Source organism: Bufo bufo, chromosome 5 (genome assembly GCF_905171765.1).
Source record: "Bufo bufo chromosome 5, aBufBuf1.1, whole genome shotgun sequence".
Lineage (NCBI taxonomy): Eukaryota > Metazoa > Chordata > Amphibia > Anura > Bufonidae > Bufo > Bufo bufo.
Window position 1 is genome coordinate 362,805,336 of NC_053393.1, and position 144,179 is coordinate 362,949,514.

Consider the following 144,179-nt stretch of genomic DNA (forward strand, 5'->3'; position numbering starts at 1 on the left):
CTCACTAGTGGTCACAAGCGCTATCTAAAAGCTATAATTTACCCCAATGAATAGAGGTGTCAAAATCGTCTCTTGGAACGTCAAGGGACTTAGGGCCCCCAATAAACGCCGGCTGATTCTGAAACCTCAAACAACTGGGAGCAGATATTGCTCTTTTGAAAGAGACCCATCTCTCAGCTGAAGACTTTGTGAGGATGAAGAGGTATTGGGTAGGGGAAGTATATGGATCGGGGGCAGTAGGGAGGAAGGCAGGCGTGCTGACACTGCTAAAAAAGGGATTACCCTACAAAGTAAGCAGGGAAGGGTTTCCAAATTACAACTAACGGACGGGGGAAGAGATATCAGTATTTTCAATGTTTATGGCCCAAATGAGTATGATGGACCTTTTTTTAGTGCATTAGCTAGCGATATTTCCAAAGACCCGACGAAACTGAGGATACTTGCGGGTGACATGAACGCTGTAGTGGACGAAGAGGAGGATAGGAAGAGGGGTCCTGGGAGGGAAGGGAAAAAAGGAAACATAGATAACAGATTAACACAACTCTTGACTGATACAGATCTGATAGACTTGTGGAGGATCCGAAACCCAGAAGGGAAGGAATATACACACTACTCACATGCCCACCAATCGTGGTCACGGCTGGACTATATATTATGTGTCAAGTCTGGGTCAGTACACTTTTCAGATCCACACATAGAGGATATGATCATTTCAGATCACTCCCCGGTGACGATTACTTTAAAAAGAGATGCTCCCCGAGGAACTGACTTCCTTTGGCGGTTCCCAACCGCTCTATTTAAAGATGAGGAATTCAAAAATTTCCTAAGGGGCTGGTGGTTAGAATATGAACAAGACAACAAGGACATAGATAACCACCAGTTGCTATGGGATGCGGGAAAGTCGGTAATAAGGGGACGGATTATGGCACACATGTTCGGTAAGCGTAAAAGGATAAAGGAAAAGATAAGTCAGCTGAGCAGTGATCTAAAACGGGCCTATACTTCCTTTCAATCCACTCCTAACCATGACTCTCGTATTAAATGGCAAAATGCCAAAGCAGATTATGAGGCTTGGCTCAAAAAGTGGGATAACCTTGCAATAACGAGATGGGAAGCACATCTATACCGTTATGGCAACAAAGCAGGCAGATTACTAGCTAGGTTAGCAAAAGGGCAGAGATTGACCTCTACCATTCAATCCCTTAAAAGAAAAAAAAATGGGAAAAAGACTTCACACCCGGAAGAGATAAACAAAATTCTGAGAGAATTCTATGCGGACTTATACACAGCCAATTCTTTTCAGAGAGGGGGTGGTAGAGACTGGCTAAGTAAACTCCCACTGACGAAACTTTCTGATGAAGACAGAGAGATGCTAAATGCCCCGATCTCCACGGAGATAGTCACAGCATATATTAAAAACCTAACTTTGGAGAAGGCTCCAGGACCCAACGGGTTTAGCGGGGAATTCTTCAGAATCCTGGCCCAGGATATTGCCCCGACCCTCTCACAGATCTATACAGGCTACATGAGAGGGGAGCCGATTCTATTACAAACCAACACGGCTTACATTAAAGTCCTCCCAAAGCCTGGAAGAGATCCCACTAATCCAGCTTCATACAGTCCAATCTCTCTCATCAATGTCGATCTTAAAATCATATCTAAAATCCTGGCAGATAGACTATCAAATTTGCTACCTAAACTAATATCGCCAGCTCAAGTGGGTTTTATTCAGGGTAGAGCGGCAGTGATGAATATACGAAAAGACAGCATTGGATGAAGTCAAACTACGGCCTGCCTCCCACCCGTTCCCAGCCATAATTACCATTGATGCAGAAAAAGCATTTGATAACGTGGACTGGGGATGGATGGGAGAGGTGCTGGATAAAATGGGCTTCTCAGGCCCATTTAGAAGCTTCCTTAATGGAATCTACTCGGGCCCGCAAGCCAGAGTCTCTACGCCAGGATATATCTCTAACCCCATACCTCTGGGAAAGGGGACGAGGCAGGGTGGCCCACTCTCCCCGCTCCTTTTTAACCTGGCACTGGAACCTTTTTCCAGACAGCTTGAGAGGGACGAAGGCCTGGAGGGAATTAAAATTGGTAAATTAGGCAGAAAAGTAATTAAGCATGCACTTTTTGCAGATGACCTGCTGGTGTTTTTAGAAAACCCACACAGAGACATCCGCCATTTGTTTGCATTACTGGAAGAGTTTGGCTCCATTTCGGGGTTTAAAGTTAACACAGATAAATCGGAACTATTGTTTATTGGTTCCCAGTCGCCGAAACATCACACACGGCCTTTAGGAATACCCTTACAGATTGCTTCCCGATCTATAAAGTATCTAGGAATTAACATCGGCAACACCTCTGACTCCTTATACACACTAAATTACCCACCGTTAATTAAACAAATCCTTGCAGATGTTAAAAGATGGATGAATCTTCCACTAACCCTGGGAGGGAGAAGTCAGCTTTTGAAAATGATGTGCGTGGCTAAACTCCTCTATCCCATGCAGACGATCCCTATCCTACTCAAGCATAAGGACATTAGAGCATTGGAAAGGGCGTTCAGATCATTTCTGTGGGTGGGAAAAAAAGTCCAGAATTTCCCTAGCTAAGCTCCAATTACCAAAAAACTTAGGGGGAATGAAGTTCCCAGACATGAGAGCCTATAATTTAGCGAGTCTTCTAAGACACAGTGTAGATTGGATATTGAGAACAAACTACTACACTAATACAGCCTTAGAAGAACTAGTTGCCCCTTGGTCTTTGTCGGCACTGTTACACACTAAATACTGTGCCATTCCCCCAGAGGTTAAAACGAGCCTCTTAATAAAAGATACTATAGCGAGCTGGAAAGCAACGCGTAAGTTTTTACTACCCTTCACTCTATCTAAATATATGAATCTATGGGGTCATCCAGAATTCCCGGCAGGAGTAGAGGCTAAACACTTAAAAAAATGGAGAGAGCTGGGGATTAGTAATGTGAGAGATCTGTGGGACGCACAAAAAGGAAGTTACCTTACTTACATGGAATTTAAGGACAGGTTTCCAATACTACCAAACCAACATTTACTGGCATACTTACAGGCCAAAGAATTTCTAACGAAACGGGTGTTAAACCTAGCAAGGGAAATGGGAATGAATGACTTCGATCTACTAATGGGCCAGGGACTCAGGAAAAAATCGCTGTCAGAGTTATATTGGGGAATAAGTGATATGAAGCAGAGACAAGTAGCTGAAAGCCTTTTTTCACAATGGGGGAAGGAATTTCCGTCAGTAGATATAAGACAGACCATTCTGAAAGGGTGGGATACAATTAGAAAGATGACACCAAATGAGGGATGGAGGGAGACGTATTTCAGGATGATACATAAGGCCATATATGGCTTCCGTTTTGCCTCTCGGACACCTCACCCAGACAGGCTCACGGAGTGTCCCAAATGCCACGAAGGTGGTACAGATCTTTACCATGGCATATGGTCTTGCCCGGAGACGAAAAAATTCTGGGCACTGGTCATATTTCAAATTAAGCGTCACCTAAAAGTTGAAATCCCATACACCACAGAGCTATTTCAGGTGGCCCCTGAGAGGCAGAAGCTAACCCCGCTTATGCATCTCCTGTTACTAGCGGCTAAGAGGTGTCTTTTTAGAGAATGGCTCAGACCCATAGTACCTTCAATGAACAGTGTTTTCATACACACAAAGACATGTTTTCTGAGAGGGCGGAAGCAGAACAATATAAAGGAAAATGTATTGAAACTTTCTTCAACAGATGGTAAGTATTCATAAAAATAGCCCTAAGCAAAGAAGAATTAATAGAAACAATGAAGCCATTTATCCACTCGGAGTGGTACCTGAAAAGGAAAATACTAAACACTCTAGAGAAGTTACAGATAGACTGATTAGCGGAAAAGGGTAAATTCTTAGATATTAGGGGTTATGATTAATTGTTTCAATGACCACGAAGTGAGGGGGGGGGGGGGGGAGTTCAGGGACGTTTTGTATTGTTTATGGTTGATTAATAAAGAAAAAAGCAGATAATGTCATCACCATAATGCATAACACAAATGTGCGGGCTTGTACTAATGATGCATTTATTGTTTATACGATTCACTATGTATAACATCTGTATCATGCACAGTTTACTTGTGGAACAGTGGACACCTGCACTGAAAAGAAAAGAATTCTTAATCTCAATAAAGATTATATAAAAATAAAATAAAAGAAACGCTGACCCATGCGAAGCAGGACAAGAGCTAGAACAAGAAATGGAACTTACAATCAACGAGCCAGTAGAACCCACTGAACAACAAGAAATCAGAAGATCCTCTCGGATGACAAAAGGGATACCACCCCGCAGGTTATCATACGCTGCTAAAACACATCAAACACAGGAGACAATATCCTGGGAAGACATAGAAACTTTGCCGATAAGGGAAGCCGATCAGTGGAGAAAAGCAGCTGAAGAAGAAATAGAATCACTTCAAGAAAATAAAACTTGGTCACTAACAGAACTCACTCCTGGTCGCAAAACTATCGGAAGCAAATGGACTTTTAAAGTGAAATACGATGTAGAAGGAAATATCTATAGATACAAAGCAAGATTAATTGCGAAGGGATACTCCTAGAAATTTGGAGAAGATTACGATGAGACATTTGCTCCAATTGTGAAACATTTCACCATCTAAAAGAAACAGGTCACACCTTTGAAGACAGTCAAGTACGTGTTTTGGATAAGGAGGCCGATTGGTACAAACGAGGTGTGAAGGAGGCTATCTATGTAAAAATGTGGAAGCCAAGCTTGAATAGAGGCAGGGGGGGGGGGGGTTAAACATCTATTGTCTGCCACATACAATGCTGTCTTGACACCTTTTTCTGGGAGGTCATTATCACCTACTGACTCCAATTAGGATAATAGAATCAACACCTTTGACCCCATGCTGGGTATAATGACCTCTGACCCCATGCTGGGTATAATTACCAGATGTTGATTCAGTTACATATTTATTCCCAGAGAATTCTTGTACAGTCACTCAGAATTCAGAAAGCTCGTTGGAAGAACGAGTGAAACGTTTTCAAGAAATCTACAGTAAGTCCAGTTGCCTTGATTTATTCTTTACAGATATACCATGACCGGGATAAATGAGAACCTTCACAGACATTCCACCATAAGAACACTCCTTAGCATTGCTGCCGGAAAGGGAATGCAAGTGAAGCACCTACTGTAAACGTCAAAACTGCTTTTCTGTATGGAGACATCAAGGAGGATCTATACATGGAACAGCCACCAGGATTTGAGAAGGAAAAGAACCTTGTATGCAAACTGCAAAAGAGCATCTATGGGCTCAAGCAAGCGGCGAGAGTGTGGAATGAAAAAGTGAACAAAATACTCACAAAAGAAGGATTCTCAAGAAAAGCAGATCCATATCTGTATTCAAAGAACAAAGAGAACAAATGGACATACATCCTAATTTTTGTTAATGACATCTTGACATGTTTTAAACAAGAAGGGGACTATGACCAAATAGTTCACAAACTGAAACAAAATTTTCAAATTAAAGAGTTGGGGAACATTACTCACTACCTAGGAATTCAAATAGAGCGGGAAGAGAATGGAAGCTATCTTCTTAACCAAAGTCAGAAAATTACAGAAATATTAGAACTGTTTCACATGCAAGATGCACAGGAAGTGAGAACACCAATGGAACCAGATTATCCGAAAAACAATGGAACAGAAAACTTGTTACCTAACAATGATTATTACTGCAGGGCAATCGTAAAATTGCTATACATCGCCACCGTAACAAGACCAGACATCGCCGTAGCAGTGGGAATACTTTGCAGGAAAGTCGCAACACTGTGCCACTGCGACTGGAACACAGTAAAGAGTGTAATGCAGTACCTAAAGGGAACAAATCTGATGAAGCTGCGACTTCCAACATTGTCAAACCCAAAACGGATTGGATATGTGGACGCCGATTGGGCTGGAGACACCACTGACTGCAAATATACAAGTGGTTACATCTTCCAGTATGGACAAGAAAAAAATAAGCTGGTCTAATTGGAAACAAGTGACTGTTGCATTCTCTTTAACTGAAGCGGAATACATAGCAGCAGAACATACATGTCAAGAAGCCATTTGGATTCGTCAACTTCTACTAGACATGGGACTGAATATGTCACAACCCACACCCATCTTTGAAGACAATCAGGGATGCATAAAACTTACACACTCTGAGAAGATTAACCCAAGAACCAAGCACATTGATGTAAAATATCATCTGCTCAGGGAAATGCAAGAACAAGGAGTTATCGACATCCAGTACTGTCCATCAGAGGCGATGACTGCAGACGCACTCACTAAACCTTTGGAAAGGGAACGTCATTGTTTACTACAAAAGAGACTGAATGTCGTATAATTATGCACATGCCGTTAAGAAGGGGTGTTGGGGATGCAACAGCATGTATCATATACAGTATTGTGTAATAATATCACTTGACCAGTAGATGGCACTGTATGTTTAGGTTACCAGTTGTGTATATCTGTAAAAACTTGTTGGTTTTCTCTTTATACCAAGATGGCTGCTGTTACAGTTTGCTGAAATGGCTTGTATGCTTGGAACTTAATACACACAAGTAAACCAAGTTCTGCCTCATCACAAGCTTCTTGTGTCTTCTCTAACCCACAACCAACAAGGTGAAGACAATTCCTTTCCCCCTCTGACTCTGCCGGTAACCCTGTCGTTAGGAGATGTTTGATTCACAGAGATGGCGCTCCTGGATTCCGGAGCAGCAGGGAATTTCCTGCAACTAGGCCTAGTGGATCATAATCAGATTCCTGTTTGATGCCTGCAGAGTCCTCTAACGGTATCGTCTGTGGATGGAAGGGCTCTATCTGAGTCCATACAGTTAATCACTGAACCTGTATAATTACAGGTGTGAGCGCTTCATACTGAAGAGATTTCGTTCCTGGTTCTCTCAAATCTTTGTCATCTTCTCCTCCTGGAACTTCCATGGCTTTGTGTTCATGAACCAGTTCTTGACTGGAGGTCCGGATAGGTGCTTCGTTGGCGAGCCTTTCTTTGATAAGAAGGAGGCTGAGACATTACCTCCACACAGACCCTATGATTGTCCTATTAATCTGGTTCCTGGTTCTTTGCCTCCCCGTGGTTGTATTTATCCCCGGTCACCAGCAGAGACACAAGCAATCTTGACGACATTCTAATCTTCTCCTCAGATTTGGTCTCCCACTGGAAACAGGTTTGACTGGTCCTAAAAAGGCTTCGAGAGAATAATCTGTACGTCAAATTTGAATAATGTATTTTTGAACAATCCCCGCTGCCATTTCTTAGATACATGGTGGGACCTCTACTTAATAACATCTAATACTGGCCTGCAGATGGATCCTGAGAAGCTGTCCGTGATTTTGAAGTGGCCTTGTCCTTCTGGTCTAAGGAAATTCAACGTTTTCTGGGGTTCGCCAACTACTACCACCAGTTTGTGCCACACTTCTCTTCTTTGACATCTCCCATCTCAGCCTTGACCCGCAAAGGGGCGAATCCCAAGAGTTACACAAATGAGGCTGAATCAGCCTTTTAAGCCTTGAAGCAGGCCTTCTCTACGTCTCCAGTACTCTATCATTCTGATGCCAGTAAGCAATTTTTTCTGGAAGTGGATGCATCGTCTATTGGAGCTGGGGCGGTCTTTCACAAAAGTCTTCCTAGGGTAAGATGACAACCTGTGGCTTCTTCCCCAGGGCCTTTTCCGCTCCTGAGTGCAACTACTCAATTGGGGATAGAGTTTCTGGCCATCAAGATGGCATTGGAGGTATGGCGGTACCTTCTGGAGGGAGCCAGTCATCCTGTGGTGATCTATACCGACCACAAGAACCTCACCTATCTGCAGTCTATGCAGAGACTTAATCCTTGACAAGCTAGATCGTCCCTGTTCTTTGCCCGTTTTGATTTCCTTCTTTACTTTCGTGCTGCAAACAAGAACATCAAAGCAGATGCTCTCTCGAGATCCTTTGATTCTATCGACCAAGAGGAGGAGCCCCAACATATCGATCCCGCTAAAATCTCTGTCTGCCCTGTAAAGCTATCCAAAATCCCATCTGGAAAGACTTTTGTTAAAGAGTCTCTGTCACGGCTGAGGATGGGGAAAACCCTCAGCCGTGCGATGTCAGGAGATGGTAGGTCGCTGCTTGGCCAGGACCACAGAATTAGGGAGCAGGTCACCTCCTAACGCATCCCTAATCTGACCCCGACTCCTAGCTGCATGAGCCGACCTTGATGGTAGGAGGGCTCATGCTCCGGAACCTCGGATCCCTACTGACCCTCCGCTGATCCCTGAACTAGGAGCTGGGTAGACCACCTGTTCCTCCTGGATGCGGAGAAACAGGAGTCTAAACTGGCCGAGCTGCAAGGGGATATAAACATAAACAGACTATGGATATGCCAGGAGAGTGAAAGACTTCCACCCCTACCTGCCACAGACACACTGACTGGATCCCTGGACACAAGTGCTGAAGTCCACACACAGACAAAAGGACACAGCACACATAAACACACAGGAAGCCAGAACCATAGCTGCAATAATAACAGACACCACATAAACTTAACATCACATTTATGACCACAAGGGTGGCCCTCACTGGCAGATGGTATAAAGTAGGAGGACGACTCCAGCAGACCATGGCTGAAGTACCCCTCTGACTACTGCTCTCAGCAGAGGCTATATAGGCCCAAATAGCCACACCCCCACGCAGACACACCCAGTGTTCACACACACAGAAGGGAGTTAACCCTTACTAGACCAGGCAAGGGAAAACAGCCACATACAGGGGAAGTGTACAAACCCTTATCACACTGCAGCTGTTACCACAGGCAACGACATGCGTGGCAACCATGTCCTGGGAGTCAGCCAGAAGGCCGAGACACTGCCACCACATGTACAGAATACAACACGTTACCTCGGGCAGCCACAAGTGAAGGGAAACTATCACAGTGCACACACCCAAACTTCGTGCACACCAAACATATAAAAAGGCACACCTACAAAGACAGGTTGCCAGGTGCAACCGCATGCAGATTGCAGCAAGCTGCCAAGCACAAACATGTTGCCAGCGGCAACCACATGTGAGGCAACAATCCAGCCGCCCTCACCATGTGATTGACAAAAACCAAACCGCAGGCAACTGCATGCGGATCAGGAGTCACGACCATAACCATGGTCGTGACAGTCTCTCAGAAAGAAGGTCTTACTATAGGGCCATTCATCTAAAGTGGCGGGTCATGCCAGTCAGCGAAAGACCTTCAGATTCATCGTGCAGCAGTACTGGTGGCCGTCCATGCGACAAGGCATCCAACTGTTAGCCTAGCGGTCCGTGCCAGCGCTGCTGCCCCTACCCACGGGCACCGGGTTCCCTCTTTCCCTCCTGCTGCCATGCGTGGGCAGCAGGTAGCTTAACTGTTGTATCTGTGCTCCATGCCAGAGCTTACTTCCTTCTTGAGTCCTGTACTGTGGGCTTGTATGGATGTGTCTCTGATCCCTTCTGAGGCAGCACATACACGCCTTCTATCTCCCCAGCCTATGGCTGGATTGCAGGAAGTATTTAAAGTCGCTTCATAATTGCAATGCAAAGTTTTTTTTAGCCATAGCCATAGATCAAGCCGAAGCCGTGTGGAATGACTGTACAACACATTCTGTTTGTGACTTGTCGTAAACCGAGAGGCAGCATGTGTGGTCTAAACATCTCACTATGACCTGCAGCATCTCTTGTCCCCCATCAAGCACATCTGGGATGTCATTGGTCACCAATTGCAAAGGGAGGTGCCAGAAGTGGATCTTAATGATTTGTGTGCCTAAGTGCATTCAGCATGGCAGAACAGTCCCCAGACATTTCCCACCAAAGCATTTACTTCTGCGTGTGGCATTCATACTCATTACTGAATAAATTGAGATATTTAAAATATTTTGTTTCCAGTTTTCCATCATTTGCATATCAATAACATGTCTGTTGATCCTGCAATTTCCATAATTCCACAACTTTTTCTTCTTAGTGTTGAAATTTCATTGTTGAAGAGTGTATTTGGCAGTAACATTGTATAACACAAGTCATAGATTGTACACTCTTGTGAGCAGGGTCCTCATTCTTGTTTTAAATATTGATTTGTTGCATCAAAAGGGGCCTAAATGTCTGTGATAAGAACATAGTCCTGCCACTTTACAAATCACTAGGCAGACCACACACGGAGTACTGCGTACAGTTCTGGGCTCCTGTGAACAAGACAGACATAGCAGAGGTGGACTACAGTACCCAGAAAGATTATCAAAATTAGGGTTATTCAGTTGGGAAAAAAGATAACTATGGGGCGATCTAATAACTATGTATAAATATATCAGGGGTCAGTACAGAGATCTATCCCATCATCTATTTATCCCCAGGACTGTGACGAGGGGACATCCTCTGCGTCTGGAGGAAAGAAGGTTTGTACACAAACATAGAAGAGGATTCTTTACGCTAAGAGCAGTGAGACTATGGAACTCTCTGCCTGAGGAGGTGGTGATGGTGAGTACAATAAAGGAATTCAAGAGGGACCTGGATGTATTTCTGGAGTGTAATAATATTACAGGTTATAGTTATTAGATTTCTGGAGAAGGGTCGTTGATTCAGGGAGTATTCTGATTGTCTGATCGGAGTCAGGAATTTCTTCCCCTTACATGAGAAAAATTGGCTTCTACCTCACAGGTTTTTTTTTTGCCTTCCTCTGGATCAACTTGCAGGATAACAGGCCGAACTGGATGGACAGATGTCTATTTTCAGCCTAACAAACTATGATTAGTTTCTCACTATGTAATGTTTGATTTTGCTTGTATATGTATCCACTAGTTGTATGCTGCGGAATATGTTGGCGATATATACTCGTAAATAAAGGTTATTAATCATGTTTATAGGTAGGAACATATGGAGGAAACACAAATCTAAGGCCAGGCAAACACATAAGATAGCTGTTGGATGAATGCTGGATCCACTTAACACATGCCTGTTCGGCTTGGCCAAGCGAGCATGTGTTCTCAGTAGAAAGAAAAGCAGGAAGCTTCTGCCAGGCTTATCTCACCAAGATCGGTGGGTTCAGATAACAAACTTCTTGTTCACATCAGCACTATTTATTTCCACTCTTCTGCTTCGTTATAGGAGCAGAAGAGAGGAATAAACAGAAATGCCGGAACCTATCAGATCCCATTGACTATAATGGGATCCATTTGGTTTCCATTCTAGACAACAATATTTTGTGGAGAAAAAAAGTCCTGCATGCAGGACTTTTCCCTCCCATATTTTTGACGAACTCTGTCATGGAGGCCCCAAACAGAACCTCCAACGCAGATGTGGACATACCCTAATACCCATGGCAGTATTATTGACGCTGCAGCAAATTCAGATAACATTTTATTTGCAAATTGGATTTTAAACCCCCTAGAACCAAGTCAATTTTGGTAGTAACATTTTTTATATTCTAAAAGCTTTACTTTTTTTTTTTTTTTCGTTGTCATAGCCATATGAGGGCTTGTTTTCTGTGGAACAAGGACCTTCTATCTTCATTCAGCAGGACCTGCGCTGACGTCACCGCGCTCACCACGTGGTGAGCACGATCACGTCATCAAAGGTCCTTTTGCAGGTCCTCAAAGAAGAAGAAAGAAGACGATGCCGGCTGCACGATCAAGAGGATGCGGTGAGTTAATTTATTTATTTTTTTAACCCCTCAAGCAACATTTTACTAAGCATTCTGTATTAAGAATGCTATTATTTTCCCTTATAACCATGTTATAAGGGAAAATAATAACATCTACACAACACCTAACCCAAACCCAAACTTCAGTGAAGAAGTCCGGGTTCGGGTCTGGGTACCACATTCAGTTTTTTATCACGTGCGTGCAAAACGCATTGCACCTGCGCCATAGAAACTGAACAATGCAATGCAATCAAAACTGACTTAAATTGTGTGTGCACTCGCGCGGGTTTCCCGGGATGCATCCGAAGCAAATCCGGGACGCCCGTCTGAAAGAGGCCTTAAGGGTAATGTGTCACCAGGTCTATGCTGCATTATCTGGTGACAGAGACCCTGATTCAAATGCAAGATCACTAACTTTTTCCCTAACTTCTAGCTTTTTTTTCCCGTTTACGCTCCGTTTTTTGCGTTCTGTATACGGAACCATTCATTTCAATGGATCAGCAAAAAAAAAACGGAAGGTACTCCGTATGCCTTCCGTTTCCGTATTTCCGTTCAAAGATAGAACATGTCCTATTATTGTCCGCATAACGGACAAGGATAGTACTGTTTTATCAGGGGCCAGCTGTTCCGTTCCGCAAAAAACGGAATGCACACGGATGTCATCCGTATTTTTTGCGGACCGCAAAATACTGAAAAAGCCATACGGTCGTGTGCAAGAGGCCTAAGGCACATGCATGTGTATTCATAAACAGCAATTTCCTCTTGGATTTTTGTGTGGAATTCTCTGCATTTGCTACTTACTGATTTTGTTGCTGTATTTCCAGATCTCACCCTTTGTATTGGTGAAATCTGCACAAGCGTGACATGCTGTGGATGTAAAAAGCCGCACAGCATATATAGAAAATATATGCAAACTGTACATCAGATTTGTCAAAACTCATTCACTTTGCTGATACTGTATTACACAGCATTTTCTTTCTGCAGGCAAAAACCACACATATTCTGCAACATGTGTAGTTAGCCCTAGAGTACATGGAAGAGATGCAAGCAAGACCTCATGCACACAGCCGTTGTCGGCCATGGCCCGTATTGCGGCCCGCAAACAGCGGGTCAGCAATATGCGGGCACCGGCCGTGTGCTCCCCACATCACTTGAATGGGTCCGTAATCAGACTCTGCGGTGTGGAACGGAGGCACGGAACCCCACGGAAGCACTACGGACTCTAAAGAGACTGGAATCCCTGCACCACGGACATAGCAATGGTGTACAGTTTGCCAGGCAACATTGAAAAGTGCACATTTGGAGGAAGAAACTGGCTGGAAGGTCAGGGGCTTTGGCAGGATGAAGGTAAAATCGATTAGGGTGGGTTCACATCACGTTTTATGCCTCTGTTTAAAGTATCCATTACATTATCCATTTTTTTTTACAGTGGAACTCCATGGTGAACGGATGCCACTGTTTGGCATCAGATTAATGTATACGTTTTTTGTATACATTAAAAGGTTGGGAAAAACGTGATGTAAACGCAGCCTAAATGACATACATTACAAACATGATTTTTAAGGCATTTGTAACAGCTTTAAAGGGAACCTGTCACCTGCACTGGGGGCAGGATAGATTAGTGACAAAGCCACTGATTTAGCAGCCGGTTACTTCCCTAATGGCAGTTAGTACTTTTAGAGTACGACCTGCCAAACCCTGCACACCAGCACTGTGAGGGAGATGAGGCCCATGAGGCTCTCAGCCTCCGGATGATGAGGATGCACAATAGGTACATGCCTGGTTGTTCCCATAGACCAGCAACCTTCGGCACTCCAGCTGCTGTGAAACTACAACTCCCAGCAGGCGTACTAGCTCTGCTCTTCTCAGAACTCTCATAGAAATGAACGGAGCATGCTGGGAATTGTAGTTTCACAACAGCTGGAGTGACGAAGGTTGCTGACCCCTACCATAGACTTTCAACAAATATCTGGAGCTAGAATGTTTTTTCAGCAAAAACTGCAGTGTAAAAAAAAAAACGAAATATGCAAAACAGCGGAAACCCTCCCCAAAACACCTATGTGTGTTTACAGCCTTATGATTCATTCAAGTTTTTTTTATTTAGAAAATAAATAATATACAATCTGTAGAAAAAGACGTTTTACGCCGGTCTGTGATATCCCCATGAGCTGCCAGAGGCTGCGCTTATTTTATAACAAGGCTCATGCCTCGTGCGTTTTTTGCAGTGTTTCTTACCTGGTGTTTTTCCTTAGATGATGTGAAAATAGATTAAAAAAACCACTAAGGTCGCCTGCACACATTGCAGAATACGTGCAGTTTTTCCACGTGGACTCCCGTGCGGAAAAACTGCAGCATAGCACAGTTCCAGCAAGGTGTATGACATTACACAAATATCATGTACACTTTGCAGATTTTTTCCGTGCACAAAATTGACCGGTCATGTGGATTTCCAAACCTGCGGCATGTCATTCACGTTTACCGTTTTAGCTGCGGAATTCACCCTTTTCAATGAAGGGTGAGATCTGCGGCAAAACCGCATCTAATGCGCAATAATTTTGGTACAGACATGTGCGTGCAAATCCACACGAAAATGTGTGCGGATCTTATGCCCGTGTTCAGGTCACCTAAAATCGACCCAATTAAGAAAAATTCAAAAGTTTTGTGTGCCATGGGTTTCATATTTCATATCTCTTAGATTGCCAGTGGGGGTCCTCTCCAGCGTCTGGGTGTTCTAGATGTGGGATTTCTAGGAGATGTGCTGCCCCTCCACTATGGAGCACTGACTCCACCACATCCCTGCACTCCCCTCCAGCTCATCCAGTCCGCCTCTTCCACTCCGCAGCTGGCAGCACTGGGAGGAAGGCCTTTTGCATGCACTCAGGTTGAAGAGCCTCAAATGGCAGGGAAATTATCTGGCTCTGGAGGAAGGGCTGCTTTTGTCCTTTGTTCTGATCAGGAGCAGCCATAACAATTCCAGAGCGGGCCAGGCGCGACATTAACGACGGCGACCAGTGTGAGACTAATGGTGAGCAGCCCCCGGAGCGTCTCCTTTCAGGGGGCAGCAGAGGCTCTTTGTCCGGGCAAGGCTTAGACTGACGGCCCCAAGCAGCCAGCTTCTCGCCGGGCCGAGGAGGACACGCTCAGACCAGTCCCGATGCTTGGTAGGATTTACACCCTGTGAATATTGCTGCTAGTTTTCTAATGAATTGTTTATAGCCCCTGTCACTTCCCTCCACCCTTTCCCGGGCATTCTCCTCCCACTCTACCTCTTTTTTACGGCATTGCACCCCTCCTCCCTTATTTCCCATCCCCGTCTATTGATTCTCATGCATGTGACTGAAGCTGGCAGGCGGCGCAGCTACAGGGCACAATTAGGGCACTGGTGTGTGGCAGGGTCAGGCGTTGCCTTCTCTTCCACTCTGTCGCCATGTTCCCAGTGACCTTTTTCGCAGTCCTGGGTGTTTTTGAACTTGCCCTGGTTGCTATGGTGACATCATCTCCTTCTACTTCGGAATGGGCTGATTTTCCCAATAGCATTGTTCCTGCTGATCAGTTATAGTGCATTGCCTGCATCCCTCTCTTCTATCTGGATAGTCCGCCATGACATGGAGTCTATTGTATGGCCAGGTAATCTCTGTCAGAATAACAGACACTGCTGGCATTTTCCTAAGACCCATTTTGAGGAAAGAAATGCAGGATATAATAAAAATAAAAAATCTGAAAAATCCATGTATGCTAAATCTTTAGAAACTTTTGTTTAGAAAAACACTAGAAAGGTCCTATCCAGAGTATTATTGCAGTCTCCTTAGTGACGACGCACATTTTAATTTTTTTCATCATTGCCTTCCAAGACCTATAACTTTTTTTTATTTTTTCATCAATATACCTGTATGAGGGCTTATTTTTGCAGGACATTGATTAAAGCCAGCTATGTAGCCTAAACCCCCTTTGTTTACGTCAGTAAAAAGGCGTATTTGTGGTCACTAAGGGGTTAAAGCAGGGGTGTTCAACCTACAGCCTGGGGGCCACATGTGGCCCCCAAACCCCTGGATACAAAAGTGCATGTCTGTGTGTGGCTGCCTGCATGTACAGTCGTGGCCAAAAGTTTTGAGAATTACATAAATATTGGAAATGGGAAAAGTTGCTGCTTAAGTTTTTATAATAGCAATTTGCATATACTCCAGAATGTTATGAAGAGTGATCAGATGAATTGCATAGTCCTTCTTTGCCATGAAAATTAACTTAATCCCAAAAAAACCTTTCCACTGCATTTCATTGCTGTCATTAACCACCTCCGGACCGCCTAACGCAGGATCGCGTTCCGGAGGTGGCAGCGCTGCGCACAGTCACGCATATACGCGTCATCTCGCGAGACGCGAGATTTCCTGTGAACGCGCGCACACAGGCGCGCGCGCTCACAGGAACGGAAGGTAAGAGAGTTGATCTCCAGCCTGCCAGCGGCGATCGTTCGCTGGCAGGCTGGAGATGTGTTTTTTTTAACCCCTAACAGGTATATTAGACGCTGTTTTGATAACAGCGTCTAATATACCTGCTACCTGGTCCTCTGGTGGTCCCCTTTGTTTGGATCGACCACCAGAGGACACAGGTAGCTCAGTAAAGTAGCACCAAGCACCACTACACTACACTACACCCCCCCCCCATCACTTATTAACCCCTTATTAGCCCCTGATCACCCCTAATCACCCCTGATCACCCCATATAGACTCCCTGATCACCCCCCTGTCATTGATTACCCCCCTGTCATTGATCAACCCCCTGTAAAGCTCCATTCAGACGTCCGCATGATTTTTACGGATCCACTGATAGATGGATCGGATCCGCAAAACGCATCCGGACGTCTGAATGAAGCCTTACAGGGGCGTGATCAATGACTGTGGTGATCACCCCATATAGACTCCCTGATCACCCCCCTGTCATTGATTACCCCCCTGTCATTGATCACCCCCCTGTAAAGCTCCATTCAGATGTCCGCATGATTTTTACGGATGCACTGATACATGGATCGGATCCGCAAAACGCATCCGGTCGTCTGAATGAAGCCTTACAGGGGCATGATCAATGACTGTGGTGATCACCCCCCTGTCATTGATTACCCCCCTGTAAAGCTCCATTCAGATGTCCGCATGATTTTTACGGATGCACTGATAGATGGATCGGATCCGCAAAACGCATCCGGACGTCTGAATGAAGCCTTACAGGGGCATGATCAATGACTGTGGTGATCACCCCATATAGACTCCCTGATCACCCCCCTGTCATTGATTACCCCCCTGTCATTGATTACCCCCCTGTAAAGCTCCATTCAGATGTCCGCATGATTTTTACGGATGCACTGATAGATGGATCGGATCCGCAAAACGCATCCGGACGTCTGAATGAAGCCTTACAGGGGCATGATCAATGACTGTGGTGATCACCCCATATAGACTCCCTGATCACCCCCCTGTAAAGCTCCATTCAGATGTCCGCATGATTTTTACGGATGCACTGATACATGGATCGGATCCGCAAAACGCATCCGGTCGTCTGAATGAAGCCTTACAGGGGCATGATCAATGACTGTGGTGATCACCCCCCTGTCATTGATTACCCCCCTGTAAAGCTCCATTCAGATGTCCGCATGATTTTTACGGATGCACTGATAGATGGATCCGATCCGCAAAACGCATCCGGACGTCTGAATGAAGCCTTACAGGGGCATGATCAATGACTGTGGTGATCACCCCATATAGACTCCCTGATCACCCCCCTGTCATTGATCACCCCCCTGTCATTGATTACCCCCCTGTAAAGCTCCATTCAGATGTCCGCATGATTTTTACGGATGCACTGATAGATGGATCCGATCCGCAAAACGCATCCGGACGTCTGAATGAAGCCTTACAGGGGCATGATCAATGACTGTGGTGATCACCCCATATAGACTCCCTGATCACCCCCCTGTCATTGATCACCCCCCTGTCATTGATTACCCCCCTGTAAAGCTCCATTCAGATGTCCGCATGATTTTTACGGATGCACTGATAGATGGATCGGATCCGCAAAACGCATCCGGACGTCTGAATGAAGCCTTACACGGGCGTGATCAATGACTGTGGTTATCACCCCATATAGACTCCCTGATCACCCCCCTGTCATTGATCACCCCCCTGTCATTGATCACCCCCCTGTCATTTATCACCCCCCTGTCATTTAGCACCCCTCTGTAAGGCTCCATTCAGATATTTTTTTGGCCCAAGTTAGCAGAATTTTTTTTTTTTTTTCTTACAAAGTCTCATATTCCACTAACTTGTGTCAAAAAATAAAATCTCACATGAACTCACCATACCCCTCACGGAATCCAAATGCGTAAAATTTTTTAGACATTTATATTCCAGACTTCTTCTCACGCTTTAGGGCCCCTAGAATGCCAGGGCAGTATAAATACCCCACATGTGACCCCATTTCGGAAAGAAGACACCCCCAGGTATTCCGTGAGGGGCATATTGAGTCCATGAAAGATTGAAATTTTTGTCCCAAGTTAGCGGAACGGGAGACTTTGTGAGAAAAAAATTAAAAATATCAATTTCCGCTAACTTGTGCCAAAAAAAAAAAATTTCTATGAACTCGCCATGCCCCTCATTGAATACCTTGGGGTGTCTTCTTTCCAAAATGGGGTCACATGTGGGGTATTTATACTGCCCTGGCATTCTAGGGGCCCCAAAGCGTGAGAAGAAGTCTGGTATCCAAATGTCTAAAAATGCCCTCCTAAAAGGAATTTGGGCACCTTTGCGCATCTAGGCTGCAAAAAAGTGTCACACATCTGGTATCGCCGTACTCAGGAGAAGTTGGGGAATGTGTTTTGGGGTGTCATTTTACATATACCCATGCTGGGTGAGAGAAATATCTTGGTCAAATGCCAACTTTGTATAAAAAAATGGGAAAAGTTGTCTTTTGCCAAGATATTTCTCTCACCCAGCATGGGTATATGTAAAATGACACCCCAAAACACATTCCCCAACTTCTCCTGAATACGGCGATACCACATGTGTGACACTTTTTTGCAGCCTAGGTGGGCAAAGGGGCCCATATTCCAAAGAGCACCTTTAGGATTTCACAGGTCATTTACCTACTTACCACACATTAGGGCCCCTGGAAAATGCCAGGGCAGTATAACTACCCCACAAGTGACCCCATTTTGGAAAGAAGACACCCCAAGGTATTCTGTGAGGGGCATGGCGAGTTCCTAGAATTTTTTATTTTTTGTCACAAGTTAGTGGAAAATGCTTATTTTTTTTTTTTTTTTTTTTTTCATACAAAGTCTCATATTCCACTAACTTGTGACAAAAAATAAAAACTTCCATGAACTCACTTTGCCCATCAGCGAATACCTTGGGGTCTCTTCTTTCCAAAATGGGGTCACTTGTGGGGTAGTTATACTGCCCTGGCATTCTAGGGGCCCAAATGTGTGGTAAGGAGTTTGAAATCAAATTCTGTAAAAAATGACCTGTGAAATCCGAAAGGTGCTCTTTTGAATATGGGCCCCTTTGCCCACCTCGGCTGCAAAAAAGTGTCACACATCTGGTATCTCCGTAATCGGGAGAAGTTGGGGAATGTGTTCTGGGGTGTCATTTTACATATACCCATGCTGGGTGAGAGAAATATCTTGGCAAAAGACAACTTTTCCCATTTTTTTTATACAAAGTTGGCATTTGACCAAGATATTTATCTCACCCAGCATGGGTATATGTAAAAAGACACCCCAAAACACATTCCTCAACTTCTCCTGAATACAGAGATACCAGATGTGTGACACTTTTTTGCAGCCTAGGTGGGCAAAGGGGCCCACATTCCAAAGAGCACCTTTCGGATTTCACAGGTCATTTACCTACTTACCACACATTTGGGCCCCTAGAATGCCAGGGCAGTATAACTACCACACAAGTGACCCCATTTTGGAAAGAAGAGACCCCAAGGTATTCGCTGATGGGCATAGTGAGTTCATGGAAGTTTTTATTTTTTGTCACAAGTTTGTGGAATATGAGACTTTGTATGAAAAAAAAAAAAAAAAAAAAAAATCATCATTTTCCACTAACTTGTGACAAAAAATAAAAAATTCTAGGAACTCGCCATGCCCCTCACGGAATACCTTGGGGTGTCTTCTTTCCAAAATGGGGTCACTTGTGGGGTAGTTATACTGCCCTGGTATTCTAGGGGCCCAAATGTGTGGTAAGGAGTTTGAAATCAAATTCAGGAAAAAATGAGGAGTGAAATCCGAAAGGTGCTCTTTGGAATATGGGCCCCTTTGCCCACCTAGGCTGCAAAAAAGTGTCACACATCTGGTATCCCCGTACTCAGGAGAAGTTGAGGAATGTGTTTTGGGGTGTCTTTTTACATATACCCATGCTGGGTGAGATAAATATCTTGGTCAAATGACAACTTTGTATAAAAAAATGGGAAAAGTTGTCTTTTGCCAAGATATTTCTCTCACCCAGCATGGGTATATATAAAATGACACCCCAAAACACATTCCCCACCTTCTCCTGAGTACGGAGATACCAGATGTGTGACACTTTTTTGCAGCCTAGGTGGGCAAAGGGGCCCATATTCCAAAGAGCACCTTTCGGATTTCACAGGTCATTTTTTCCTGAATTTGATTTCAAACTCCTTACCACACATTTGGGCCCCTAGAATGCCAGGGCAGTATAACTACCCCACAAGTGACCCCATTTTGGAAAGAAGAGACCCCAAGGTATTCGCTGATGGGCATAGTGAGTTCATAGAAGTTTTTATTTTTTGTCACAAGTTAGTGGAATATGAGACTTTGTAAGAAAAAAAAAAAAAAAAAAAAAAATCATCATTTTCCGCTAACTTGTGACAAAAAATAAAAAGTTCTATGAACTCACTATGCCCATCAGCGAATACCTTAGGGTGTGTACTTTCAGAAATGGGGTCATTTGTGGGGTGTTTGTACTGTCTGGGCATTGTAGAACCTCAGGAAACATGACAGGTGCTCAGAAAGTCAGAGCTGCTTCAAAAAGCGGAAATTCACATTTTTGTACCATAGTTTGTAAACGCTATAACTTTTACCCAAACCATTTTTTTTTTACCCAAACATTTTTTTTTTATCAAAGACATGTAGAACTATAAATTTAGAGCAAAATTTCTATATGGATGTCGTTTTTTTTGCAAAATTTTACAACTGAAAGTGAAAAATGTCATTTTTTTGCAAAAAAATCGTTAAATTTCGATTAATAACAAAAAAAGTAAAAATGTCAGCAGCAATGAAATACCACCAAATGAAAGCTCTATTAGTGAGAAGAAAAGGAGGTAAAATTCATTTGGGTGGTAAGTTGCATGACCGAGCAATAAACGGTGAAAGTAGTGTAGGTCAGAAGTGTAAAAAGTGGCCTGGTCTTTCAGGGTGTTTAAGCACTGGGGGCTGAGGTGGTTAAAGGACCTGCTGAGATCATTTCAGTAATCGTCTTGTTAACTCAGGTGAGAATGTTGATGAGCACAAGGCTGGAGATCGTTATGTCAGGCTGATTGGGTTAAAATGGCAGACTTGACATGTTAAAAGGAGGGTGATGCTTGAAATCATTGTTCTTCCATTGTTAACCATGGTGACCTGCAAAGAAACGCGTGCAGCCATCATTGCGTTGCATAAAAATGGTTTCACAGGCAAGGATATTGTGGCTACTAAGATTGCACCTCAATCAACAATTTATAGGATCATCAAGAACTTCAAGGAAAGAGGTTCAATTCTTGTTAAGAAGGCTTCAGGGCGTCCAAGAAAGTCCAGCAAGCGCCAGGATCGTCTCCTAAAGAGGATTCAGCTACGGGATCGGAGTGCCACCAGTGCAGAGCTTGCTCAGGAATGGCAGCAGGCAGGTGTGAGCGCATCTGCACGCACAGTGAGGCAAAGACTTTTGGAAGATGGCCTGGTGTCAAGAAGGGCAACAAAGAAGCCACTTCTCTCCAAAAAAAACATCAGGGACAGATTGATCTTCTGCAGAAAATATGGTGAATGGACTGCTGAGGACTGGGGCAAAGTCATATTCTCAGATGAAGCCTCTTTCCGATTGTTTGGGGCATCTGGAAAAAGGCTTGTCCGGAGAAGAAAAGGTGAGCGCTACCATCAGTCCTGTGTCATGCCAACAGTAAATCATCCTGAGACCATTCATGTGTGGGGTTGCTTCTCATCCAAGGGAGTGGGCTCACTCACAATTTTGCCCAAAAACACAGCCATGAATAAAGAATGGTACCAAAACACCCTCCAACAGCAACTTCTTCCAACAACAGTTTGTTGAAGAACAATGCATTTTCCAGCACGATGGAGCACCGTGCCATAAGGCAAAAGTGATAACTAAGTGGCTTGGGGACCAAAACGTTGACATTTTGGGTCCATGGCCTGGAAACTCCCCAGATCTTAATCCCATTGAGAACTTGTGGTCAATCCTCAAGAGGCGGGTGGACAAACAAAAACCCACTAATTCTGACAAACTCCAAGAAGTGATTATGAAAGAATGGGTTGCTATCAGTCAGGAATTGGCCCAGAAGTTTATTGAGAGCATGCCCAGTCGAATTGCAGAGGTCCTGAAAAAGAAGGGCCAACACTGCAAATACTGACTCTTTGCATAAATGTCATGTAATTGTCGATAAAAGCCTTTGAAACGTATGAAGTGCGTGTAATTATATTTCACTACATCACAGAAACAACTGAAACAAAGATCTAAAAGCAGTTTAGCCGCAAACTTTGTGAAAACTAATATTTGTGTCATTCTCAAAACTTTTGGCCACGACTGAAGTTTCCATGTCAAAGAGGAGAGGCACTTATTGCAGCAGTAGGGACGGGTAAGTCCTAATGGTGCACTGTGTGGCCACTTATGTGCACTTGTATATCCCTTGACCCGTGTTTTGCACTCTGGAAAGGAGTATGTAAGTGAGGTGGGCATAAATGCCTGCGACTCAGTCCGCTGTAGTTTGATAGTTGTCGCACACCATATTTGCCACTTTTCCAAGCAGTGAGAAAAGGGGGCGTGCTGTAACCAGGGAAGCGGGTGGGCATTTATCATTTTTTGGCATGGAAAATGGCTTAAATTTATGCCAGCAAGAGGGCTGTGCCTCTACATAACTTTGGCACTTGCTCCAGCATCTCAGAGGGTCTGGAGACCAACGTGGAAAATACCGGTCTTAAAAGATGTCCCCGATGATCTTTAAAGGGCATTTTGTCAGCAGATTTGTACCTATAACTTTAGGGCTACAAGCGACATGTTTCACGCGACTTTTGTCGCACAAAAATCAGGCAACATATTTTATGATAGTCAACGGTGTCGCACTGTCAATCCAAGTTTGATTTCTGTGCAACTGTCGAGTCACAGTGTGACACCATTGACTATCAATACAATAAATGTTGCGCAACACATCGCAGTGTAGTTGTACCCTTTTTATTGCATGACACGTCGTCGTGTAGCCCTAGCCTAAAACTGGTGGACTTGTCGCCAGAGCCGAGCTTGTAAGGCAAATGCAGCGCCGGAGCCGAGCTCGTAAGGCAAATGCAGCGCCGGAGCCGAGCTCGGTAAAGTGTGAAACTACAGCTATCAGTATGTCCTAAACAGATGTATTCTGGGAGTTGTTTCACAAAAGAGAATGCTACCACCCATCATCACGCTATAGACCAGGGATCACCAACCTCCAGCACTCCAGCTGTTCTCAAACTACAACTCCCAGAATCCTCCTTTTAGTTCTATAGGAGTCACAAGAACAGCCAAGTATGTGTGCATGCTGAGAGTTGTTTTCACAGAAGCTGGAGTGCCGAAGGGTTGCTGATCCCTTCTATAGACCACACGCGTTACTACAGCAGTGATCATCAGTGACACACACTGGGACACATTTACTAAGGTACTTGTGACTATTTTATACCTAAAATGGTTGCAAGTCCCATTTTATTAACCGGCTGTGGGACAATATTTAGTTGCATGACTGGGTTTATGCCGGTATTGGGCAGGGGCAAGTCACGAGCCAGGGCTCCAGCCCCGGCAGACTTATTAACATTTGCGCAAGGACTGCAACAGATGCGCACGCCTCGTCTTAAATTAGAAAAATCTAACAGTAGCGCAAGGGATAAACTAAGGCCTCGTTCACACGGGCGTCGCGAGTGAGGGCCGGCTAGGATGCGGGTGCGTCACGGGAAAATTCACGATTTTTCTGCACGAGTGCAAAGTGTTTTGCACTCGCGTGAGAAAAATCGGCATGTTTGGTACCCAGACCCGAACCCGGACTTCACAGAAGTCCGGGTTCGGGTCTTTCCTTTCCCGATTCCACAAAATGATCTAGCGATACATTCCTGGCCTCTTCAGGCATCTGCGGAAGGTTATAACGTCGTCATGCCACCTGCATCACAACAGAGAATGGCAGGGCAAGATTGCAATTTTCACTTTGCACCATCTGCTGTGCATCCATTTTTGCAAAACACATGTGGGCTCAGAATGTTCACTACACCCCTTGGTCAATTCTTGTCCGGCATAATATATTTTCATGCTGGATCTGGTTTGTTCCGTTTTGCAAAACCAGACACAAAACTGCAGCTTGCAGCGATTGTGTCCGGACAAAACAGAACGGATGAATACTGATCAGTTTTGTCCCCATTGACAATAAATGGGGACAAAGCTGAACCGGTTAATTCCGGTTTTGACATCCTCTGCTGGATCTGAAAACCGGAATTGAGAATGCAAATGTGAAAACAAAAAATAAAAACTACAACCAAGAAATTCTTTAAAAAAAGTAACTTTTTTAAAATAAGCATTATAGCAAAATTGTGTTTGCGTGTAAAGCCCTTAAAAATGTTGATGTTTGCCCCCTGCTGTTTGTGACCCCATTATTTGACTTTGAATAGTTTCTTTCCTCTCCATATCTGATTACCTCTTACCGTTGTCAGATATGGTTTATCATTCATGATGGTATGTCGCCAGGTTTAGTAATATTATATCGTACGATTGGCAGTATTAATCTATTTGTAGAAAACGGACACACTTTTCTAACTGGAAAACAGAAAAAGAAATTTATCTTTTGCATTTCTAGTTTCTAACTCATAGATGTTTGGGAGCATGTGAGCTCGTAAGCCAGTCAGAAATTGTCCAACATTAAAGGTGGAATCTGATTGGTTGTTATGGGCAACTTGGGGTACTTTCGCAGTAGCGTTTTTCTATTCCGTCCTAGGGGCTCAATACCGGAAAAGAACTGATCAGTTTTATCCTAATGCATTCTGAATGGAGAGAAATCCGTTCAGGATGCATCCGGATGTCTTCAGTTCAGTCACTGAACAGCGTTTTGGACGGAGAAAATACCACAGCATGCTGCGGTATTATCTCCATTTAAAATTCCGGATCAGATGCTGGATCCAGCATTAATTTACATTAAAATGTATTCGTGCCGGATCCGGCATTAAAAATACCGCAATGCCGGATCAAAATATATAACTGATCCGTTTCTCCGGATGACATCCAGAGAGACGGATCCGGATCAGTCTACAAATGCTGTCCGTTTGCATGGCGACGGAACTGCTTGCTGGATCACTCTGCCGCAAGTGTGAAAGTAGCCTAGGACTACATGCACACGAACGTTGTTTGTTTCCGTATCCGTTCCGTATTTTTTTTTTTTGCGGATAGGATTCATTTCATTTCAACGGGTCCGCAAAAAATCCACCGTGTGCTATCCGCATCCCTAGCCCCGCAAAAAAAATATAACCTGTCCTATTCTTGTCTGTTTTAGGCATTGTTACAATGGATATGCAAAAAAAAAAAAACGGATGGCATACGGATATCATCCTTTTTGTTTTTGTTTTTTTTTGCGGACCGCAAAACACATACGGTCGTGTGCATGTAGCCTGACTGTTCTACTTTTACACCAGTTTGATAGATAACCCCCAGAGTTTCTTTGTAGTCTTAAGTCATGGACACACACAGGTCTACATAGGAGTCACACAAAACAGTAGATATTTTTTAATGTTCCTTTTAGGCCTCATGCACGCGACTGTTGTTTTATTCCGTGTCCGTTGCGCCTTTTTTCGTGATTTTCTGCGGATCCATTAATTTTCAATGGGTCCGTTGAAAACTCGGCTAATGCACCGTTTGCCATCCGCATCCGTGGTTCCAGTCCGTCAAAAAAATATAACCTGTCCTATTATTTTTGTGGAAAACGGTTCGCGGACCCATTCAAGTCAATGGGACCGCTAAAAAACGCGGAGGCACACAAGATTGCCGTCCGCGTCCGTTTTTTTCCTATCATTTGCATGGCAAACCTGTCTTAGACTTCTTTTTTTTACATTCCTTTATGTCTGGTGGTCCTCCAAAAATAAAGGAAGACACACGGAAACAAAAACGGAACAACGGAACCCCAATTTGCGGAACGGAACACAACAACGGTCGTGTGCATGAGGCCTATGTGTTTTATTTTAAGGTGTATTGAGAGATATAACAAATTGGTTGAAAATGTCCACAGATTCTGGAAGTGCTATAACAATGCAATGGGAATTTACTGTATAGTGCATGATGTGAAGATGGCATATGAACGTCACTTTCCACATTTAGAAAAATAGGTGAGATGAATAGAATACATTGGCCCAGATTTCCTAATTCTATAGATGGTGTAAATTCAGGCTGTCTAGACCTGCACCAGATTTATCAGAGTGCGTCAGGCGTAATGGAAATGTGGTACAGGGATAGACAGCTATTAATTGGCTTATGTGAGAAAAATTTTTATGCCAGAATTCTGGCGCAATTTTGGTGCAAAATGGAATATATTAGACCTCACCCCTTCCCTGAGATGCCCCATCCTTCAACCCAAGCCACAACCCCTTTTCAAGCAAGTCAGAAAAAACTGTAGAAATCTTTTTTTGCTCCCGTTTGCACCACTTTTTTTAATTAAACAGACTTTAGGCGGAAATATATTAGTAAATCTGGGCCAATGTTTTGTTGGTTTTTCTGTTCCGTTTTAGTCAATAAAAAGTATGAAGGGGTTTCTGTCATCAGAAATAACGTTATGTAGCTGACTGACATTAGTGATGTGCTAATGTCAGCAGTACATAACTGTATGCTTAATACCTCCCTGCCTGCCGCCGTTCTCTTAAAAGAAAGACTTTCAAATATGCTAATAAGCCTCTAGGTGCTATTAGGGCGTTGCTTCAGCACCTAGAGGCTCGGTCAACTCACCCTTTGGCACGCCCATGTAAAGGTGATTGACATCTTTGGTCTCCTCCGTGCCCCGCAAATCCCGTGCCTGCGCCGTCCATTTTGGTATTAGGCGCAGTGAGTGAAGGGCGTTCGCCTGCTGCCGTCCTTCACTCACTGCGCCTAATATTAAGATGGACGGCGCAGGCGCGGGATCTGCGGGGCACGGAGGAGACCGAGGATGTCAATCACCTTTACAAGGGCCTGCCAAACGGTGAGAGGACGGAGCCTCTAGGTGCTGAGGCAATGCCCTAATAGCACCTAGAGGCTCATTAGCATATTATAACAGTCATTATTGAGCGCGAACGGCGGCAGCAGGGAGATATAAGTCATACCGTTATGTACTGCTGACATTAGCACACTGCTAATGTCAGCCAGCTACATAACGTTATTTCTGATGACAGAAACCCTTTAAAAGCTGGTTAATGTCAGTAGTAATATGACAGAATTCTGAAATTATCTTTATCCTCTCAAGATGTTTGCAGTACCGTGGAAAATGCAAAATAACGAAGTGCTGAAACCAGCCAAGTACTTTTCTGAGCTGGAGAAGAATGTCCTCTTGGCCCTGGTGGAGAAATACAAATACGTACTGGAGTGTAAGAAAAGTGATGCTCGGACTATTGCTCTGAAGCAGCGCACTTGGCAAGCATTAGCCCACGAGTACAATTCACAACCCAATGTATCTCTGAGGGATTTCAAACAATTAAAAAAATGCTGGGAGAATATCAAGGCAAGGACCAGAAAGATAATGGCCCACGAGAGAAGAGAAAAAGTCATGCGATGTGGGCTTGCTTCCAACAGCATAAAAGAAAAGGTAGCAAGTATGATTCCAGAGCAGATCTACTATGTACAAACCCAGTCTGAAGAGGAATCTCAATATAATCATGACTCTTCCAATCCAGGTAATTTCTTCTTATAGTGGCGGGATACGGGTTATACTTTATAACAAATGCCATATTAAAAGGGTTTACAGGATCTTTTGGATAGGTCATCAATATCTGATTGGTGGGGGTCCGACAGCCGAAACCCCTGCTGATCAGCTGTATTTAGAAGGCGGACCCCCCATCGATCAGATACGGATTACCTATCCTAAGGATAGGTCATCAGTATAAAAAGCTTGGACCTCCCATTTACCGGTAAGTAACAAAAATTAAAAGGGTTGTCTGGCTGATTTATTTATTTTTTAAAATTATTATTTAAAGAGGACTGCTATAAAATAGAGCAGGGATCAGCAACCTCCGGCTGTTCAGAAACATCAACTCCCAGAGTGCTTCATTCACTTCTGTGGTAGTCAGAAGAACAGCCGTGCATGTTTGCATGCTGGGAATTGTAGTTTTACAGCAGCTGGAGTGCCGAAGGTTGCTGATCCCTGTAAAAACTTTTCCTTTACCTTCCCGACACGTTCTGGTCCCTCTTTCCTAGTCCTTCTTGACCCAAGGACTGGTTGCAACGTGCCCTGCCTCAGCCAGTTTTTGTCTCTTTTCCTGTATGTTGAGAGGGACCAGAATGGGACAAACCAGAAAGCGTTGGAACAGGAGCAGCAGGTATCCAGAAGGTGAATATGATATGAATTGTTATTATTGTACTGTGTTGTAATCCTTTTATAAGAACATTTAATCAGCCAGGCATCCCATTTAACACACCATACCAATAGGGACTTTGTAAAAGCTTGGTGTACTTAAAGGGATTGTTTGAGGGTAAGTAACTTCCTGGTGGCTGGACACCTGAATCCAGTGTTCAAAGGTCAAGTGCTGAAAATACACTGACCCATTCAAAGTGTACCAGGTCCAGCATTGAGCTGACAACACTGCTGGGGCTATTTTCCCTCAGCAGGGATTTGCATCACTTCCCGCTGGACTGGAAGTTAAAGGGGTTGTCCGGGTTTAGCGCTGAACCCGGACATACCCATAATTTCACCCTGGCAGCCCCCCTGACTTGTGCATCGGAGCACTTCATGCTCTGATGCTCTCCCTTGCCCTGCGCTGGATCGCCCAGCAGTGTGTTCGGTGACGCCACCGGCACTGATGGGCGGGCCTTAGCAGCCGTAAGGAGAGCCCAGTACGTCACCGGAACTCCAGAAAATGCCTTTGCCCTGCATGATTTAGCACAGGGCAAAGGAGAGCTTCGGAGCATAAACTTCTCCGATGCTCAAGTCAGGGGGGCTGCCTGGGTGAAAATGGGGATCTGTCCGGGTTCAAATCTGAGCCCGGACAACCCCTTTAAGACCTTGACATTTTTTTTATTTTACACTGCCCAACTACCTGGAAATTAGTTTTTACTCTCAAACAACCCCTTTAATTGACTCTTGTTGGCTCTCTGTTAATGTAGTGTCTGATATTTAATGTACAGCATTGTAACAGCCATAAACACTGTTAATAAGTGTGCTTACTAGGTAATATTTTGGTCATAATGCAGAGGTTCTCCAGAACTTAACCTGTTTAAGTATCTAATTATTTTGGGCCTTAAAGAACAAGAAATAAAAAAAAAATGCTTCCATTGTTGCATTGCACAAGCACATGTCCATAATCAAAATACATTTAGTGAAACATTGAAGGGGTTGTCTCTAGGACAGGTGATCAATAAAGTTTTATTTTTTGAATATCACAAAATGCAATGAAAAAATAATATATATTTATTTTTTTATTTTACATTTTGTGCTTCCCCTATGAGGTCATACAACATTTGGGGATACATTTTAATGTAACTTTATTTTTATTTTTTTTATTTCTCCTTTAACTGGTGCTGAGATATTTCCACATATACAGGAGGAATATAGCCTCCTGGTATGCACTGCAGAACTGATCTGGGCTTGCTAAGACTCAACAGCTCATGTAATAACCAACCCCTGATGATCACATGATCTCTGGAATCACAGAAGGTAGTATTATTGCCACTGTCACATGGTGAGCAGAAGAAATTTTCTTTCTTTATAACTTTTTTCATTTTACATGGACAGAGATGTATGAGGGTTTTTTGCCGGGTAAGTTGTATTTTTCAGTGACACCCTTTTGGGGAACATGTACCTTATTGATTAAGTTTTATAAACTCTTTTTGGGAGGAATGAGAAAAACGCATCAATTCTCACAGTTTGCTTTATAAATTTTGCAGCTTTCACCATGTGGCAAAAATAACATGTAACCTTAATTATGTACGTCAGTATGGTACAAATATGATATCAATTATATCGTTTGTTGTTTTACTACTTAGCACTACAATTTTTTAAAAATGAATTTGTTTTTGTGTTGCCTAATCCTGAAAGACATAGCTTTTTATTTTATTTTTTACCTCATTTAAAAGTAGAAGAGCGGAATGAATCCCAAGCAGCCTAACTTTTATAAGTTTGTATACATTTAGAATTGTCTGCATTGGGTGCAATGAGCTCTTCCATCTGCAGAATTGAAGCTATTTCCTCAAACTACTACTCCAAATAGGGGAAAACTGTTGAGCTCAGTCTGGGTATGACTGTTTTAGCTGCCCTCAGTAAGTGGCGAGTAACAGATTTTTTTTTTTGAAAGGTAGGAATAGACACGATAAACACAAAGAGCAGGACTGTTTCAGGGTGCTTAGGAATATTGGCCCCAGTAATCTCGCCAATCACTCTAAGTACAATGTTCCAAAAATTTAAAAGAGAAGAGCAACTCCACCAAATATGTGAGATGGAGCCTTCTGCTGCACCACATCGCCAAAATAAAGGGGATACAGCTGGAAACCAGTGATGAAGAAGAGTATGTACTCCATACCACCGGAAAGCTATTTTATAGCAGGTTTCTTGTGCTTTAGTTGCAATAGAAGCCTTATGAGATGAAATAAGCACTTTGACCATTGTGTCTTTGAAATTTGTTTGCCTAAGGGCTCATGCACACGACCGTATGTGTTTTGCGGTCCGCAAAAAACGGAACCGCAAAAAATACTGATGACGTCCGTGTGCATTCCGTATTTTGCAGAACGTGATAGCAAGCCCCTAATAGAACAGTGCTTTCCTTGTCCGTAATGCGGACAATAATAGGACATGTTCTATTTTTTGCTGAACGAACATACGGAAAGCACGCGTAGTAACTGTCATTTTTTTTTTTTTGCAGACCCATTGAAATGAATGGTTCCGCATACAGTCTGCAAAAAAACGGACACAAAGAAAATACGTTTGTGTGCATGAGCTTTAACTCTGCTTCTCATGCTTGACAGATTGGTGGAAGACATATATCCAATCTCTCGAATAACAGTTTTTAAATTACGGAAATGGTATGTGAGGAAGGATAGGGAGAGAGGCACAGATGCTGAAATGTTGATAGAGGTTGTGTAAAGTCAGTGTGCTTCCGAATAGATAAGTAGAAATGTTGGATTTGGGTATATTTGACCTGAGTGCGAGTCGAAGGGACAGCATCAAGTAGTAGTGCTGAAAGGGGTTTAAGGGAAGATGCAGATAATGTGATGAAAATGGAGCAGTCTCTGGCCTACATTCCCTAAAAAACACAGAGGCGGAAAGGCCAAGGTGGGAATGCGGGAAGTAAAGGTCCTTTTTTGTCTACCAAGGACTCCTGTGTAGAATGTATAATAGACAAGGTGTGTTTGACAGTGAAGGTAGTACATGAAGAATCCAGGGATGGGAGCGGCCAGGTCCAAGGAAGGGACAGTATTTTCTGCAGGTTTAAATCGTGAGCCAGTCCATCCCATGCCCTGGAGCCATCATTATGAAGTAAATCTAATAATCGAGCATAAGCCGCAGAGAAAAAATATACCGTACATAGCATGCAGTCAGAAAGGCCAACCTCACCACATCCTTTGGGCATGAAAGAATCTCACGTTTAATACTGGGCTTCCCAGGGGACCGTAAAAAGGATCCAAAGCAACATTAAATGTGTCTTCAGAATGAGACAGGAATATGAATGAGTATAGTCTGGAGTAGGTAGAGTAGTCTAGGTAGCAGAGTCATCTTAAAGGTACTGACCCTACCAAACTATGAAAAATCCCTGCGATCTCCACAGCTTTTGAGCCTCTGTTCTCAGTGTAGGTGCGGTTCCCCACACCTATCGGACAATGGGGTCATATCCTAGCGATATGCCCCCATTGCTTGAGATGGGAAAGCCCCTTTAATAAATCATCCGCAAACGCCAAACAATTATACTCCTCCCCTCTAATGGAGATACTTCTGATGTCTGGGTGGATCCAGATGGCCCCCAATAAATGCTCCATAATTAAAACATATAAAAGGAGTTAGAATGGGCAGCTATGTCGGGTAACATTATATTGCATGATATCTAAGGTCTTAGGCTACTTTCACACTAGCGTTCGGGTGTCCGCTCGTGAGCTCCGTTTGAAGGGGCTCACGAGCGGCCCCGAATGCATCCGTCTGGCCCTAATGCATTCTCAATGGAGGCGGATCCACTGAGAATGCATCCGCCTGCCAGCGCTCAGCCTCCGCTCCGCTCAGTGAGCGGACACCTGAACGCTGCTTGCAGCGTTCGGGTGTCCGCCTGGCCGTGCGGAGGCGAGCGGATCCGTCCAGACTTATAATGGAAGTCAATGGGGACGGATCCGCTTGAAGATGACACTATATGGCTCAATCTTCAAGCGGATCCGTTCCCCATTGACTTTCAATGTAAAGTCTGAACGGATCCGCTCAGGCTACTTTCAGACTTAGAAAATTTTCTAAGTAATAATGCAGACGGATCCAATCTGAACGGATGCAAACGTCTGCATTATCGGAGCGGATCCGTCTGATGAAACATCAGACGGATCCGCTCCGAACGCTAGTGTGAAAGTAGCCTTAAGAGTATTGTCACGAGTCTCCCTCCCAGGAGCAAACCCTGTCTGGTCAGGTTGAATGAGTGATGGTAAATGTGGATTCCTATTACCTCCTCCTCCCTCACAAATCTAGCGCCTGAGCTGACCCGACCCTTCTTTGACTTCATTGCAGTCCTCTGCTGTGGCTGATTTACTTACGCCAGCTAGATTTCGAGCTACGGACCGGCGCATGCGCAGTCCAACTCCCTGTTCCTCTGCCCATAACGGGCACAGTAGTGTACAGGTGCGGGAGAAGTGAGGAGCGCCGCAGGCGCGAGATTTGTGAGGGGGAGGAGGTAATAATAGGAAAATAGGGCGGGCCAGAGGGGTTAAATAGGTGTGGTTTTCTGGGCACATCACTGAGGGACCTGGGAACTTGCTGCAGTAACGCTGCCCCTGGGCACTTGCCGAGCCTCATAAGCATAAGTTTTAAAAGTCTTTTTTTGGAAGATCTCGGCAATGGACAGCACAAATAAAGGTACCATTGTAATGTGGGCAAAGGAGTCTATATAACCTGATCTGAGCAGTCTAAAAGGCTCAGATTAGGTGACAGACTCCCTTTAATAACTTAGTAGAGACTAAAGTTGGATTCAAGATCTAACTAGAGCCTCTGTCTAGTGGGTGAAATGACAGACAGGAGCATGAGTGGTTACCTCCCTTGGTAATCTATGAAAAAAAACTAGTGAAATTACCGTAGGCTTAAAAAATATATATAAATAAACAGGCAGCGGGAATTCATATGGGATCCCCTAGTTGGGACTATGAATGAGGGAACAAAATGCTGTTAATGCTAACAATGACAAAACAAAGTATAGAGCAATATAACCGGGTACTTGCCCACACACGTGGGCTTTCCCAAAGTAGACAGACACATATTAATAGAGATACTGACAGTCCAGGCAATTGAGGATGAAATGGACACGGAGGTATATAGCTATCGAGAAGCATGGCGTGATCTTAGTTTGTGACTTCTATGTGGAAGACCATCTCAACTTCTAGTAGAAGGGGTTGTAGATCCTGGCTGTTGAGGAAACATCAGGGAAGGCCACTTTCCATTCGTGACTAATGGCAAGTCCAGATCCTGTAGAAACCTAGGAAGGTCTGAGGGAGATCGTGAAACTGCAGATTTACCGCCATGTCGCTCAGGGAGAACAAAATGGTATCCCAATTGGTATGGGATTTATTTATTTTTTTATGTAGAAAATCCAAGACAGGTTTCAAGGTGGCACATTGTGCCAAGGTAGGGCAGAATAGATCTTGTAGCATTTGAAGCGTGGAGCATTCATGCAGAATTTTTCTGATGAGCTTGAATAATCTGGTCTTCAATAGTGTAGAAATGTATATGGCAGATAATGTCTCTTGGCTTAGTAGTATCTGGCTTGGGAGGTCTAAGAGCTCTATAGGCTCGGCCAATATCAATTGGAGAGGTTAGGAGTCGGCCCAATATGCTAGTGCTAGTGGGGAGTAAATCTGAGTTGGTGACCGACTCGGGGAGGCCTCTGATTCGTATGTTGTTGTGCCTGCTTCTATTTTCGACATCATCCAGATGTTGTTGAAGTACAAATATATTGTGAGGCTTCTTTTTTAACAGAATCCCGGAGCAAGTCTAATTTAATAGCATAGACCAGTTGAAATTGTGCAAGAGAGTCCACTTTACCAGTGTTTGTCTACATTCAATGAGAGGGATACTCCTTGGTGGGTAAGGATTGCAGAAGGCTATAAAAAATCCACCATGTTATATGAATCAACTGCGGTGGTATTGCAGCCTGAGGTATTGAAATACGGGTCAGGAGAATTCTGCGGTGCATGCAGAGGATGGGAAGGTGTCCTGCAGGCTGTCTAAAGGCTAGTGCATTGGATGCTCCAGCTGCTACCTCATACTGTGCTTGACGAATAGTAGACAAAATGGGGGAGCCAGGGGCGGATTGGCCATAGACTCTACAGGGAAACTTCCAGGTGGCCCCCTGCCTTCTTGATGGCCGCAGGCCAGGTACATAATAATCTGATGCTCAACGGCCACAGGTGCCCTCCTGAACTCAACTGTGATACAGTTGGATAATTTTGTTGGGGAGACAGTATTTTGTGCTGCCCTGTGGTATTTGGCCCTGCTAGGGTGGTATTCTGTGCTGCACTATGGTATTGCAGGCCCTGCTTGCTGCTTTTGTCCCTGCCTAATTGTTTAGTCCCGTCTTCTGTCAAATTGGACCAGCCTACAACATGGGGCCACTTTAAGTTCCCAATCCGCCCCCTGGGGGGACCCTTGTTGAGATGTCCCCCAGGATGATCCTGTAGACTACTGTGGCGAGGGTGTTGTCCCCTTCCTTATGATGGTAGGTGGGGGGTAAAAGGGATATACAATCCCCTATATGTGTAGCATGGAAGTCCAGATGTTGGTGTCCCACAGCCCCAGGGATTGTGGAGGCTGTTTGTTGGCATAAGCCTCCATATACCATAATATATGGGCATAGAGCAGGGGGTGGTTGATTACCTCCTATGTTTATAATCCCCTACGGGGAGGGACTATCAATTGCAGGCTGAGTATATGCAGAAGCATGGGGGATTTACTGCTTCAAGCTGGCCTACCTTCTCCTCGTGGCTGGACAAACTGACACCACAATGGGAGCTGTCAGGTATGTGTCCTCGAGAGTAAGCGTGGTAGAAGACAGGGAGGGGGTTGATTGTGCACTTTGTAGGAGCTGTATTGGAGAGTGGGATGGAGCTCACTCAGCCGGCGATGTTGGGCGGCCATCTTGGACACATGCTGGTGGGTGAGGCAAGGGTGTGGTCAAAGGCCCAGGAGGATGTTTGAAGTATTGCTCTCTCTCCATGAGGTGATGTGAGGGAGCCCAAAACCTGGTCCTGGCTTTTGTTTTAGCAGTTTTCCCCATGATAGGAGGGTGGATGTTGGTGGATGGAGAGAAGTGGCAGAACTCGCAGAGAGCACGTCTTTTCACTTCCATGGCTGTCCATGCCCCGCCTTGAATTCATTTTGTGGCAGATCATTGTGCAGCCTTGTAAAAAACGCTGCCACATCAGTCTTTTAAAGGGGTTCTCTGGGAATTAAGAAAATAAAAATGCCAAAATATTACTTATAAATACATTCCAAAATACCTTTCATTAGTTATAATGGCTCGTTTTGTATGGGGGGCAATCATTAGGAGAAATAAAATGGCTGCTGTCCTACTAGTACACACAAAACCTGTCCTAATCGCACAGCAGGACACAGCCACATCCCCCTCCTCCTCTCTGTACTTCATGTCTCCTCATGAACTCTGTTCCTTCAGAGATTCAGCTGAAGATCATATTAAACTGTATTCAGGACCATAACCCCTGACAAGCAGAGCAGAGAGGAGGATGAGGCAGCTCTTTACCTCAGTGTTCTGAAGTAACTTGTCCTGCTGCGTGATTAGGACAGGTTTTGTGCACTTATAGGACAGAGGCCTTTTTATTTCTCCTAATGATTGCTCCCCACAGAAAACGAGCCATTATAACTAATGAAAGGTATTTGGGAATATATTTATAATAAAGTAATATTTAGGTCTTTTCATTTTATTAACTCCTGGAGAACCCCTTTTAAGTTGTGTGTGTGGTATTACAGTTACTCATATGGAGAGGCTGCTTTGCCTGTGTAAGCAATAAATAAAACTAACAATTGAGAAAATGTTGATGGCCTTGGTAACAGGCTGAACTGGATGGATGGCTGTTACTACGAAGAGGTCATTAATGTGCAAGTCTGAGATGACCCTTTAAGTTTTTATTTTATAGTTTGTGCTATTATTATTTGTAGCTATGTCCAATATTGCCTCAGTATAATGCTTTGGATCCTCCTATCTTTTTGCATGTGTGAATGTTTTTTTATTTATTTGCTTATGCATTTCGTTATTGACACTGGTATTCACTTATTTGTCATGTATATGCTTTAGACATGGACTGCAACAAGAAAGTTAATCTCTTAGATCTGGAGCTTCTTATTGATGAACAAGGAAAAATCCAGACCAAACCATATAACAAAGCACCTGAAACAGACTCATTGTGTGGGGAGGGTTCGCCATCCAGCTCAGTAGAAAAAGGTAATATGTGGACTGAAAACATTTACCTTTTATGTATGTATACTCTATCATAAATCAGTGTTTATGAAAATTTCTAAACCAAGAATCCTCTAGTCAAAGAAATTTCCTCCTGGTATGCCCAAGACTATGATCAGTCACAATTTAAAGAATAACGGTCATATTTTCATAAAAAAATCAATTTCAGCATATGTTACTGCTGCAGCAGCATTATGCATAAAGCAATCTTTAGTTTCTTCACTTACCACTGTTTTTCCTTGAGTTTTACCCTCTAGTTACGGCTGTTTTGAATCCTACAATATGAGGATCTTCTCAAGATGGCTCCTCTGCCAGTTCTCTGAGGCCAAAACTGCATTCAGTCTGGTCACATACAAACTTGCTGTAGCCAGCAGTTTCCTGCCAGCCAATCAGATTGGATTACTGAGACACGCCTACTTCCTCACTCTGAAGCCTAATGCAGGCATGTAGTGTGAAGGACCGCCCCTCTGTCTTTCTAGCCGGAGACAGATGAGCCATAGCAACGGTCTTTTAACCAATTCACATCCGCCCATAGGATATAAACGTCCTATGGGTGGATTTTTATCTCTGAATGGACGTTCTGGAACGTCCATTCAGAGATGGCAGCTGCCGAGCGGGTGGTGGCCTGCTGTCAGTGACGGTAGGCCACCCCAGAGAGAAGGCAGGGGCAGTTCCCAGGTGTCCCGGCCTTCTAAATTGCTGCATACACAGCGCTCAGCGAACGCTGTGTATACAGATCAGGAAGTGCTATGCGCTTCCTGTCCTGGCTGACCACTGGGGCCGGGAGAGTGCAGGAGCTGTCGGGTCTTCTACAGACCTTGATCAGCCCTGCACTGAGGCTGTACCTGCTGTACAGCCTCTCTGGGGGCTGTATTCCCCCTGCAACTGGGGCTTCTATGTCAACCCCAGTTATAGGAGAAATCAATAGTGGAAGAAAAAAAAAGTGAAGGTAAATGTCCCTCAGAGGTCTTGTATGACCTTATGGGGGACGCAAAGTGTAAAATAAAAAATAAAACCAAGTGTTTTAAAAAAATAAAATAAAAAAAATGGAGTTAAATGGAAAATCTGCCAAAAAAGTGGCATCAGGGGGGGTAACAAAGCAAGGGTTAACAGCCAAACAAAACTCAATATATATTGGCCTGATTCTGTAGTTTATAGAAACGTCTATATGTGGTCGTAAACTGCTGTACGGGCACACAGCAGGGAGCAGAAGGAAAGGAATGCCATACTGTAATATTATGCTTTTATGCCGACAGCCTGACTGTGAGACCCAGCCTAAGGGCTGGATCTCACGGGCTTCCGTAGAAGGCAAGCTCTGATGCCTTCTCTGCCGTCAGGTCCCACCACTTCAGCTTTGACCGCGGCATACAAGGGGTTAACACGCCGGTATTGTTGTTTTCACCTATGCCGGCGTATGCAGCAGGGCCCCAGCTGTCAGTGACAGTGTACAGCGCTGGTCCTTAATTTACGTCCACCAGCGCCGTATATTATTTTATGTATTGTGAATCAGAATAAGACCACAGCACTCATCCACTAGCGGCTTTTATGGGTGCGCGTCCCAGGTTGATTCCTTCCACCACAGAAATCTGTATATATCCTGTCTATTAAGTTTGAGACCGCACGCCAAAGGAATGATTTCAAAACTCTGCTTTTATTCATTTAAATTTCAACACCAGTGGAACATTTATTACAAAGTTTCGGGCCCAATTTTGGTGCCCTTCAGGCTACAAAAAGATGCACAATCAGAATACATAAAACATGATCATCACTTGATAGATAAATTTAAAATGCACTTAATTACAAAGAAAAGAGAAAATTCTCGCATGATTAGAACAAATATTCGTTTACAGGATTGATAACTATGGCAGTAAATCATAATCGGAAAATTTTATACCATGATCAGCTTAAAATACTATGCATAATTTTATTATAGAAACATAGAATGTGTCGGCAGATAAGAACCATTTGGCCCATCTAGTCTGCCCAATATACTGAATACTATGGATGGCCCCCGGCCCTTATCTTATATGAAGGATAGCCTTATGCCTATCCCATGCATGCTTAAACCCCTTCACTGTATTTGCAGCTACCACTTCTGCAGGAAGGCTATTCCATGCATCCACTACTCTCTCAGTAAAGTAATACTTCCTTATATTACTTTTAAACCTTTGCCCCTCTAATTTAAAACTGTGTCCTCTTGTGGTAGTTTTTCTTCTTTTAAATATGCTCTCCTCCTTTACCGAGTTGATTCCCTTTATGTATTTAAAAGTTTCTATCATATCCCCTCTGTCTCTTCTTTCTTCCAAGCTATACATATTAAGGTCCTTTTAACCTTTCCTGGTAAGTTTTATCCTGCAATCCATGTACTAGTTTAGTAGCTCTTCTCTGAACACTCTCTAGAGTATCTATATCCTTCTGGAGATATGGCCTCCAGTACTGCGCACAATACTCCAAGTGAGGTCTCACCAGTGTTCTGTACAGCGGCATAAGCACTTCACTCTTTCTACTGCTTATACCTCTCCCTATACATCCAAGCATTCTGCTGGCATTTCGTGCTGCTCTATTACATTGTCTTCCCACCTTATTATAGTGATATAGTGATAGTGATATACATTATAGTGATATACATAATTGTGTAATCGTATAACATGATTCAATGACATTATGACATAATCCCCCAAAAAAGAGAGGAAAACAACAAAAGAATGTCATGATTACATGGCCTAGTGATATTGAGATACAGTGGATATAAAAAGTCTACACACCCCTGTTAAAATGTCAGGTTTCTGTGTTGTAAAAAAATGAGACAAAGATAAATTATTTCAGAAATGTTTCCACCTTTAGGGTCTATTCACACATCCGTGTGTGTTTTGCGGATCCGCAAAACACGCCCAGGGCAATGTGCTTTCCGCATTTTGCGGACCGCACATTGCCGGCACTAAGAGAATATGCCTATTCTTGTCCGCTATTGCGGACAAGAATAGGACATGTTCTATTTTTTTCAGGATCGGAATTGCGGACCCGGAAGTGCGGGTCCGCAATTCTGTTCCGCAAAATGCTGAATGGAATTGCGGATGTGTGAATGGAGCCTTAATGTGACCTATAAACTGTACCACTCAATTGAAAAACAAACTGAAATCTTTTAGGTGGAGGGAAGAAAACAAAATAAACTAAAATAATGTGGTTGCATAACTGGAGATGTAGCTGTGTTCAGAATTAAGCAATCACATTCAAAATCATATTAAATAGGAGTCAGCATACACCTGCCATCATTTAAAGTGCCTCTAATTAACCCCAAATAAAAGTTCAGCTGCTCTAGTTGGTCTTTCCTGAAATTTTCCTGGTCGCTTCCCACAGCAAAAGCCATGGTCCACAGAGAGCTTCCAAAGCATCAGAGGGATCTCATTGTTAAAAGGTATCAGTCAGGAGAAGGGTACAAACGAATTTCCAAGGCATTAGATATACCATGGAACACAGTGAAGACAGTCATCATCAAGTATAGAAAATATGGCACAACAGTGACATTACCAAGAACTGGACGCCCCTCCATAATTGATGAAAAGACGAGAAGAAAACTGGTCTGGGAGGCTACCAAGAGGCATACAGCAACATTAAAGGATCTGCAGGAATATCTGGCAAGTACTGGCTGTGTTGTACATGTGACAACAATCTCCCGTATTCTTCATATGTCTGGGCTATGGGGTAAAGTGGCAAGATGAAAGCCTTTACTTACGAAGAAAAAACATCTAAGCCAGGCTACATTTTGCAAAAACACATCTGAAGTCTCCCAAAAGCATGTGGATAAAGGTGTTCTGGTCTGATGAAGCCAAGGTTGAACTTTTTGGCCATAATTCCAAAAGATATGTGTGGCCCAAAAACAACACTGCACATCACCAAAAGAATACCATACCCACAGTGAAGCATGGTGGTGGCAGCATTATGCTTTTGGACTGTTTTTCTTCAGCTGGAACTGGGGCCTTAGTTAAGCTAAAAGGAATTATGAACAGTTCCAAATACCAGTCAATATTGGCACAAAACCTTCAGGCTTCTGCTAGAAAGCTGAACATGAAGAGGAACTTCATCTTTCAGCATGACAACGACCCAAAGCATACATCCAAATCAACAAAGGAATGGCTTCACCAGAAGAAGATTAAAGTTTTGGAATGGCCCAGACCTGAATCCGATTGAAAATCTTTGGGGTGATCTGAAGAAGGCTGTGCACAGGAGATGCCCTCGCAATCTGACAGAATTGGAGTGTTTTTGCAAAGAAGAGTGGGCAAATCTCGCCAAGTCAAAATGTGCCATGCTGATAGACTCATACCCAAAAAGACTGAGTGCTGTAATAAAATCAAAAGGTGCTTCAACAAAGTATTAGTTTAAGGGTGTGCACACGTATGCAACCATATTATTTTATTTTTATATTTTTTCTTCCCTCTACCTAAAAGATTTTTTTTGTTTTTCAATTGAGTGGTAGTTTATAGGTCACATTAAAGTGGAAAAGTTCTGTATATACAAACGGAAAAGAATGGCGTGGTATTAAACAGGCAGGAAGTGCTCAAACCCACATGCAGTTGTGCATATATATACAGGGGAGCAAATCCTGCACTTGTGGCCCGTTGCTAATGGCAATCCCCAGCAAAAATGCATACAGTAGAGGATGCCCGCAGTGAACCACAAGTACCACAATAGACATCCTACACAAGATGGCAATTATGTGGATGTGATAATCAATATAACCATAGCAAAGACAGGTGCACTCTGCGGTCTTACTAAACCCTCAAACTGATTTTAAAATTGAGAGATTAGCCAACATGTCCTACGGTCCCGAGCTACTTGAGAAACATTGGTGCGGTGCTTGGGCTCAGACATGTCCTACATGTTGGCTAATCTCTCAATTTTAAAATCAGTTTGAGGCCTATTGCACACGACCGTATGGCTTTTTCAGTGTTTTGCAGTCCGTTTTTCATGGATCCGTTCCGTTTTTTGTTTCCGTTGTGCTTCCGTTTCTGTTCCGTTTTTCCGTATGGCATATACAGTATACGGTAATTACATAGATAAAATTGGGCTGGGCATAACATTTTCAATAGATGGTTCAGCAAAAAACGGAACGGAAACAGAAGACATACGGATGCATTTCCGTATGTGTTCCGTTTTTTTTGCGGACCCATTGACTTGAATAAAGCCACGGAACATGATTTGCGGGCAATAATAGGACATGTTCTATGTTAGAACGGAAATACGGAAACTGAATGCATACGGAGTACATTCCGTTTTTTTTGCGGAACCATTGAAATGAATGGTTCCGTATACGGAACGCGGAAAACGGCCAGTAAACGGGGAAAAAAAACGGCCGTGTGCAGGGGGCCTGAGGGTTTAGTAAGACCGCAGAGTGCACCTGTCTTTGCTATTGTTATATTGTAAAAAGTTCTGCAATGATTTATCTTTGTCTCATTTTTTTACATCACAGAAACCTGACATTTTAACGGGTGTGTAGACTTTTTATATCCACTGTATATAAAAGGTCAAGTACTATCAAAATATCACAGGGCTAAACATGATACAAATTAGGGATCGAGTGTCAGGAGGAAAAAATTGCCACAAGACCAAATGCACTTGGGTACACATATATAGCTACAAGGCAAATATCCAACTGCTTATTATATAGAATTTTATTTCCTAAGTGATCTCACAATATCTCGAGCCGAAATCCTGGGTTAATATACCCATCAGCAAGTGACACAAAGAGAGCCATTAGGATGCAGTGGAATAAACATCACACAAACTTCATAGGAAAATGTTAGTCAAAAGTCACTGAAGACCAACATATATAGCGAGCATACATGGCGATCATGAATCTGCAACAAAGGTGATAAAAAGTAAATATAACTACCTGTGTCCGAGGGAGTTAGGATTCACGGCATGCATGGCACATGATGCACCCCGTCAGTTTATAAAGGAAGTCCCCAATTGACCAGCATCGCACGGAAATACATGACCCGCCCCTATTGGGCGTAATTATCCCAATACAGCCGCAGCGGCGGCCCGCTCCAGCTCTGACCGACGTCGGGCGCCATCTTGGATCTTGTGCATGCACATGGCTTGAAATAGAATGTTGGATAATGACAAGCCCTCAAAATCGGGTAATACAAGAAATGATAAAGAAAAAGCTGCAAAATTGCTATATAGCGCCCAAAATCTTTATAACTGAATGATACAAAATCATATAGAGAATAAATAAAGCAAAATATAAGTATTAGGCATCAGATTGATTTATAGATGTCGAACCTATATGAGTAATCCACGTACATTTAAAGGGGCAGAAACTAACCCCTAATGTCCCTCATTGCGTAGTGTTTTTTTTTTTTTTTTTTTTTTGTTTTTTTTACAGTTATCTGGACTAATTATATACCGCTTATACACATAATTAATATATCCTTGTTTTTGGTACATATATACTAGTTGTATAAAATTTATGTGTATATGGTCGCAACATCAGTCCTATACTAGATAGAGGACCAATACGCATTGTAATGGTCCGGGTCTGGTTCAGAGTTTTTTATTGCAACTACTTGCAAGGCTGATATCGTAGTCCGGAGAAAGCCAGTGGTCGATGCACAGAGAAGCGTCAGTATTTGAGGAGTAGCAAGTACCGTAGTCAGGAGGAAGCCAGTGGTCGATGCACAGAGAAGCGTCAGTATTTGAGGAGTAGCAAGTACCGTAGTCAGGAGGAAGCCAGTGGTCGATGCACAGAGAAGCGTCAGTATTTGAGGAGTAGCAAGTACCGTAGTCAGGAGGAAGCCAGTGGTCGATGCACAGAGAAGCGTCAGTATTTGAGGAGTAGCAAGTACCGTAGTCAGGAGAAAGCCAGTGGTCGATGCACAGAGAAGCGTCAGTATTTGAGGAGTAGCAAGTACCGTAGTCAGGAGGAAGCCAGTGGTCGATGCACAGAGAAGCGTCAGTATTTGAGGAGTAGCAAGTACCGTAGTCAGGAGGAAGCCAGTGGTCGATGCACAGAGAAGCGTCAGTATTTGGCAGAGGAGTGTGGAGAGACTAGCTTGATTACAGGCTGAGGAGTACAATAATCTCACAAGGCAGGAAGTGCAAGCCTGGATTTTAATAGGAAGTCCAATCAAGGAACAGGGTGGAGCAAAAAGGGAGGCAGGAAACGGACAGGAGTCCCAGGGTTTGAGTCCTGACAATGGCACAAAAATAGTGATTTATTGGTTATATTAAAACATAACTTTTACTATTGAAATTAAAAGATAGGCCCAAAAATGTAAGTATGATAAAATCATAAGAGCGGCGGTATAACAGGTTAATGTGCATGGGGGCACGCAAACTATTGATGAAATAAAGAAAGGGGAAAGTGCTCGGCGGCACATGAAATGAAAACCGTACTCCTACCGCTCTGTCGTCAACGTGCAGGGTGCGTCCTGATGACACCGAAGTGAATGGATCCAAACCGGACGCTCGGCTGCTGCAGGCGACGGGGGCAGAACAACCCTAATTTGACCCTATGGTATAGTCTTAAGCTTGCCCTAGTAGCTATCTAGGGGTAGCAGCCTAACCACAGGGCACTCGTCCTTAAAAGGGCAACCCAGTCAGGAACCTCTCCCTGTGACCTGGCCCTGTGTTGCCCTAATCTAGTCCCGCTCCCTACATGCACGTTTCATATCTCAGAAATCATCAGGGGAAATTTAATTAGGGCTTTTAGAACAGAGACGATCGGCTGATACCAGGTATAACACACCCATATGAGCGTCTATAAACTATATGGACTGCTGGAAGGAGTACTGGATAACGCTCCTCAACCATAATACGGGCATCTCACTATCCGCGGGCAATAAGTCGCACCCGCGCTATGTTTAGCGCCAGTTTTTAAATGCCAGATACGGCAATCACCTGTCCGGCGTGCCGCGTCATCACATCAGGGCGCATGACGAAACAAGGCCCTCCGCGCATGCGCAATGATATGGTGCTCGCGCACACTGGCCGCACTGGCCACCAATGATATTCAAACTGGGGAGGGAGGGGGGTCTGCCCCCTGCTGCCTGGCAACCCCTGATCTCTTACAGGGGGCTATGATACGCACAATTAACCCCTTCAGGTGCGCCACCTGAGGGGTTAATTGTGCTGATCACAGCCCCCTGTAAGAGATCGGGTGCTGCCAGGCAGCAGGGGGCAGTCATGTACACAGTTCGTAGTATATTCTAACTTGAAGCGTCCCCATCACCATGGGAACGCCTCTGTGTTAGAATATACTGTCGGATATGAGTTTTCACGATGTAACTCAAATCCGATGGTATATTCTAACATAGAGGCGTTCCAATGGTGATGGGGACGCTTCAAGTTAAAATATACCATCGGATTGGAGAAAACTCCGATCCGATGGTATAATAGGGACTCCTGACTTTACATTGAAAGTCAATGGGGGATGGATCCGTTTGCAATTGCACCGTATTGTGTCAACGTCAAACGGATCCGTCCCCATTGACTTGCATTGTAAGTCAGGACGGATCCGTTTGCCTCCGCACGGCCAGGCGGACACCAAAACGACTTTTTCCTTTATGTCCGTGGATCCTCCAAAAATAAAGGAAGACCCACGGAAGGAAAAACTGACACGGATCACGGAACTACGGAACCCGTTTTTGCGGACCGCAAAAAAAAACGGTCGTGTGCATGAGGCCTAAGGGTGGGTGAATATCTTGCCCTTAGTTGCATTACCGCATTGGGCACATCCCAGGCAAGGAAATGTGCCCGGATTGGCACTGCCAGTAATGGTAGTTTATGGGTCAAGTTTTCTAGAGCCTAGGTCAGACCGGTCACGTATATTCATTGGCCGTCTGTATGACATGAGAGGTTTTGTATGAAATGTATTAGGTTCGCTTGTCTGTAAAATGTGCTAGTGTTTGTACACAATTTTTCTGATAGCAGGACTCCATGTAGAGTAGGTTGTAACAAAAGGAATCCTAGTGTTTGTTCCTTTCACCTTGGTTTTAGGTTTCAGAAGGTCGTCCCTAGTCAGATTGTAAATTTGATTTGTGTGTTGGTCCAAAAGTTGTTTTGGGAACTCACGACTAGATAACTTCTTTGTCATTTGTGTCATCCTAAAGTCGACCACTTCTGGGTCCGACACTATTCTTTTGACCCTCATTAGTTGTGAAAGTGGGAGGGATCTTACTAAACCTGGCGGGTGATAACTGTCAAAATGTAAAAGACTGTTCCTATCTGTAGGTTTAGAATATAAATCGTAATGTAATGAATTGTCATATATAGGGCTGCAACAATTAATCAACGTTATCGATAATATTAGATAACGGGATTCGTTGTCAACTAATCCCGTTATCTATAATTGGCCGATTCGTTGCTATGCGGGCGGGAGAGGGCGGTCAGGCGCTATGCCTGCGGGTCCTTGAACTTTAAATCGCTGCATTTTTATTACCTTACAATGAAGCTCCAGTAACAGGCAGAGCGGGCAGCGGCGTAACGTCACTTACTCACGTGACACTCGTGCTCCGCCTGCTTCATTCATAAAGTGGGCGGAGCAGGCACGTCACGTGAGTAAGTGACGTTACGCCGTCGCCCGCTCTGCCTGTTACTGGAGCTTCATTGTAAGGTAATAAAGATGCAGTGATTTAAAGTAAAAGTTACTGCCGGTTAAGGAATACTGCTGTGAGAGGCGGGGCCGGGGCTGTTATGGGGAGGAGGATCTGTGTATGGCATTATGGTGAGGGGGATCTGTGGATGACACTGCAATGGGGGAGATCTGTGGATGACACATATAGCATAAGATATAGCATGGTCATCCAAAGATTCCCCTCCCCATAACAGTGCCATCCACAGATCCCCCATAACAGTGCCAGCCAAAGATCCTCCATAACGGTGGCATCCACAATTTGTTTTAATATGGCCTTCGAACATAATTTTTCAAGTAAAATCATATAAACCCTTTTTTTTTTTTTGTCATTTTGGTGTTTTTTCCCAGACTAATCGATGAAATTATTGACGACGAATCGATTATTCAAATAATCGTTAGCTGCAGCCCTAGTCATATACCTTTAAAGGGAGTCTGTCATCAGCATTGTACTTTTTTAACCCTTCCCATAGCTCCCTAGCATGCTTACATTTAATAAAAACGTTACCTCTGGCATCAATCCTGGACTTATAGAACCATCAAAAACGATCTTTATAACTTATGCAAATAAGGGCTCGCAAGTGCCCAGGGGCGGCATTACACTCGTAGGTGCCCTGCTTGCTCAGCCTTTTCATTGCGTCCCCCCGCCCGCCCATCCTTTCCCTCTGACCGCCTTTCTACTAACTTGTTATTCCGCCGAGATCCCGCGCCTGCGCACTCAGTCCGTCGGCCGGCGCATGCTCACTGCGATGACCATTCCTTGTACGGCATCACATTAACTATTGCGCATGCGCAGGCTAACGGCGCAAAGCCGGCACATGCGCACTAATTACTGTGATGCCATACAAGGAATGGGCATCGCAATGCGCATGCGCCGGCCGACGGACTGAGTGCGCAGGCGCGGGATCTCGGCGGAATAACAAGTTAGTAGAAAGGCGGTCAGAGGGAAGGGATGGGCGGAGGGTAGGAAGGGGCGGGGGGACGCAATGAAAAGGCTGAGCAAGTAGGGCACCTACGAGTGTAACGCCGCCCCTGGGCACTTGCGAGCCCTCATTTGCATAAGTTATAAAGATCGTTTTTGATGGTTCTATAAGTCCAGGATTGATGCGAGAGGTAACGTTTTTATTATATGTAAGCATGCTAGGGAGCTATGGGAAGGGTTAAAAAAGTGAAATGCTGATGACAGACTCGCTTTAAGAAGCACATCAAGAAATGGAAGTTCTGCGACTTTTTTTTTTCCCCCCAAGGAAAATACAATAGATCCGGTGCATGAGTTCAGGTCCGAGTGGAACTTCTGTAGGTCTTTAACTTCCCCCTGCCATATACATTTTTTTTTTTTTTTTTTTTTTTTTTATTGAATTTTTCCAATAACAAATAAATTGCACTTTACAATCGTACAATCCACTTTAGTTCGGATCTATGAGGACATCTTATTGACAAACCCATTACAATGAGATAGAAAATGATTATTGAGTGCAAGCCCTCAACTAGTCTCCTCCCCCCTTAAGACAAGAGAAGTAACATAATTTGGCCTATATAATTTCTTACAAAAATAGCAACATTACATATTGTCCTTTTAGTTCTTTTGAAAATTGGTATGAAAAGAGGCAATGGAGCGCCCCAGGGGCAGCGCCAAGCAAGCACATTTTATGATCAGGAGAAAAATTTGCACTGTATACTTTATTTATTAGTTTTATTATTTATTTCCAATATAATCTCAAGGCACTGCAACTCCATAACATGTGGAATAGATCAGCCCCTGCCTCCCCGCATTTCGGACAGGAGGAGTCTCCTCTATACCCTACCTTATACATAAATAGTGGAGTTTTATATACCCTATGTATCATGAACAACTGTGACATTCTAGCTGCTTCACTAAGAGATAAGGTCGGGGTCAATGCCAGTATTTCTTCCCATTGGGTATCGGTTACAGCCCCAACATCCTTTTCCCCGTGTGTTTTAACCTTGAGCGGGAATTTCTTCAAGTATTCCCCATGTAGCGATTGATAGACTATCGAGAGAGCCCCCTTTACTGAACCCATCGCCACTATTGTGTTAGGCGTCTGATTAGAGGTATATTGTAGTGATGATAGTTTGAGTTGTGCATCTTAACTATGAGTATTTATAAAAATGAGTGGAAGGGAGGCCAAACTCAGAGCATAGCTGTTTCTAAAGTCCCAGGGAATATAGCTGACCAATGTTCCAGTCCTTTTTTTTCCCCCCACTGGGAGAAGCCCGTCAATTGAGATAGTTCTGGTAGGGCCGGATTGTTCCATATGGGAGAAATATTCAACAATCCTCCCTAGCCTTTACCCACACCTTTCTCATAAGCCCAAAAATCGCTGAGGATTTTATTTCTGAATTCACAGCGGAGAACATCCCGATGCCCATTCTGTAAGCCTACTTCCCCTCCCAGCACTACCAGCTGCGCGCCATCCCCTAATATGTTGCAATTGGGCCGAAAGGAAGTATATGAAAGGATTAGGCAGTGCCATACCGCCCGCATCCTTTCCTCTTTGCAAAGTTTCATATTTGATTCAACTCCTTTTTTCTTTCCACAATAAAAATGTAAAGATTTGTGAAATCTTGGGTAGCCATACCAGTGAGTTATGAAGCATATATAAAAGTTGCGGCATTAGCACCATTTTAATCAAGTTACCCCTAGCTATTAGGGATATAGGCAGTTTATTCCAGGAGGCCGTTTTAAGCTTAAACTCTGCTAGTAATGGCGCTATATTGTCCAGTATGTACCTATGGGGATTAGTAGAGATTTCAACACCTAAATATTTGAAAGATGACACAACCCTAAGATTAGTATGGTCAAGACAAAGACTCTGTGGAAGTGGGGACAATGGGAGAATCACCGACTTATTTCAGTTGATAAGCAATCCGGATTGTCTGCCAAAGTCAGATATAAGTGATATAATAGGGTCTATTGATGAGGCCAAGTCACCTACATAGAGCAGCATATTATCCGCGTATAGCGATACTATACAGCAGCATATCATCCGCATATAGCGATACACGTTCTTCCATTTCTCCTCTCCCAAGACCTTGTAGTAGTGGCGTGGTTCGGAGCAGGCAAGCCAGAGGTTCTATAGCAACGGCACATAGGAGAGGGGACAAGGGACAGCCTGTCACGACCATGGTCATGGTCGCGACTCCTGGACCCGCAAGCAGTTGCCTGCGGTTTGGTCTGTTGTCAACCACATGGTGAGGGCTGCTGGTATGTTGCCTCACATGTGGTTGACAACAGACCAAACCGCAGGCAACTGCATGCGGGGGAGTCATGACCATGACCATGGTCGTGACAGCCTTGCCTTTTACCCCTCTCCAACGCCGGGGAGACCTCCCCCCCCCCCCATTTACTCTGATTCTAGCTCTTTGCTGGTTGTAAAGCAGCTTCACCCAATTAATGAACAACGGGCCAAATCCCAATTTTGACATAACTGCCCAGAGATAATCCAACTCGACTCTATCGAAAGCTTTGGCCGCGTCAAATGAGATTACAGCCCCACAGCCTCTCCCCGATCCACCTGGAGGTTTAGGAACAGACACCTAAAATTCTTAGGATGTGGATTTTCCAGGCATAAAGCCGCATTGGTCTTCATGAATAATAGTGTTGATCGCGAATATTCTAATCGCAAATTTTTATCGTGAATATTGCCACTTCGAGAATTCGAGATTTTTTTTTTTCATCAGTACCAATGATCCCTCACTGCTTTTTGCTTGTGGGCTAATGAGAAGGCTGCAATATCTTTGACTTTAGGAGTAGTGTTGATCGCAAATTTTCCGGTTGCCGATTTTCGCAATCGAGAAAATGACTGGAGATCACGATTTCTCGAATTTGTAAATATATGCTGAATATTCGCGAAATATTGCGAATTTGAATATTGCCCCTGCCGCTCATCACTAATGAATAATAATGGAAATAACATTCAATAACCTATTAGCTAGAACCTTGGCCAACACTTTAATGTCCGCCGTCAGCAGGGAGATAGGCCGGTAACAGTCTACCTGTGTAGGGTCCTTGTCTGGTTTTGGGAGCACCACCATGATTGCCTCTCTCATCGAGCTGGGTAAAATACCCGCCTGATAAGAGTCCTTGAAGACATTTAGGAGGTGTGGGAGCAACAGCTCTTGGTGCCTCTTGTAGAATTTCACGGGCACTCCATCCCCTCCAGGCGCCTTCTCATTAGGAAAGGATCGTAGTGCCAATTCAAGTTCTAACTGAATATCCCCATCTATAATTTCTCGATGTTCCACAGACAGATTAGGCATCGAAATGCCACTTAAGTATTTCTCTCTATCCCTCGGGCTAACTGTCAACCTAGATCGATAGACTTTCTTGAAATGAACATGAAATACTCCCACTATATCTTTATCTCCGGTAACTAAGTCCCCTTGCATATTCCTAATAGAGGACACACAAGAGGGGCCAGTTTGTGCTTGAATGATAGTAGCTAATAGATGACTGGCACTCTCTCCCTCCATAAAATACTAAAGAAATGTTTATCCCCAGCTTTATTTATTAGATTTTTTTTTTTTTATTTAACAGTCCCAGGGCCTCTTTCCAGTTACTGGCATTTTCCGGTGATGAATTTGCCATGTATTTAGATTCAGTATTCAATACTTCAATACTTTAATATTTATATGGATAAGGCCTCATGCACACGACCGTTGTGTGCATCCGTAAGGTCATGTCACTTACCAGTAGGAGGAGCTCCCGGCCGGACGCAGACATCGCAGCTCACAGGTAAGTATAATGGTTCTACAAATTGCTAAGTAACCATGGCAACCGGGACTGCAGTAGCTTCCTTGTTGCCATGGTTACCGATCGGAGCCCCAGCGATTAAACTGGGACTCCGATCGGTACACTCCGCTGCCACCAATGATAGGGGGGAAATTTTAATTAGGAGGGGGAGGGAGGGGAGAAGGCCCACTGGCCACCAACGAGTTAACTACAGGGGAGGGAGGGGGGCCCACTGGCCACCAATGAGTTAACTACAGAGGAGGGAGGGGGGGATCCGGCCGCACTGGCCACCAATGTGTTAACTACAGGGGGGGGGGGGGGCTGCTGCCTGGCAGCACCTGCCAGGCAGCAGGGGGCAGTCATGTACACAGTTCTTTTAGTATATTCTAACCTGAAGCGTCCCCATCACCATGGGAACGCCTCTGTGTTAGAATATACTGTCGGATTTGAGTTTCATGATGTAACTCAAATCCGACGGTATATTCTAACATAGAGGCGTTCCCATGGTGATGGGGACGCTTCAAGTTAAAATATACCATCGGATTGGAGAAAACTCCGATCCTGTGGTATATTAACTCCTGACTTTACATTTAAAAGTCAATGGGGGACGGATCAGTTTGAAATTGCACCATATTGTGTCAACGTCAAACGGATCCGTCCCCATTGACTTGCATTGTAATCCAGGACGGATCCGTTTGGCTCCGCACGGCCAGGCGGACACCAAAACAACTTTTTTTTTTTTTCATGTCCGTGGATCCTCCAAAAATGAAGGAAGACCCACGGACGAAAAAACGGTCACGGATCACGAAAAAACGGAACCCCGTTTTGCGGACCGCAAAAAAATACGGTTGTGTGCAGGAGGCCTAAGGCTACTTTCACACTTGCGGCAGGACGGATCCGACAGGTTGTTCACCATGTCGGATCCGTCCTTCCGCTATTTCGCCGTGCCACCGGACCGCCGCTCCGTCCCCATTGACTATAATAGGGACGGGGGCGGAGCCCCGGCGCAGGACGGCGATAGCCGCCGGACTAAAAAGTCGGACATGCAGGACTTTTTAGTGCAGCGACTTTCGATGTGCACCGTCGTGCTGCGCCGGAGCTCCGCCCCCATCCCCATTATAGTCAATGGGGACGGAGCGGCGGTCCGGTGGCATGGCGAAATAGCGGAAGGACGGATCCGACATGGTGAACAGCCTGTCGGATCCGTCCTGCCGCAAGTGTGAAAGTAGCCTTATCCATATAAATATTAAAGTCCCCCATCATCATTATGGGAACACCAGGGAATCTGGCCTTAAATATCAACACTTTCTTCATAATCTCACTTGAATACGGTGGGGGGATATATATTGCCACAAGTATTAACCTGAATTGAAAAATGGAACAGTCAATACATTTAAATCTTCCCTCATCATCAGTGCACGTTTCTCTCGCAACAAAGGGAAGAGTCCTATGCATTATAATGCTAACGCCCCGGGCATGCGTGGAATAGGTAGAATGAAATTCATGCGCCATCCATGCTTTATGTATTAAATGAGTTTTAAAGGGGTAAGATGTGTTTCAGAAAGACAAAGAATTGCAGGTTGATATGTTTGCAAAGCATTGAAGACAGCATGACATTTAGCGGTCTGACTCAGCCCCTTTATGTTCCAAGCTATAATCTTAAGGGTACCCATCATCAAACCAAATCCAGAAATGTAGGTACCTGCTGCCGCTCACCCCTGGGGAGTCACTACAAGGCCCGATACAAAATATACATACTATCTCAAGTTCCCAACCCCAGACCTCCCGCCCGCCCCCCTTTTAAACCAAAAAGACATTTCTCTCTACAATAGACGAACTGGGCTACAAAAAATATATACACCGACTACTAAGACTAGCAGAGAATCTGTCTCAATAGTCATTCAGCCTCCGGCCCCGGCGTACCAATGTTACCCACCCTATTTTTAGAAGGACCTTAAACAATCATAACTAAAAGTTGAAAGGGGGCTCCCAGAAATAGGGACTACCCCTCACCAACTCTCTTTCCCCCGCTCACAACAACTTTAACGCAGTAAGGATATGTATATTAGGAACCGGTATAAGTCCTTTTGACCCTCTAGGTATTGGACGAGCTTCAAATACCTTGTGTATCACACAGTGTTCTCAGGTGTTGCCACGCAGATTCTTTTCATGCACATCCAGCCACTGGCATGCTGCATCAGGTTTATCGAACATATGTGTCTTATCTCTCGCCACCACCCGCTGTCTGGCGGGGTATATCCTTGAGTAGGGTAATTGCAGGGCTCATAGCCATTTTTTGACGTCCAGAAAATGAGCTCGCCTTTTTTGGACTTCTGCAGAAAAATCAGGAAATCAGGAAATTCGATTTCCATTTATAGTAAGATCCGCACAGTCTCTTGCGCCTTTTAGTATTGCATCACGATCTCTAAAATGGAGGACTTTATTCAGAAGAGGTCTCGCCATGCCCCTGGTGGTGGAGGGCGAAATGGTACACAGTGAGCCCGCTCAATAGCAAAAAGAGGAGACAATTTTTCTCTTCCGATTTTATCAGCAAGCCATTTCTCCACAACCCTTGCAGCATCAGCTCCCTCTGTATGTTCAGGCATACCAATTATTCGGACGTTGTTACGCCGTAGCCTATTCTTAACACATATTTTTTTTAAAGATGATGGGTATATACAAAACGCTCCTCAAAGGAGTTCATGTAAATCACTGCAAAAGTTGGGGCCACATTACATCCCATTGCAGTTCCATATATCTGCAAATAAAAACCATTCTCAAAAAGAAAATAATTACTTTTCAACACAAAGTTCAATAAATCTATGATAAAATGATTTTCATCATCTGAAAAATCTTTTTGTTGTACCAAAACCTCATTAACACAATCAATGCCATCTTCAGTGGGAATATTAGTATACAAACTTGATACATCCATCGTGGCAAAAAAAAAATATTTGGCCCCTGGATTTCTAAATTCTGTAGTATTTAAAATAAAGTACCTGCCTAATTGCTCATATAGGCGTAACAATTGATCAAGCATGACTGCGGCTGGTTGAAAGATAGATTCACAGCCCGAAACTATAGGACGGCCAGGGGGATTGACTAAACTTTTATGGATTTTTGGGAGTATATACATAACCGGAATCCTAGCGTCATCTACCTTGATGAAATCATGCACACCGTGAATCCTAACTCCCTCGGACACAGGTAACTATATTTACTTTTTATAAGCTTTGTTGCAGATTCATGATCGCCATGTATGCTCGCTATATATGTTGGTCTTCAGTGACTTTTGACTAACATTTTCCTATGAAGTTTGTGTGATGTTTATTCCACTGCATCCTAATGGCTCTCTTTGTGTCACTTGCTGATGGGTATATTAACCCAGGATTTCGGCTCGAGATATTGTGAGATCACTTAGGAAATAAAATTCAATCTAATAAGCAGTTGGATATTTGCCTTGTAGCTATATATGTGTACCCAAGTGCATTTGGTCTTGTGGCAATTTTTTCCTCCTGACACTCGATCCCTAATTTGCATCATGTTTAGCCCTGTGATATTTTGATAGTACTTGACCTTTTTATATATCTCAATATCACTAGGCCATGTAATCATGACATTGTTTTGTTGTTTTCCTCTTCTTCTTTTTGTTTTGGATTATGTCATAATGTCCTTGAATCATGTTATATGATTACACAATTATGTATATCACTATAATGAAATTATGCATAGTATTTTAAGCTGATCATGGTATAAAATTTTCAAATTATGATTTACTGCCATAGTTATCAATCATGTAAACGAATATTTGTTCTAATCATGTGAGAAGTTTTATTTTCTTTGTGATTAAGTGCAGTTTAAATTTTTTCATCAAGTGATGATCATGTTTTATATATTCTGATTATGCATCTTTTTTTAGCCTGAAGAAGGGCACCAAAATTGGGCCCAAAACGTTGTAATAAATGTTCCACTGGTGGAAACTTTATTTTATGTATTCTTATTAAAAACATAATTTTACTGAAATGGCACAGATTGCTAACTTGTTTTTTTCATATATTCACTATTCTATAGCTTTCCACAAAGGAGACCTAGAAATCCTCATTGACGAACAGGGAAAAATCCAGACAGAACCAATAAGGAATGTCTCTGCCACTGACGCAGTACGTGCAGAAGGAACTTCCCCAAAAAGTATAAAAAAAGGTAATATTTTCAGAATTATATGTACAGATGTAGACAAAGTTATTGGTACCTTTTTTTTCATTTTGTTAAATAAACTAACATTTCAATAACTAACACTTTGGAATTGAGCAAAGGATCTATCCACCATTTATTTCCTGACACAGCAGAATGTTTCACTCCAAAATATATCTGGATAGTCTTCTGATTTCAGGTTTCTTTGTGCATCCATCATGGTAGGGATGCTGTTTGAAAGCGTCACCTTACAGATAGAAGAGGTAAAGACATTTGCCAACCATATGGCATGGAAAGGCCTAAGGATTATAAATATAATTACAATAGAATTTATTTTTATTTTTTTCAGAAATTCAATATTTATTGGGTTATTGTTTTCTACCCTTAGCTTTAGATTTTTTTTATTATATGTGTTTTTAGAAACTTTTGTTCCTAATAATTTCCCTCACTCTTGTCCCATGTAAAAGAGCCCAAAGGCTACCCATGCATACGCATGCAACTATTTTATGACTCCCACCTTTCATGCACGCTTGGCTGGGTCTTGCAAATGTTCGATGTTAAAGGCATTGTCCACTTTTGTAATATTGATGACCTGTCCTTATTGTATACAATTTGCAGCCAAACACTTTGGGGGGATTTTATAAAGCTTTGCGCTCCAGAATGTAGACTTTTGCAAAAAAAAATGTTTGGTCACTTGCGCAATATTTTTGTGACTTTTTGCATTTTTACACCACTCACTCCAGTTTTGAAAAGTGGGCATGGTTAGCTATTTTAATGAGTATAAACCCAGATTTTTGACTCCCAAAGCCACTCCTCCAGTAGGGGGTGGTGCCAATCTTTTATTTTATAAAAATCATATATTGGTAGAGCAGTGTGTGCATTATTACATAATATCATTCTGTTTTTAGTACATTGATATCAGACTGTCCTCTGCCATGTTCATCATTCTAATTACTCCTTGCAGACACACTGTAACTATTCTATTGGGCTTTGTTGTCAGGACTCTGCCCCCGATCAACAGCCCTATACTTATAGATTATGTACAGTAACATATCCACTGCAGATTGATCTGCTCAAATTGACTGGTCTGCCAAAGTTAAAGTAAATGGATCAGCCCCCTTCCAACATGCTTACATCTGTAATATTGACCAGGATTAAATTATGTGTTAATCATATTATTAAATAAAATTTGTCTTAAAGCTAATTATTGGGAAGTATATAGGGTGGTTTGCCCCTTTGGGCATTTTGGATATTATTGAAAAAAATCTTACTGACTTGCTCTTCTCCACTCTGTTCTGGCTCCATTCAGTGATCTTCCGATCCCTGACCTTTTTATATATCCTGACTGGGTCACGTGCTGTTGTGGCCAATCAATTGCCTCGGTTGCAAGTTGCAAAAATCCCCGAACAGCATGTGACCCAGCAGTGGCAAGTGCAACTTGGGGACATGTCACCATTGAGACCAGTCATTGGCTGCAGTGGAGTGTGCAACCCTGTCCAGGCTGGGGACTGGAAGATTGAAGAACGGAGTGGCTGATTTTTTTCATTAGCTCTAACACTCTGCTGGCGACATCATCATTATGTGTCTCTCTCCTTTTTTTTTATGAGGAGCATGAAAATTATACAAATTGCTGGAAAACGTCTTCGTAAAAGAATAATATAATTAATTTCACGTTGTAGTTGTTGTAAGTTCACTTTTGTCCATCCTTTGCCTTTTTGTTTTTGAAAATTGTTTTTATTTAAGACATAGTACTTTGTACATACAACAAAATGTACATCCAACACATACAAACATGTCCTGCATAAAGAAGAACAATGAATACCTTCCATGATCAAAGCAAGTTATCTAGATATCACGTTCAAGCCTGTATTTTAATCCAGCGAGAGCCTTCCGTAGGTCATATACTTTTCAGCCTAATAATGGCGTAATAGTACTCTCACTGTTTCAGCCTGTCTAGCGTGCCTTTCAGTTGCTCAGTCAGAAACCATTGAGTGAGAGTGAAGGGTCTCATAATGCTTTCAATCTCTGAGTTGGTGAGGAGTTGTACCAGGAAACTACGCTATTTTTTTTATAAACTTTCCTTCCTTTCCCTCCTTACCAGGGTGGATTTGATTTAAATCAAAATGATTTAAATCACTAGTCAGTAAGGCTTGATTTTAAATCTTAGTTTTCTACATAAAGACTCATTCTTGCTGGTATAACTTATAATATGCAAGTAGATGAAGATTTAAACAACTTTTCATATTAGTTTAATTAGTTTGATTCTGCATTCATAGGTTTGTAGAAGTTAGGATTAAGGTATTTTTCTCAACTCTGTTCATGTTATAACATTTTTGCTGTGAAGAAGAGGCATGTGATCTCTGCTGAGTCAAGTCAAAAGTAAACCAAGCATCTGTGATAATATCTTGTAGGCAGAGAAACTGCCCAATAATCTTACAAAAAACTCTGGAAGAGCATGACATTGTGAATGGATTAATGGAATTTATTTACCAAAAAAATTACACATATAGAAACATAGAATGTGTCGGCAAATAAGAACCATTTGGCCCATCTAGTCTGCCCAATATACTGAGTTCTTATGGATAGCCCCTGGCCCTATCTTATATGAAGGATGGCCTTATGCCTATCCCATGGATGCTTAAACTCCTTCACTGTATTTGCAGCTGCCACTTCTGCAGGAAGGCTATTCCATGCATCCACTACTCTCTCAGTAAAGTAATACTTCCTGATATTACTTTTAAACCTTTGCCCCTCTAATTTAAAACTATGTCCTCTTGTAGCAGTTTTTCTTCTTTTAAATATTCTCTCCTCTTTTACCTTGTTGATTCCCTTTATGTATTTAGAAGTTTCTATCATATCCCCTCTCTCGCCTTTCTTCCAAGCTATACATGTTAAGGTCCTTTAATCTTTCCTGGTAAGTTTTGTCCTGCAATCCATGTACTAGTTTAGTAGCTCTTCTCTGAACTCTCTCCAAAGTATCAATATCCTTCAGGAGATATGGTCTCCAGTACTGAGCACAATACTCCAAATGAGGTCTCACAAGTGCTTTGTAGAGCAGCATGAGCACCTCCATCTTTCTACTAGTAATGCCTCTCCCTATACACCCAAGCATTCTGCTAGCATTTCCTGCTGCTCTATAACATTGTCTGCCTACCTTTAAGTCTTCTGAAATAATGACCCCTAAATCCCTTTCCTCAGATACTGAGGTTAGGACTGTATCACTGATTTTATATTCTGCTCTTGGGTTTTTATGCCCCAGGTGCATTATCTTGCACTTATCAACATAAAATTTTGGTTGCCAGATTTTTGACCATTCCCCTAGTTTTCCTAAATCCTTTTCCATTTGGTGTATCCCTCCAGGAACATCAACCCTGTTACAAATCTTTGTGTGATCAGAAAAAAGACACACCTTACCATCGAGGCCTTCTGCAATATACACTGCTCAAAAAAAATAAAGGGAACACTTAAACAACACAATGTAACTCCAAGTCAATCACACTTCTGTGAAATCAATCTGTCCACTTAGGAAGCAACACTGAGTGACAATCCATTTCACATGCTGTTGTGCAAATGGGATAGACAACAGGTGGGAATTATAGCCAATTAGCAAGACACCCCCAATAAAGGAGTGGTTCTGCAGGTGGTGACCACAGATCACTTCTCAGTTTTGGTCACTTTTGAATGCTGGCGGTGCTTTCACTCTAGTGGTAGCATGAGACGGAGTCTACAACCCACACAAGTGGCTCAGGTAGTGCAGCTTATCCAGGATGGCACATCAATGCGAGCTGTGGCAAGAAGGTTTGCTGTGTCTGTCAGCGTAGTGTCCAGAGCATGGAGGCGCTACCAAGAGACAGGCCAGTACATCAGAAGACGTGGAGGAGGGCAACAACCCAGCAGCAGGACCGCTACCTCCGCCTTTGTGCAAGGAGGAACAGGAGGAGCACTGCCAGAGTCCTGCAAAATGACCTCCAGCAGGCCACAAATGTGCATGTGTCTGCTCAAACGGTCAGAAACACTCCATGAGGGTGATATGAGGGCCCGACGTCCACAGGTGGGGGTTGTGCTTACAGTCCAACACCGTGCAGGACGTTTGGCTTTTGCCAGAGAACACCAAGATTGGCAAATTCGCCACTGGCGCCCTGTGCTCTTCACAGATGAAAGCAGGTTCACACTGAGCACATGTGACAGAAGTGACAGAGTCTGGAGACGCCGTGGAGAACGTTCTGCTGCCTGCAACATCCTGCAGCATGACCGGTTTGGCATTGGGTCAGTAATGGTGTGGGGTGGCATTTCTTTGGAGGGCCGCACAGCCCTCCATGTGCTCGCCAGAGGTAGCCTGACTGCCATTAGGTACCGAGATGAGATCCTCAGACCCCTTGTGAGACCATATGCTGGTGCAGTTGGCCCTGGGTTCCTCCTAATGCAAGACAATGCTAGACCTCATGTGGCTGGAGTGTGTCAGCAGTTCCTGCAAGACGAAGGCATTGATGCTATGGACTGGCCCGCCCGCTCCCCAGACCTGAATCCAATTGAGCACATCTGGGACATCATGTCTCGCTCTATCCACCAACGTCACGTTGCACCACAGACTGTCCAGGAGTTGGCAGATGCTTTAGTCCAGGTCTGGGAGGAGATCCCTCAGGAGACCGTCCGCCACCTGATCAGGAGCATGCACAGGCGTTGTAGGGAGGTCATACAGGCACGTGGAGGCCACACACACTACTGAGCCTACTTGTTTTAAGGACATTACATCAAAGTTGGATCAGCCTGTAGTGTGTTTTTCCACTTTAATTTTGAGTGTGACTCAAAATCCAGACCTCCATGGGTTGAAAAATTTCATTTCCATTTTTTTTTGTGTGATTTTGTTGTCAGCACATTCAACTATGTAAAGAACAAAGTATTTCAGAAGAATATTTAATTAATTCAAATCTAGGATGTGTTATTTTTGTGTTCCCTTTATTTTTTTGAGCAGTGTATATTAAACAATATGGGTCCCAGAACAGATCCCTGAGTTACCCCACTGGTAACAAGACCATGGTCTGAATATACTCCATTGACTACAACCCTCTGTTGTCTGTCCCTCAGCCACTGCCTAATCCATTCAACAATATGGGAGTCTACGTACAGCCTTATTCTACATAATTAAAAAACGAATCTTTATTTCATGATTGAATTACCTTTGGATGGTAATATATTTTCCTCAAAAAGCATTTTATATAAAAAAAAATCTGATTTAAATCAAAAATCAGATTATTATTATTTTTTTTTAAATCATTGATTTTTATCCACCCTGCTCCTTACATCGCTCTACCTTTCTCCTTTCCAGTACCAATAAACCTTTCAGGTTTTCTATGACTACCTCTTTTTTGGGAACGGGGGGTTGCAACTGTTATACCTTCCCTTCCCGTTTCTTCCCAATAATGAGATAAATAAATCATAGGTCTTAGAGGGATCTTAAGGCTCCAAATGTCCTTTTACTGTTTGTGCTATTTGACCCCATAGAGCATAGGTCTGCGGGCAGGCCCAAAGGCTCTGATATAAATCAGTATGTGGCATAAGACACTTTGGGCATCTTGTCAATCTCCCAGGTCTACTAAGGGCTGGTGAAAGATTAAAGGCATATATGGCATTATGCATTATTCTAAAATGCGTGTCCCTCCAAGTTTAATTTAATATAGATTTTTCTCAACACCCACCAGCCTTTCAAAATCTTGTCTCCTGCCTCCTGATCTTCCACTCTCTGGGCCCATGGTCTAAATGTCAGTGGGGGCAGCCCACCTCCCAAGGCTTCTCTAACTTGAAAATATAAGAAAGATAGGGATTGAGGGCCTGTCCTTCTTTTTGTAAGATCTTATCAAAACTATTTTGAATGATTTCCCTCGAGGGATCAGACAGTCTGTCAGTGAGAAATTTTCTAACTTGGGCAAATTGGATGTTCTGGAAAGAGCTTAATTTATATTTATCTCTGACCTCTTGCTGAGTTAGCCACCTACTTTGAGTTATGCATCACATGTTGAGCTATTAAGATCCTCTTCACTCTCCACTCCTTAAAGAGACCACTACTCCTACTCTCTTCGAATTCTGGATGGCCCCACAGTGGTAGGTATTTAGATACTTTCTGACAACGGTGGAAATTTTTTCTAAGAGCTCTCTAAGCTGCCCAGGTATGCCTAAATAGAACTGAGTGTGGAGCAGGGTGAAGGTTCCCAAGGGGAGCACAAGTTCCTCTCCAGCGCTTAATTTGAATGAAAGCTTGTATGTCGTACCCAGTCTATAATATGTCTAAATAGACAGGACAGATTATATACGCTGATGTTCGGCATATTCATTCCCCCCTTTATTTTGAGGGCCATGAGTTTTTTCAGACCTAGCCGAGGGCGTCTTCCTTGCCATATGAAATGTGTAATTTCACTGTGCAGCTTAACTGTATCTACATGTTTGATTAATACGGGTAGAGTCTGAAGAGGTTATAAGAGTCTTGAAAAGCTCATAATTTTAATTAAGTGTATCCATCCTAGAAGTGATAGAGGTAGATTATGCCATTTTTGTAACTCTTGAGCTATTTTATGAAATGGGGGAGTATAATTTTTAGCTTTGTATAGAGAATCCGCCCATGTCCCACTTTAATCCCCAAATATGTTATACTGTCTTTCACTATAGGTATGCCACATATTGTTGATTCCTCATTGACCATATCTTTCCCTTGCTTCAACTGTAAGAGTGCACATTTTGCAGTGTTAATTCTGAAGCCTGAGAGCTTTCCAAATTCCTTTATACTGTTCAACACTCCTTGTAGTTCCTCCCGGGGTCTTTCCATGAATAATAGAATGTCATCTGCAAAAAAGGCTTCTTTTAGTGCAATACTTCCTACTCTAATACCCTCGAACTGCCCCCAAGTGCTGGGGTATTGTACCAAGGCTTCCACTGCCAAGTTGAACAGGAGAGGAGACAGCGGGCATCCCTGCCCGGTACCCCTGTATAAGTCAAAGGGATCAGATAAAAAAAACTTGCATGCCTATCCTAGCTTGGGGGCTGGAATACAGTTGCGTCAAGTATGTCCGAAATGAACCCACAAAGCCTATTTTATCTAACACCCGAAACATCCTCCACCCTACGATCCATCACATCAAGGGCTGCTAGGACTCTGCATATGTTGTTGGTCGTCTATCTTCCCTTCACAAAGCCGACCTGTGTTGAGCTAGGCTATTAGCCATTAGTTTAGAAAAAATTATCAGGTCTTGGTTGATGAGAGAGATCGGGCGGTATGAGGATGGGCTCTCGGCAGGTTTACTTCTTTTGGGAGCAGTCTGATGTGGGCCATATTCATCTGACCTGAGAGCTTTCCCCCTCCCCCCCCCCCCCCCCCCATGCAGAATTGCATTACCCACACATGACCTGATGGGTGAGACCTCCACTTCCAGTATTTTATAAAAGTCACCCGAGTAACCATCAGGTCCCGGGGTCTTGTTCGCTGGCAATTGTAATATGTATCTCTTCAGCTTTAATGGTTGCATTTAGGCACCCCAGCTGCTCAGGGGATAGGGCTGGAAGACTTAGACCGTTCAGGAAACCCGCTTCTCCCTCTCTACAATCTGTAGGTTTACAATATAGATTTGAGTAGTATTCCAGAGCCCCTCTGGGACCAGGCAGCTGGTACAAGGGACGTTGGCCATCAGTCTAACTGCCTTGTTCCCATATTTATGGAGTTCCAATTCCCATTGAGACTTGTAGTTACCCTCCCTCCTTTCTGACCAAATGTTGAAATCTCGCCTTGCCTCAATCCATGCTTTTTTATGTTATGATGAGTGGGTTTGTATGAATTCTCTATACCGTACGTCTTTTGAACCTCCTTAATAGTTTTGATATACTGCGCCTTGGTAGTCTTTTTGAGCTCTGCCACATATGCACTCAGGCAGCTCCTTAGCACTGCCTTGCCTGCCTCCCGAAACAGTGTCGGGTTATTGACATGTTCTTGATTCAGAGTACTGTACTCCAGCTACCAACTCCGCAAAAAATTCATCTTTCACCAGGAAGGACGGCAATTTCCATATAAACTCTGTTCCCCTCGGGACTGTGTCCGCCAAGGTTAAAACAACTGTCGAATGATCTGATATCACCAGATCCCCAATTAGTACCTCCCGTACCCTGTCCAATAACTGGGGGTCTGTAAGCCAGTAATCTATTCTGGACCATGAGTTTTGCGCATGAGAGTAATGAGTATATTGCCTACCGTCAGGATGTGAGACCCTCCATGCGTCTAGCAGCGCTGTATCTGCTAGGAAGGCTAATAATACACCACCACCCGTCCTCGTAGTGGCCCCAGATCTATCTGCCTGCTTGCGATCTTCCTTTTAGGATAGCTACAGCATAAGATCGTCCACCTTATGTCTGAGTTCCCAGACCGCTTGTTGCAGCATATCCACTTTGGTATTGGTGCCTCCTAGGTCTTCTTCCACGCATAATGTTCATTGCTCGAGCTCATCGATAGAGTTTCCTTGTTGTGTAAAAGCATCTTGTAATTCTTTGAGGGCCGTTTGCGCCATTGCCGATAGCGAGGCTTTGAGGTCCGGGGCCAGATGGTTTGCCACTTCAATGGCCAGTCGTTTAATATCTGTGGCTGGTAGGGGGCTGGGTCCGAAGATATCCTCTTGTGTGTAGGCTGGCTGTAGGTCATGCGGCACATTGTTCGGGGTGGTGTCAATGTTATCCGCCGCCATTTTTGGCACGATGCTAGACTGAGCAGTCATGCGGGGAATCCCACACAGTGGTAGGGGAAAAAATTAGCCTTTAGGCGGTCTATGGAGGGTAATGCCACTTGGAAGGTAGCGGAGCTAGACACGTCACTCCATACCAGCGCCGGAAGTCCTTGCCTTTTGTATTTGGCTCTATTTCCCTTGCTTTAAACTTCTTGATACTATGGGCACTTGCAGAATGTGGAACTACAATTAAACTAATGGAATGAGTATTGACGACATGATTACTGATGCCCATGATATTATTTACACAGTAATCGCCTACTTGAACTGTCTCTACAAAATAGTTAATTACAATAACCTTTAATATTGTCAGTGCCTTTTATAGAATAAGAAAATATTAAATTATTCTCATAATCTTGTATGAATGAAAAAAACATAATATTCCTAAAAATGAATTGCTTAAATGTGTCCTGCAAAATTGTTATGCTGTTGTTAGGATGGGCAATGAATATCACATCAGTGGGTGTCTATCTCTTGGTACCTTTGCTGATCAGCTTTATATTTTTTTGTAGTGGCTGTTCCTGGAACTGCAGTTAAATTCAATTCTCTAGAGTGAGCAGTTCTGAATAATAGCATAATATCAACCACAGCCAGTCCTAAAAGTATGGATCTGTGCCTGGTAAATAATGAAGTAGACATGGTGCTTGCGGGAACACCATGATCTGTTGAATCACATGATCAATTGATTGCTGGGAGCCAAAACCAACAATTCCGATATTGATGGCCTTACCTAAGGATAGGCTGTCAGTTTTGTAGGACCACAAATGACTTCCGTTGTCACCACATGTCAATTAAAATAATCATAAATTACTGTTGGGCTGCATTCACACTGCCATAAGTAGGGAGTGTATATTTGACAAAACAAGCAGATATCATCAGAGAGAAGTAGGAATAGTGTCAATGCATAAAATGGTTGTATTTGTAATATATTTCTGTTTATTACCTAGAATCCTTTATTATCCGCGACAGAGACCTATATTCACCAGAAAAGTCTAATATTGTGAACATGCAGAAATGTCAAGGAAATTTGGCATCACCTTCCTGTTCCACTGCAAGAATAACGGGTAACAGGACCTATAGAAGCAAACCACCCCAGAATGGCATTCTGACAAAGATGCATGAGGAAGAGCATCATCAGCAGATGTCTATCCTCCAACTGCAGTTAATTCAGATGAATGAGGTGCATGTGGCTAAAGTGCAACAGATAGAGCGTGAATGTGAAATGGCCGAGGTGGAACACCGAATAAAGATGGAGATCCTGAACAAAAAGAAAATGTACTGGGAGAGGAAACTGCAAACTATTACAAAAGAGTGGCCAGTAGCATCATTCAACAGACCGTTCCCAAACTCTCCTTGAATCATAACCCTTGTAAGTGTTCAAAAGATACTTGGGGGAAACACTGGCAGCAGCACTGTACATGGCTCAACCATCACGATGACTATCAGTAGGCCCAAACACTGGCAACAGTTTCTGTGTAGGAAAATAGTTTATATATATGTGTGTATATATATATATATATATATATATATATATATATATATATATATATATATAATACGGGAGCAAGATGTTTTGCTTTTAGTAGTAATAAAAACATAACATGCATATGGCCTGTCTGCTGTAACACAAAGCTTATGACGACATAAGCTGGAAAGTATGGTCTTTCTTCCCACAGACTATTTTTTTATTTTACAAACATCAAGTTCACTTTTTATTATGTTGTGTGTATTGTTTGTTTGCTGGATTTCTTTGGTACATTATTTGGATAATATATGGATAATTGCTATCCATTTATGAATCTGTGAAAATTGTGTAATTTGGAACCAAAATGACCACAGTTCTTCTGGATGAGACCAAAATGTAATGCAAGAGTAGTTTGAAGTATTGATGATGGAGAGTGATGTGGCTGTTATTTCTCACATCCACTGTAATGTTTACTCAGTCCTCCACTGTAATGGGTCTAAGGTTATCCAGGTATTGAAGAGGCCAAAGGTACAAAAAAACCATTGTGTCTTATTTATATCATATTATCTAACTGATAAATCAGGGTTGCGGTGAACCTTGACTGAAACACACTACCATTTAAGCACAAATAAAGATGAGTGCTGGACACCCTTGTGTGTAACTACACTAAACTTTCCACTGCTACTCATCTATTACTGGCAGTATTTATGTAATTGAAAATAGGAATGTGTTGAATACCCAGCGGTGCTCTGACTTCATTTTCTATACTCTTAATATACCTACTTATGTACTAGAGTGAACAACCTCTTGGCTCCATTTGGGGAGAAAAAGTAATTTTCCCGGGCACTCAAAAAGTAAATGAAAATGGTAGAAAATCGGATAAAAGTAATGTTAAAACCCGACTTTGTAGTATTGGACTAAAGGTGGCCATACACATTAGCCAGAACTAGGTTGATGGTTGAACAAACATTTCTCTGAAACAACCATACCCATTTTACTCCATATTGGCCATAGTGGTTAAAACTGGCCATACATATTGAATTCAACTGAACGAATGATCTTTCTGGGAAAGTCCTTACCAAGAAAGATCTTTTAGGCCAGGTTCACACTTCAGTTATTTGGTCAGTTATTTATTTTAGTTATTGTGAACCAAAACGAGTAGTAATGCCTACTCGGAGATCAGGTCTGATGTAAAGATTTTCATCTCTTCTGTCTTTTTGGCTGCCACTAGTTTGGGCTAACAATAATTGATCAAAATAACTGACCAAATAACTGTGTGAACTCAGCCTTATCTGACTATTGGCTGAAAATTTCAAACACAGCTGACTTCTTTTCAGATGATGGGCCGTCATTGGTCAGCTAAGCTGATTGTTCATTCTGAAAGGGGTTGTGCCCTGCTAAGATGTTTATATCCTATCCGACTCCTAGCACCCCTGCCGATCAGCTGTTTGACATGATATTGAAGACCTATACTGAGCATCAATATCTTTGCACCCTTTAAGTTTCCCCTGACGATTGATCGTTTTGGTTGAAATTGTCTGTATTGATCAACTTTAGACTAATGTCTATGGGTACCTTTAAGAAAACCAAAAAGAGAAAAAGGCATTTATGTTGGAGAAAAAAAAAAAGACCTGATTTATTTAGCGTGTGAGAAGTGTAGTTAATCCCCAGTCTAGAGTAAATTGTATTGCACAAATGAAAAGTCATAATTTGTAAGTGAAAATAAACTATGATTCCAGAGGGTTTTTTTTTTTGTTTTTTTTTTGTTTAGATAGGTCTGTGCTTATCTGATTTCTTCTTATATTATACTGTATAAGGCCTCATGCACACGACCGTATTTTTTTGCGGTCCGCAAAAACAGGTTCCGTTTTTCCGTGACCGTTTTTTCGTCCGTGGGTCTTCCTTGATTTTTGGAGGATCCACGGACATGAAAAAAAAAAGTCGTTTTGGTGTCCGCCTGGCCGTGCGGAGCCAAACGGATCCGTCCTGAATTACAATGCAAGTCAATGGGGACGGATCCGTTTGACGTTGACACAATATGGTGCAATTTCAAACGGATCCGTCCCCCATTGACTTTCAATGTAAAGTCAGGAGTTAATATACCATAGGATCGGAGTTTTCTCCAATCCGATGGTATATTTTAACTTGAAGCGTCCCCATCACCATGGGAACGCCTCTATGTTAGAATATACTGTCGGATAGGAGTTAGATCGTGAAACTCAAATCCGACAGTATATTCTAACACAGAGGCGTGTCCGGCCAGGAGCTCCTCCTACTGGTAAGTGACAGGTCTGTGCGGCGCATTGCTTAATGACCTGTCACTTACCAGTAGGAGGAGCTACCGGCCGGACACAGACATCGCAGCTCACAGGTAAGTATAATGCTTCTACAAATTGCTAAGTAACCATGGCAACCGGGACTGCAGTAGCGTCCTGGTTGCCATGGTTACCGATCGGAGCCCCAGCGATTAAACTGGGACTCCGATCGGTACTCTCCGCTGCCACCAATGATAGGGGGGGAGATTTTAATTAGGAGGGGGAGGGAGGGGAGAGGGCCCACTGGCCACCAATGAGTTAACTACAGGGGAGGGGGGGCCGGCCGCACTGGACAACAAAGAGTTAACTACAGGGGAGGGAGGGGGGCCCACTGGCCACCAATGAGTTAACTACAGGGGAGGGAGGGGGGGGGGCGGCCGCACTGGCCACCAATGTGTTAACTACAGGGGGGGGGGGGGGCTGCCCCCTGCTGCCTGGCAGCACCTGCCAGGCAGCAGGGGGCAGTCATGTACACAGTTCTTTTAGTATATTCTAACCTGAAGCGTCCTCATCACCATGGAAACTCAGCTCTGAAAAAGCTTTTATGCAGACGGATCTTCGGATCCGTCTGTATGAAAGTAACCTACGGCCGCGGATCACGGACACGGATGACAATCTTGTGTGCATCAGTGTTCTTTCACGGACCCATTGACTTGAATGGGTCGGTGAACCGTTGTCCGTCAAAGACAGATCATTGCCTGTATCTCACCTATTAATGTTTATAATGTAAATTATGTGGGAAGCACCAGCATCATATCTTTGTTTCATTGTGAAAGTATTTTGCGCACACACAAAAGCACAAAAGAGGTACTGAAAAATCTGTAGCAATGTTTCTGCAGTGTCTACATGATGCCCGGGTTTTCAGTCATACACAAACCTGATGATCAAATTCTACATTTAATCGGAATTCATTATGAATTTCACAAATTCTACTTTGAAATGAATCTGAAGTTTTGGAGGCTCAATTCAGATGACTTGCACAAAAGATGCCCAGTGAGGGACACATAAGCCTGGCCGCAGGATATTTGCTGGTCTGTCAGGCAATACAGTCCTGATCAAAAGTTTAAGACCACTTTAAAAATGGCAAAAAAATCATATTTAGCATGGCTGGATCTTAACAAGGTTCCAAGTAGAGCTTCAACATGCAACAAGAAGAAATGGGAGTGAGACAAATTAATTTTTTCAGCATTCAATTTAATGAAAACAATGAATAAACTGTAACAGGCAGTTTTTTCAGCTGATCAAAAGTTTAGGACCACACCTCAAAAAAAAGTAAACCCCCCCCCCCCCCCCCCCAAAAAAAAAAACAGAAATCCAACTTCCAAACATGAACTCAGTAATGAGTAGCCCCACCGTTATTGTTTATCACTTCCAAAATTTGTTTCAGCATGCTTGCTGCAAGCGTTTCCATGAGGTGAGTGGGAACATTTCTCCAAATGGTGAAGACGGCCGCACGAAGGCCATCTACTGTCTGGAACTGTTGTCCATTTTTGTAAACTTCCCTTGCCATCCATCCCCAAAGGTTCTCAATTGGATTTAGATCAGGGGAACACGCAGGATGGGCCAAAAGAGTGATGTTATTCTCCTGGAAGAAGTCCCTTGTCCTGCGGGCATTGTGTACTGTAGTGTTGTCCTGTTGAAAAACCCAGTCGTTACCACACAGACGAGGGCCCTCAGTCATGAGGAATGCTCTCTGCAACATCTGGACATAGCCAGAGGCCGTTTGACGCCCCTGCACTTTCTGAAGCTCCATTGTTCCACTGAAGGAAAAAGCACCCCAGACCATTATGGCGCCCCCTCCACTGTGGTGCGTAGAAAACATCTCTGGTGGGATCTGCTTGTCATACCAGTAATGTTGGAAACCATCAGGACCATCAAGGTTACATTTTTTTCTCATCAGAGAATAAAACTTTCTTCTACCTTTTGAATGTCCCATGTTTGGTGCTCTTGCAAAGTCCAAACGAGCAGTTCTGTGGCGTTCAAGGAGACTAGGTCTTTGAAGACGTTTTTTGTTTTTGAAGCCCTTCAGTCTAAGATGCCGTCTGATGGTTTTGGGGCTTTAATCCGGCTCAGTGCTGATGAAATTTTTGGGGGTCTTCCACTTGACTTTTTTGTTCCATAACCCTCAGGATCATTTAAGAAATTCCAAATGACTGTCTTACTGCGTCCCACCTCAGCAGCGATGGCGCGCTGTGAGAGACCCTGCTTATGCAGTTCAACAACCCGACCACGTTCAAAAAGGGAGAGTTTTTTTGCCTTTGCCATCACAACGTGTGACTACCTGACAGAAAATGACAATGAATCAACGAATCAATGAAAAACAGCCTGTTTCAGTTTAATTGTTATTTTCAATTGAATGCTCAAAAAATGTTTTGTCTCACTCTCATTTCTTCTTGTTGCATGTTGAAACTCTACTTGGAACCTTGTTAAAGGGATTCTGTGATCAGAATTTAGGCCTATAACCTAAACATATGGCGAGGTCCCTACTAATACACAGAATCCTAAAGTGACCTTTATCAAATGCGCCTGTGGCTCTATAATCATATAAAACAGGTTTATATAACCTGTCACTCACGTCAAAATGTGTCCAAGGGGACGTCTCACGATGCAGGGTGCCCGGCTGCAGCCATCTCCTTTCGGTGCCCAGCGCCGCCTTCTGAATTGAAATCTCCACCCTCCCTTCCATTAGAGCCGCCTACCTCAGTTCATTGTTCACTCCTGGCAGCGGCCTCGTTATGCGAAGTGCGCATGCGCCGGCCGGCGCACTTCGCTAGAACCTGCCCTGGCCGCCCGATTACAGGCTGTAATCAGAGGTGCAGCCTTGTATGTGGTATTTCTTTTTTGTATTGTATATAGTTGTGTAGCAATACCGTGGTTGGTACTCGTTCAGATTTGGTGTGACCCCTATGCCCAATTTCCTAATCACAGTCTCATTAGTATGCACTTCAGTGCTGCGTGGCACTTACCCTCAATGTGGGTTGGGGAAGGGGCTCTCTCCCAACACACATACATTTTTTAAACAAATTATTTTACAGGTCTTCATTGGGAATTGAACCCTAGACCTTCTGTGTTGCATACAGCAGATTTACCACTACAATATAGAAGTGCGCTGTTGTAAAATAATTTTTTGTGCTTAAAAAGCTATTAAATAGTATTACATTTTTTTTTCACCAGCATAAAATTAAATAGTATACTATATTGTATGAGTTATTAGGAATACAGGGATACCAAATACTGCTTTCTGATATTTAATACTATGTTACAAGACCCATTTGTTGAAATGGTTTTTGCTCTGTTATTTTTTATAGTAACATGAACTTTGCAGCAAAATGTAACTTTTGGTTTCCAGCTTTCCTTTTTCCCATAAAACAAAAGCTGGAAAGTAAAAGTTACATTTCTCGCTCGTATCATTGGGGGACACAGAAGACCATAGGTATAGCTTCTGCCACTAGGAGGTGACGCTAAGCAGAAAAGTTAGCTCCTCCTCTCAGCTTTACCCCTCCTGCAGACACTGAGCTAATCAGTTTTAGCTTAGTTTCTGTAGGAAGCAGACACTTCTTTTTTTCTGCAGGTCTGCCAAAAGATCTTTCCTTTTTCAGGTCTGGGCTACAGGCGGTCTCAAACGACCTGTTTTCCAACACGAGGGGGAAGACCAGTGGGCCCTTAAGTCTATTGCTCGTTTCCCACCTCTGGAAGGCAAGGAGGAGCAGCGGATCTCAAATCGCTTGTTCCCCACCAGCGATACAGCAATAGTGTCACCTTGTCCGCCTTTTTGGACATTCCCCCTGTTACCAGTGTAGCCGCCCTTCTCAAGGAGCAGCACACCGAGGAAGGTGACACTGCTTGAGTCAGGGTGGTTAGAAACCGTCGGATAGGTAGGTATATTACTAAGGGGTTAATCTTCCCTGCTCCCCCGCCCCGTTTTCTCCTGTGTTCACCAAGTGAACATGGGGGAAAGGTTTTCCCCCCTAACACCTAGTTTTCCCTTCTAGCTGACACCAAAACAACCATGGCCCACAGCCCCCTTCACCTTCCTTCTGGGCTCAACGGTGCGTTCCCATTGGTCACATGCTTACTGGGGTGGCCGCAGCTATGCCTATTCCCGGCCTCCTCTGTCCCCCGATGGCAATCCCACTCCCTCCCCACAATGCCTTCCCACTCGGAAGTTCTTCCGGTTGGCCCGGCTTTGCGGCCTATTAGTGCGCACCTTCAAGACTGTTTAGGGGGGCTTGAACTGTATCTCCTGTGCACAAAATTTTTGTTTCCATACTTTCTGTCCTCTAGGTCCCTGCTGAGCTACCCCCCCCCCCCCCCCAACCTCCTGCTTAACCCTTTTCCTGCCTCTACACTTCAGTGGCTAGGTAAAATAAAGTACTTATGGGCAATCATATATCTGAATGGGGCTTAAGGTTTTCCTGTTTATTATGGCATTATGTACAGTACAGACCAAAAGTTTGGACACACCTTCTCATTCAAAGAGTTTTCTTAGTTTTGATGCCTTCAGTCATGAAAATAATGAATTAACACATGTGGAATTATATACATAACAAACAAGTGTGAAACAACTGAAAATATGTCATATTCTAGGTTCTTCAAAGTAGCCACCTTTTGCTTTGATTACTGCTTTGCACACTCTTGGCATTCTCTTGATGAGCTTCAAGAGGTAGTCCCCTGAAATGGTCTTCCAACAGTCTTGAAGGAGTTCCCAGAGATGCTTACCACTTGTTGGCCCTTTTTGCCTTCACTCTGAGGTCCAGCTCACCCCAAACCATCTCGATTGGGTTCAGGTCCGGTGACTGTGGAGGCCAGGTCATCTGGCGCAGCACCCCATCACTCTCCTTCATGGTCAAATAGCCCTTACTTTCAAAGTTTTCCCAATTTTTCGGCTGACTGACTGACCTTCATTTCTTAAAGTAATGATGGCCACTCGTTTTTCTTTACTTAGCTGCTTTTTTCTTGCCATAATACAAATTCTAACAGTCTATTCAGTAGGACTATCAGTTGTGTATCCACCTGACTTCTCAACGCAATTGATGGTCCCAACCCCATTTATAAGGCAAGAAATCCCACTTATTAAACCTGACAGGGCACACCTGTGAAGTGAAAACCATTTCAGGGGACTACCTCTTGAAGCTCATCAAGAGAATTCCAAGAATGTGCAAAGCGGTAATCAAGGCAAAAGGTGGCTACTTTGAAGAACCTAGAATATGACATATTTTCAGTTGTTTCACACTTGTTTGTTATGTATATAATTCCACATGTGTTAATTCATAGTTTTGATGCCTTCAGTGTGAATCTACAATTTTCATAGTCATGAAAATAAAGAAAACTCTTTGAATGAGAAGGTGTGTCCAAAATTTTGGTCTGTACTGTATGTAAAGCAACATAAAAAAAAATAATGAACTCCCAAAATATGAAATGCTGACTAGGTCCAAGGAGTCGGGGGAAGGTGGGTCTGCCGGACTGTAGATTGTATTATTATTCCACGGCGTATGCTAGACTTCTAGATCTGCTGAGGGTGGACTCCACTAAGACATGGGTCCACATGGCACGGGATTCCTCCCCTACCTCGCTCTCGGCACTTCCTTGGTTGATCGGGTTGTCTAGCGTCTCTGCCCCAAGCCCCTCTTTCACGGTCAACCATACCCTCGCAATACTCGCCTCCATACACAGCCACCTTTCCCTCATTGATGCTACGGGTCCTCTAACCCCAATCACAGATTACCCTGACTTCCCGCCTGGAAGCTCCTCTCGTCGCTTTCTGACAGGCACAGGCTTGCGCCCTCTCCGATTTTGTCACGTCCTTAGCGGGTCATCTTTAAAATCCCTTAATCAGCTAATAGAACCTTCTGCTACTCGCCCTAGACACACTTTTGAGTACCTCCAACTTCAACACTTCTACTCATCCATGCACAAAACCCATGTTCTGTCTAGAGCCCTTACTGCGTTTGAACAAATGTGCTTAGCCCCATCGACTGTATTTAGGGACATTTCCACTATATATAACCTGCTCATACTGCAACACTCTTCCCACCTTCCCCCCTTTTGCCAAGCCTGGGAACGCGACTTAGGCGTCCAACTGTCCCCTTCTCAGTGGAAGAGAGCCTTCTTCCTGACCCACAAGGCGCTGATTTCCACAAAGGCGCAGGAAACAAACTACAAGGTCCTCTCCAGGTGGTACAGGGTACCCACTCTTTTACATAAATGGTTCCCGTCTGTATCCGATAGATGCTGGAGATGTCTGTCAGAAGAAGGCACCATGATCCACGTCTGGTGGCAATGCCTCACCCTGCGTCCTTTCTGGGACTCGGTACACAAAATCACACGGACAGTGACAGGGATTCCTATACCTAACACTCCTGAATCCCTCTTGTTGTTCATCTTTGACCTGACTATCACAGCTTATAAGGCCTCCCTTCTGAAATATATGCTTCAAGTTGCAAAAACGGTTATCCCCTGTCATTGGAAATCACCTCTCCCCCCCCCCCCCCCTTACTGAAGGAGTGGTTCGAGGAAATTGCTCCCCACCAGAGGATGGCAGACCTAATCTGGACATTGCCCGTTACACAAAGGCGTGGAGCCCTTGGGAGACGTTCCGCACTTCTGACGAGTTCCGGGATGCCTATCTGTAGCAAGCGCATTAGTCTGTACCCTGCCTCCCCTCCCCACCTCTCTCCCTCTTGTTTCTTTTCTATTGTTTCTAATGTTTCCTGACATTATTTTTTTTTGCTTCGTTTCCTTTACCCTGTTCCTATTGTTTTAGGGGTTGCACCCCTGGTGGTTTGAAATGCTGATATTGTATTCTGATTGTCCTAAACTCATTGCTTAGTATTGTATATTTCACTACGCATTTCTGCCATTTGTTTTCTCAGAAAATTCAATAAAAACCTTGAATGAAAAAAAAAAATTAACTCTTGGCGCTATCCGGTCCTGTTCTGGACTGAGATCCCACCGCCCATCTTCCAGTCATGTTTACCATGTCCGTCAACACTGACCATTCTAGCTGAACCTCCGTCTGTTGGCACAGTTCTTCCCGCTACCGCTAGATACCATATGCCCTGCAATATTACCCTCCTTCCGCAGGCAGAGTAATTCCACTCCTACTGGACACTGCACACCCTGTAGCATTACCATCCTTCCATAGGCTGAGTAATTGCACTTCCACTGGGCCCTGTACATCCTGTAGCATTAGCCTACTTCTATAGATGGAGTATTTGCACTACCACTGGATTCTGCACAATCTGCAGCATTACCCTCCTTTATTAGGTGGAGTAAGTGCACTAATGCTGGATACTGTACATCCCGTCCCATTACCCCCTTCCATAGGCAGAGTATTTGCACCACCACTGCATACTGTACGTCCTCATAATCCCCTCCTTCCTTAGGCGGAACTACATCTCTTTATCCCCCTTTTATAGGTGGTATGTAGGCACTACCCCTGGATACTGTGACTACTGTAACACTATGCCCTTCCTCAGGTAGTCCTTTTGTGTGTTGATGTTGGATGCCTACCTGGCAGCCTCTGTCTTCCCAGGGGGTTGATCCATGACATACCTTCCTCATGCCTTGAGTCCCTGTGAGGAAAACGCATTACAATGTTCTTAATTGTCATTGGCACCTTCCATTGGAACATCTGCACTGGGTGCCAACTTTCCTCCTCCGGTGGAGTATTGTGCGAGCACAGGTTCATGGTGGCTACTGCTATATGACCTCCTTCTCAGGTGCAGTCTATATTCTGGGCCCAGAGGCCGTGGTCACTATTGTATGGCCTCCTTCTTTGAGGGAGTCTTTGCGCTACTCGTGGCTACTTGTGTTCCATGACTGCTACTGTATGACCCCTTAGGTGGAGTATTTGCGTTCATCCTTCAAATGGCGACAGGGGCAGATTAAGTGCATGATAGGCCCGTCTAACCAATTTGGGCCCCTCCCTCCTCCCTCCATTTTAGTTTTAGTTATTATTTTTTTCTGTATGCTCTTTAACCGCCACACAAAAAAAAAAAACAGGAGCCACTTCTAAACTGAAAAACTTAGGCGCCAAATAAAAATTTTTGTTGCCAAATTTAAAATACATATAATTAAAATAAAAAAGACTTGGAGGAGAATACAACACCACATACCTCTTACATCCAGTGACATCCCCTGTCTTGTAGACCTTCTTTTTCCTCTTCTACTCCATTTGATCCAGTCCGCCATGACAAATTCTTTCAGCCGCATCTCGTGTTTAGAGTTTGTTACTCAGACATGTTAGATTTTCTAAATCTTTCCATCAACCTCCCTATCCTGGTGTCCCAACAATGTCATCCTGCTGCCAATCCCAATACTGTGCCCATGGTGCTCCCCAATGCCCCAGGTGCTATACTGCTAAAAAAAAATTGTGACCCCAGTAGACCTAATTGGGGTCATTTATACTAACTGGTGTAAAGTAGAACTGTCAGTTCCTCATAGCAACCAGATTTCGCGTAGTTCCGCTATGGCGATTGATAGTGTCTGACAAGTCTACACACTCTTCATGTATTCAACTGAGCTTTATAGCTCAGTGGTTAGAGTACTGGCCATTAGCGCAAATGGTTGTGGACTCAGATCCCCTATGGATATTATTAGGCATCAGCATCGCTTCTACCTATCCCCAAGGTATTTTCTTCAGCTTCCGATTAGGTCTGCCAGTTCAGGCAGTATTCCATTGGGTATCAGATGGCTTCTCTCTCTTGTCATGGTGTTTACTATGATCCTCTACATGCCTCTGCTTACCACATTGCCATTCTCCTTGGGGAACACTTTTATCAAGCAAACCCCTCTGCCGTGGGGCTGAATAGGATGTTTTTGATCCCGGAGGACACTTTTCCTACCAGGTTTTTATGGGTTTTGGGTCGGTTCAACTGCTTTGTTTCCATTGTATTTTTTTTTTTAACTCTGTGATTATTTTTTTATTTTATTTTTGCCTGACACCCAGTTTCTCCAGCCCTAACTTGTTTGTCATCATCCTGCTGGGGTGTCCATCTATTTCTGTCAGCCGCAGCCAGGCATACAGTTTGTTAGTTTTTTTTGCTTTCTGGCACCCCTACTTCTTTGCCCCATGGGAGGCAAGATCTGTCACAACTGCAGTTTTCTGGTCCATGATATTCTGATGTGCCTTCCCAGGCACCATTTTCAGTGGGTCTTCTGATTGGTTTTCCACAGATTGGTTTCTTTCTGCACTACTCCTTCGCGCTGCCTATTACCAGCATTCACATACTTCCTTTTTTCTTCATTTTCGTTTTCTTTCTTTTTTTTTAATAGTGAAAAAAATATATAATTGGATTATTTTTTTCCATCACCATATTCTGACCCCCATAGCTTTTTTATTTTTATGTCTACAGAGTTGTGTGAATGCTCATTTTCTCTATGACGATCTGTACGGCCGATGCCAGGAAAAGGTTAAATGCTGTTTCTAGATTAATCAGATTTTATTAAAGTTTTCATCAGATTAAATTTTACAAGAATCAACTTAAGACAACACTGATACGAGATATCATGACCGAAAGTACATTAATAAAGTGCACGACATTGCCGATGCTATTCTGTCCTGTCATAATCTGCTGCTTAGCTTATCAACAGAGCACTCAAACCTATCTAAAAGGAGATTAGAAACAGAAAAGAATGTCAAACAAGAAAGAAAAAGGAAAAAGAAAGAGAAGGGTAGAAGGAGGGGGGGGGGCAAGGAAGGGGAAGGGAACGTATCCCCGTCACAAGGGGAGATACATAGTATGAGGCTTTCATCACCACCGTAAACCAAGGTCATTCTATCTCATAACGCCAGAAAAGACAGAAAGTCTGGGGATTCTATTGCAGCCGATAAATCGGACGCCTCAGCCAAAATCTCCTCCATTCTAGCTATTTTTTGCATTTCTTGAAACTAATCCCTCATCGTGGGAACCTGTGTTGAGCGCCAGTATCTAGGGATCACTGTTCTAGCAGCTGTAATAAAAAATCTTAGTAAGGACCCCTTTTGAGACGAAATAGATCCCGGAAGGATGGAGAGGAGCGCCACCTGAGGAATCTGATTCCCAGCCCCTGAGCAATCTGATTCCCAGCCCCTTATAAAATTAGGGCTATCTTTATGTGAGTACATTAGAAGAATCTGATACAGGTAGGAAACGAGGTGAGTCGGTGGAGAGGATAATATAAACAGTTTTTCAAACTCAGTAAGTGTGGCCCCGAAAGAACACTGCGCTCCTCTTGACAAGACAAAGGATTTAATTTGCTCATATTCCAACCAAGATATCCTGGTGTCCGGAAATTTAGTGGATAAAGATGATAGAGAAGGGAGTGTACTTCCTTGCATCAAGTGGTAAAAGCGAGGGCCATCTGAGATCCTAAAACCCAAAAATGAATCCCTACCCATTCCAGCGGGGAATGCTGGGTTATGAAAAATAGGAGTGAGCGGGCTGAGTCCTCTGATACCCATCCCCTTATGGGTCAATGAGTCCCAAAGTTTGATGGTATGTTGCAATAAGGAGGGGTGACTAGAAGACCGTGGGCGGTCTACAGGTGACAACCAAGCAATATATTTGAGAGGGAGGGAGCATAAAGTTTGTTCTAAACCAATCCATTGTTTTGTGGCTGCGTTGTGATGCCAGTCTAATACTCTAATGAGTACTGCAGCTGAATGGTACAACTTAAGGTCCGGTAAACCTACGCCCCCTTGAGATTTGGATCTGACCAGGGTGGAATGACCTATCCGCGGACTACCCTGTCCCCATATGAAACGAGAAAATGCTGTTTTGACTTTTCAGAAAAAGGAGGATGGTGGAGAGAGAGGGACCGCCTGAAATACATATAGAAATTTTGGTAAGATGTCCATTTTTAAGGCATTAATCCGTCCAAACCACGACAGCTCCTTTTTGTTGAAAGTCTCAAGATCTTTCAATATCCTATCCAGCAAGGGGAAATAGTTTAGTTTTAATAGGTGTTTGCTATCTGCTGGTATGTGTACACCCAAATATTTAATGGCAGAAGGTTGATGCTTGAATCTAAAGGATGACAGAAGACTCGCAAAATCACCATGTGGAACAGTTACATTTCGTATTTCGTATTTCGTGTAATTGACCTTAAAATAACTTAAGTGGCCGAACTGCTCGAATTCTTTTAGGATCGAAGGGATAGAAATACGCGGCTGAGTGATATATAGTAAAAGATCATCAGCATATAATGCCGTCTTATATTGCCTGCTCTCAACTGTAAGACCATGGATGGATGGGTTCTTACGAAGGGCCGTGGCCAAGTGTTCCATCACTAATACATATAAAAGTGGAGAAAGGGGGCAGCCCTGCCTAGTCCCATTACGGATCGGTATGGGTGAGGATAATAATCCATTAACCCTTACCCTTGCAGTGGGGTCTGAATATAGGGCACGTATACAATTTAGAAATTTGGGGCCCACCCCAATTTGTCATAGCGTTAAGTCAAGGAAAGACCAATGGACCCTATCAAAGGCCTTCTCAGCGTCTATTGAGAGCAAACACAAAGGCGAGGCACTATTTCTGGCTATATCCGTAAGTAGTACAGTTTTAATAGTGTTATCCCTTGCTTCTCTTCCACGAACAAACCCAACCTGGTCAGTATGAACAATGTTTGGGATTATAGGGGCTAGTATTTTAGAGTACAATTTGATATCTATATTGATCAGTGAAATCGGCCGGAAATTAGATGACTGAGTGGTCCTTCCCCGGCTTAGGGAGAACGCTTATATGCGTTTCTAACGATTGTCTAGTAAATAAAGTCTCTGGGCCAATGCTGTTAAAAACCTTCGCAAGGAAAGAGGCCAGTAGGTCACTAAGTTGTTTAAAAAAAGCCGTTGTGAAGCCGTCAGGGCCTGGGCATTTCCCGCCTGGAGAGGTCCTGATAACATTTCCAACCTCCCCTTCGGTGATATCTAAACTTTCTTTGTCCGTCCCAGATATCGTGGGCAAGGCTGTTTCAGTGATGTATTTTTCAATCCGCTTCTCTAATGCGGTTAGTGGCATATCAGAAAATTGGCCTTTAAGATTATACAACTGGGAGTAATAATCCATAAAGACCTCTAAGATGTCCACTGGGTTATGTGTGTTAGTACCATTCTCTTTCTTAATAAATGGTATGAAGGTTTGAGGACCCCTGGGATGCAGCAAACTAGCTAAAGGCCTGCCACATTTATTTGAGAACTCATAAAAGAGTCTTTTCCCGTTTTCACGATATTTCCTATATTTCTGATCTATCAGGGTTTTAATGGAGTCCCTTACCTTAAGCAATTCAACATGCGTGCTGTTAGAAAGTGTCTGTTTATGCGATTTTTCAAGGTCATGAGCTTGGGCCAATAGTTTTACAAGTGTCACCGCTTTTTCCCTCTTTAATCTACAGGGTGGGCCATTTATATGGATACACCTTAATAAAATGGGAATAGTTGGTGATATTAACTTCCTGTTTGTGACACATTAGTATATGTGAGGGTGGTGACCATGGTGGCCATTTTGAAGTCGGCCATTTTGAATCTAACTTTTGTTTTTCCAATAGGAAGTGTTTTAGTGTCTCCATTTTTTTTTGACGATTGTCTCAGGTAGGGGCTCATTTTTTGTGGGATGAGGTGACGGTTAGATTGGTACTATTTTGGTGGGCAAACGCCTTTTTGATCGCTAGAGTCTGTCAATATGGACGCGGCGATACCTAATATGTCTACTTTTTCCCCCCCTATTTTTTACCAATTTTTTTTTTACTTTATTTGGGGAAAATGACGTTTTTGTTTATTTTTGCTTGAAACTTTAAATTTTTGGGGAGAAAACTTTATTTTTTCAACTTTTTTTTCACTTTATTTTTTGTCCCACTTTGGGACTTCAACTTTTGGGGGTCTAATCCTTTACAATGCATTCCAATACTTCTGGATTGGAATGCATTGGCTGTATGAGTAATACTGTGAGTATTACTCATACAGCTTCCGGCCTGTGAGATCCAGGGGGCTGGATCTCACAGGCTCGTCACAGGAAGGCAGCGCCAATGCCTCAGGAAGGCATTGGGGACCCGATGGCAATGCCTACAGCCGCTTGGGGACCCGATGGCACTGCCGCCCGCCGCCGCAGGTCTGAATTGACCTGCGGTTTGAGGAGATTGCCGACACGGGGGGGGGGGGGGTCACGGGACCCCCCCGCGCATTTGGCCAAGGTGCCTGCTCAATGATTTGAGCAGGCATCGGGTTCCGATCACCGCCCGGCGGTGATCGGAAATACACAGGGCGTACAGGTACGCCCTGTGTCCTTAAGTATTGGGACATCGCCCTGTGTCCGGAAGAGGTTAAGTGTATATATATCTGTGTGTTACCTTTATTTTTCTATTGTGATCCCTTGTTTCATCAGATCTAAATTGCGAGCCGGAAGTGAGGATTTTCTAAATGTGAGTGACATACCGGGCTCCTTTGTTGAAAGTGAAGCCTCTTCTTCCGCTTTGGACTTCACAGGCACACAAGGGCGTTCTGCAGAGCGCAGGGAGGGAGGTTAGTAGGCGGTAACTGGCAGCGCGCCTCCTGGCCGGTGACATCACCGGGCATTCAGGAGCGCTATCCTCTGAAGAAGGAGGCAGAGAACTATGCTATTTAACATAGTCCACACCTCCCATCTACATTACATATGAGTGGCAGGTGGTGGAATAGCAATGAGGGGGAGGGATACACGGAGGAGTGGAGACTGCTGTGACATATAGCCTAGCATAGGCGATGGGACCCACAAGGCACGGCGGCCGGAAATTACATGACCTATTTTTTAGAAATGTAAACATTCCGTGGGGGACCGTAGCAGCACTGGAGAGGTACAGAAAATATTGAAAACCAACAGGGGGACATTGAAACTGCTAGACAAGGTGATATTGCATGTTTAAAAAAATGTGTTTTATCCCGGACAACCCCTTTAAGTAATACACTTACAGCCAATGCATTACAATACAAAAGTATTGTGATGCACTATAAAGGGGATCAGACCCCAAAAGGTTAAAGTCCCAGAGTGGGAGAAAAAATAAAGTTAAAAAAGACATATTAGGTATCGCCACATCCATAACAACCTGCTCTATAAAAAACCACATGACCTAACCACTCAGGTGGACACCGTAAAAAAGATAAAATAAAAACGGTGTCAAAAAAGCCATTTTTTGTCACCTTACATCACAAAAAGTGTAATACCAAGTGATCAAAAAGTCATACGCACTTCAAAATCATACCAATCAAACAATCATCCCGCAAAAAATGAGACCCTACCTAAGACAATCACCCAAAAAATAAAAAAAATATGGCTCTCAGAATATGAAGACACTAAAAAAATTATTTTTTTCAAAAATGCTTCATTATCTAAAACTGAAACAAACAACCCAAAAAAGTAATCATATTTGGTATTGTCGCGTCCGTAACAACCTGCTCTATAAAAATACTGAATGATCTAACCTGTCAGATGAACATTGTAAATAACAAAAAATAAAAACAGTGCCAAAATAGCAATTTTTTGGTTACCTTGTGTCACGGCGGACGCGCACTCAGACTTACAGATAAACCACCAACCAGGCTCTGGGCGAGAGACAGGGGAAGGGTCACCTCCTAGCTAATCCCTGACCTCTTTCCCTGCACTGCTTAGCCCACATGCAGACCTTGGTGGTAGGTATGATGTGTCCCCGTGCCTAGGCTGAAACTCCCTAAATTCCGTGAGATGGTGAAGAGGGGAACTAGGAGCAGCCTGCTCGCACAGAACCTGGATGGGAGAGATGACACAAAACAACCAAACTTGAAACCACACTTATCTTTCAGAGCTGGAACAGACAACCTTCCTTCCTAGCTTCCAAGACCACAGTGATTCCTATAATCCGCTCAGAGAACTGGGATGGTGTGCTATTTAAACTAATGACCCCATCCAGTGCACCTGATGAGAGGCGGATCCAGCACGGCTCCAAAACAAACACTAAACTCGTGCTGCTATCCTGGCCGACCTCCGCACATCGTCAGAGCGGGGCATGACAGAGGAGGGGGTCCTCTACGGGTGACCTCCGGACACCCCGGACCAACCTTATCCGGATGGGACCTATGAAAGGCCCTCACCAGTCGGCTGGCATTGACATCTAGCGCCGGAACCCACATCCTCTCCTCAGGGCCGTATCCCCTCTAGTGCACCAGGTACAAGGGAACCCCGAAGAATTCTAGAGTCGAGAATCCTGGAGATCTCAAACTCCAAGTTTCCCTCAACTAGAACAGGAGGAGGAGGCAATGGCGATGGTTCCACCGGTCTCACGTATTTTTTTAGTAAAGACCTGTGGAACACATCATGGATCCTCCAAGTCTGCGGAAGATCCAGCCGAAACGCTACAGGATTGATTACCGCAGAAATTTTATACGGACCAATAAATCTTGGACCCAGCTTCCAAGATGGCACTCTCAATTTGATATTCCTAGTGGACAACCACACCAGATCACTCACACACAGGTCCGGACCAGTCACACGTCTCTTGTCAGCCATTCGTTTATACCTCTTACCCATCTTCTCCAAATTCCCTTGAATCCTCCGCCAGATGGAGGACAAGGCAGAAGAGAATCTCTCCTCCTCTGGCATCCTAGAGGAACCAGTCCCAGAAAAGGTACCAAACTGAGGATGGAAACCGTATGCGCCAAAAAATAACGACTTACCCGTGGACTCCTGCCTACGGTTTTTCAACGCAAATTCTGCTAAGGACAAGAATGAGGACCAGTCCTCCTGATTCTCAGCCACAAAACACCTCAAGTAGGTCTCCAGGTTTTGATTAGTACGCTCCGTCTGACCATTCGACTGCGGATGAAAAGCCGAAGAGAATGAAAGTTGAATGCCAAGCCGAGAGCAGAACGCCCTCCAAAACCTGGAGACAAACTGCGTGCCCCTATCAGAGACCACATCCGAAGGAATACCATGCAATTTCACAATATTATCCACAAAAATCTGCGCAAGAGTCTTAGGCTACTTTCACACTAGCGTTCAGAGCGGGTCCGTCTGATGTCTGCTCAGACGGATCCGCTCCTATAATGCAGACGTTTATATCCGTTCAGAACGGATCCGTCTGCATTATAGTTTGAAAAAAATTCTAAGTCTGAAAGTAGCCTGAACGGATCCGTCCAGACTTTACATTGAAAGTCAATGGGGGACGGATCCGTTTGAAGATTGAGCCATATTGTGTCATCTTCAAACGGATCCGTCCCCATTGACTTACATTGTAAGTCTGGACGGATCCGCTTGCCTCCGCACGGCCAGGCGGACACCCGAACGCTGCAAGCAGCGTTCAGGTGTCCGCTTGCTGAGCGGAGCGGAGGCTGAACGCCGCCAGACTGATGCATTCTGAGCGGATCCGCATCCACTCAGAATGCATTAGGGCTGGACGGATGCATTCGGGGCCGCTTGTGAGCCCCTTCAAACGGAGCTCACGGGCAGACACCCGAATGCAGGTGTGAAAGTAGCCTTAGCGTTAGGCAGACTAGTTAGTGGTATAAAGTGAGCCATTTTACTGAAACTGTCAACTACCACCAAAATCACTGTTCTCCCGGAGGAACTCGGCAGATCCGTAATAAAGTCCATAGACAAATGTGTCCAAGGACGAGACGGAATAGACAATGGAAGAAGTGAACCAGCCGGTCGAGTATGAGCAACCTTTGACCGAGCGCAGGTTTCACAAGCTGTCACGTAATTCTCAATGCTCTTACGTAACCCTGGCCACCAGAACCTCCGGGATACTAGATCACAGGTGGACTTACCACCAGGATGTCCAGCGAGGACAGTATCGTGATGTTCCTTGAACACCTTGTATCGCAGGCCCTCAGGAACAAACAACCTCCCTGGGGGACAAGAACCAGGAGCCCCCTCCTGGGCTCCCAACACCTCCATCTCCAATTCAGGGTACAGAGCGGAGACCACCACCCCATCCGCTAAAATCGGCGCAGGATCCTCTGAATCACCTCCCCCAGGAAAGCTGCGAGACAAGGCATCTGCCTTGACGTTCTTGACCCCTGGGCGAAAGGTAACCACAAAATTGAACCTGGTAAAAAACAGTGACCATCTGGCCTGCCTAGGGTTCAGACGCTTGGCAGATTGCAGGTAAGCCAAATTCTTATGGTCTGTATATACTGTAACGGGGTGAGAGGCCCCCTCCAACCAGTGACGCCACTCCTCAAAGGCCAACTTGATAGCCAACAACTCCCTATCTCCAACATCATAATTCCTCTCGGCGACCGAGAGCTTCTTGGAGAAAAAGGCACATGGGACCCACTTGCCAGGAGATGAACCCTGTGACAGCACCGCTCCAACCCCCACCTCTGATGCATCAACCTCCTCTACGAATGGCTGAGACACATCCGGCTGCACCAGAATGGGAGCAGACGCAAAACGCTCCTTAATAGCCGAAAAGGCCTGCAATGCCTCATCCGACCAGACAGAGACGTCGGCGCCCTTCTTGGTCATATCAGTGAGAGGTTTTACTATGGTAGAATGATTCAAAATACATTTTCTATAATAATTCGTAAACCCCAAGAACCGCATCAAAGCTTTCTGATTCTCTGGACGGTCCCACTCCAGAACCGCCCGGACCTTTTCGGGGTCCATACAAAAACCAGAATCAGAAAGCAGGTATCCCAAGAACGGAAACTTTTGCACAACAAACAAACATTTCTCCAATTTGGCATACAATTTATTCTCCCGAAGGATCGCCAAAACCTGTCTCACATGATCCTGATGGGTCATCAGATCAGGAGAATAAATTAAAATGTCATCCAGGTAAACCACCACGAACCTCCCCACCAAATGATGAAAAATGTAATTGACGAATCGCTGAAATACTGCTGGCGCGTTCGTCAACTCAAAAGGCATAACCAGGTTCTCAAAATGACCCTCGTGCGTATTGAAGGCCGTTTTCCACTCATCCCCCTCCTTGATTCTGATCAGATTGTAGGCCCCCCTCAGATCCAACTTGGAGAACACCTTGGCTCCAACAATCTGATCAAAAAGATCAGAGATCAAAGGCAGGGGATATGGATCCCGGACTGTAATACGGTTCAATTCCCGGAAATCCAAACACGGTCTCAGTGATCCATCCTTTTTCTTCACAAAGAACAAACCTACTGCCACTGGAGACTTAGATGGTCTAATATGACCCTTTGCCAAACTCTCGGCGACATACTTTCGCATGACCTCTCTTTCGGGTTGAAAGAGGTTGTAAGGCAGAGACTTTGGCGATTTAGCCCCCGGAATGAGATTAACTGGACAATCATAGTCTCGATGATGGGGCAATTCCTGAGCCCCACCCTCCGAAAAGACATCCGCAAAATCCGAAAGATACTGAGGTAAAGCCGTAATGGACACACCAGAGATAGATGTGCCAAGACAATTATCCGAACAAAACTCACTCCAACCAATGATTTGTCTCGCTTGCCAGTCTATAATTGGGTTATGTCTAGTCAACCATGGCAACCCCAAAACTATAGGCGCTGGCAAATCCTTCATGACAAAACAAGAAATAATTTCAACATGTGAATCACCCACCCTTAAGTGAATACCATGAACAATGTGAGTAAGGCTCCTTTGAGAAAGAGGGGAAGAATCAATTGCAAAAACACGAATCTCGTTCTCTAAAGTGCAAGTACTTAGTCCTAGGTTTTGAAGGAAAAGAAAGTCAATTAGGTTTACCCCAGCACCACAATCAAGGAATACTTCAACAAAAACATTTTTTGACTCTAGCGCTACCACAGCTGGAAGGAGAAAACGGGAACTGCAGGGAGCTTGCATACCTGCCTGCTCCACCACACCATTCATACTACCAAGTGTCAGGGAAGTTTTTTTTTCTTTTTTCTTTTTTCTTTTTCTCTTCCACCTGTGGTTTAACATAAGGATAAGCAAAAACAAAATGACCCCTCTTTACACAATAGTAACATAGCTTGTGCACTTTCCTAAAGTCTCTACTATCAGAATGGCAAGAAACCTGACCCAACTGCATGGGTTCCTCCGCTACCCCAGAGTTACCTGTAACATCAGCCGGGGAGGCAGTAGAGACGAAACCACTCACAGAAGGGATATCTTGCGTGGAGGGAGCCCTATACCTCTCTCTGATACGTCTATCTAGCCGTACTGCTAAAGACATGGAGTTCTCCAAAGAGTCTGGGTATTCATGAAAAGCAAGGGCATCCTTCAATCTTTCAGATAACCCCTGACAAAACTGACTACGTAACGCGGGATTATTCCATTCTGATTCAGTAGCCCACCTCCAAAACTCAACACAGTAAGCCTCTGCAGTATGTTCCCCCTGAAACAAATTACGTAATCTCGACTCTGCCATCGAGACCCGATCTGGGTCATCGTAGATTAATCCCAGGGCCTTAAAAAATTCCTCCACCGATCGGAGGGCCCGAGAACCAGGTGGCAGAGAAAAGGCCCAGGATTGCGTGTCCCCTTTAAGCAGAGAAATAATTATTCCTATCCTCTGACTCTTATCACCTGACGATGATGGACGCAGCCGAAAGTACAATTTGCAGGATTCTCTAAAACGGATAAAGTCATCTGTACCCCCTGCAAATCGATCAGGAAGAGCCACTTTAGGCTCCATACAAATTTGACCTGCACCAGCTGCCAGAGCATTCTGACACCGTGTGACCGAACCACGTAGCTCCACAACCTCTAGGGATAGCCCCTGCAAGCGGTCAACCAGTGCTTCAATTGACGCCATCAAAAAAAACGCTGGGTAATGGCAGTCACAGTATGGAGGATTATAATTTCACAGCGGACGTGCACTCAGACTTACAGATAAACCACCAACCAGGCTCTGGGCGAGAGACAGGGTCACCTCCTAGCTAATCCCTGACCTCTTTCCCTGCACAGCTCAGCCCACATGCAGACCTTGGTGGTAGGTATGATGTGTCCCCGTGCCTGGGCTGAAACTCCCTAAATTCCCTGAGATGGTGAAGAGGGGAACTAGGAGCAGCCTGCTCGCACAGAACCTGGATGGGAGAGATGACACAAAACAACCAAACTTGAAACCACACTTATCTTTCAGAGCTGGAACAGACAACCTTCCTTCCTAGCTTCCAAGACCACAGTGATTCCTATAATCCGCTCTGAGCACTGGTATGGTGTGCTATTTAAACTAATGACCCCACCCAGTGCACCTGATGAGAGGCGGATCCAGCACGGCTCCAAAACAAACACTAAACTCGTGCTGCTATCCTGGCCGACCTCCGCACATCGTCAGAGCGGGGCATGACACCTTGCCTCACAAAAAGTGTAATATAGAGCAACCAAAAATCATATGTACCCTAAAATAGTACCAACAAAATTGCCATCTTATCCCGTAGTTTCCAAAATGGGGTAATTTTTTTGGAGTTTCTACTCTAGGGGTGCTTCAGGGGGTCTACAAATGTGACATTGCAACTTAAAATTATCCCATTGAAATCTGCCCTCCAAAAACCATATGGCGTTCCTTTCCTTCTGCGCCCTGCCCTGTGCCCGTACAGCAGTTTACGACCACATATGGGGTCTTTCTGTAAACTATAGAATCAGGGCAATAAATATTGAGTTTTGTTGGGTTGTTAACCCTTGCTTTGTGTCACGAGGGTGTCAAGAGCCACGCCTGACTCCGTTGTACCCGGGGTCAGGAGGTCGCAGCGGTTGGCTGCGCGCTCTATGTAAGATAGGGCTGTTTCCTCATGGTAGCTTTCTGGGTTTGCTTTGCAAACCCTTTTGGCTCACTCAGGGATCCGTAGCTCCTTCTCCTCAGCTGTTCCTTGTCCAGCACTCCCAAACCTCCTTATATTCCCCTCTCACACTTCTCTGGTTGCCAGATATAGAGCTTCCTGCCTGGACATCTATTCTGACCCTCTGGAGCTGTGTTGCTGCGTTCTCTGGTAGTTGGTCCAGAACGTTACCCTCCGGATCCCTGTTGGGCCTTTGTGGTCTGCTGTGGTCGCCCACCTGGGTGTATGTGTTTGTCTGTATTGTCTGTCCTCTCCCTGGTGTTTCCCTCTTAGTTCAGTGGTGCGGACTAGCGTTCCCACCGGCCCATTCACTATCTAGGGCTCATTTCAGGGAAAGCCAGGGTTTAGGCACGTGATCGCCGCACGGGTGAGGAACCCGTCTAGGGACGTCAGGGCAGTCAGGTGCCAGCTGCAAGGTGAGTCAGGGGTCACCACCTTACCCTCTCCCTTGGGCAGGGCTTTCCTTTTTCCCTCCCTGTGCGTGACGCCGGTCATTACACTTTGTTACTGGAAAAAATGGATTAAAATGGAAAATCTGCCAAAATAGTGAAATTTTGAAATTTCATCTCCATTTTCCTTTAATTCTTGTGGAACACCTAAAGGGTTAAGAAAGTTTGTATCAGTTTTGAATACCTTGAGGGGTGTAGTTTCTAAAATGTGGCCAATGATGGGTGGTTTCTATTATGTAAGCCTCACAAAGTGACTTCGGACCTGAACTGGTCCTTAAAAAGTGGGTTTTGGTGAAAATCTGCTTCTAAACTTCTAAGCCACCTCTCAGTGCGCCTGCGCAAATTGAAGATACATACGGCTGCAGCGCAGGCGCCAGATTTTGAATGCTAACAGGCAGGGCCAGCAGAGAACGATTCCGTTCCCTGGCCCTGTCAATCACAATGCGGAGGGGGCATCATTAGGATCGGAGGATGCGGCTGCTACCAGCAAGTAGCCGCCCTACTTGCTGGTAGCAAGGTAATTTGCATATTTTTAAAATCGCTTTTTATCAAATTCTACTGAACAGAAATGATTATTTAACTTATGTATGCAGAGCTCGCAGTATAGAGATTATTAGTAAACAAACAAACAAACAAAAAAAAAACGGTTTAGTGGGCTGACAGAAGCCCTTTAAGAAGGGAACAGCTCCACCCAGGGAAGGGGCCCAGCCACTAGCACTCCCCCAGGAGTCATAGTAACAGCTGTACGTCTTTAAACATTAGTGTGGTAAAGAAATACATCTTAACTGCCTTTACAACACCCACCCCTCCTGAAAAACAACCCCCCGGCTGGCAGGAATTAGTTTGCTTTAGGCAGAAAGAAAAAACGACATCAGCCGAAAGACCGGAAATGACGCCGCAGCTGGCAGTGCGTCACTTCCGGTCATGGCGGCGCCCATGCCACGCCGAAGTCTGAGCGAGCCGAGGCATCCAGGAGGGGAAAACTCAGTAAGTAGAGAGAACATATCGCCCCCAAAAATCGCTAAGCTCAGCAGCTGAATGGGGGAATGAAAGAATAAGCGCAGGTATGTAAAAGCGCTAGATGTAATGGACAAAAAAAGGAGACCAATCTGAAACATTAGAATAATGGTCTCCAAACTTCCAGAGAGGGAGAGCTTCGCCAGTCCACCTGTCCAAAGGACAGAAAAAAACACGCTGGGCTGGGGGGCAAACCCCTCCCTTTAATGGGAGCTGGAGTTCTTCTATTGGTTATTCTTTGGGCTGATTAAAAATTCCGCCGGTCCTACAAGTCCACGGGGGGCAGTTAACCCCAGTCACCAATCTCGGACAACCCCTTTAGGGTCCATTCACACGTCCGCAATTTCGTTCCGCATTATGCGGAACGGAATTGCGGACCCATTCATTTCTATGGGGCAGCATGATGTGCTGCCTGGATCCGGAATTGCGGATCCGCACTTCCGGGTACGCAATTCCGATCCCGAAAAAAATAGAACATGTCCTATTCTGGTCCGTAATTGCGGACAAGAATAGACATTTTCTATTAAGTGCCGGCGATGTGCGGTCCGCAAAATGCGGAACGCACATCGCCGATGTCCGTGTTTTGCAAAACACACACGGACGTGTGAATGGACCCTTAATGTAATACACTTACAGCCTGCTTCCTGTGAGATCCAGGGGGCTGGATCTCACAGGCTGGATCTCACAGGCTGTCACGGAAGGCGGCCACGATGCCTAAGGAAGGCATCCTGCTGCCTTCCCTGCCATTTGGGTTCCCGTCACAGCAGCGTGGGGACCCGATGGCCACCCCGCACCTGGCAGGACCCCTCACGTGCCGCGGTCACCGCTGACCGCGGCAGTGCGAGGGTTAGGGATCGTTCACATGACCTTGCCGTTTTTTGCGGTCCGCAAATTGTAGATCCGCAAAAAACGGATGCCGACCGTGTGAACGGAACAGGAGGCCTATTATAGAAATGCCTATTCTTGTCCGTAAAAAACGGACAAGAATAGGAAAGGACTCATAATTTTTGCAAGGCCACGAAACGGAGCAACACATATTTTGCGGACCCATTAAAATGGATGGTTCCGTATACGGACGCAAAATACGTTCATGTGAACGAGCCCTTAATGCGCCGGCATTGGTGTTTTCACCGATGCCGGCGCATACAGCAGGAGTCTGTATATCCGTCACTGCCGGACCTCTGCCGCTGATCGGGCAGGCGCAGCTCCTGCACCCGCCCGATCAGCCCTCCGTACATGTACAGCGCGGGTCCTTAAGCGGTTAAAAATTTAGCAAAAATTCGCAATTTTCGAATTTGAAAGTTTCTGCTTTTAAGATGGATAGTGATACTTCATAAAATAGTTATTATTTAACATTCCCCATATGTCTATTTTATGTTGGCATCATTTTGTAGAAATAACTTTCTTTTTCTAAGACGTTAGAAGGCATAGAAGTTTAGAAGCAAATTTAAAAATTTGTAAGAAAATTTCCAAAACCCAGTTTTGAAGCCACTTTGTGGGGATTACATAAAAGAAACCACCCATAAATGACCCCATTTTAGAAACTACACTCCTCAAATTTTTTAAAATGTATTTTAGAAACTGTGTTAACACACACGAATTTAAGGAAAATACATTTCAAAATGTGACTTTTTTTTCATTTCAAACCAATTTTCCTGTAAAACAGCAAGGTTTTACAACCAAACAAACTCTCAATATTTATTACTCTGATTCTGCAGTTTACAGAAACACCTCATATGTGGTCATGAACTCCTGTACGGCCACTCTGCAGGGAACAGAAAGGATATGGCTTTTGGAGGGCAGATTTTTCTAGAATAATTTTCTGGGCTCATGTTGCATTTGAAGACCTGATGCACCCCTACAATGGAAACCCCCCCAAAACTACACCCCCTATGGAATACAGTACTATCCTTGTCCGTTATGCGGACAATAATAGGACATGTTCTATCTTTGAACGGAACGTAAATACGGAAATGGAATGCATACGGAGTACATTCAGGTTTTTTTGCGGACCCGTTGAATTGAATGGTTCCGTATACGGAACGCAAAAAAAACGGAACGGAAACGGAAAAAAAAAGTTTGTGTGCAAGAAGCCTTAGGGTACATAGCAGGCCAGGAGGCTTTTCTAAGGCCTCCGGTTGCCATGGTTACCATCGGGATGCTGCCAAGGTAGTGCATCGGCTTGATGGGAGAGGGAGAGAGCTCCCTCCCTATGTCAACCCTTAACCATAAGGACGCTGCCATGGTAGTGCAAAGGCCTGCTGGGAGACGGAGCTACCTCCCTCTGTTAACCTCTTCCATACAAGCCCGCCCATTAGTGCTGGTGATGTCACCGGCAACACTGCTATGCAGAAGCCTTCACCTAGCACTGTAAAAATAAAAACAAAACAGCCCTTGCCCTGTGTGATACAGCGCTGGGCAAGGGAGAGCACTGGAGCATGAAATGCTCCGATGCTCATATCAGAGGGCCTGCCTGGGTGAAAATGGGGATATGTCCGGGTTCAGCTCTTAACCCGGACAATCCCTTTAATAAGAGTCCTCATAGTTTCAACAAATAAAAGTCTATTCAGAATTTACTTTCTCAGTACATTTAACACATATAGAGCCTTGGAAATGTATTCATACCCCTAGAACGTTTCCACAATTTTCACATTACACCCACAAACTTAAATGTATTTTGGGGGGATTTTATGTGATAGACCAACACAAAGTAGCAAGTATATGTGAAGTGAAAAAAATATGATACAGGATTTTCTAAATTTTTAATAAATACAAATCTGAAAAGTCTGGAGTGCATTTGTAATCCCCTGTACTCTGATACCCCTAAATAAAATCCAGTGTGATCAATTGCATGTTACTGTTAACAGAGTATCCTGTTTACTACAACATATCCTCTTTAAAATATTGAAGGATAAGACATTAAAGGACTTGTATATTAGTAGTTGAAAGACCAACATTTACTGGATCTCAGGATCTTTGATAACTCGTCTAAACATTACTTGAATTATTACTTGTCTCCTATCTTAAAAGCTTAGCATTAGATACATAAAAGATTCCTCTCTTCAAGATCTATGGATGGTAGAGTTGCGCTGGCTCATCTATTCCAGAAGAAATAATATACACTCACGAACAAAAAATAACGCACCAAGGAGTTGTTGGAATAAAATGAAACTTTATATGTGTGACTGCAATATTGATATATTTAAGTGATTACAGTATTAGAGCAAAAGGATAAGCTTATTAGGGAAAAATGTGCAATTTACAGTAGGTTTTTAGTGCCCTGTTGGGCCTCCTATAGCCTGAATACAGGATGAAATATAGTTGTTAATGGAAGCATATAGGATTAGTATAGTTACTGTGGCACATTGCCCACAGATACTGCTGGTGGGCCTGGATGTCCTACATAGGTTGCCAAATATGGCATCCTAGCTGGTCCCATAAATGCTTGATTGGTGATAAATCTGTCAACTGGGCAGGACAAGGAAGTGTTGCAATCTGGCAGAAAAAAATCCTGGGAAACCCTTGCTTTGTGTGAGCATTATTCTCCTGAAAAATGCCAGCTGGAAGCCAGCTGGCAACACAACTCAAACCCATCCATCGTTGAATCCCAAACAGAACCTGTATTCATTGTTAAAGACGATACAATTCAAGTCTATAGTAGCCCAGGTTTCTTGTTTACAATGCTACTGCAATCGAAGACCATGGTGGCTGGCTGTCGATGGCAGGACATGTAATAAGTAATGTGATACCAAATTTCCTTCTGCTAAGCACTTCGAAATGTTCTGGGCAGAGGGCAGAGACGGGTGTGGATTGAATATATCACATGTCTGGATTGTGGACAATAAAACTGTGGGAGCTGTCCGTGCTTATTAACAGATCAGACGATTCTCTATACTGGTGGTATGTCTGGACTGCACAGAGTCTGTCCACCATGTATTTGTGCCCTCACATAACTACTTACAAAAAGCTAGGTCGGAAGATGTAAGACAGTTTGTCTAAATGACCATCCTGCTTCTCTTAGTCCAATGATGTTCCCAATCTAAAAGTCTGTCAGAATGTCTTTGAGAGGCATGTCTATCAGTCAACAATCTCTTCTAAAGAGGTTCACTACCCAAAAATAGCTGCTTAGTGCCTTTTTATAAGGTAGTGGGGGAAGCAATTTTGATGCCCCACCTTGTAATTAATAAGTTACCAGCTGATAAGATAGCTATACCCTATCTAGTGCATAGGGGAAAAGTGTTTGTTGTGGGGCAACCCCTTTAATTATGTATATACACAACTGTAAAATTAAAAAAGTACACCTGAAAAACTAAATGCAATTGAACTAAGATTGACAAAGTAAAAACTACTAGTGGTGCTTAGTCAATGTACATACAACCAAGATGATGCAACCTTTATTTTGAGTTCTGCATTAGGGTATATGATAAGCACTAACATTGAGTGGCATCCTCTCACTGTGAAACAAACTGCCACTGTGGAGTGGTAAAGGCCATACAGATGCTGGATATACTCCAGTTGTATTCCATTTCAGGCTCTTTCAACTTAGAGCTGTCATTAAACCAAGGTGGTTGTTGGCTGTTGAAACTGCTTGAAGGGGGAAAGATCTGGCCAGGGGAGCTGTTGGATACCCTGAAAAGCACATTGTATATATAGCACAGGCAGGCATCGCCTTGTTGGAACACCACATCTTAGTATTAAAAAAAAAAAAAAAAAAAAAGGAAGTAGGATAGGCTCCACTATGTCCTAGATATGCCAAAGGCTGGACAGTGTTCCCTCCAAGAATACCAGACAGGAACAGCCAAGACACCTGGTGTTGTTCTGATGTGGCCTATTTTGGCCTTAATGCATAGCCCCATTTTTCAGATCTGACATATCACTTCATGTAGTAATAACTTTTGAATGCTTTGACCTATCCAAGCGTTTGTACATTGTACATTTTGTTAGTGATACATTTTGGTGAAGCATTTTGTTTTTATTTATTACCAAATCGATAATTTAATGAAAACTTAACAAAAATCTGAATTTTTATGCTGTTTAGGGCTCATGCACACAGCCGTTGCCGTCTTTGCGGTCTGCAAATTGCAGATCCACGAAAAACGGAAACTGGCCATTTGCATTCTGCGGAACGGAATGGACAGCCTTGCCTGCGGATAAAAATAGGACATGTTCTATATTTTTGTGGGGCCACGGATCGGACATACGATGTGAACAGCACACAGGTGTGTTGTCCGCATCTTTTTGCTGCCTCACTGAAGTGAGCAGCCAGCTTGATAGTAATCTAGCAGAGCAATGAATGGGGAGATATCTGGATCCATGTTTGGTAAAGGGCGGGTTCTAGCTTTGTTAGAAAGACATGGTCATGTACTATATGGTGTCTGATTTTATTTTATTTTTTTACATTCATCACAGTATAAACTCTTTAATCTCTTATATATATATACAGTGAGGAACAAAAGTATTTGAACACCCTGCGATTTTGCAAGTTCTCCCACTTAAAAATCATGGAGGGGTCTGAAATTCACATTGTAGGTGCAATCCCACTCTGAGAGACAGAATAAAAAAATAATAATCAGGAAATCAGATTGTATGATTTTTAAAGAATTTGTCTTGCACTTCGGAACATAAGTATTTGAACACCTAAGAAAATCAGTGTTAATATTTGGTACAGAAGCCTTTGTTTGCAATTACAGAGGTCAAACGTTTCCTGTAGTTCTTGACCAGGTTTGCACACACTGCAACAGGGATTTTGGCCTACTCCTCCACACACATCTCCTCTAGATCTGTCAGGTTTTGGGGCTGTCGCTGAGTATCACAGAGTTTCAGCTCCCTCCAAAGATGTTCTATTGGATTTAGGTATGGAGACTGGCTAGGCCACTCCAGAACCTTGAAATGCTTCTTAAAGAGCCACTCCTTGGTTATCCTGGCTGTGTGCTTTGGGTCGTTGTCATGTTGGAACACCTAGCCATGACCCATCTTCAATGCTCTGACTGAGGGAAGGAGGTTGTTGCTCGAAATCTCACAATAAATGGCCCCATTCCTCCTCTCCTTAATACAGTGCAGTCGTCCTGTCCCCTTTGCAGAAAAGCACCCTCAAAGCATGATGTTACCACCCCCATGCTTCACAGTAGGGATGGTGTTCTTGGGATGCAACTCATCCTTCTTTTTCCTCCAAACATAACGAGTGAAGTTTAGACCAAAAAGTTTTACTTTGGTCTCATCTGACCACATGACTTTCTCCCATGCCTCCTCTGGATCATCCAGATGGTCATTGGCAAACTTCAGACGGGCCTGGACATGTGATGACTTGAGCAGGGGAACCTTCCATGTAATGTATGATTTGAAACCTTGACGGCATAGTGTTATACCGACAGTGACCTTTGAAACTGTGGTCCCAGCTCTCTTCATGTCATTGACCAGCTCCTCCCTTGTAGTTATAGGCTTATTCCTCATCTTTCTTATCATCCGTGATAACCCACGAGGTGAGATCTTGCATGGAGCCCCAGTCTGAGGGAGAATGACAGTCGTCTTTAGCCTCTTCCATTTTCAAACATTTGCTCCAACAGTTGATCTATTTTCACCAAGCTGCTTGGCAATTGCCCCGTAGCCCTTTCCAGCCTTGTGGCGGTCCACAATTTTGTCTCTGGTGTCTTTTGACAGCTCTTTGGTCTTGCCCATGGTAGTAGTTGGCGTCTGACTGGCTGTGGGGTGGACAGGGGTCTTTAAAGAGCTCAGACAGTTGCTACTAAGTTAGATTAATGAGTGGAGTAGAGGTGGACTTTTCAAAAGGCACAGTAACAGGTATTTGAGAGCCAGAATTCTTGCTGTTTCTCAGGTGTTCAAATACTTATGTTCAGCAGTGCAAGACGAATAAATTCTTAAAAAATCATACAATGTGATTTCCTGTTTTTTTTTTTTATTCTGTCTCTCAGAGTGGAAATGCCCCTAACAATGTGAATTTCAGACCCCTCTATGATTTCAAAGTGGGAGAACTTGTAAAATTGCAGGATGTTTAAATACTTCTGTTCCTCACTGTATAAATGAGTTTCTGTCTGTCTGCCTGTCTGATCTTTAGGCACGACCAAACAACTGAACCGATCTTCACCAAATGTGGCACACAGGTACATCATGGGTCGGGAAGGTTTTAGAGCAGGTCTCCACTCTCTAGGTCGTACCGTTCTTGAGATATTCCCCAAAAATTACCTGCATTAGCCAATGGGTCATGTCATCTCAAGTGGACCAACCTAAAAATCCGACCCTCTCCAAATTGAATAAAATTTTGCACAGATGTTCCCTCGGGTCCTAAATGAAATCTTGCAATTTTTTTTCATCTGGGCCTTTGTTGGTTCCAGAGTTTCAGGCAGCTGATGATGGACCCGCTGTAATGCGCTGCTTGCTGCGTAACCCAAAGTGGCAACTTTGTCAAGGCATCAGTATCTGAAGTAGTTAAGCTAGGAGGCTGAAATTTTGCAGGTTAGTAAAACTACTTACTCCTTGGTGCCTTAAGAAGGCTTGACTCAATTTTTACATGCTATCAAAATAGGCCAGGAGTTATGGCTCATGCGATATTTATTTTAAGGTCACATACACAAGCTTTCCAACCAACTTTAAGACAAGATATGATTAGACAAAGAAATTACATTTCATATTTTTGAAAAATATTGGTACTATTGGGGGTGGAAATATCTCAAATGTGTAATTTTTAATCTTTTTTTTATTAATCTCATCTAAAAGAGCATGTTTTTTGCTACAAAAGTCACCCTGTTTTTATCTTTGACCCGGCCTTATGTTGGTGTGAGGGTTGAGACTCCATGTTGTGCCTTGTACAGCCATTTTATGTTATAACTAGCCTTAAAACCTTTGTGTGTAGAATCTGTGAATTTCTCTGTGTGAGACTACCGTGACTTCAAGGTTGCTCCTAGCCCCTCCAAGTTTGTTCTTTTGAAGAATTTGTACAATTATTAAAAGGACAAGTCCATGACGAACACCCACATTTAAGATTAAGGAGACGCTCCAGGCGTATAGCCAAGAAGATGCTCATTTCAGATTGTGTTTTTAATGAGTTAATGACGTAAATGTTTGACTAATTCTTCAGTTGGAAATGATCCAGAAATTTGTTTTATAACTTTTTCCTTTCAATAAAGTTGAGAAATGTCTTGAAACACAGCTCTATGCCTGTGTTGTTTTTTCTCTATGGATATCCATAACTTCTAATTCGGAGTCCACCGGTTATCCGGCATTGGGGTTTTTGCCCCAACATTGGCCAGAACTAAGCTCACAAGAATGTACCTATTTTGCATGTGTGCATGAACTTCAAAACAAGGAGATATTGTTGGTTGCCTCCTGTTTGACAGGCTGGTGAGCAATAAACATAACATAATGTAGTGCTGCTGAGCTTGTTATCCTAATATAACTTTTAGATATATTTTCATACACATATTCTAATTAATTGTGGGTTGCCATTTTAAATTGCCACATTTATCATCAATCTTGCATTGGACGACTCAGCTACTGCCAGTTCAACAGAATTATTTCCATTGCCAAGTTTTATTGAAGAAAAACATGAAAGTAAAAACACAACATGCATACTAAAATTGCTAAAAATACAGATTTCACAAGACTTATCTTCCAATCTTTCTCAAATTGCATAAAGTTTAGAATTTCCTGTCAATGTCCACCAAAACCTCTTGTGAGAAGACATGTTGCCTGCCAGATGATGTTGTGGGTGCATCAAGGGAAGCAATGACATGCTCTTCTGGGACCCAGAAAGTGTCTCTGCGGGAAGGCCAGCAAAATGACCTTGCAGGACCATGGGAATGCAAAAAATTGATCAAACCATCATGCAATTGAAACTCCACATATTGCCAATCCACCAGGAGTTATCATAGGTGCATACTGACCAGGTTAAAGACAGGATACTTTGAGGACAAATTGACATTCAGGTTCCAGAACACTTGCAATAAATGAGGTTGCATCATTCAAGATTTTGCTAATACAAATATTAGTTGTATCAATGGGTTTCTTCTTGAATAAGTCTGTTTGCATCAAAATCTTCCTAGGGGACAAAGAAAAATTTAATACCAGGAACATTTTTGCTGCAGAAGTCATACAGATCTTTTGGTGTCAAAATTAGTTTTTTGACTGGACGCTGTAAACTAGCCCTGGCAGCCCAACGTTTTGCAGTAACTCCAATTGCAGCACAAGGTGATTTTCCATGGCTTGTGCCCAAAAAATGTTCCACTTAGCGGTGATGCAAAAGTCATTATTATGACAGCATAGATTAATACAATTTTTGAAGTTTTTGTACTGAGCAGCAGATCCATCACTAAAATAGAGAATATGCTTTAAAATGGCTAGCGCGTTTTTCAGATGCCCAATCGGCTTTTTCAAAAATGTATGGACAGCTATTGTGTCATAAAACGAGCAGTCACTGATTATGCAAATGCTGAAGCATCGGAAGTCAGGGTTGCAACAGTAAACAAGGAAAGGATGAAGTGTTGCCTGGCTATTTTCCCAGTGAAACCCCTGCACTGCATCCTGGACAACAAAGGAGTAGTTTTTGGCAAAGTCCATCAGAACAATTACATGTCCCTCCTCCAGATTTTGTTTCAGCTCATTTAGATAAGCACTTTGGTGCTTAGAGTACTTTCACACTTTTAGTTTTCCGGTATTGAGATCCGTCATAGGGGCTCAATACCGGAAAAAAAAAGCAGTCGTTTTTGTCCCCATTTATTGTCAATGGGGACAAAACTGAACTGAACAGAATGCTCCAAAATGCATTCCGTTCCGTTTAGTTGCGTTCCCAGACCGGAGAGCAAACAGCAACATGTATTTTGCTTTTCGTCCTGGGACTATACAAGTCAATGGGGACAGATCCTCTGCCACAATCTGCCACAATAGGAAACGGATCCGTCCTCCATTGACTTTCAATGGAGTTCAAAACAGATCCGTTTTGGCAATGTTAAAGATAATACAACCTGATCCATTCATAACGGATGCAGATGTTGTATTATCAATAACGCAGGCGTTTTTGCTGGACCCTGCCGAATCCAGCAAAACACTAGTGTGAAAGTAGCCTTAGAAATAAAATGGTGTCTAGTCAAGTTACAAATTTTGTCAATTAGTTCTCAGGTGAAATCCTCTAAGGATAACTGCTGGGTTTCTAAGGTATCCCGATCTGTGTGAATCCACTTCTTAAATTCAACAGTATCATCAGGGTCACTTTCATTAAAATAATCAGCAAGATATTCTTCCAGAGCAGTCCTTCCAGGGCACAGACATAGTGAATATCACAGACAGTTTTACTTAAAAGCATTTTGTCGTCATCTAGAAGTGTAGTGGCTAGTGATGAGCGAGCACCAAAGTGTTTGGGTACTCGGTCCGAACACATAGCGATATTCGTGCGCTCGGCCGAGCACCCGAGTATAATGGAAGTCAATGAGAGACAACCAGGCACCCCCTGCTCGGATGAGGGGAGGGTGCCTGGTTCATAGGAAAAGGTCTGAAAGTGATGGAAACACCACTGAAATCTATCAGGAACAGCAGGGGGACGATGTCTGGGAGCATATTGGACTCCAATGTCGCTGCTGGGAACCATGTTGTACGACACTTTTACAGACCGTCAAAAAAACGCCCAAAACCCCGCCTCCCCCCCAAGAAAAAAAACTTTTTAGAGGAAAAATGAAATTGTATATGTGTAAGTGCTGCTAAAAATTACAAGGAAGAAGCACTCCGATACAGCCTGTATATCACATTAAGGAGGGCCTCATTCACATGGTGCTACAACTGTTCAGGTACACTGCTACACTCCTAAAGCCTATGCACTAAGTGAAAGGACTGCCAAATATCACAAGGAACCGGCACTCCAATACACCCTTTGTTACACATAATTCTCTGCAGGAATACTGTATATAACGTTTGTGGATTGAGCGCACACATAGATGTGCCCAAAACTAGTTACATTTTCCCAAAATATGTGTCCCAAATACAAATAATTCTCTGCTGGAATACTGTATATAATGGTTGCTGATTGAACGCACACACAGATGTGGCACAAATCAGGTTAATTTCCCTAGAAAAAAAAATTCTCTGATGGCGCGGTGTATATCTCACTAGCAGGCACACTATAATGAATAAGCGCCTTTTTATAATGTCTGCTAAACACACTGCTTTCTGATGGCATACTGTAGATCTCACTAATATCAAATCTTTCTGTCTTTTAAAAGCTTTTGGGTACTTAAAAAAGCGATTTTCCAGCCCTGCACTATCTGTCCCTTCCTGAAGATGCCTGTCCCTGATACTGCTGAATTTAACCTCTGGTAAAAAATCTAAATCAAAATGGTGCTGCACTGCTGTCAAACACACACTATAGTCCTTAAAGGTATTCTCATCTTAATGATCACTGTTAAATCTGTAAATGATTTAACAGTGATAATTTTTCTAAATATATTTAATTAACAAATTCCCACCCCTTAGAAGTAAATAAACATATACTTACCTGACTGTTGTCTTCTGTCTCCCCTGGTTACGGCCACCGCTTTTCTCAGGAATCGCGGTGGCTGCGCGTGCGCAGACGACTTCTTCTCTTCTCCCGGCCGCGCATGCGCTATGGTGATTTCTTCCTGGCCAGTATAGTATACTTGCCAGAAAGAAGTCACCAGGGCGCATGCGCGGCATCGGCGTGCGCGTTCAGTACGGCGCACGGCCCGGCCGGGAGAAGACTTCAATCAAGATGGAGCCCGCCCCCTGCCGAGTGCCGAAACCAGGAAGTGGACAGCGTGCCGGGAGCAGGTAAGTATCAAATAGCGTGTTGAGAATACCCCTTTAAGAGGACTGTTTGGTCTTTCAATAGTTTTTTTGGCGTTAAATCTGTGAATTTCCAGCAAAACGCTATCTGTCCCTGCCTACTGACTGCTCTCCCTGACGCTGAATGATCCGAGCGCGGGACATTGGCTCCTATATGAACTGGTATTACTTGTTTCGGCCAGCCAATCAGTGTAAGGCTAATAGCTAACATGGCTATGGCATTACACTGAAGGGAATTACTTACCTGAACGTTGATTGGCTGCTTAGGAGGCGCCAAACGTGCGGGGAGGAGACTCGAGCAATGTGACCAGAACACGTGGTATTCGGCCGAGTACCGCCACGTGCCGAGCATTGCGATGCTCGAGCCGAACCGGTACTCGGCCGAGCATGCTCGCTCATCACTAGTAGTGGCCAAAAGCATAAGTTTAACATTTTGATGGATAGACTGAATGAGTTCCTGATGAGCCAACAGTAACACACCATTTTAGCTGAAACTTTAGCAGAAATTTGGAGAACCCAATTTCAGGCCCATGCTTGTCCCGGTAGAAGGTGTATAATTCCTTCAAGTTGCACAAGATCAATCTTTTCTGCTTCAATAGATTTTCACCATTTAGCCTCACAGACACACAATCCTTACTGCCTGGACATACTCTAGAAAATTCATCATTTTCATAAAAATCCAGTACATTCTGGTTTGTGTGCTCAGACAGCATTTTTCCTTGCTTGGGTTTAGGAACAGCAAGGATGCCAAATGTGTAGCTCGTAGGTCATTTATTCAAGTACATTCAAGCAATATAGGCCATAGGTGGGAACCAATTAAATAAAAATTAAATTAAATCCAATTTAAAATGGCAACCCACAATTAATTTGAATATGTGTATGGAAATATATCTAAAATATATATCTTATATTAGGATAACAAGCTCAGCAGCACTACATAATGTTATGTTTCTGGCTCACCAGCCTGTCAGACAAGAGGCCACCAGAAACTTTGCCTTGTAGTAAAGTTTATGCACGCATGCAAAATAGGTACATTCTTGTGAGCTTAGTTCTGGCCAACATAAGGGCGGGTCAAAGATAAAACAGGGTTGAATTTTGTGCAAAAAACATGCTCTTTTAGATGAGATTAATAAAAAAAATTATAAAAAATTACACATTAGTAGAAAAAATTTAATTTCTTTGTCTATTCTTTGTCTAATCATATCTTGTCTTCAAGTTGGTTGGAAAGCTTGTGTATGTGACCTTAAGATATATCGCATGAGCCATAAAGCCTGGCAAAATTACAGCCTGATCGGACATGCATATCAGGAGCAGTGTGCAGTCAAAGTAGGGTCATTTGTCAATTTTTTGGCCTATTTTGATGGCATGCAAAAATTGAGTCAAGCCTTCCTAAGGCAGCAAACTTTGCAAGGAGACTAAGACTAAGTAGTTTTACAAACCTGCAATTTCAGCCTCCTAGCTTAACTACTTAAGATACTGTGCCTTGACAAAGTTGCCACTTTGGGTTACGCAGCAAGCAGCGCATTACAGCTGGTCCACCATCTGCTGCCTGAAACTCTGGAACCAACAGAGGCCCAGATGAAAAAAATTGTCAGATTTCATTTAGGACCATAGGGAACATCTGTGCAAAATGTTATTCAATTTGGAGAGGGTCAGATTTTTAGGTTGGTCCACTTGAGATGGAATGACCCCAATACAAGCCTGCAAGTCTTTCTCTTCAAATCCCAACTGCCATACACATGGCCACGTGTCCCATATCAGCCAATAGAAGCTCGCAGGCCCTTAGTCTCAGTTTTACTCCAGGTTTCCATAACAACTCAGCCATTTCTCTTCAATGCTGTAGGTCAGCTTTAGGCTAGGGCTACAGGACGACAATAAGTCGCATGACAAATAGGGCACAACTACGTTGCTACATGCATCAACCTTGGATGGATTTTTTGCGACTGTCGTGTCGCAGTTGCAGCATGTCGCAGTGCGACACCATAGCCTATCAGTATAAAAGTTGTTGAGACAAAATGTCGCGCTGTGGAGGTCACTGTTAAATGGGCGGACACTGTGGAGGTCACTGATAAAGGGGCAGGGCAAGGTGGAGGTCACTGTTAAATGGGCGGGCACTGTGGAGATCACTGTTAAAGGGGCAGGGCGCTGTGGAGGTCACTGTTAAAGGGACGGGCACTGTGGAGGTCACTGTTAAAGAGGCGGGCGTTGTGGAGGTACTGTTAAATAGGCGGGCACTTGTCATGGCTGAGGATGGGGGAAATCCTCAGCCGTGCGCTGCCATGTGCTGTACGCCTACTCGGCCAGGAGAACAGGATAGGGAGCAGGTCACCTCCTACAGCGTCCCTACCCTGACCCTAACTCCTAACTGCATGGGCCGACCTTAAAGGTAGGAGGACCCATGCGCAGGAACCTCGGATCCCTAACTCACCCTCCGTCCGGTCCCTGCGCTAGAAGTCAGGGTAAGACGACCTACTCCTCCTAGGCACGGAGGAGCAGGAGTCTCAATGGCCAAGCTGTTGGGAAAAGGGGAACTCATACAGCCTTACGGGAATGACAGGCGAACTATTAGTTCCACCAACCTGTCACAGCCTTGCTGACTGGATCCCTGCGCAAACAGGAATCCAGAACCGTAAGCTGCACCAAACACATAGAAAGGTCCCAACAGAACATAACATACACCATCAACACACAGCAGACATAAACATAAGGAAATATGACCACAGGGGTGGCTCTCACTGGCAGATAGTAACACAGGAGGCTGCTCCAGCAAGCATGGCTGAAACAACCCACAGAGCCATGCTAACAGTGAGGCTATATAGGCCAGGAAGCCACACCCCACAGTCGGACACACCCAGTGACACACACAGACACTGGGAAGGAAGTTAACCCTTCCAACACCCGGGAAGGGAAAACACAAGATTAAAGGGAAAGTGTCCAACAGTAGCAACCCACTGTGGTTGTTGCCGCTGGCCACGACATGGGTGGCAACTGTGTCCTGGGGAATAGCCCAGAGGCCGGGACACTGCCACCACATGTACAGACAGCCAAACGTTGCCACGGGCAACCACAGTGCAGGAAAAGTGTCAGTGCACACAACACACTACACAGAGTGCACACAGACAAACAACACAGTGAACACAATACACACACACCTAACATAGGGGTTGCTAGGTGCAATCGCATGCACAGCAGGAAAGCTGCCACAAGCAAGCGTTGTCAGCGGCAACCACAGGTGAGGCAAATACCACTGCCCTCACCTGTGATTGACAACAAAACCAAACCGCTGACAATCGCATGCGGTTGAAGAGTCACGGTCATAGCCATGGCCGTGACAGCACTGTGGAGGTCACTGTTAAAGGGGCGGGTGCTGTGGAGGTCACTGTTAAAGGGGTGAGCACTGTGGAGGTTACTGTTAAAGGGGCGGGCACTATGGAGGTCACTGCTAAAGGGGCGGGCGCTGTGGAGGTCACTGTTAAAGAGGCAGGCACTGTGGATGTTAGTGTTAAAGAGGCAGGGCGCTGTGGAGGTCGCCATTAAAGGGGCAGACACTGTGGAGGTCACTGTTAAGGGGGCAGAGGCCACTATTAAAGGGGCAACTGCTGTGGAGGTCACTGTTAGGGCAGCAGGGTACTGTAAGGTCACTGTTAAGGCAGCGGGGTACTGTGGAGGTCGCTGTTAAGGGGGAGGACCCCTGAGGAGGTCACTGTCAAGAGAGTAGGGTGCTGTGAAATTCACTGTTAAAGGGGCAGGCTGCTGTGAAGGTCAAAGTTAAAGGGATAGGCTGCTGTGGAGGTCCCATTTTAAAGTGGTGGGGCACTGTGGGGGGGTCAGTGTTAAAGGGTGGGGAACTGTGGAGTTCACTGTTGAAGGGGCGGGGTGCTGTAGAGGTCACTGTTGTGGGGGATACTGTCGATATGTTGTGCTCGTCGCTGCAATGTCGATGACGAGCAGATAAGCAGAGGTGAGAACATGACCCTCATACAAGTGCCGAGTTCTCTCCAAACAGCTAAACAATGGGGGTCCCAGCAGTCAGGCCCCCACCAATCTGATAATGGCGACTTATCCTGAGGATGTCATCAATATAGCAAAAGCTGAAAACCCCTTTAATGCAAAATGGAGGTGAAATTTATAAATGTAATTTTTTTTAACCGATTTTTGATTTTAATCCATTTGTTGAACACAGTAGGAGGGCAAATAGAACTAAAACTACACATTTAATACCCTGATTATTCAGTTTTTATAAATATCCCATATGTGTCCCTAGTGTGCTATTTGACACATATACCAGCCTATGTATTGAAGTAGTACCTTCTGTATTTTGAGTTTTTCAAGCACAATTTCAAGTTTGCAGAGGAATTGAGTTGCTAATAAGGCTACTTTCACACTTGCGGCAGTGTAATCCGGCGGGATCCGCCGATCCGCATGTGACTGAAAGCATTTTTGAGACGCATCCGGATGCAAATGCATTGCAAGAACAGATCCGTCTCTCCGCTTGTCATGTGGACAGACGGATCCGTCTTGTATCTTTTTTCACATTTTTACCAGTCTGGACGGATCTGGCATTCAGGTATTTCGAATGCCGGATCCGGCACTAATACATTCCTATGGGGAAAAATACCAGATCTGGCATTCCGGCAAGTCTTCAGTTTTTTTCGCCGGAGATAAAACCGTAGGATGCTACGGTTTTATCTTTTGCCTGATCAGTCAAAATGACTGAACTGAAGACATCCTGATGCATCCTGAACGGATTACACTGCATTCAGAATGCATAGGGATATGCCTGATCAGCTATTTTCCGGTATAGAGCCCCTGTGACGGAACTCTATACCGGAAAAGAAAAACGCTAGTGTGAAAGTACCCAAAAACATAAGAAATACACCCTCAAAAGGCCCCATTTTGGAAAATACATCCAATTGATATAATATTAATAGGGGTGCAGTGACATTTTGGCACCATAGGTGTTTCACAGAATTTATATGAAAATAAAAAATTATATATTAACAATAATGTCATTTTAGCTCAAAATTTTTCATTTTTACAAAAAAAAACAAGAGGATAAGAATCCAAAAAATAGTTACGCCATTTGCTGAAGTGGTTTTTAAGAGCCATAACTATTTTTTGTTACAACAAAAGCAATGAACCAGCTCACAGGTGCACAGACATGCCCAGAGATCAGCAGCAAATTCAGCCCACCACTAAACTGATTGGTTTGATACATGTGACAGTTTAAGGGTATTTTCACACTGGTGTCAAAGTTTTCCGGTATTGAGTTCCGTCCTAGGGGCTCAATATTGGGAAAAAACTGGTCAGTTTTATCCTAATGCATTCTGAATGGAAAGCATTCCGTTCAGGATGCATCAGGATGTCTTCAGTTCAGTCCTTTTACGGTATTTGGACGGAGAAAAAACTGCAGCATGCTACATTTTCCTCTCTGGCCAAAAATCCTGAACACTTGGCGGAATGCCGGATCCGGCATTTTTTTCCTTTGGAATGTATTAGTGCTGGATACAGCATTAAAATTGCCGCATTGACAGATCCGGTCTTCCGGTTTGCGCATGCGCAGACCTTTAAAAATGTTTTTTTTTAAATACCGGATCCGTTTTTTCCGGATGACACCGGAGACGGATCCGGTATTGCAATTCATTTGTGAGATGGATCCGCATCTGGATCCGTCTACAAATGGTTTCTGTTTGCATACAGATTGCGACGGAACTGCCTGCCGGAATCCAGCAACGCAAGTGTGAGAGTACCAACTCCATATATACCACACTAATGAAGGAACAATCTTGTAAAAGGGCAGAGATATTAATTATGAATAACCATACAAAATATTAATAATTAAAGAGGACCTTTCATCTGGCAAAACATTGTGAATTAAGTGTCATGATCTGTACAGCGGCGCCCAGGGATCTCACTGCACTTACTATTATCCCTGAGCGCCGCTCCGTTCTCCTGCTATGCCCTCCGGTATGTTCGGTCACTTGGTTATAGTAGGCGGAGACTTTGGGGACTTGGTTATAGTAGGAGGAGACTGCCCTTGTTCTCCTGGGCATCTCCTTTTCCTAGGCTGTAGCGCTGGCCAATCGCAGCGCAGAGCTCACAGCCTGGGAGAAAGAAAACTCCCAGGCGGTTAGCTCTGCGCTGCGATTGGCCAGCGCTACAGCATGGGAGAAGGAGACGCCCAGGAGAACAAGGGCAGACTCCGCCTACTATAACCAAGTTTCCTAAGTCTCCGCCTACTATAACCAAGTGACCGAACATACCGGAGGGCATAGCAGGAGAGTGGAGCGGCGCCCAGGGATAATAGTAAGTGCAGTGAGATCCCTGGGCGCCTCTGTACAGATCATGACATTTAGTTCGCAATGTTTTGCCAGATGAAAGATCCTCTTTAATATTAATCATCCCAATTTGTAACTCCAAGGTCGCTAAGGGTAAAACCTGTTTCCCTAGTCTTCCACAGCTTTCCCTGGTATAAATGGATATTCTGTTTCCCAACACTGTCCAGTGTACGCAGTGATCCACAACACTGTGTATAAGAGAAAATAAATGTATTCTCTAAGATATAACACCACAACTACCTATTACACAATGCACTTATTACATATTACACAATATTCTTTCCCAGTACATTCCTTTTACCCACCTACACACAATACAATACAGACTCACATACACAGCTACTATTTCCCACCAGCTTCATTAATTCACCAACTGGCGCAAGGAACTGTCGCAACAGGAGAAGGATCTTTTTTAGGGTGCATTCACACGACCGTTGTTTTCTTCCGCGTCCGTTCCTCGTCTGTTCCGCAATTTTTTCAGATAATGCACGGATCCATTCATTTCTATTGGTTTGCAAAAATTGTGGTATGCCTTTTAGTGTCATCCGTACCTTTTTTTTTTTAGAACATGTCCTATACTTGGCCGCGATTTACAGTCCGTGGCCCCATTGAAGTCAATGGGTCCGCAAAAAACGGATAGCACATGGAAATGCATCCGTTTTTTTGCGGACCCCTGGACTGAAAATGTTCTAGGAAACCTCATTCAGTGACATGTTGCAGCAACCTAGGACCAGGAAGTATGGAGAGGAGGCAGCAAGTACTACAAAAGAGCATCATGGCTATCAATGTGGAAAAGCTAATAGTATTGGTACAAAAACGGCCCCAATTATGGGACACCTGTTGTGAACTATACCATGACTACATCAGAAAAGATGTGTCATGGGAAGAAATAGCCAGAGAGCTGCATCCCGAGGAGTGGGAGAAAGCCAGCAAGGCCCAGCGCAAGAACATGGGTATGTGTAGACCTGTGATGTAACCATGTGCACCCCAAAGTATGTGACAACAGCAAGTGCACCACAAAGTTTATGACAACATCAAGTGCACCCCAAAGTATGTGACACCCCCAATGCACCCCAAAGTATGTGACAACAAGTACACCCAAATGTATGTGACAACACCAAGTGCACCCCAAAGTATGTGACACCACCCAATGCATCCCAAAGTATGTGACACCCCCCAGTGCACCTCAAAGTATGTGACACCCCCAGTGCACGCCAAAGTATGTGACACCCAGTGCACCCCAAAGTATATGACAACACCAAGTGCACCCCAAAGTATGTGACACCCCCCTGTGCACCACAAAGTAATTGACAACACCAAGTGCACCCAAAAGTATGTGACAACACCAAGTGCACCCCAAAGTATGTTACACCCCCCAGTGCAACACAAAGTATGTTAACCATGTGCACCAAGAGGTATGTCACCTTTTTTGGGTCCGTGCCTTCTTTCCAGTATGGGGGACCACACCTGGAAAGTGTTGGCCAGGGACGATCCGGGCGCCTTCAGTTCCCGAGGTACTCCGGCCTGCTCTTTCCCAGTAAGAAAAGATCAGGTCCTTGAGGACTGCCTCATAGAACTGAAGGAATGTCCCTGTGTTGCCAGCGCTCCGGGACAGCACAAAAGAGTTGTACAAGGCAACCTGCACCAAGTAGACGGAAACTTTTTTGTACCATGCCCGGGTTTTGCGCATGGCATTATATGGCTTGAGGACTTGATCAGAGAGATCAACTCCTCCCATATACCGATTGTAGTCGACGATACAATCGGGCTTGAGGACCGTTGCCGCGGTACCTCGCACAGGGACAGGGATGATGCCGTTACCGTGAATTGTGGACAGTACAAGGACATCCCTCTTGTCCTTATATCTGACCAGCGAGAGGTTTCCACTGGTAAGGGCACGGGTCTCACCCCTGGGGATAGGTACCTGGAGGGGGTGGGTAGGGAGGTCGAGTTGATTTCTCTTCACGGTCCCACAAGCGGACGTGGATCTGGCGGCGAGGGACTGGAACAAGTTATCCACGTACAGGTGGTAACCCTTATCTAACAGTGGGTACATAAGGTCCCACACAAGTTTCCCGCTAATACCCAGAGTGGAGGGACATTCTGAGGTTGAATACGGGAATCTCGCCCCTCGTACACACAAAACTTGTAAGTGTACCCTGAGGTACTGAAAGGGATTTTTCATAATCTTACTTTTGATACATCACAGATTAGACATAGATTATTCAAGCCTCATCTCTTGTGGAATGCAGTACCCCGAATTAGCACATCTCACAACTTTCCCTTAACAAAAGGCTATTTAACATCTCACCTCACATACAATGACAGAAACCTATGATAAGTCATTCAACTTATTAGCATGTAGAGTAAACCTGTTCAATGTAAAATAACCCTTTTCATGTATTGTATATAGCAGATACCAGTATTGTTTAACAAAGTTTCAACTGTATCTTGACAAACATGTTTCCCAAGGCCTACTAAGAAATACCAGGATTGTTCCAATTGGATCTTGAGAGACTATATGCGCCCACCCCCAAAATGCCCTATAAGTATGTGCTAGGAAATAAAGATTTCAGATATTTAGCAACCTATGTTAAGTCTGGGCTGATATTTATCTCCTGATCAGAGCAAATGGGATATTCATTGCACAGAGAAATATTCACGGGTTGGAGGTCTGATGCCTCATCATATACCATAATAAACCTGCCTGAGAAAAAACGCTAACAGTTTGGTGTCAGAAGGTGGGATCCACCGCAAAAAAAGTATCGGGTAAGTGATTCTATATTTTTTTTATATACAGTATACACTGCTCAAAAAAATAAAGGGAACACAAAAATAACACATCCTAGATCTGAATTAATTAAATATTCTTCTGAAATACTTTGTTCTTTACATAGTTGAATGTGCTGACAACAAAATCACACAAAAATAAAAAAATGGAAATCAAATTTTTCAACCCATGGAAGCCTGGATTTGGAGTCACAATTAAAGTGGAAAAACACACTACAGGCTGATCCAACTTTGATGTAATGTCCTTAAAACAAGTCAAAATGAGGCTCAGTAGTGTGTGTGGCCTCCACATGCCTGTATGACCTCCCTACAACGCCTGTGCATGCTCCTGATGAGGTGGCGGACGGTCTCCTGAGGGATCTCCTCCCAGACCTGGACAAAAGCATCTGCCAACTCCTGGACAGTCTGTGGTGCAATGTGACATTGGTGGATAGAGCGAGACATGATGTCCCAGATGTGCTCAATTGGATTCAGGTCTGGGGAACGGGCGGGCCAGTCCATAGCATCAATGCCTTCGTCTTGCAGGAACTGCTGACACACTCCAGCCACATGAGGACTAGCATTGTCTTGCATTAGGAGGAACCCAGGGCCAACCGCACCAGCATATGGTCTCACAAGGGGTCTGGGGATCTCATCTCGGTACCTAATGGCAGTCAGGCTACCTCTGGCGAGCACATGGAGGACTGTGCGGCCCTCCAAAGAAATGCCACCCCACACCATTACTGACCCAATGCCAAACCGGTCATGCTGGAGGATGTTGCAGGCAGCAGAACATTCTCTACGGCGTCTCCAGACTCTGTCAAGTCTGTCACATGTGCTCAGTGTGAACCTGCTTTAATCTGTGAAGAGCACAGGGCGCCAGTGGCGAATTTGCCAATCTTGGTGTTCTCTGGCAAATGCCAAACGTCCTGCACGGTGTTGGGCTGTAAGCACAACCCCCACCTGTGGACGTCGGTCCCTCATATCACCCTCATGGAGTCTGTTTCTGACCGTTTGAGCAGACACATGCACATTTGTGGCCTGCTGGAGGTCATTTTGCAGGGCTCTGGCAGTGCTCCTCCTGTTCCTCCTTGCACAAAGGCGGAGGTAGCGGTCCTGCTGCTGGGTTGTTGCCCTCCTACGGCCTCCTCCACGTCTCCTGATGTACTGGCCTGTCTCCTGGTAGCGCCTCCATGCTTTGAACACTACGCTGACAGACAGAGCAAACCTTCTTGCCACAGCTCGCATTGATGTGCCATCCTGGATAAGCTTCACTACCTGAGCCACTTGTGTGGGTTGTAGACTCCGTCTCATGCTACCACTAGAGTGAAAGCACCACCAGCATTCAAAAGTGACCAAAACATCAGCCAGGAAGCATAGGAACTGAGAAGTGGTCTGTGGTCACCACCTGCAGAACCACTCCTTTATTGGGGGTGTCTTGCTAATTGCCTATAATTTCCACCTGTTGTCTATCCCATTTGCACAACAGCATGTGAAATTGATTGTCACTCAGTGTTGCTTCCTAAGTGGGCAGTTTGATTTCACAGAAGTGTGATTGACTTGGAGTTACATTGTGTTGTTTAAGTGTTCCCTTTATTTTTTTGAGCAGTGTATTATTACTGCCCTATACTGTAAGAGTGGATTATTTGAACCCGGTAAGCGCTTCCGGTAAGCGTCTCCCTGAGGAATCTGATATTCCTAAAGAAATAGAGGGATCTGAAGTCCCGCAGGAATCTGATATTCCTAAAGAAATAGAGGGATCTCAAATCCCGCAGGAATCTGATATTCCTGAAGAAAAAATGGGGTCTGGAGTCCCCTAATCTGAAAAACAGTATTGTGTGCAACGAATATCCTTTGCTAAACCTGTATATAGCTGTATAGTTGCTTAAGCATTTTTAGTCGTTATATATATATAATGTTGAATTTTACTGTATAGATTATGTATAGATTGTATGCGAGTTCATGCTGAAATTGAAGGTATAAAATTGGCCATGAATAGTTTAAAATCTGCCATAAATTCAGGAGTAATATGAGCCTGAATTAGAAGTAATACCATCCAGAATAGTTTAAAATCTGCCATAAATTCAGGAGTCGTTATGAACCTGAATTAGAAGAAATAGGATAAAAACCACATAAACTGATAAGCATAAGGTTTGTCAGTACGTATTTTTGCACTAAACACAAACATAATCATCCTTTGATAAACTTTAAATTCAGCTGATCTCACTGTATATTTTAGCTAATTTAGGCTACTTTCACACTAGCGTTCAGAGCGGGTCCGTCTGATGTCTGCTCAGAAGGATCCGCTCCTATAATGCAGACGTTTGTATCCGTTCAGAACGGATCCGTCTGCATTATAGTTTGAAAAAAATTCTAAGTCTGAAAGTAGCCTGAACGGATCCATCCAGACTTTACATTGAAAGTCAATGGGGGACGGATCCGTTTGAAGATTGAGCCATATTGTGTCATCTTCAAACGGATCCGTCCTCATTGACTTACATTGTAAGTCTGGACGGATCCGCTTGCCTCCGCACGGCCAGGCGGACACCCGAACGCTGCAAGCAGCGTTCAGGTGTCCGCTTGCTGAGCGGAGCGGAGGCTGAACGCCGCCAGACTGATACATTCTGAGCAGATCCGCATCCACTCAGAATGCATTAGGGCTGGACGGATGCGTTCGGGGCCGCTTGTGAGCCCCTTCAAACGGAGCTCACGAGCGGACACCCGAACGCAGGTGTGAAAGTAGCCTAAGATGGGCAATTCTTATGGTAAGAAGAATCCCAAAAAGAAACTGAATTTTAAATTTAGAACTGAAAATGATGTACCCTAAATCTGCTGCAAATCACTCTATGGTAAAACTGTCTCCTAAAAAAAAAAAAAAAATTTGGGGGAGAAAGTCCAAAAATGTTTGTCCGGAGGTGTTTAGGTCCATTTTATACTGATCCTTGGGTTGATAATATGTGTAAATGGACAGAACAAATGAAATGTACTGACCCGTTCTCAAAAGAAGGGTCTTTTTCAGACTTCTATATGGCCATGATCAAGGGCCTATGTCTGAATGACATAGACACTTTTCCATGGTACAAAGGAGACCCTCACTGGAATAAAATGTATATGAAAACTTGCGGCCAAGCATGGCTATCTGTGCAAAATTTTTGGACTGACTTAAAACCCCCATCGTGACTCCAACTCCTGCCCCACCCCCATATGTGCCATTGTACCCTTTAGTAACAAAATTAACAACAGAATCAGATGATGAGATATGCGCACACTTGACTCTACCACAGGTTCCTGGCTTTACAGAACCTGAGGAACAGGTTTTGTCTGAGCATGCTAATCAACCTATTGTACAGTCTGCACAGCCCAGTAGAACAATATATGCAAGGGCAGCAAAGATTCAAGGGTTGACCAAAGACGCTAACGGTCTATGGTCAAAGGGAGGAGTAGTATTTGGATGGGGAGACCCTTCCCAACCCCATGGACAATGAGTCCATTAATTGTGATGCCTAGAGACTTGCAGCAGATACAAGAGGAATATGTGGCAAAACTGATTGAGAAATTAAACATTGATTATGATGATATTTCGCTCTTGTTTCCCTTGCCAACAGGTGCACCAACCCAACCCTCGTCTTACAGGAAAAGATGGCGCTGGATTATCTTTTAGCTTCTAAGGTGTGTGGGGGGGTTTCTGTGAGTTTATAGGAGAGGACTGCTGTACTTCAATCGCAGATACCAGTGATAATGTCCAGGCTTATATGGATAAGGTCACTGTAATTCAGGGCAGAGCTAGGGCTATTACTAATGAGGGATAGAATCCTTTCGCAGCTTTGGGTGTTTTTTTGGAGATTCCCTGTTTTCCATAGGTAACTGGTTGAAGGAAATAGGAGTATATAAGTATATATCCTCATGTTGTTGTTTTTCTCTTTATCATATTTATCCTGGTGAGATGCTCCTGCTGTTTGATCTATCGGATCGCCCAGTCACGTGCAGATAATCACATCCTAATTGCAGCTCCCAGATATGCCACGGATCAACCTATGTCTTTGATGGAAAGGATGTCCAACTAAACGTTCATCGCCACGCCACACCTTACCACATCAGTACAGTGTTCATTTTAGGACATGGTCAGATATCATAGTCAAGTATCAAAATAATGCCAATGTGACACCTGACCCTGACACCTGACCCTGACACCTGACTCTGACACCTGACTCTTACACCTGACCCTGACACCTGACCCTGACACCTGACCCTGACACCTGACACCTGACCCTGACACCTGTCTCTGACACCTGACCTTGACACCTGACCCTGACACCTGACCCTGACACCTGACCTTGACACCTGACCCTGACACCTGACCTTGACACCTGACCCTTGACACCTGACTCTCATATCTGAGTTTGACTTATGCTCTTCATAGGTCAGGGTCAAAGTGAGAATGAGTTGAACAAAAATCCCAAGCTTATACAAGGAAAGTTGGTAGCTCAGTGGTAATGCTGTTGCCCCATGTCCAGGCTTTCTGAGTTCAAAACCCCTTTCAGCCTCAAAAAATATTTACATTTTATTATGCCCTAGGTAAGAGGCAAATTTAAATGATGTGTGACGCTGATGTGTGATGCTGATATCTCACGTCCTTCACTAGTCAGTGTCACAAAACATTTTAGTTTTACTGTGGTTTTGTATGCTACATCACATAGATGAACAAAAATCACAAGCTCATCCAAGGCAAGCTGATAGCTCAGTGGTAATGCTGTTGCTTCTTGTCCAGGCTTTATGAGTTCAAAACCCCTTTCAGCCTCTAAAAAATGTTTATATTTTATTATGCCCTAGATAAGAGGCAAATTGAAATGATGTGTGACGCTGATAACTCACGTTCTTCACTTGTCAGTGTCACAATGGATCTTAGGTTTACTGTGTTTTTTGCTATACTACATCTCATTACATCTCATAGATCAAAAACCTTTAGTGTCTAAAGCTATAGCTCAGTGGTAAGACACTTGCTTGGCATGTAGTGTTCATCGGTTCAAAGCCCCTTCCAGGCTTCTAATAAAATTTATATTTTATATTTTATTGAGCTCTAGATCAGAGACAAATTCAAATGGTGTGTGATGTAAGTAGTCCTTTTTTATTTTATTAAGAGTACATGGGCAGCACTATAGTAAAGGGGGCCCTGTATACAGAGCTGTATCCTGGATTTTACATATCTACTGTATATATATGTGTATTATACACACAGTGTCTATAGCATCACCACACTGAGATCTGCTCAGAAAGCTGATATACATTACTGGCTTATCCACAGACACAATATATGATCATACAGATCGCAGTACTATGTGATAGCTTCTAAGTATAGAAAAACCATGTGGTAATGTTATAGCTTGGAGGTTACATTAAAGGCTTTGCATGTTAAAGTCCCCAGAAAGATATATGTTTTTTTCTTTAATAGCATATACTATAATAAATAATATGTCATTAACCCATAGGATACCAGCGCTGTACATGTATGTCGTTGGAAACACGGTCACAAATCCCAGCGCCATACAGGTACAGCGCTCTGATCGGGCGGCCACAGGAGCTACTCCCGCCCGATCAGCTGCAGGGGTCCGGCAGGCACTAATAGTTGGACCCCTGCTGTATGCACCGGCATCGGTGAAAACACTGATGCCGGCTCATTAACCCTTGCACTGCCGCGGTCAGCGCTGATGGCTGCATGTGCGGTATCCCCGTGGTGCTGTGACGTCAGCCTGGTGTCTAGCCCTGTCAGTCAGTGGGGGGAGGGGTGTGGGTGCAGAGCACAGGGGGTGTTATAGAGCATTGCTCAGAATATTCAGCCCCGCCTCTGAGTGCTCGAATTGTTTATTTGCATATGAATCTCTGCATATCTCTGCAGCTATTTATCATACATAATCAGCATAATGAGCCCTACCAGGCAGTATGTATGGTCTAATAGGGTTGATTCTGGTGACAGAACCTCTTATGGACACCTGTGTATTTCCGATCACCGCTGTGCGGCGGGCAGTGTTAGGAACGGTGCGCCTGCTGAAATCATTCAGAAGGCATCCTGTGACAATGCCGAGGGGGGGTCCTGTGACCCCCCCCCCTTCCCCATACCGGTGATCGCTGCTAACCGCAGGTCAATTCAGACCTGCGGTTTGCAGCATTTCCAGGTTATTCAGGTCTCCGGTGACCCGGAATAGCAGGGTGATCAGTGGTGTAATATACACCATCAATCACCCTCCGCAGATCCTGTGAGGTGGCGGTGACGGAGGATGAGGGTGAGGATCGTCTGTGATTGGTTGGAGGGACTGACCTGGAGATAACGTCCTGGAGCTCCGCTCTCCCCGCCCACAGACTTCTGTGTGAGTAAGGAGAGAGGAGCCCTGTGTCGGTCCATCTGCATCCCACACGATCCGCCGCCATCCGTGGCCCCTGAGACCCCATAAAGTGCTATCTGGCATATAAACATTTAGGGGGAGCTTTTTTTTCTTTTTGTAGGTGCGCTGACTGTGGCCGGCACTCTTAGCTGTAAAAGAGCGCCTGGCCACTGTTAGCGCATCGCCCACCCCACCGCTGATCAGCTTGGTACCGCTGATCAGCGAGTTTTTGGGCTGTGAGCAATTTTTCGGGGATTCTGTTAGGTTAGGGTGGGTTAGGGTAGGGTATACATAAAAACACACCGCTCCCCCCCCCCCCCCACACACACACACTAAATAAAGTTTTAAACACACACGCACTCCCCTTTAGCGTTCTAAGATGGCCCGCCGGATGTTCTCGGCCGAGGAGGCATACAACCCAGTTCTCGGAGTCGGAGAGCCCCAGTGAGGACGAGGATGACCCTACTTTCCTGTTGTCATCCTCGTTCTCCTCATCATCTAGTGATGATGATGAGCCCCAAGGCGGCGGAGACGCCGCTAGGCAGAGCCAGGAGCCCCCCATGCCAGGAACCCTGTGGCCCACACTAGCATGAGCAGCCCTGGGGCTCGTACTAGTTTTCCAGCTCACCAGGCAAGTTCACCTGAGCCCTCTACCGGTGAACTTGGCTGGAGTACCCCAGAGGATTTTGAGCCCTTGATTCCTGACTTTGTTGGACAACCAGGAATCCAGATTCGCACAGTGGGCTTCACTGAATATGACATTTTTTGTTTTTTTTCAGTGAACAATTTGTGAATCTAATGTTGGAGCAAACAAACTTATTCGCCCAACAGTTTATAGCCCAATTTCTCCCGAAAGAGAAATACCTCATATGTGGATGTAGAGTGATCTGCGGGTGAACTACACGGCTCAGAAGAGAAAGAGCTCTATTGGGATTTTGGACAACCAAAATCCCAATGGCGCTCCTTCTCTTCTGAGCCATGTAGTTCGCCTGCAGAGCACTTTACGTCCACATATGGGGTATGTCCTTACACGGGAAAAATTGGGCTACGAATTTTGGGGCGCTTTTTCTCCTATTACCCCTTGTAAAAATGAAATAAAAGGGGCTACAAGAACATGTTAGTGTAATAAAAGGAGATTTTGAATCTTCTCCTCCACTTTGCAGCTATTCCTGTGAAGACTGTGGAGAAATAAATAAAAATGGGGGAAGGGGATCATAAATTTAGTACTCCATGGAAGTGTGGCACTCCCTGAAGCAACAGTCAATACAGAGGCCCGGATGATCGGGGCAGGCACGTGTCACACTGAGTAGTGGTGTCCTTCCGTTACCCCCTCCTGTTACACACGCTGCACTTTTTTTTTGGGACCGTCCCTTCTTTCCAGTATGGGGGAACCACACTTGGAAAGTGTTGGCCAGGGACGATCCTGGCGCCTCCAGTTCCTGAGGTACTCTGGCCTGCTCTTTCCCAGTCAGAAAAGATCAGGGCCTTGAGGACTGCCTCCTAGAACTGCAGGAATGTCCCTGTGTTGCCAGAGCTCTGGAACAGTACAAAAGAGTTGTACAAGGCAACCTGCACCAAGTAGACCGCAACTTCTTTGTACCATGCTCGGGTTTTGCGCATGGCGTTTAGGGTTGCCACCTTTTCTTCAAGCCAAACCCGAACAGAAGGGAGGGAGGGCCCCTTCCAGGCCCCACCCATGTCCCGCCTCCAGCCACACCCATGTCCCGCCTCCACACCTGGTCGCTGTCGCACCACGATCGTTACGCCCCTGATCCCGTCACTACAGAAATACAGCGCCTCATACCTCTTACATCCAGTGACGTCTCCTTTGATGTAGATGTTCTCTTTCCTCATCTTCTCCTTTCAGACCTTCAGACCAGACCACCATTTTGTCGCCATTTTTCGTCTCTGCAGTTTGACAACAACAACAAAAAAATCTTAGTTTACTACTTTTCCATCATCCTCTGGACAAATCATCCTACTACCCCCAATACTGTGCCACTGTGCTCCCCAATACTATACTGCAGAAACAGATAAACCCCCTGATAATACTAGTACAATGCAGAGCCCCCCATATAAAATACCCCTTCTTTGTGGCCTCAGTAGAAGCCCCCAAATAATGTGCCAGTAAGAAGTGTCCCCCATAGATGCCCCCCCATGTGTCAGTAAGAAGTGCCTCTTTTCTCCCCCCCAATATGTGCCAGTATAAGGTGCCTCTTCCCCCCTTCCCTTATATGTGCCAGTATCAAGTGCCTCATTTCTCTCCCTCCCCAATATGTGCCAGTATAAAGTGCCTCTTCCCCCCTTCCCTTATATGTGCCAGTATCAAGTGCCTCATTTCTCCCCCGCCCAATATGTGCCAGTATAAGGTGCCTCTTCCCCCCCTTCCCCCATATGTGGCAGTTTCAAGTGCCTCATTCCCCCCCCAATATGTGCCAGTATAAGGTGCCTCTTTCCACCCCTTCCCCTATATGTGCCAATTTCAAGTGCCTCTTTTCTCCACCCCCCCAAATATATGCCAGTATAAGGTGCCTCTCCCCCCTTCCCCCATATGTGCCAGTTTCAAGTGCCTCATTTCTCCTCCTCCCCAATATGTGCCAGTATAGGGTGTCTCTTTCCACCCCTTCCCCCATATGTGCCAATTTCAGGTGTCTCTCTTCTCTAAAAAAAAACAAAAAAAACCTTTTACTTACCTCCAACGATGCAATGCAGGCCTCTTCCCGGCCTGTGTACCATGCTGTACGGCTCAGGAGGCGTGATGGCGTCATTGCGCCGCCTGCACCGGCCTCTGATAGGCTGCAGGCACAAGGCCCGCAGCCTATCAGAGGAACAGGGGAGGGAGACGCCTCTCCCTCCCCTGCCGCAGCACAGCCGTCTGTATCGATGTCCTGAGGACGGTGATACAGATGACTATGGAGATGAGCGCTTCCACAATGGAAGCGCTCATCTCCCTGTGCCCAGCCACCGCCTCCATCATTCACAGCTGATCCTGTGCCCGGGTCTGAGAAAGGCTTGTACCCGGGCACAGGATTGCAAACCCGGACTGTCCGGGTAATTCCCGTACGGGTGGCAACCCTATTCTGAGCAATGCTCTTTAACACCCCCTGTGCTCTGCACCCACACCCCTCCCCCCATTGACTGACAGGGCTAGACAGCAGGCTGACGTCACAGCACCACGGGGATACCGCACATGCAGCCGTCAGCGCTGACCGCGGCAGTGCAAGAGTTAATGAGCAGTGTTTTCACCGATGCCGGTGCATACAGCAGAGGTCCAACTATCAGTGCCTGCCGGACCCCTGCAGCTGATCGGGCAGGAGTAGCTCCTGTGGCCGCCCGATCAGAGCGCTGTACCTGTATGGCGCTGGGATTTGTGACCGTGTTTCCAGCGACATACATGTACAGCGCTGGTATCCTATGGGTTAATGACATATTATTTATTATAGTATATGCTATTAAAGAAAAAAACATATCTTTCTGGGGACTTCAACATGCAAAGCCTTTAATGTAACCTCCAAGCTATAACATTACCACATGGTTTTTCTATACTTAGAAGCTATCACATAGTACTGCGATCTGTATGATCATATATTGTGTCTGTGGATAAGCCAGTAATGTATATCAGCTTTCTGAGCAGATCTCAGTGTGGTGAAGCTATAGACACTGTGTGTATAATACACATATATATACAGTAGATATGTAAAATCCAGGATACAGCTCTGTATACAGGGCCCCTTTACTATAGTGCTGCCCATGTACTCTTAATAAAATAAAAAAGGACTACTTACATCACACACCATTTGAATTTGTCTCTGATCTAGAGCTCAATAAAATATAAAATATAAATTTTATTAAAAGCCTGGAAGGGGCTTTGAACTAGGGATGTCCCGATACCATTTTTTTAAGACTGAGTACGAGTACCGATACTTTTATTTAAGTACTCACCGATACCAATTACCGATACTAATTTTAACAATAAAATACACACACATGTATTTTCTGACCACTGACCAACCAAAAGGCCCAAAAACAGAACTATAACATTCCAAGGAGACGTTATACTGTATGGGGGCCACAAAGAGACGTTATACTGTATGGGGGCAGCCACAAGGAGACGTTATACTGTATGGGGGCAGCCACAAGGAGACGTTACACTGTATGGGACGGCCACAAGGAGACGTTACACTGTATGGGGCGGCCACAAGGAGACATTATACTGTATGGGGCGGCCACAAGGAGACATTATACTGTATGGGGGCAGCCACAAGGAGACGTTACACTGTATGGGGCGGCCACAAGGAGACGTTACACTGTATGGGGCGGCCACAAGGAGACGTTACACTGTATGGGACGGCCACAAGGAGACGTTACACTGTATGGGGCGGCCACAAGGAGACGTTACACTGTATGGGGCGGCCACAAGGAGACGTTACACTGTATGGGGCGGCCACAAGGAGACGTTACACTGTATGGGGCGGCCACAAGGAAACATTATACTGTATGGGGGCAGCCACAAGGAGACGTTACACTGTATGGGACGGCCACAAGGAGACGGTACACTGTATGGGGCAGCCACAAGGAGACGTTATACGGTATGGGGGCAGCCACAAGGAGACGTTATACTGTATAGGGGGCAGCCACAAGGAGACGTTACACTGTATGGGGGCGGCCACAAGGAGACGTTATACTGTATGGGGGCGGCCACAAGGAGACGTTATACTGTATGGGGGCGGCCACAAGGAGACACTATACTGTATGGGGGCAGCCACAAGGAGACGTTACACTGTATGGGGGCAGCCACAAGGAGACGTTATACTGTATGGGGGCAGCCACAAGGAGACGTTACACTGTATGGGGGCAGCCACAAGGAGATATTATACTGTATGGGGGCAGCCACAAGGAGACGTTACACTGTATGGGGGCGGCCACAAGGAGACGTTACACTGTATGGGACGGCCACAAGGAGACGTTACACTGTATGGGGCGGCCACAAGGAGACGTTATACTGTATGGGACGGCCACAAGGAGACGCTATACTGTATGGGACGGCCACAAGGAGACGCTACTGTAAGGAGTCAGGAAAACAATTTTTGAAGCCCCCCCCTCCTCAGTATAATAGTCTTGTGGCCATCATACAGTAATGTATATTTCTTCTTGCCCTAATGCCTGCTTTTAGAGATCAATGTGCAGCTTGCAAGCAGGAAGGGAAGGACCAGGGCCATAGAAGACAGACACTATCACTTTTAGAGGGACTCGCTCCTGGCAAACACAGCTCTGCTGCAGTGAATGCAGTGGAGCAGACTGATATAATTACAATGTATAGTTATTGCAGGGACTCAGAGAATCGTCTGAGAGTTTATTAGTTAAAAGAATCTAATGAGTCACAGACTGTGTCACCGAGTCCCTGCCAGACTTCCTGCTCTGCTACATGCACCCTGTACACACCCAGCTCCACTACATGCTATGCTAATAAGGCCCCCCCCTTCCCCCGGACGGACTTACAGGGAGCCGCAGAGCAGGAAGTCTGGCAGGGACTCGGTGACACCGTCTCTGACTCATAACTAATAAACTGTCAGACGATTCTCTGAGTCCCTGCACTACGCTCCCTGTGCTGTGAGTCTCTGATTGGTTGGAGGGCGGGGAGGGGCGGGGCGGAGCTAGCTTCCACTGTCGGCTCCTATTACACAGTGCCTGCTGCTGCCCTCTGAAGCTGTTAGCTGTGCGAGGTGCAGGGGCTGCGGACGGACACAGACACATAGAAGCGGCGCACAGGTATCGGCAGTGGTATCGGGGACATTTGCACGAGTACATGTACTCGTGCAAATGCCCGGTATCGGTCCCGATACCGATACTGGTATCGGTATCGGGACATCCCTACTTTGAACCCTTGAACACTACATGCCAAACAAGTGTCTTACCACTGAGCTATAGCTTTAGACACCAAAGGTTTTTGATCTATGAGATGTAGTATAGCAAAAAACACAGTAAACCTAAGATCCCTTGTGATACTGACAAGTGAAGAACGTGAGTTATCAGCGTCACACATCATTTAAATTTGCCTCTTATCTAGGGCATAATAAAATATAAAAATTTTTTAGATGCTGAAAGGGGTTTTGAACTCATAAAGCCTGGACAAGAAGCAACAGCATTACCACTGAGCTATCAGCTTGCCTTGGATGAGCTTATGATTTTTGTTCATCTATGTGATGTAGCATACAAAACCACAGTAAAACTAAAATGTTTTGTGACACTGACTAGTGAAGGACGTGAGATATCAGCGTCACACATCATTTAAATTTGCCTCTTACCTAGGGCATAAAAACATGTAAACATTTTTTGATGCTGAAAGGGGTTTTGAACTCAAAAAGCCTAGACATGGGGCAACAGCATTACCACTGAGATACCAGCTTTCCTTGTATAAGCTTGGGATTTTTGTTCAACTCATTCTCACTTTGACCCTGACCTATGAAGAGCATAAGTCAAACTCAGATATGAGAGTCAGATGTGAGAGTCAGGGGTCAGGTGTCAGGGTCAGGTATCAGGGTCAGGTGTCAGGGTCAGGTATCAGGGTCAGGTGTCAGTCAGGTGTCAAGGTCAGGTGTCAAGGTCAGGTGTCAAGGTCAGGTATCAGGGTCAGCTGTCAGAGACAGGTGTCAGGGTCAGGTGTCAGTGTCAGAGTCAGGGGTCAGGTGTCAGAGTCAGGTGTCAGGGTCAGGTGTCAGGGTCAGGTGTCAGGGTCAAGTGTCAGAGTCAGGTGTCAGGGTCAGGTGTCAGGTGTCAGAGTCAGGTGTCAGGGTCAGGTGTCACATTGGCATTATTTTGATACTTGACTATGATATCTGACCATGTCCTAAAATGAACACTGTACATCAGGACCTCCCTCAGAGTCAACTCCCCGAAGAATCAAACCGAAGGATGGAGCATCATCATGGAGGCAATGACACCCAAGGAGCACCACAATCGACGAGGGCAAGCTGAGGAAACCGAAGATTCAGCAAGAGATTCAAAGAACACAGGGGACATATTACAGAGAGGAGGGAACTGTCGTGGAAAGTTTTATTAAGCATAGGATGACTATAGTGGACTTGCTTTTTAGCTTAGGAATGGTATGTAGGTTTGTTTTGTATATGCCTCCTTGTGTAGGGTCTGACCTGATTACGGTTATGAGAGCGTGATCGGGTCAGGTCGTTGCAAGGGAAATTCTATAGATCAGCACTCTGGTTCCTACTTCCCATGTGAAAGCCGCCACCGTTGGTTTGAGGGGGATCTAATGGCTGCTGGCTCTGAGAGCAATGTTCTTAGTGAAAACTACCAGCAGGTCCTCATCAGCAACGGTGGGGTATGGCACACTGATGCCGGTCTCACTGAACCATGGGCGCCCCAACATGAAACATTGGTTGGTGGGACTGGTGTCCATGTGAATGCTATATCACCTTTCTTGGTCGACCCTGTTTTAAAAGACCCTCCTCAGGGACTGATCCCCCCTTTCGGAACCATGTCTAACAGAGGTTCACTATGGGTCAGTAGCATATTTGTACCAAATTAAATAGATGTTGTCCGATTAGGGCCACATTAAAAAAAAAAAAAGGCTGATTCATTTGGGAGCATTTGTGCATGTTCTGGGTGTGGTAGTGGATAGTGAGTGTTTGAGCGCCACCCACCGGCACTCTCAGGAAATGTGAGAATGTGTACCTTCCAGTTCTAAAAAGTATTTCTATTGGTCAAGGCATGAGGTGGAATGTACCTGCACATCTGTAATATTACTGGGCAGCCATGTGCCATGGAGGGCAGAGTTAGCCCAGTAAAAGGTCTAACCCGAATATACTCTCTATGTGTAGAGCTTGCATTCCTTATGTTTTGTGTTTTTTCTTACTTTTCTTTCTTCTCTCTCTTTTCACTATGCAGGAGATTTTTTCCTACTGTGCGCCAAATTACACAGAAGGTTTTTTTTATCTCCTTCATAGTCTTTAGTGTCTTCATGTGTCACACACATATATATATATACAGTACAGACCAAAAGTTTGGACACACCTTCTCATTCAAAGAGTTTTCTTTATTTTCAAGACTATGAAAATTGTAGATTCACACTGAAGGCATCAAAACTATGAATTAACACATGTGGCATTATATACATAACAAACAAGTGTGAAACAACTGAAAATATGTAATATTCTAGGTTCTTCAAAGTAGCCACCTTTTGCTTTGATTACTGCTTTGCACACTCTTGGCATTCTCTTGATGAGCTTCAAGAGGTAGTCCCCTGAAATGGTTTTCACTTCCCAGGTGTGCCCTGTCAGGTTTAATAAGTGGGATTTCTTGCCTTATAAATGGGGTTGGGACCATCAGTTGCGTTGAGGAGAAGTCAGGTGGATACACAACTGATAGTCCTACTGAATAGACTGTTAGAATTTGTATTATGGCAAGAAAAAAGCAGCTAAGTAAAGAAAAACGAGTGGCCATCATTACTTTAAGAAATGAAGGTCAGTCAGTCAGCTGAAAAATTGGGAAAACTTTGAAAGTAAGGGCTATTTGACCATGAAGGAGAGTGATGGGGTGCTGCGCCAGATGACCTGGCCTCCACAGTCACCGGACCTGAACCCAATCGAGATGGTTTGGGGTGAGCTGGACCGCAGAGTGAAGGCAAAAGGGCCAACAAGTGCTAAGCATCTCTGGGAACTCCTTCAAGACTGTTGGAAGACCATTTCAGGGGACTACCTCTTGAAGCTCATCAAGAGAATGCCAAGAGTGTGCAAAGCAGTAATCAAAGCAAAAGGTGGCTACTTTGAAGAACCTAGAATATGACATATTTTCAGTTGTTTCACACTTGTTTGTTATGTATATAATTCCACATGTGTTAATTCATAGTTTTGATGCCTTCATAGTCATGAAAATAAAGAAAACTCTTTGAATGAGAAGGTGTGTCCAAACTTTTGGTCTGTACTGTATATATATATATATATTTATATATATATATACACACACACACACACACACAAGGCCTTAGATGGAGGAAAACATACAGTGATCCAGTTTTTATATATACTGTATATAAAAGTTGGGATCAATGGTTGGATTGAAAGGGATTTTTCATAATCTAACTTTTGATACATCACAGATTAGACATAGATTATACAAGCCTCATCTCTTGTGGAATGCAGTACCCCGAATTAGCACATCTCACAACTTTCCCTTAACAAAAGGCTATTTAACATCTTACCTCACATACAATGACAGAAACCTATGATAAGTCATTCAACTTATTAGCATGTAGAGTAAACCTGTTCAATGTAAAATAACCCTTTTCATGTATTGTATTTTGCAGATACCAGTATTGGTTAACAAAGTTTCAACTGTATCTTGACAAACATGTTTCCCAAGGCCTACTAAGAAATACCAGGATTGTTCCAATTGGATCTTGAGAGACAATATGCGCCCACCCCCAAAAAGCCCTATAAGTATGTGCTAGGAAATAAAGATTTCAGATATTTAGCAACCTATGTTAAGTCTGGGCTGATATTTATCTCCTGATCAGAGCAAATGGGATATTCGTTGCACAGGGAAATATTCACGGGTTGGAGGTCTGATGCCTCATCATATACCATCATAAACCTGCCTGAGAAAAACCACTAACAGGTACTCTCACAAAGTTCGTACAGCTTCACGCCATACCTCGCCCGCTCAAAGGGAACATACTGGCGGAAAAGGAGTCTCCCCTTGAAAGCAATGAGAGACTCATCAACCGCGACCTCCCTTCCAGGTACATAGGCCTGCACAAATTTGGCCTCAGAGTGATCGATGACCGGCCTGATTTTGTACAGGCGGTCATAGGCAGGATCACCTTGGGTGGGGGGGGGGGGGGGCCGACATGCTGCATTATCTGAATTATGCAGGCATTTCCGGATGGCCTCAAACCGGGAGCGTGTCATGGCCGTACTGTAAAGTGGGGTCTGGTAGAGGACGTCCCCACTCCAGTAATGCCTGACACTAGGTTTCTTGACTAGGCCTATGTGCAGCACGAGGCCTCAAAACATCCTCATCTCGGCTGCACTGACCGGAGTCCAGCCACCGGGCCTAGCCAAAAAGGAGCCCGGGTGTTGAGCAACAAACTGTTGGGCGTACAGGTTTGATTTGAGCAGGCACCCAGTTCCGATCACCGCCTGCAGGGCGGCGGTGATCGGAACTATACATGACGTACCGGTACGTCATGTGTCCTTAAGTACCGGGACAACATGCCGTACCGGTATGTCATGTGTCCGGAACAGGTTAAAGGGGCGGGCACTGTGGAAGTCACCTTTATTAAAGGGGCGCTCACTGTGAAAGTCACTGTTAAAGGGGCGATCACTGTGAAAGTCACTGTTAAAGGGGCGGTCACTGTGAAAGTCACTGTTAAAGTTGCGGCCACTGTGAAAGTCCCTGTTAAAGGGGCGGTCACTGTGAAAGTCACTGTTAAAGGTGCAGTTACTGTTAAAGGGGCAGTCATTGTGAAAGTCGCTGTTAAAGGGGTGGTCACTGTGAAAATCACTGTTAAAAGGGCGGTCACTGTGAAGGTCACTGTTAGGGGGCGGTCACTGTTAAAGGGGCGGTCACTGTGAAAGACACTGTTAAAGGGGCGGTCACTGTGAAAATCACTGTTAAAGGGGCGGCCACTGTGAAAGTCACTGATAACCGCCTCCGGACCGCCTAACGCACGGATGCGTCCTGGAGGCGGTCGATTCATTCCTCCTGGACGCATCCGTGCGTCATCTCGCGAGACGCGAGATTTTGGTCAGAGCCGCCCCGCGCATGCGCATCGCAGGCCTACAAAAGTTAGAGGAGTATTTCGTCAGCAACCTGCCAGCCAATGATCGTGGCTGGCAGGTTGCTGATTTTTAAAAAATCGAATCACAAGCCATCTAACACCATATATTTATAAATATAAGGTGTTAATTGGCTTCTTTGCTCCTCTGCTCCTCTGCTGGTCCTTTTGGTCGGTTGGTTCCAGCAGAGGAGCAGACATCACAGTGAGTACCCACCAATACCACACTTAGCCCCCAGATCACCCCCATCACCCCAATTAACCCATTGATCGCCCCTGTCAATCACCTAGTGAAAGGGAAAAAAGTGATCAGTGTAAACTGTCACTTTTTTATTTCACTGGTATTGACTGATAGGTTTTAGGATAGTTTAGGCCCCTTGGTTAGGTAGTTAGCGTCGGTTAGCGCCCAGCCCACCGCACTGCAGTCACTGATTCGCTGATTAGCGTATCGCTAATGAGCTTTTGTACTTTTATAGTATCTGTAAGTGATCAAAACTGATCACAGTCAGATCTATAATAGTATTAGTGTCACCTTAGCTCGCCCTCCACCCAAAACGCAGTGTTTGCCCGATCAGGCCTGATCGGTCGCCCACACGTGCGTTCACCAATGCCCGCCCTGCCGCAGTGACAAAAAAATTATTATTTTTTGATCACTGCACAATCACTTTACAAGCGCTGCGGCGATAAAAAAAATCAGTTTTGATATTTCTTATCAATCGCAGCGGCCTCCGGTACTTCGCTAGCCTCCCATTTGTAAGACAGGCTTGCTTTTTTTCTTGGGTAGTCTCAGGGAATACTCCTAAATTTAGTAGTCCAAATGTCAAACAGGGGGTATTCTTCTGAAGAGGACTACAGGATTCTGACCCAGTCGGATGAGGAGTGGGAACCCTCATCTGATGAATCTAGCGGGTCAGAATATGAACCTGTAGAAAGCAGTGGCAGTCTGACACAAAGTTCGGACGAGGAGGTTGAGTACGTACCCGGCCCCATGTCGCTAGACCACAGGTTGCGCAGGATCCGTTTCAAGGGCAGCAGAGTGGGGCTGGCGCTGTCGGATTACGTGGTGAGGCATACACCAGCAGTGCAGCCCAGCCTGGACCTAGTACCAGCACTGCCGTACAACATGGTGAAGTGGCGAGCACCAGAAGGACAGTTGAAGCTGGTACGGTGGCACATGCAATAGTTACCCCGTCGCAGCCACCGCACAGACAGGCCCGTAGAGCCCCTAGAGTCCCTGAGGTGCTGGCAAACCCTGATTGGCAGTCCCCAACTTCAGCCACACCTGTAGTTCCCCCTTTCACCGCCCAGTCTGGAGTTCGGGTTGAGACAGCTCAGATCGGTTCGGCACTGGGATTTTTTGAGCTGTTCTTGACTGCGGAGCTCTTGGACTTAGTCGTGGCAGAAACAAATCGGTATGCCACTTAATTTATAGCCGCCAACCCGGGAAGCTTTTATGCCCAGCCTTTCCGGTGGAAACCAGTCCAAGTTTCCGAAATAAAAATTTTTCGGGGCCTTCTCCTCAACATGGGTCTAACCAAAAAGCATGAATTGCGGTCATATTGGTCCACGAACCCAATTCATCACATGCCCATGTTCTCTGCTGCTATGTCCAGGACACGATTTGAGACCATCCTGCGTTTCCTGCACTTTAGCGACAACAGCACCTCCCATCCCAGAGGCCACCCAGCTTTTGACCGGCTCCACAAAATTCGGCCCCTCATAGACCACTTCAACAACAAATTTGCAGATTTGTATACCCCTGAGCAAAACATCTGTGTAGACGAGTCCCTTATACATTTTACCGGGCGCCTTGGCTTCAAACAATACATCCCAAGCAAGCGCGCCCGGTATGGGGTCAAATGGTATAAGCTCTGTGAAAGGGCCACAGGCTATACCCACAAATTTCGGATCTATGAGGGAAAAGATCAGACCCTGGAGCCGGTCGGTTGCCTTGACTACCTGGGGAGCAATGGGAAGACAGTCTGGGACTTGGTGTCACCCTTATTTGGCAAGGGGTACCATCTTTATGTGGACAATTTTTACACAAATGTGCCCCTCTTCAGGCATTTGTTCCTAGAACAGATTGGCTGCTGTGGCACCGCGCGACCTAGTCGCCGGGGCTTCCCCCAACGGCTCGTTACCACCCGTCTTGCAAGGGGGGAGAGGGCTGCCTTGTGTAACGAAGAACTGCTCGCGGTGAAATGGAGAGACAAGCGTGACGTTTACATGCTCTCCTCCATTCACGCAGACACGACAATACAAATTGAACGGGCAACCAGTGTCATTGAAAAGCCCCTCTCAGTCCACGACTATAACCTTCACATGGGAGGGGTGGACTTCAATGACCAGATGTTGGCTCCCTATTTAGTTTCCCGACGCACCAGACGCTGGTATAAGAAGGTGTCTGTATATTTGATTCAATTGGCTGCATATAATAGTTTTGTTCTCTACAGTAAGGCTGGGAGAACAGGATCCTTCCTCAAATTTCAGGAAGAGATCATCGAGAACCTCCTGTATCCAGGAGGTTCCGTGGCCCCATCCACCAGTGTAGTGAGCCGTCTACACGAGCGACATTTCCCCAATGTCGTTGCTGGTAACTCAACCCAACCGTCACCCCGAAAAAGATGTTGTGTCTGTAGCAGGAGTGGAATAAGGCGTGACACCCGCTATTTCTGTCCTGACTGCCCTGACCACCCTGCCCTATGCTTAGGGGAGTGTTTCCGGAAGTACCACACACAGGTACACTTAGCATAGGGATTGCATCTCACAGGACAGGCACACAGGACTATTAGGGCCCTTACACTCACAGCTGCTGCAAACCTCTCCTTTCACCTGGGATAAAGTGCATAATGTACTTCGCCACATCTTTGGGTGATTTGCGCTTTGCACATTGTCCCATGGAGAAGGAGAGGTTTGTCCTATAAAGGTAAAAAAAACAAAAACAAAAAAAAATCACCGGTAAGCAAAAAAGTTAACGTTTAGTTCAAAAAGTTAAATAAAGTTTATATGTTCCGTTCAAATTTTATTATAAACTTAATAAATTTATTGCGTTGCGGCCTGGTTTTTTCTTTTTTGTTTTGTTTTTTTTACCTTCCAGGTGGACCAACCGATCGACTAGCTGCAGCACTGATGTGCATTCTGACAGAAGCATTGCGCTGCTGTCAGATTACACAAAAGTCGGTGTATGCGGCGCTGCAAGAAGAGATTTCTCCTCTGCAGTAAAAGATACGTTTCCCGAGGCATATGAGCTGAGGAGGCGGCGTGTTCATATACTTTGGCAAACACTTTGTATATAAAAAAAATATATAAAATCCCGGCAATGATTTATTCATTCACATCGATTGATGTGAATGGAGAAATCTGGTTTGCCAGGGCATACGGGCTAAGTGAGTATGGATGTTTGGCGGAGCTCCTATGTCCTGGCAGACGCCTTTCCCCTCCTTTTTTTTTTTGGCAGAGATTTTTTCATCCACATTGATCGATGCGAATGAAGAAATCTGTGCCGTTCATTTTTTCTTTCAGCCCAGAGGCTGAACGGAAAAAATAAATCTCATTACCCGTATGCTCAATATAAGGAGAATAGCAGAAACTCCTAATGCTGACCATACATGTAATGATTGCGGAGACCCTCAAATGCCAGGGCAGTACAAACACCACAAATGACCCCATTTTGGAAAGAAGACACCCCAAGGTATTCGCTGAGGGGCATATTGAGTCCATGAAAGATTGACATTTTTGTCCCAAGTTAGCGGAGACGGAGACTTTGTGAGAAAAAACTAAAAAAAATTAATTTCCGCTAACTTGTGGCACAACAAAAAATTCGATGAACTCGCCATGCCCCTCATTGAATACCTTGGGGTGTCTTCTTTCCAAAATGGGGTCACATGTGGGGTATTTATACTGCCCTGGCATTTTAGGGGCCCTAAAGCGTGAGAAGAAGTCTGGGATCCAAATGTCTAAAAATGCCCTCCTAAAAGGAATTTGGGCCCCTTTGCGCATCTAGGCTGCAAAAAAAGTCACACATCTGGTATCGCCGTAATCAGGAGAAGTTAGGGAATGTGTTTTGGGGTGTCATTTTACATATACCCATGCTGGGTGAGATAAATATCTTGGTCAAATACCAACTTTGTATAAAAAAATGGGAAAAGTTGTCTTTTGCCGAGATATTTCTCTCACCCAGCATGGGTATATGTAAAATGACACCCCAAATCAACATTGCCCAACTTCTCCTGAGTACGGCGATACCAGATGTGTGACACTTTTTTGCAGCCTAGGTGGGCAAAGGGGCCCACATTCCAAAGAGCACCTTTAAGATTTCACAGGTCATTTTTTACACATTTTGATTTCAAACTACTTACCACACATTAGGGCCCCTAAATTGCCAGGGCAGTATAACTACCCCACAAGTGACCACATTTTGGAAAGAAGACACCCCAAGGTATTCCGTGAGGGGCATAGCGAGTTCCTCAAATTTTTTATTTTTTGTCACAAATTAGCAGAAAATTATGATTTTTTTTATTTTTATTTTTTTCTTACAAAGTCTCATATTCCACTAACTTGTGACAAAAAATAAAAACTTCCATGAACTCACTATGCCCATCACGAAATACCTTGGGGTGTCTTCTTTCCAAAATGGGGTCACTTGTGGGGTAGTTATACTGCCCTGACATTCTAGGGGCCCTAATGTGTGGTAAGTAGTTTGAAATCAAAATGTGTAAAAAATGACCTGTGAAATCCTAAAGGTGATCTTTGGAATGTGGGCCCCTTTGCCCACCTAGGCTGCAAAAAAGTGTCACACATCTGGTATCGCCGTACTCAGGAGAAGTTGGGCAATGTGTTTTGGGGTGTCATTTTACATATACCCATGCTGGGTGAGAGAAATATCTCGGTCAAATGGCAACTTTGTATAAAACAAATGGGAAAAGTTGTCTTTTGCCGAGATATTTATCTCACCCAGCATGGGTATATGTAAAATGACACCCCAAAACACATTGCCCAACTTCTCCTGAGTACGGCGATACCAGATGTGTGACACTTTTTTGCAGCCTAGGTGGGCAAAGGGGCCCACATTCCAAAGAGCACCTTTAGGATTTCACAGGTCATTTTTTACACATTTTGATTTCAAACTACTTACCACACATTAGGGCCTCTAGAATGTCAGGGCAGTATAATACCCCACAAGTGACCCCATTTTGGAAAGAAGACACCCCAAGGTATTTCGTGATGGGCATAGTGAGTTCATGGAAGTTTTTATTTTTTGTCACAAGTTAGTGGAATATGAGACTTTGTAAGAAAAAAAAAAAATCATAATTTTCCGCTAACTTGTGACAAAAAATAAAAAGTTCTATGAACTCACTATGCCCATCAGCGAATACCTTAGGGTGTCTACTTTCCGAAATGGAGTCATTTGTGGGGTGTTTGTACTGTCTGGCCATTGTAGAACCTCAGGAAACATGACAGGTGCTCAGAAAGTCAGAGCTGCTTCAAAAAGCGGAAATTCACATTTTTGTACCATAGATTGTAAACGCTATAACTTTTACCCAAACCATTTTTTTTTTTACCCAAACATTTTTTTTTATCAAAGACATGTAGAACAATAAATTTAGAGAAAAATTTATATATGGATGTCGTTTTTAAAAAAAGAAATTTACAACTGAAAGTGAAAAATGTCATTTTTTTGCAAAAATTTCATTAAATTTCGATTAATAACAAAAAAAGTAAAAATGTCAGCTGCAATGAAATACCACCAAATGAAAGCTCTATTAGTTAGAAGAAAAGGAGGTAAAATTCATTTGGGTGGTAAGTTGCATGACCGAGCAATAAACGGTGAAAGTAGTGTAGTGCAGAAGTGTAAAAAGTGGCCTGGTCATTAAGGGTGTTTAAGCTAGGGGGACTGAAGTGGTTAAAGCGGAGGTCACTGTTAAAGGGGCGGCCACTGAAAGTCACTGTTAAAGGTGCGGTCACTGTCAAAGGGGCATTCACTGTGAAAATCACTGTTAAAGGGGTGGTCACTGTTAAAGTCACTGTCAAAGGGGCGTTCACTGTGAAAATCACTGTTAAAGGAGTGGTCACTGTGAAAGTCACTGTCAAAGGGGCAGTCATTCTGAAAGTCGCTGTTAAAGGGGTGGTCACTGTGAAAGTCACTGTTAAAAGGGCGGTCACTGTGAAGGTCACTGTTAGGGGGCGGTCACTGTTAAAGGGGCGGTCAGTGTGAAAGTCTCTGTTAAAGGGGCAGTCACTGTTAAAGGGGCAGTCACTGTGAAAATCACTGTTAAAGGGGCGGCCAATGTGAAAGTCACTGTTAAAGGGGAGGTTACTGTTAAAGGGGCGGCCACTGAAAGTCACTGTTAAAGGCGCGGTCACTGTTAAAGGGGCGGGCACTGTGGAGGTATTTGTTAAAGGGGCAGGCACTGCTAAAAGGTCGGGCACTGTGGAGGTCAATGTTAAAGGGGCGGTCACTGTGGAGGTAAATGTTAAAGGGGCGGGCACTGTGGAGGTCACTGTTATGGGGGAAACTGTCTTTTTACGACACATGGAAGCATAAAATGAAATAGATGAAATATACCCGTGCGAAGCCAGGTCCTTCTGCTAGTACTGACTAATAGTCCCCAATTTTTGCTATTGCTGAATTTAGGAGATGGGCTACCCATACAGAGTGGAACGATCCTTCTCACCGTAGCCAATTCTGTCAGGGTCTCTCTGAGAGACTGCAGGACGCGTTGGTTTTTCATGAAAATCCTGAGTCATTGGAAGCAGCTATGTCCCTTGCTGTACGTCTTGATAGACGCCTGAGGGAGAGATCTAGGGGTCCTCACCTTCAGGACGTACTGTCCAACAAGGGTACTGCTTCCTTTGACACTTATGGTGGAGAGACACTGGTGGTTGCGCCTTGTGATGAGCCTATGCAGTCAGGAGGAGCTTCTCCTGGGACTACTGGCAAAAACTTGGGTTATGTGAAAGGAGTCTGCTTTTGTTGTGTCAAGAAGGGACATTTTGTGAATATTTGTCCATACTTGCAGCATCAAAGTGTAAACAAAAAGAAAAAGACGTTTAATCCCCAAATTACTATTGGTGGTGTGGGTGGGGAGCAAGAAAACCTACTTTTGTCTTTTACCCGTTTTCTCCTGTCTGCGGAGGTGGTGCTAGAGTCCAAAACTGTGAAAATCAAAGCATTTATCGACAGTGGGGCAGAAGTTAACTTGATTGATGGACAGTTTGTTCGCATTCACGAGTTGACTACTAATGCATTAGGGAAAAGTATTTCTGTCTTTGCAATTGACTCAGCACCTCTCACCCAAAATTGCCTGTCCCAGGTAGTGAATGACATTGGTGTTGGGTCTACCATGGTTAAGCAAACATAACCCTAACATCGACTGGCAAGCGAGACAGATTCTCGATTGGAGTGATTTTTTAATGCTTCGTTCTCTATGGCTACCACTAAAACAGACAACCCAAGGTATTCCGTGAGGGGCATAGCGAGTTCCTAGAATTTTTTATTTTTTGTCACAAGTTAGCAGAAAATGATCATTTTTTTTATTTTTATTTTTTTCTTACAAATTCTCATATTCCACTAACTTTTGACAAAAAATAAAAACTTCCATGAACTTACTATGCCTATCACGAAATACCTTGGGGTGTCTTCTTTCCAAAATGGGGTCATTTGTGGGGTAGTTATACTGCCCTGGCAATTTAAGGGCCCTAATGTGTGGTAAGTAGTTTGAAATCAAAATGTGTAAAAAATGACCTGTGAAATCCTAAAGGTGATCTTTGGAATGTGGGCCCCTTTGCCCACCTAGGCTGCAAAAAAGTGTCACACATCTGGTATCGCCGTACTCAGGAGAAGTTGGGCAATGTGTTTTGGGGTGTCATTTTACATATACCCATGCTGGGTGAGAGAAATATCTCGGTCAAATGGCAACTTTGTATAAAAAAATGGGAAAAGTTGTCTTTTGCCGAGATATTTATCTCACCCAGCATGGGTATATGTAAAATGACACCCCAAAACACATTGCCCAACTTCTCCTGAGTACGGCGATACCAGATGTGTGACACTTTTTTGCAGCCTAGGTGGGCAAAGGGCCCACATTCCAAAGAGCACCTTTAGGATTTCACAGGTCATTTTTTACACATTTTGATTTCAAACTACTTACCACACATTAGGGCCCCTAGAATGTCAGGGCAGTATAACTACCCCACAAGTGACCCCATTTTGGAAAGAAGACACCCCAAGGTATTTCGTGATGGGAATAGTGAGTTCATGGAAGTTTTTATTTTTTGTCACAAGTTAGTGGAATATGAGACTTTGTAAGAAAAAAAAAAAATCATAATTTTCCGCTAACTTGTGACAAAAAATAAAAAGTTCTATGAACTCACTATGCCCATCAGCGAATACCTTAGGGTGTCTACTTTCCGAAATGGAGTCAGTTGTGGGGTGTTTGTACTGTCTGGCCATTGTAAAACCTCAGGAAACATGACAGGTGCTCAGAAAGTCAGAGCTGCTTCAAAAAGCGGAAATTCACATTTTTGTACCATAGTTTGTAAACGCTATAACTTTTACCCAAACCATTTTTTTTTTTACCCAAACATTTTTTTTTATCAAAGACATGTAGAACAATAAATTTAGAGAAAAATTTATATATGGATGTCGTTTTAAAAAAAAATAATTTACAACTGAAAGTGAAAAATGTCATTTTTTTGCAAAAATTTCATAAAATTTCGATTAATAACAAAAAAAGTAAAAATGTCAGCTGCAATGAAATACCACCAAATGAAAGCTCTATTAGTGAGAAGAAAAGGAGGTAAAATTCATTTGTGTGGTAAGTTGCATGACCGAGCAATAAACGGTGAAAGTAGTGTAGTGCAGAAGTGTAAAAAGTGGCCTGGTCATTAAGGGTGTTTAAGCTAGGGGGACTGAAGTGGTTAAAGCGGAGGTCACTGTTAAAGGGGCGGCCACTGAAAGTCACTGTTAAAGGTGCGGTCACTGTGAAAATCACTGTTAAAGGGGTGGTCACTGTGAAAGTCACTGTCAAAGGGGCAGTCATTCTGAAAGTCGCTGTTAAAGGGGTGGTCACTGTGAAAGTCATTGTTAAAAGGGCGGTCACTGTGAAGGTCACTGTTAGGGGGCGGTCACTGTTAAAGGGGCGGTCAGTGTGAAAGTCTCTGTTAAAGGGGCAGTCACTGTTAAAGGGGCAGTCACTGTGAAAGTCACTGTTAAAGGGGCGGTCACTGTCAAAGTCACTGTCAAAGGGGCGGTCACTGTGAAAATCACTGTTAAAGGGGCGGCCAATGTGAAAGTCACTGTTAAAGGGGAGTTTACTGTTAAAGGGGCGGCCACTGAAAGTCACTGTTAAAGGCGCGGTCACTGTGAAAGTCACTGTTAAAGAGGCGGTCACTGTGAAAGTCACTGTTAAAGAGGCGGTCACTGTGAAAGTCACTGTTAAAGGGGCGGTCACTGTGAAAGTCACTGTTAAAGGGGCAGTCACTGTGAAAGTCACTGTTAAAGGGGCGGTCACTGTGAAAGTCACTGTTAAAGGGGCGGTCACTGTGAAAGTCACTGTTAAAGGGGCGGTCACTAGGAAAATCACTGTTAAAGGGGCGGCCACTGTGAAAGTCACTGTTAAAGGGGCAGTAACTGCAAAAGTCACTGTTAAAGGGGTGGTCACTAGGAAAGTCACTGTTAAAGGGGCGGTCACTGTGAAAATCACTTTTAAAGGGGTGGGCACTGTGGAGGTCTCTGTTAAATGGGCGGTCACTGTGAAGGTCACTATAAAAGGGCGGCCACTATGAAGGTCACTGTTAAAGGGGTGGTCAATGCTAAAGGGGCGGGCACTGTTAAAGGGGCGGGCACTGTGGAGGTATTTGTTAAAGGGGCAGGCACTGCTAAAAGGGCAGGCTCTGTGGAGGTCAATGTTAAAGGGGCGGCCCCTGTGGAGGTAAATGTTAAAGGGGCGGGCACTGTGGAGGCAAATGCTAAAGGGGCGGGCACTGTAGAGGTCACTGTTATGGGGAAACTGTCTTTTTACGACACATGGAAGCATAAAATGAAATAGATGAAATATACCCGTGCGAAGCCAGGTCCTTCTGCTAGTACTGACTAATAGTCCCCAATTTTTAAAGTAGGTCTCACTGACTGCACAAAAGGAGGAGGAGAGGAGCGCTGCAAGATTTGAATTGCCCGCCCGCCCAGCCGACCAATGAGAGCCGCTCCTGAGAGGTGATGTCACCATTATCACACCACCGATCACCATCCTGTTCCAGGTTATCGGGTCCCCAGAGACCCGAATAACCCGGAAATGCAGCAAACCGCAGGTCTGAATTGACCTGCGGTTTGCTGCGATCGCCGACACGGGAAAAGGGGGTCACAGGACCCCACTGGGCATTGACCCAAGGTGCCTGCTCAATGATTTGAGCAGGAACCCAGTTCCGATCACCGCCACCCGGTGATTAGTGTCAACGTGTGGGTATGATTATTTAATTGCTTTCTTGGGCTTTTTCTCTGCCGACCGGATCACTGTCCCTCCAATCGGTAGATGAATTCTTTAGAGCCTTGGGTCTTATCTACGATGACCCGGATCGGATCTCTCAGGTCGAGACCAAGTTACTGGGTTTGCGACAGGGAGAACGTTCCGCGGAGACCTATTGCTGAATTTAGGAGATGGGCTACCGATACAGAGTGGAACGATCCTTCTCACCGTAGCCAATTCTGTCAGGGTCTCTCTGAGAGACTGCAGGACGCGTTGGTTTTTCATGAAAATCCTGAGTCATTGGAAGCAGCTTTGTCCCTTGCTGTACGTCTTGATAGACGCCTGAGGGAGAGATCTAGGGGTCCTCACCTTCAGGACGTACTGTCCAACAAGGGTACTGCTTCCTTTGACACTTATGGTGGAGAGACACTGGTGGTTGCGCCTTGTGATGAGCCTATGCAGTCAGGAGGAGCTTCTCCTGGGACTACTGGCAAAAGCTTGGGTTATGTGAAAGGAGTCTGCTTTTGTTGTGTCAAGAAGGGACATTTTGTGAATATTTGTCCATACTTGCAGCATCAAAGTGTAAACAAAAAGAAAAAGACGTTTAATCCCCAAATTACTATTGGTGGTGTGGGTGGGGAGCAAGAAAACCTACTTTTTTCTTTTACCCGTTTTCTCCTGTCTGCGGAGGTGGTGCTAGAGTCCAAAACTGTAAAAATCAAAGCATTTATCGACAGTGGGGCAGAAGTTAACTTGATTGATGGACAGTTTGTTCGCATTCACGAGTTGACTACTAATGCATTAGGGAAAAGTATTTCTGTCTTTGCAATTGACTCAGCACCTCTCACCCAAAATTGCCTGTCCCAGGTAGTGAATGACATTGGTGTTGGGTCTACCATGGTTAAGCAAACATAACCCTAACATCAATTTTCTGATGTGTTCTCCAAGAGTGGTAATCAGGAGTTGCCTCCGCATCGGGAGTATGACTGTCCTGTCAATCTTATTCCCGGAGCTAAATTGCCCAAATCTCGGTTGTATAGTCTTTCGGATCCCGAAAGAAAGGCCCCTTTGCCATGTTTAATTGGCTTGCCATTTGCTGTAAGGAAATCTCTAGCCTTCCAAATAGGACCATAATCATGGGTGATCCCAAAAGCATACCTGAAATCCCTATAGATGTTCGCAGTTTTTCCCTCTGCATACCTGCAGGCCTCTCCCAAAGCCTTAAGTTCAGCTTCCTGTGCAGACATGTGAGAGGGCAGTGATTCCACTTTGATCGTATCGTGCTGACTGACAACTGCATACCCAGTATAAAACTTCCCCTGGACACCACACCGCGATCCATCCACAAAGAGCTCTAAATCTGCTGTCTCTTGGGACATTAATTGGAGACTGTCGTGTTTATCTTCTGGGTCAGGAAGATACTCAGCTAGATGACTCATACTACTAATACTACTACTCCCTCCCCCCTCCAGAGGCAGCAGAGTAGCTGGATTCAAAGTTGTGCACCTTTTGATGGGGACATTTGGTGGCATAAGTAGTTCTAGTCTAAGGTGTCTGGCGGTGGACGGGTATTTTGGCTGTACTTGTGTGAGAATGGCCGAGATGTCATAAGGGACAAAAATAGTGATTGGAAAATAGAGCACAATCTCAGAGCTTTTGTCAAGCATGAGTTGTACAGCCACCACTGCACGGACACAAGATGTGCTCCTCTAGCCACTGGATCAAGTCTGGCAGAGTAATATGCCACTTAATGCTGTTGGCCAGCCCTAGCTTGGGTGAGAACAGCTGAAGCTTGGCTAAGACAGTCAGTGCAATAAAGTCTGAAATCTTTATTGTAGTCTCGTAGACCCGATGCTGGTGTGGAACTGATGACTAGTTTTAATGTATGGAAGTTCTCCAAGGCCTCATCTATCACTTAAAAAGGAAGAGAGGTGAGACAATCATACAAGAGTTGCATAAGAGCAGAGGCATTCCTGATCCAAGGCCTACAGTATGAGACTAGACCCAAATAAATTCTCAGAGCCCCCACAGTAGTAGGCAGAGAAATTTGTTGGATTGCAGTTATACGGTCTGGGGTGAGATGTCTAATACCAGCAGATATACAGTGCCCTAGAAAGGTGACAGTGGTATAACAAAATTGAAGTTTCTTGCGGGAAGCTTTACTGCCATTTGCAGCCAGGAAGGTGAGGAGAGACACTGAGGTTTGTTTACACACTTCCTCTCCCGGGCAGCAAAGAAGTAAATAATCTATATATTGAAGTAAGACAACGTCTTCAGATGAAATGGGTCAATACGCTAAAACCTGGGCTAAGGCAGTACTGTACATACTGGGGGAATTATGTGCACCTTGTGGTAAGACCGTCCAGGTGTATTGCTTCCTGTCATGAGTGAAAGCAAAAAGATATCTGCAATCCGGATGTAATGGAACTGAGAAAAATGCATTTGCAAGATCCACCACAGTGAAATGAGTAGCAGTATGTGGAATCTGTGCCAACAATGTATGTGGGTTGGGTACCACAGGGGTATTAAAAATTGTAGCCTCATTAACAGCCCTAAGATCATGTACCATTCTATACTGCACTGGCTGACCTCCCCCCCCCTCTTTTCTTAATGGGGTACAGGGGAGTGTTACATGGAGAGGTGGTTTCGATTAGTACCCCATTATTGACAAAATCACATACTATTTTAGTAATAGGATCCGTTTGTTGTATACTGATGGGATACTGTTCCTTTCGAGGTAAAGGAGCACCAGGTGTGGGATGGTCCAGAGGTTGCCTTTAAGTCATTCATCACATCGCTGAATAACAATCCCATAGGTTTAAGATTTACCTGCGAAATAAGTAACAGGGAGATCTCATTCCTGGACATCAAGATCTCTAAAAGGGAGGGAATGCTGTCTACTGAAACATTTAGGAAGCCAACGGCAACTAAAAGCCTTTTACACTGGGGTAGTTTTCATCCAAACCCAGTTAAAAGAGGCATCCCCAAGGGCCAATACATCCGTATCAGAAGAAACTGCACTGATACCTCTACATTCATGAAACAATCAAGGGACCTAAGGGACAGGTTTTTGAGCAGAGGCTACCCGGACGAGACACTAAAGAAGGCTTTTAAACATTCCTTAACTTCCAATAGAGAGCACTTTCTGGACCCCCCAAAAAAGGGGAAAGTACAGGATAAAATCATGAGGGTTATCGGGACGTTCGATAGCTGTCATGAGAGGATCTTTGAAATTTTTAGAAGACATTGGGGTATCCTTCGAACAGACAAAGACCTTGTGGATGTACTTCCATTTAAACCAGGAATTACCTTCAGGAGGGGAAAATCGATAAGAGATCTCCTAGTACATAGTCTTTACACGACACCAAAAGTATGTGGAACTTGGCTAGATAGGAGACCGTTGGGAATGTTTAAATGCAGTGGATGTATAGCATGTCCGTTTATCACCATATCGAAAACCTTCAGAAGTGTCTAGACGGATAGGACCTTTGAGATGAGGGACTTTGGCAATTGCAAAAGTTGCGGAGTGGTCTATTTGATAACATGCCCATGCCCGATGAATTATGTGGGCAAGACGAAGAGGGAATTGAGGAGGAGAGTGGGGGAGCACCTAGGAGATATTAGGCATGGACGAGACAAACCCATGGCAAATCATGTACATGATTTCCATGGGGGTGATGCCAGATCCCTGGGCTTCCAAATTATTGAAATTATCCCTTCTTCCCCACGTAGAGGAGACTGGGATAAGAAGATCTTGCAGAAGGAGTGCCAGTGGATCTATAGATTGAAAACATATAGTCCACACGGCCTAAATGAACAACTATCATTTGGCTGTTTTTTTATAACTGGTGCTTCCCCGCTCTCTCTCTCTCTCTCCGTGACCCTTGCCCTTCCTATGTCCCTATATATCCTATTTTTTCATTTGGGAATGATTACAAATTTGTCATAATGTCCGTGTGTCTGGGCTCTGACTCTCTAGATTATTTCCTCCTCCTTTTACTGGACCAGCTATCAATGGAGATTTTAGTTATATCATTAATCCTGCCATATATGTGTAGTATCGGATCGAAAATGATCCCACTATATTTATTGTATAGCCACAACGGGGTCTATCTTGTAATTGTTGTTTTCGCTGTAGTGGCTAAAGAAGAATGTTATGTCCGGTGATACCTATGTCCTATATTAATGATTGTCCAACCCTGATATCTGTTAAACCAATTTCTCCCCCCCCGCCCCCCCTACACATTTCCCCCTACTCCTCTCTCCCTTTCCCTTTTTTTATTGAGTACATAATTAATCATCTCATCTTGATCATCCAGGTATAGAATAACTCCTATCGAGATACCTTATAGAAAAGGGAAAAAAAATCTTTTAGTCATTGGTACAACTTGACATTTTATGCTTTATTTACATTGGGTCATTTAAATGAGATATGGATTTGGCCAGAAACTGTACAGTCGTGGCTAAAAGTTTTGAGAATGACACAAATATTAGTTTTCACAAAGTTTGCTGCTAAACTGCTTTTAGATCTTTGTTTCAGTTGTTTCTGTGATGTAGTGAAATATAATTACACGCACTTTATACGTTTCAAAGGCTTTTATCGACAATTACATGACATTTATGCAAAGAGTCAGTATTTGCAGTGTTGGCCCTTCTTTTTCAGGACCTCTGCAATTCGACTGTGCATGCTCTCAATCAACTTCTGGGCCAATTCCTGACTGATAGCCACCCATTCTTTCATAATCACTTCTTGGAGTTTGTCAGAATTAGTGGGTTTTTGTTTGTCCACCCGCCTCTTGAGGATTGACCACAAGTTCTCAATGGGATTAGGATCTGGGGAGTTTCCAGGCCATGGACCCAAAATGTCAACGTTTTGGTCCCCGAGCCACTTAGTTATCACTTTTGCCCTATGGCACGGTGCTCCATCGTGCTGGAAAATGCATTGTTCTTCACCAAACTGTTGTTGGATTGTTGGAAGAAGTTGCTGTTGGAGGGTGTTTTTGTACCATTCTTTATTCATGGCTGTGTTTTTGGGCAAAATTGTGAGTGAGCCCACTCCCTTGGACGAGAAGCAACCCCACACATGAATGGTCTCAGGATGCTTTACTGTTTGCATGACACAGGACTGATGGTAGCGCTCACCTTTTCTTCTCCGGACAAGCCTTTTTCCAGATGCCCCAAACAATCGTAAAGTGGCTTCATCAGAGAATATGACTTTGCCCCAGTCCTCAGCAGTCCATTCACCATACTTTCTGCAGAAGATCAATCTGTCCCTGATGTTTTTTTGGAGAGAAGTGGCTTCTTTGCTGCCCTTCTTGACACCAGGCCATCTTCCAAAAGTCTTCGCCTCACTGTGCGTGCAGACGCGCTCACACCTGCCTGCTGCCATTCCTGAGCAAGCTCTGCACTAGTGGCACTCCGATCCCGCAGCTGAATCCTCTTTAGGAGACGATCCTGGCACTTGCTGGACTTTCTTGGACGCCCTGAAGCCTTCTT

General features: G+C 44.3%; 1 protein-coding gene and 2 long non-coding RNA genes across 5 annotated transcripts; 2 read left to right on the plus strand and 1 right to left on the minus strand.

The window, feature by feature from the left end:
• The first annotated feature begins 14,436 nt into the window (after window positions 1–14,436).
• MSANTD3 (Myb/SANT DNA binding domain containing 3) lies at window positions 14,437–67,368 on the plus strand. Of its 3 annotated transcripts, none has more exons than XM_040432702.1 (6): window positions 14,437–14,896; window positions 26,193–26,331; window positions 27,438–27,864; window positions 36,667–36,813; window positions 55,287–55,415; window positions 65,110–67,368. In XM_040432702.1, the coding sequence occupies exons 3-6, from the start codon at window positions 27,438–27,440 to the stop codon at window positions 65,517–65,519; spliced, it is 1,113 nt and encodes a 370-aa protein (XP_040288636.1). In that variant the 5' UTR covers window positions 14,437–14,896; window positions 26,193–26,331; the 3' UTR covers window positions 65,520–67,368. The 3 variants fall into 3 exon arrangements, with proteins under 3 accessions (XP_040288636.1, XP_040288637.1, XP_040288634.1); XM_040432703.1 differs by having other exon boundaries at window positions 26,235–26,331; XM_040432700.1 differs by lacking the exon at window positions 26,193–26,331.
• A 32,492-nt stretch (window positions 67,369–99,860) lies between these two features.
• LOC121001682 lies at window positions 99,861–106,462 on the minus strand. Its single transcript, XR_005779109.1, has 3 exons — window positions 106,450–106,462; window positions 105,794–105,804; window positions 99,861–99,990 (listed from the first exon to the last, which is right to left on the minus strand). It is a non-coding gene; the product is annotated as an uncharacterized LOC121001682 (long non-coding RNA).
• Window positions 106,463–115,017: 8,555 nt separating this feature from the next.
• Window positions 115,018–124,531, plus strand: LOC121002672. Its single transcript, XR_005779306.1, has 3 exons — window positions 115,018–115,148; window positions 123,188–123,197; window positions 124,313–124,531. It is a non-coding gene; the product is annotated as an uncharacterized LOC121002672 (long non-coding RNA).
• The last annotated feature ends 19,648 nt before the right edge of the window (window positions 124,532–144,179 follow it).

Coding starts and splice junctions, on each gene's coding strand:
- MSANTD3 (XM_040432702.1), top strand. CDS start 27,438: ATGTTTGCAGTACCGTGGAAAATGCAAAATAACGAAGTGCTGAAACCA. Junction 27,865..36,666: donor TCATGACTCTTCCAATCCAG/GTAATTTCTTCT, acceptor TATATGCTTTAG/ACATGGACTGCAACAAGAAA. Junction 55,416..65,109: donor CCCAAAAAGTATAAAAAAAG/GTAATATTTTCA, acceptor TTTATTACCTAG/AATCCTTTATTATCCGCGAC.